Source organism: Aptenodytes patagonicus, chromosome 4 (assembly GCF_965638725.1).
Source record: "Aptenodytes patagonicus chromosome 4, bAptPat1.pri.cur, whole genome shotgun sequence".
Classification (NCBI taxonomy): domain Eukaryota; kingdom Metazoa; phylum Chordata; class Aves; order Sphenisciformes; family Spheniscidae; genus Aptenodytes; species Aptenodytes patagonicus.
Genome location: NC_134952.1, coordinates 73,605,912 through 73,750,090, shown reverse-complemented (window position 1 = coordinate 73,750,090; position 144,179 = coordinate 73,605,912).

Below are 144,179 nucleotides of genomic sequence, written 5' to 3'. Positions count from 1 at the left end.
CTTTCAAAAGCTTTTTAAATTCCTACAATGAATTTTCCACAAAAACAACATTTCCCATAGGCTTTGTTAATTTTTGTCTAAATACCTCAATTTTCTGTTAGACAGTGGAAAATAAAACAAATCATTTGGACCAATTCAGGTATTTTTCTCCTTTTGGTGGAGCTTCTTGTCTGAAGCTGACATTTCATGAGAGCAGCTTTACTTGAGATATTTAAATATTTCAGCAAAATTTAAAAGTAAAAATATGAACTTTGCATGCTCTTAAGGTCATAATTTGAACGTGTCACCATCTAGTGGCATCTTAGAGTCCTTGAGTATTCCTGTGAACAATTATTTAGGGACACTTTGTCAACTTATGTACCCTACTTATCCCCATGTCCTACTGGAGACAGATAAATCTTGGCATCCTTCGGAGGAGTGCCCCAGAGGAGCCAATCAGCTAAGAAAGGAGAAAGTTTCAATTTCTGTTATGGGAACTTAAGTTTTCTCTGCAGTCACATGGTCCATTGAAAAATGAGGAATCGGCAGAGTCCGCAAGTAGAAACTTCTATTTGAATGTATGTATCCAGCATGTAGGTAAAAAATAAAAATACCCGCCCTCTACGTCTACAAACATCAGGGAAGCCACACAAAAAAACCCCACAACACACAAGCTATTAATGAAAGCAACAAGATGTAAAAATACTTAATCTATGTAATTTGATCCCTTTTAGCTGTTTTATAAAGTAGTTCAGGCAGAGCTAAGATAATAATTCCACTACAGAAAAGGCAGTCATAAAACAGGGCAGGTAAAGCTGTGACAATAATGAAATGATCTAAGTAAAGCCTATTATCATCATTAATTTTCACTCACTTTCCACCACAGTGGGAAGACATTAACTTGCTAATATCTTCTATCCTATTCAAAAAGAAATGCATCCCTTGAGCAAATAAGCTAAATTATTAATTTCTTTGTATCAGGATTTATAAAATAATAATTATGAATTAAATGTGTGCATAACGTTTCTGGATGCAGTCTTTAGATGCAAAATGTGACTGATTGCTGTTTAAGAGAGTATCCTTGTCTGTTACTTTAGAAACTCTAAAGTCTGCTAAGCATCTTGAAAATCCAGATGTTTTTATAAAATACATCAGTAAAAAAGCTTGACTTATTTTACTAAACTTGTCTACTACTATAATTTTTTAGATATCCTCAAGACTTTTTTTGTAGTTAAGCGTGCTGTACAGGTAGAATTGTCACTATCAGTTTATTTTGTTAAACAAACTGAATAATGGCTCTGCCATACCTAAAGGAATGCAACAAGAAATGACTCGTGGTTTTGCTAAGAAATTTTGCCAAGCAGTTGTGACTGGGGCTCAAAAGCCAGTTTCTAAAATGAAATAATCAGTTGTCATATTCCTTCTGTGGAAGCTCTAATACCCTCTTCTGAGAATACAATGTGATGAACTTGACTGTAGCTATTCACTTCAGGTTTTAAAAGCACTTTACCAATAAATGGAAAATGTTAGGAGTTAATAGGCACAGATCAAAGATCTAAATCCATGTCATTTCATACACAGTTAGACTAAAAGTATTGCAAACATGGGGTTTTATTGTTCACATAGGAAAATAATTGCCTTCTGTAAGATTTCTTGGGCCTGGTAAACCTCTTGTTACATTTATGCCTGAGAAAATCTACAGCTTCCTAAATACATGCAAAGCTACAGACAACCGTTTAGTTCTGTGTTTTTTTCACGTGCTTTGAAGTCAGTTATCTTAAAGGCAAAACTGAAAAGATGCAATGATCTTTAAAAAAGTTCTCAGGTTTTCATAAAAATCTTTAGAACACCAATTTCCTCCATCCTCATTTCATTATTATCCACAACTCTCATTCATTATCCTTTTAGTGACTTTCAAAAGTAAGTGTGTACCCATTCACGTGAAGCATGTAAAAGAAATAAACAGCCTAATTTAACTCAGGAGAGCACTCAGCAAATTAAAGTTTCCCTGTAAATTGTAAAACCTGTAATTCTACTATAAAAACTAGTAAAACCCCCAGTACTTACAAGACCTCCTTTAGGACAGCATAAAAATCTTACTATTTATATGAACACAAGAGAAAAACACACCAACACCCCCTCCCCCCCAAGAACTCACCCTATTTTCCATAACTTGTTAAGTAAAATACATAATGTACTGCCCAAAAGTCTCCGTTGAAGAATTTGTCCAGCACCAAAAGTGGACACCAAAAACGGTATACCAAGGCATCAACAGTAATCAATGATCATATGCTTCAAGTATTTTCAATATCTGCAAACCAGAGATACAATTGCAGTCAGAAATTCAAATGACTTAAACTAAAATGCCTGTGTTTAAAAGGAATGTAGCTATACAAAGATGAAGTCTCTCACAAGATCTGTCCGCAGCAGATGATTAAAAAAAGTTTATCAAACTCTATATTCGATATACTAGAAAAAAGATCACCAGAGAGTTCTCCTAGATGTAAAATTTTATTTCTATTGCAGATTCCACTAAAACGTGAGAGACTAGAATCAAGATAAATTTCAACTTCAATAACTATAGAAAGTCTTAAATCTGTCACTCTGAAGCCATATGAAATAACTAAAAGAATCACAAGAGACATGAGAATTATGACTTTGAGGCAAAGCACACATTCAGTGGACCCCAACTGACTAAAGTAGATTTAACTGAACAACAATATAAATCCAAACCAGAAAATTATACGTGCCAACACATTTTAAATTCATAGTAACAATGCTTTTGTTGTTGATTCCAAAATACCTGAATTTCAACATCTTTAAAAACAAAAATAGAAAACTGAAAGGACATTTTGCAACTGTCTCTAACGTACTAAAACTTCCAATACTAATATTAGAGATCAAGACTTAATTTTATCTAGAATCTTACTCAGCAAGATTGTCAAGGGGGAAGACAGCAGGTAATAGAAATAACTACCGTGATGTATCAGAATTTGATTTAAATTGCACTCTAAGTTACACGCATTGCAATTCAAAACCATACATACCGGTGATTATATTCTTCAAAAGCAAAAGCACATCAGAATGATGACCTTGTTGAGGGAAACAAAGTACAATAAATGCTCTGAAGATATTCTTGATTCCAAGACAACTGAATGAATCAGGTCCTTAATAGAACTTCCAGAGCCATAAATTTTCCACAGCTACAAATCCCAGATGAATAAATCTGGTTTCTCTCATAGGTTTTGCTACTTTTAAAGGTAAGGGCTTGGCTCTCATGTCAAGAGCGTTAGACACAGTGACTTAGAGTGAACTAAGGAAGTGGAATAAAAATAGTTATCACTTTTGAAAATCTAGTAACGTGTCCTTCTGTAAGAACAGGAGTTCTAATTTGTTTGTCCCAAGGGCTGGTATTCCCCAAACAGGTGAGACGTAAGGCAATGTAAGAGGCAAATACGGGCTTAGACCATAGCTTAAAATATAAAATAAGCTTAGTAATGAAGACTTGCTTGAGAACAAACCATCTGCAGTTAATTGATTTCTTGCAGCAATTCTCTATTACGTCCCAAGTATAACAGGCTGAAGGTTTTTACTATTGGTAGCTGGTCTCCAGAACAAGAACTCTTCAAATGATGATTATCTAATACAAAGTTTAAAAAAACCCCAACAAACCCAAATTAAAAACCAAACCACTAAAAGAGTGCAATTAGCAAACAAACCAACCATCAGCTAAAAAGACAGACCATTTTTAAAGAGTCGTAGATTAAGTAGCTGACACATGCAACCCAAATAACTACATATCCCCCTAAAAACCAAGCCCCAAGCCCCCCAAAACAAACAAACAAAACACACTTAAAGGCTGATGCATAGTCCTGGGGATACCAGGAATAATTTTGTCCTTGAGATTCCAGAAGATTTTTCATTAGACCTTCCAAATATCTACTCAGCAGAAGCCCTTATACTACCTCATGTCTTTCTGGTGTGAATTGAGAAGGACATAATCCTGACAGACTCCTGCTTATTCATTTATTTTCTGTACTGGTTACCATTAAAGCATGGACCTACGTGGCCAGCTAGCTATAACATGCCTTCTGAACACACAATACTAAAGAATATAATAATTCCTGGATTCTGTAGAGCAAGTAAAAGTTATTTAACACTAGTGCATGCTAACATAATTTCCATGAAGCTATTAATTTGATATTACGTAGATCTGCACTTTGATTCATCGCATAAGAGCTGGTTGGAAACAGTTGTAGCAGGATGTGCAACTGAATGGATGAGAACTCAAACACTGAATGAGGCAGACCTTCGACAAATTACCCAGTAAAGCTTACAGAGAAAGACACTGAAATACTTTAACCTCATGTATTTGGGTTTTATTTTAAAGTGAACAATGTCAAAAATACGAGGAGAGTTTTTTACCTGGTATGAACTAATGAAGCTCCATGAAGGTCAAGGACTATAAGAGCTAGGGTTAAAAAAAAAAACAAACAAACAACCCAAACCAAACAACCTAAATAAAACTCACCAGAACATAAGAGGAACATCACATCCATTTAAAATAAAGAAGGCAAAAATTAAAGAAGAAAGAAAAAAGAAAAAGATAATTCAGACAACTCTGGCTGTACACCACCTCCATGATCATACATGATCCAAACAGGCAGAAAGGGAATTTGGACCTCTGTGGTGCAATTCTGTTCCCATTTACTGAGATGCAACTGCCCCTTAAGTCACTGGAAGTAAAGTCTGAGAGACAGAGGGCAAACTAACTCCTGAGTTACATTACAGACTACTCCCATCATTGATCTTTAAGCAATGTAGACTCAGGGAAACTGTTACTGAGGACGAGTCTCAGAGTACAAGTCGGCAGCTGAAATTTTCTAAAATTGCCACAAAATACACATTTACAAGTCCCCAAAAGCTTCATCACCAGCTGAAAGGGTGAATGGGAAATTACATGGTGGAAGCTGCTGTTGCAGAATTGCAGTAAACATGAATGATAGCACATAGGTAATATCATGGTACAACACACATAAAGTGTATTTTTACTTTAAAAATGTGGGAGGAAAGAAAATGAAAGATATCACCATTGGGAACAAATACAGAAGTTTCTTTATCAAAACTTCAATGGAAGTCAAGTGATGAATTTCAAAAGGGAATTTTGCTTCGCTAAGGAGAATTTCAATAAGAAATGAATAGTGGGTCAACACCTTCACTTTTTATTAGGTACTTCACTGCCAAAAAAAAATCCTTCCTTCCTCTGTTTGCACATTCTGCATTCTGAACAGAATGAAAACCTGCCTGAAAATTATAAATTCTCTTAATGCTGCTATTTTGCATTAATATATTATGTTAGCCTTAAATTATCGTGGTGGACAAAGTAGCTGAGCTGGCTTGCTTTCTACACTGGTATTCCCAAGGGGAAAATGCTGCTTGTTAAAGATAAAATCTTTTAATGTTTCCCTGAATGAGATGATGTAGAGAGCATTTTTTAAAGCATTAACAATGTTCTTATTATCCCAATATAATGTTTACACAGGATAATGACTGTTACCATACAATAACATAATACATAAACTAATACAAACGTATTATCTGTTAAGAAAAAAGAATCTTCCTCACACTACATTTCAAATGCAAGTATGCCGTCCAAAGACTACTTATTCTCATGTGGGCTTATGAACTGTTCAAACTCCACTGTTTACTTGACACTTTTTGATGCCTGGAAAGCGAAATATTGGAAGGCAGTATTTACTAATTGGGGTTCAAGAAGAACTCAGCAGTGCTGTTGGCTTTGGCGTGCACCGTGCCTCATTGCAAGAGTGGCAGAACTGCTGGTGCAGAACAGCAGCTTCATAAGGAAGCGAGCGAGAACACCCACACACAGCTTTCAAAACCTGGGATCTGCCTTTTTAGGTACTGTCTAGATCTGCACTGATTCAGTGAATATATTTTAAAAATAAATATTGCGTTCAGTTTCCTGGATGCCCGTCAATAAGAAGTCCCTAACACTCTGTGGGAGGAAAGATTAAAAAAAAAAAAATAATAAAGTAACTAAAATGGAACTAGAACAGAATGTGGGTGTTTAGTATAACAAGTACGCTTTGACAGGAATGTAAGCAGCTTGCAGAAAGTATTTAACTTGATTGGCAGAAATCTCTTAGAAGCAAATTAGCAATGCAAACTATTTAAAGGAAAATTAGAAATACAATTTAAGCATATTGGATGCCCATTAAGGACTGAATTATTTAAAACCCATCATACAGTATGATCCAGCAGTCCTCAAACCTACTAATTTTTTTTGGATCATTTATTTCCATCACAATTTAATCAAAGTAGTAGTTAAAGAGCAGGTTTGATGTGTCTGTATAAATCATATTATGAATTAATGGCCAAACAACAATAGTAAGTGTTAATTGGTCTGTAAGAAGCGAAGCTTATGTGTCTTCTGGTGTTTGACTTATGATTTTGCCCTATACTAGAATATCTGCATTGGCTTGAGAACTTTCCACCTTGATATCTCAATAGCCTCTTTTTTTTTTTATTGTGTGTCAAACTATGTTAATTATAACAGTGAGAGCAACATGGGGTTACCGGCAGGACTCTAGAATCAGTTTCTTTTTTCCTGAATAAGATGTCTTTTTGTCTCTTCTTCATTGTTACAGGGCAATAACCCAAAGAGATCGCTAAGCTACTCTTACAGGCCATCCATTTTACTGTCTCAACAAGTTCTATATCTAATATTATCATTTTTATGGGTAGGAAAAATATCTACTTAATAGCCATGAAAACTTGACTGGCTATCAGGATATTCAACCACTTCCTTTTATTTTTTTTATTAAAAAAAAGGGAAATCATCTTTTCTCTATTGTTGTGAAGAATTACTAGTTCTAGTACCATTACCAATTTAAGGTGGAGAGGTTTTTGTTTGTTGTATTATTTAACTTGTAGAGTATTTCTAAAAAAAAACCCCAACCAAACCCAAACCTACTCCATACGTTACAATTCAGAAAACTTTATATGAGTAAGAATACACAGTAAGATCAAATCTGAATTTATAAAAATATGTGTATTTCATCTAATACTTTTTCTGATGGATTCAGAAAAAAAGTCATGGATTCTAAGAGATTTCTGGAGGTTGTTCTTTACATTGCTACTGCAACATCAAACAAATTCACTCAGAGAGAGGTGGGAAGAAAGGAGGAAGAGGAGAGAAGCTAGTAAAATCATAATCTTTGTTCACTGAGCTTCTGGTAAAAGATGATAAAATACTAACTCTCAAAATACAGATGGAAGACATCTCCAGGGAAGGATCTAGGTTAAGTAAGGACTAAAACGTTTGCAGGAATGACCATCAGGTGATTTGTCTCATATCCACAGAACCAGTAAACCTGAAGCAGTCTCTCATTAGCTGTCCCATCAGGTTGCTGTTGATGAATATCAGAACTGAAACGTGTTGACTAAGAAACATGTCATTTTCCTGCTTCACCGGTTTTAAATGTTTGGAATGCCAGATTAAAATAATTTGTAATATTGTCTTTAATAATCCAGACTGATAACTGTGGTTTACCTGCTGTTCCAATTAAGAAATGCTTTATGACAGAACATAATATACTGGAAATAACATATCCACTTTTTCTTCTTCAAACAGTTGTAGAATAACAGTTACTCATTTTTTAAATAGTATTACATACATACTCATTTTAATTTCTCCAAAGTCAAGTAAATCGGGCAACGTGCACTTCCTGACCTTTCATGTCATGCACTCAGCTATAAACATATCTTATATTTATTATGTTTAATTAGCAAACTGGGAACATGTATTTTATACAAACTGTTATTTATAGAAGTATCTGTATACTTTATATATATTAATCGGACTAGGAGAGGCAGAAACATGCCAGTCAAAAGAGAACTGAATGAGGTAAAATTCCCAGAGCATGTATTACATTTCAAGTCTTTATACTTTTCCCTTTTTCAACAAGTTGTCTGAAATATTTTCTTTAAATAAACCATTTCATATTGAATTCTATTTCCTTGTTCCATAAAGTTTCTGCAAACAGCAACCCTGCAAGAAAACCCAAAACATACACAAAAGGATCATTCCCTTCTTGCCTAATATTTCTGTCTCTGTGTCTGGTGAAAAATCAGTGCAAGAAAGTGGTGTCTAATTCTACCATTTTTTCCTGCTTAAAAAAAAAAAAAGAGAGAGAGAAAAAAGGCAATACAAGTTAACAAGTTTTCTGAAGAAACAATTATTTTTGATTCCTGTACAAGGAATAGGCAGAGATTAAGCTACAAGGGTAAAACTATGGAGTAGTCTCTGATAAAAGGAGGAATCTACGGTGTTCGATCTTGCACAGTTATCTAAAGACCTTTCTAATTTATATGTTAAAGTTTCTCACACAAAAATATTTTTTATGCACAATGGGCATCTGAAATAGTTGTAGAGGAATTCTAATACTATATTAATTATTCTCTCTTCTGTAATAATAATAAAAAATGAAGATATTGGAATAAAATATGCCATTTTACAAATGCTTTAAAGAGACAGTAACTCTAGTCCAACTGGTGCACTAAGGATATGCAAATGAACATCTACATACCGTTTGTAATTCCTATGGTTCCCAAGCTGCCAAACACAAAGGCTGCTACGGTACTTCAACTCAGCAGACTACTCTATAAAAACACATCTGTTATCAGCACATTAATAAAAAGGCCTTTCCATAATACACATTAACATGTTAATATGCTCAATTTTATTTTTAACTTTTGTCAGTTTTCAAGCAACTTTTTGACAAAGAAAAGTTTAGGAAAGAAAAAAGACAAAAATTGTGGTCTGGAACAAGAGAAATCCACAACCTTGACAAATCTTCAGTATTTCCTGGTTTAGTGTGTCTGGGTGCATTTAGCAATTTAATGTAAACTAATGAAGCTAGGCTTTTTAGTTCTACTTGTGAATACAACCATCAGAGTACAAACTGAATTAATTATCCTGGTGAATCTATAAATCATATTAGTGCGTCCAGTTATTCTAACAGGCTTGTAAGTTCTTTTAACCACTTCTGTACTTACTTAGCTCCAACTGCTCTTATTTTGTAAGTTAAAGGTAACCTTGCCCCTATCCATATGAAGATAAATTTTCTAAAGCGGTACCGCTGCTGACCACACACACTGTGGCACCAGGATAACTTGATTAGTTTTATGTGGGACCTTAGCAGACAAGGAAAGAATAAATACTTTAAAAAGTGATGGTCAGCTTGACAAACATATGCCTGCTATGGTTTTTGTGAATTTGATATGAAGAAAATGAGAGGTAATTTCTAACTTTCTTGAAAATGTATGTAGACCAAGTTACCAGTCAATGAATAAGTAGAGGAAAGACAAGGTGTTTTCATTGTGCAGGCAGACACTGCCTCAGCATCCCAATTTTTTAAGCCCATTTTAGGTAACAGATGCACATCCAATGTGACGCAGAATATACACACAGAATTCTAGTAAACACCCTGCAGTTCTTACTTAATCCTTTATCTTTCCATAAAATAGAAACTGGATAAACCTAGATTAATCTAATAGGTTGCCCTAAATTCAGCAGATTCCAAACATGGGAAGGAATGCTTTGTAAATTTAAAGACTTATTACAAATAACGGTGCCATAAGGCCTTTTAAAAACTCAAAAATCAGAAGCTGATCACTGCATTTTTATCACACAGTGATTAAAGAAACTCAATAACAGTGTAAGATCAACAATTCAAACTAAATAAAAATAATGAGAAATTACCAAGAGTCTCACTAATAACCTCTCTTAGAGGGTAACTCCAGTGCAGGATTAAAGAATAATTCTTATTTTCAAAATAAGGGGTGTTTTTAAAACAGACAATAAGCAAAATTGAGTATCAATCCAAAAGTTATCAGCACAACTGAAGGAAACGTCATGCAAACTGTCCCTTTCATATACCACCTCTAATGCTAATTTGCCTGAGTTTTCCAGTGTCTCTTCTAACTTGTACCAGACTACACATCTGAATGCTTCTATTCTCAATACTTTCATAAGTTACAATGAAAAAATACAGAGATTTTGCCACAAACATAATCGTGCCAGGTAACGACCATTTAATTTACACCGATTACTCTGTCTTCTCAATTGTAAATGTAATGGCGTTGATCCCTCTATCTTGTCCATTGCTACAGCTCATGAGAAACTTCAACATGAAGAATGGAATTACATGTGTATAATATTGATGGAAACAGAGGATCCAGTGAATTACAAAGATGAGATATTGATCAATCGTCTATGTCCAGATACTCATTAAATAGACCCTCAGAGCAAATAACCAGAAAAGTATGTTCTAAATAATGAAAGGTATTCTTCCCCAATCCACAAATACTTTAAGTAGCACTTCATGTCATAAGTTAGGTTAGTTTTCCCAGTGACAAAAAAAAAGTTCAAATATCAGGAAACTTCACCTTGGAAAATGTTGTTGTATTTGAACATCAGGTTTTTACTTTCAAAAGATATCCTACATCCCAAGTATAGCACCAGCATGTCCTGTTCTCACCTTGCATGCAATTCTTTGTTCTTTTCATGTCTATTTGTCCTGCAAAAATATTTCTTAGCTCCAGCTGGTGTTAAGGGGACTGTATAGGTCAAAGGACATGAACCTTTTGAAGCTGAATAAAACCTTGAAATTAAATAACTGAATGCCTAAAGAATACCATATATGTGGAGAAGAGGAAAAAAAAAAGAAGTCACTATATATTTTGTATTTTCTATATTCCCCCACCCCCCGAACAATACATATCTCACTGATTTTACTAATTATCACCAATATAGCACCAGCAAATCTATTCAGTACTGGGAACAATTTTAAACACATTTAGGGTTTTTTTAATAAATACTCAATCATCTTTTTTCTTCATTTATTATTGTAGCACAACCCCCCCAAGTTTTAGTTCAAGTGAGATATGAATGAATTTAAAAGTTTACAATTAAAGAATCAACTTCTAATTCTGCAAACATTAACATACGTGTGCAGTATAAGTACCGGGTAACCCCACAGACACCAGAGAGCTGTTCATCTGAGGCCAAAAGTTTCCTACTGCAAATGCCTTAAGTGACAAAATGCAAGCCAAACACTTTCTATCACAATTATTTATATGCATGAATATCCAAAGGGAATAACTACTCACATATATAAAACTACTTCAAATGAGGGAAAAAAAAACCTAATCACAATTAATGTCCACATTATCATTTCTAAAATACTTCTTTTCAAATATAATACAATTCAGTACATAACATTTTATTAAATTTATAAATACTTGCTCAAAGTCAAATATAAACAGAGTATAAAATATGTATTAAATCGTTATTAAAAAATTATTAAAGTAGTATTATTTAAAATTATACAATGAATGCATAGATCATAATTTGATTTAGATCGTTGTAGTGGAAAATATTTTGAACAAATGAAATATATTTATGTGAAAGACCACTCAAATGCTAACTGAAAATAGATATTGAAAGGAACCAACTCATTTTTAAAAACAAGCTCTTTAATATATTTTTTCCAATTATCCTTTTCTGAGGTTTGCCTCTGAATATAACGTGATTAACTAGTCATACCACCTTGTGAAGAGGTTAATCTCTAATAACACAAACAAATGCAAAGACCAGTCCTGACAAAATTAAAAATCAATCAACATTTAAGAAAAATCTGTGAAATTCCTGAATATGTAACAAAAAAGTGTCTTTTGTCTGACCAGTTTCTTTCAAAAATTGTGGCTTCTTCCTTCACATAGAATTTTTGAGAATGAAGAAACAATCAAACTCAAAAGAGTTGTATGAATAAAGAATAATAAAAAAAGGCAATGTTCATTTAGGGAAAGCAACATAAGTGACTGGTCTCATTGTTCAGATGATTAAAAAATAAAGAGATTAAAAAAAATATTGGTGTTGTGCATTCTTACACTAATAAGCAGCACAACCTGCCAGCAACTAAAAATCAGTGCAAAGCAGTGAAATGATGCATGCAAATAAAAACTAATTGCTCGAAGACCTAGAAAGGACAATATGAACAAACATATAAAAAAGAATATCTGAAAATCTGGCACAAGCCTAGCATAAAATGTTGGCCTTTTCAGCAAAACGAATGATGTTCCATTAGGTTCATGTAGAAGATAGTCTTCCAATTTTAAGTCATATAGCAGTTTTTTACTTTCAGATATTTAGATTGAAAATTGTTGTAACCTGTAAGCTCAGAAGAGAGACAAGGTATACAAAATAGGGGCTTTCCAGGAGAAATATTCTCTCCTGGTGAAATCCAGCAAAAATACAAAGCCTGCAAAATGTCTTAAGCTAAGAAGTAATAGGGAAGAAGAGAGAAAAAGGAGCTTCAAGCTCCTTTAAGCCAGAGATATTTTGCTTGGGTTTTCAGCCCACTTCTGTTTCTCTACCCCTCTGACACTGCTAAATTACAGGCGCTGTAGGTAATGCAGGTTTAGCTGAAGTGATGAATGAGCAGAGAAAAAGGGAGTAAAAATTCCTGTAGGATGCAGAGACAGGAAATTAAATTCAAAGTCTCAGAAACCTTGGTTCATTTCTTTGTAAGAACTTCTGAAGCATTGCTAGTAGACAATTTTTCTAATTCATCGGTGATGGTAGTTTAAAATGATCTAACCCACAGAGCAAGAGGTTTGGCTTTCTGTCAGAAGCTTTGTTTTGAATTGGGGAAAAAAAAAAATCTGTATATACTCATACACAACATGATTGCCATAGAATATACCTACATTCAAGATTCACATCAACATTGTCTCCAATGAAATCAAGGCTGACATATGGTAAGCTTTCTCTCCTTAACATAGTTCAACATTCTACCCCTAAAAAGTAGAACTATATATCTGCAAATTAGGAACAGAAAAGGAACAGAAACAAAGAAATTAAAAAAAACCAACAACGCAAATCAAAACAAAACAAGACAACTGATTCTGGCCACAGCTCAGCATTGTGGTAAATGCGGAAGAGAAAGACCCTAATTAGCCAGCCCAACCATGCATTAATAAATCAATGTTGAATATCCAAGAGGATGGCAACATGCAGTGACTGAGTCAATGATTCATAGAGGATTATCCATGCAGAAAAAAGAAACACCGTTGGAAATGTGAAGTATATAGTACCTTTTTGAGCTAGGAATTGCCTGTAAAGTGAATTATAACACACAAAAAACTTAGCAACTAAAATGAATATTAATTTCTCCCTTACCATGTGTGGAATGGAGCTTAATCTAATATAAAAAGCTTTTTGTACATCAAAAATTTTGTGAATGTACTTCCTACTTTTCTCTATAGAGATTTGTACCAAGCATAAGCATCTTAGATCTCTTTGGTATCAGCAGTTAAATCTACTGGTGTTTATACAGAAACCTTCTCCCATCCACTCCCTCAGTCCCACCCTCTTATTTGAGCTAAAAATCCCAGATTGGAAAAATAAATACAGGAGAAATTCAAAAGCAACCAAAGCTCTACTTATTATTTAATCACAGGGACAGAAGCATAGGAATTTTTTCAGGGACTGGGTTCAGGACTTCTCCTTGAGGCGAAAAAATATTTTTTAGTGGGCTAAAGCACCATGTTTATGTACCTGAAGAATGATAAATTAAAAGCCAGATCTAGTGTGGAGTTTGTAAATACTCACTTAATGTTTACTGTCATGAAATGAAGTAAATCATAAAACTTTGGACTTAGCTGTTGTGCATATAAGCATTTCTCCAAGGATCAAAACTCAGTCTGGGAATAGTTTGGATGATAGTGCAGTGACACCTACAATAAGTTACCTGTAAACACTTGTAAGAAACAAGGACAGGTTATATTTTTGTACTGCGTTCCAGTTAATATCACCTTTATTCTGTAACTAGCAGCAAAGTTTCCAAATCATGCTTTAACACTTCAAAAGTTCCACAGGCTGCATCAAATTAAAAACTCCTGAAAAATACCAAAATGGGAGAGTTAATCCCTCTTATTAAAGATGCCTCAACACATTGAGGAAATACTTGTAGGATTTTTTTCTTTATTTTTTTTTTACTTTATGACTGTAGTGTTTTTAAACTTCATACCATCAATTCATCATTTCCCCTTCAGCCACTGGAAATTTGTTTGACCCACAATGATGGATTGATTTACTTCAGATGTAGTGTGGTTTATGAGGGTACCAACTTGTATTTTATATAAGGGAAAGTTTGTTCTTCCTCAATCCCTCATCGCTCCTCAATCTCATCTATAAAACAGTGATCACCACACATAGACATAAAATTCAGACCAGGTCAGCAAGGCAAAACTTGCTTTACCTTTTGTTCTTCATTGTCCATTTTTGTCATCAAAACAAATGATACATGTAGCATGCATAGTATGAAAAATGAAAATTAAGAACTTGCAACAGCAAATGGAATAGAATGGAAACAAACAAACAAAAAAAAGTCTATGCCTGAATCTTGATATACCTGAAATCATAGCAAGGAAAAAATATCAGCTACAGTAGAAAAGAAAACTAGTTTCAATAAAGGGTAACTGGTAACACCTGCTTTAAAAATGCATTTTTTTAGTTTTTCTATGGAGCATAGGGAAATACCCAAATATTAAAAAACTATGTTCATGTTTGACTGTGCTCACAGGTAAGAGTTAGATTTTTCAATGTTTAAAGGAGCAATCACAACATTCAGCCAGGGTAATAATGATTTAAACAACTACTCTAGTAACATTTAATCGAGGGGTGCTGTAGCTCTTCTGCGTAATGACTTCAGATTTTCAAGCAACACTTTTTCCTTTTTTTCTCAGCCTGAAGCAAAAGTGGAAGCAGATAGAAGCCAATGCTTTATAATTTTATACTTTGCAAAGCATGCTTAAGTTAGAGGAAAAGGAGTTTCCTCGGGCTTTTGTAACCAATCTCAGATATGTTAGTGGTTGGAAGCAAGAAAACATACATCATGCTGCTGCTTGAGTCTAGAGGTGATATCAAACAACAACAACAACAAAAATCCCTGAGTTGCCAAATATGTATTTTGGCTTTCTGATTTTATTTAGTTGTCAAGAAACAGCAAGAATCTGAGAGCAGCCCTCTTAAAGGATAACAACTCTTGACAGCAAATACTTGTCTGTCTTCAAATTGTTTTCCTCTTGCTGACAGCTTTCCAATCTTCTCCAGAATTAGCTTGAATTGGTTTTCTTTCCTTACCGTTCCAGTTTTCTTCAGGCTTGTAGTTAGCTGAAAGATAGTATTGTCTATGGTAAACTACATTAATGACTACCACAGAAAAAGCTGACGCTACAGCCTAGAGTACTATGGCACGGCCCAACAGTATGTGGCAATTAATTGACCTGACCCCACTGTTCAGCCCACAAGAGGAACTGAGGAGCTGAGGGCGGTATTTCTGATGGCCGTGGTACCTTGCGGTAACGTTTTGGGACCTCCATGGCTCAAGCATCAGCCCTGCTATTTGTTCTATGTGGCTGGGCATTGGGTCACAAGGGCTGGGAGCTCTGCCTTACAATGCCTTACCCAAATAAAAACCTTAAGAGGAGGACTCATCAATTCCCAGGTTGGTCTCTAGTCTCCGCAAGCTTAGGAAACAAGGGAGATATTTGCCTCCACCAGAAAAGCAGTATACCCAAAAAGGCCAGACTTCATAGACAGAAGCACCTGACCTGCTAGGAAACTGTAGCTAGAAAGACACTTTTCAGAATTACAACTGATGTAGAAATTAGGCATTTATTTAGAAAGTCAGGACAATACGTATTTGACGTAAAATGAGAAAAAACCCATAGTAAATAGATTTATTAAAATTCATGTATAAAGGAAACTGCAAAAATCAAATAGATGATATACTAGTGGTAAAGTAGCAATGTGAAAATATAAAAGCAGAATACAGCATGAAAGATAGACAGTTGAATCAAATATTCAGTAATGAAAGGGTGAAACTGTAGGACCATATTATCAAGAAAGCCTGAGAGCGCCTTTGGTTTCAGTGGAAATGAAACCCTTTACTGCAGCTGGGGAATCTAGTTATTAACATTTGCAGGACACCTTAAATAAATTCAGATCACTGGAAAGAGCAATCAAACTCATTGATAACCTTGCTCATAACCAGCCTTCTAAAATAGTAGTAAAAATCCAAAACACAAGATAAACGTCCACAAAAGGGCATTTTATTCAAATTGTGATATAGACACTTTTGTAGTCTTAACAAGCATGAAATACACCCCCTACATTTTAGAAGGGAACATAAGAAAATATTCAGTATTCCAGAAATAAGAGTAGAAAAGCACCTTCTACATATTTTCTAAAAAGAAAAGGCTAGAACTGTTGGCAATACAATTCTGTTTAATTACTATGAAAACTTTATTACATTATATCAAAGATATCAAGGTTAATTTATCCCAAGTTAAACAGAAGTAGTGTGACTAGATAAAGCTTCCTGGGTTTTTTTGGTGATTTGTTTGCTTTTTTTTTTTTTAATGTGGTAGACAAGATAAGGAGTAGCTCAAAAAACTGGAAGCTTTGAAATATCTTTTATTTAAAGCGGTATATTATTTTCTGTGAAAAAACAAGAACATTAATAATGATTCAATCTTATTTTGTAAAGGCAGTTTCTGTGATGCAGAATTCCAGCTACGAATCTTACTTGGTACTGCTCGGCCTTTTATTTTGAAGCTTCTGATTTCTTATTAAAGAAAATGTAAATTGCTCTGAAAATGTTCTCTGTGTACAGGAACAGGCAAATCTCTCAGGGAACAACCTACATCTCTCAGGCTGTGACCAATCATTTGGCTGTTGAAATTAAAAGATACTACAAAGTCTCAACTTTTTAGAAAATGACAAGCTCAACTTCAGAAATATAAATTGCTAAATACTTGGGTTTTATTTACCATGGAGCAAAACAAATTATTTCCTACTTTTTATATTTTCTTCATACCCCAAAGGATCTCTGGCTTTTCTAGATGCATTGTATGCAGTGCCCTGAGGGTACTTCTATTTGTATTATTATAGGTGGCTTTGAGAGCACAAAGGGAAGATGAGCAGTTCTATCCTGGGTGAACTGTGAATGAGACGCCCTGTAATACAAACAGAGGCACCCTGAGGGCACCACTGAATTTGTGTGCGTGTCTATGTATCTCTGTGTGTGCACGCTTTAAAACATAACCAGGGCAGAACTCTTTCAGATAAACTGATCTCTAAAGGTTGAAGTCTTGAAAGGACTTTTTTCTTTTTTTTGCACGCGCCTTGGCTTGCTTGCAGCACTATCAGTTTCTCTGATAACAAAACTACCTTTATTTTTTTTTTATGTATTCAAGACCTTATGGTTTGAAAATTTTCCCTTACAGTGACTGATTGTCAAACTTGTCATAAAATGCAACCTTAAGAAAAGTGATTACATTTAAATGAATTAAAAAATAGCTCTTCCATTAAAATTCAAAAGGGCCTCTAAAATACTCGTATTGAAAGTAAGCACCTATATTTTATCTTAACTATTTCCTTTCATTGCAAGGGTAAGAACCAACAATTACATTGGGATTGTTTGATATTATCAGTGTAGACTCAACTTTTCCTAGCTTTAGACCAGCTGAAGAATTTTCTGCCCTCATTGAAGGTATTACTTAAATAACAGTTTTTCTACCCAAATAGAAAAAACAAAATATAAATTCCCATACTGTTATGTCTTTTTTTTTTATTTAAAAAACAACTAACTTATTTACAATACCAGAGTGTTTAAAAAAATCCAACTTAAAAATTAAAGTGTCTTTAATGTTCTTTGTAATACCACACAATAGCAGGATAAAAAAAAAAGGTGGATCTGATCTTGCAAATGTCTGCACTAATAGGAGCCTGACTGCTACAAATAATGCAATATGAATGGAACAAATCATTCCCTGTAGCGTACAGAGCATTGGACCCCAGGTGGTATTGTTCCCATCTTTAATCTAGTCCATGAACATGGACTTCCACTTTATTTCAAGCGTAAGTGGATGCTTTTTATCTATCAGTAAAGACAAACAATAAATCTGATGGTTTTCTTTGCTGTCATGACTTAGGCAGCTGTTGGCTTGTGGAGCTCCAGCATGGTCTTATTGGGCAATTGTACACAACCATGCATCTTTCTACCAAAGAATAACTTGCATGCTTTAGGTATTTATGAACTTGTTTCCTTAACCAACCAAGGTGAGTTCATTTCAAAGTAGCCTACCTTTTACATACGCCTAGAAGACCCAGTAATGCATCCTCTGTGAACAGAAATACATACATGAAGCACTTTCTGCCCTCAGGCTGCAAAAGGCCGTGGAAGGCACAGCTATTATTGATAGCAGCTAATGGTGGCCTGCTGTTTATAAGGTACCTCAAAATGTCTAAAAGTCATTTAAGAATGAAGCAGTTTTAGGACTAAGCAAGTAACAATCTCTTTCTAAATTTATTTACATCATACAGCACAACTGCTAGTAAAAGAATTTGGATGAAAAACTTCACACCAAACTTGGGATCAACCACCATGAATGTAACTCAGTTACTTCTAGGTGAAAAAGAAAATAGGAATGTGGATTCTTACAAAATAACTGAATGCTCCTGTAAGAATGCTGAAGAGTTTCTAGGACACCAGAATAATGACAACAAAAGTAGAAAGCTCATCCTTTGCTTTGTATTTTTATATTAACAAATTAGTAAAGCAGCATGAGCAGTTTGGTCAATATCGCAGATTTTTACGTTCATTCATTCAAAATGGTGCCATTTGCATTCAGTTATAACATGCAGAGGTTAGCGACAAAACAGGCATTAATTCTTCCTTTAATTTTTCTGATTCTTTGTTGAAGTGCTGCATTTTTCAATTTTCAGAGAGTTTGACATGTTGATTATACATCCATTAACATGGACGGACTTCAGTGGCATAGGACAATCATTGTGCACTACAGCTTACAGTCAGCTTTGACAGACAGACATGCTTAATTATTGTTTTTCCTCATAAGAAAGTCTTCCTAAAAGGGTATAGAAGTTTATTCACAAACTGTAAGGGGTTTTTTTGATTGTTTTGTGTTGGGTTTTTTGTGTTTGGTTTTTTTTTTCCCCAATCAATGAACAAAATATGTCTTTAACTACCAGATTTTTATTTTAAGACAAAAGATTAGTTACCTTCAATTCCATAATAGTATGGAATAATAGCACTTCATTTCGTTTATCTGATAGTAAACACACTCAAAACCAACATTCAGCATATTTGCAAGCTGTTTATTTAAAACAGCCTGGAACTTTCATTTACAGTATGCTTTTTTAAAATATATAGACAAAAGGTTTGCTCATCTGGGTTGAAATTCATTCTGTGCAGAGTACCCATTTATATCTCTCCTAAAATTTAAACTAAGCTTCTCCCTCTCCCCTTAAGGAATGTAATTACTATCCTTCATTTCTAGTAGTTCCCATGATGTGCCTGTCTTCCAAATAGAGAATAATGCATTATCTGTGCCCCAAGGAATTTATATTAGAAGATAAACCATATTATTGTCTGTAAAATGAATTATTTTAAATAAAAAAAGATGCTAGGATGCAATTACTATGTTCAAGAGGACACATTTAGTTCTGTTTAAATTGATGTTGAAAAATGCTTCATGCTTAATGGCACAATTCAGCTAATAATATGCTACAACAGGAACTATATTCGTAAAGTCAAATGTAATTTGCATACAGATAAAATATCTATTTAATCTACTGTCCATATTCTAAAATAGAAATTATAAATTGACATTTGCTTCCAGTGTGACACAACTGTGGATAAAGACTTAAACCTTTCCTTGATACTCACCAGTCACATGTAAAAAATTATGCTGTATTTTTTATGCTTCCTAAAACTCAAATATGCTAGAGATTTTTCAAGACACCAATGCTATCACATGTGACTGGAAAAAAAGACAAAAACAAAAACCAAAGACCCTCCCTCCTCAAAAAACAAAACAAACCAACCCCCAAACCATACATTCAGTGTCATTTTACGATATTTTTAAAACCTCAACTATAACAATTTAATTACATAACTGCAATAACTACATACCATTTCTGCATTATAAGAGAGTAAAAATAGCAGATAATGTAGTATATTAGCATAGACCCATATAGATCCGTGCAATCTTTTGAATAAGATGATAAAGCTTTTAATTATTTAAGCTTGCTGCTCCGTTTCATAATATATTCATTTTACGCATCTATTTAGTGCTCCTGGCTGCCTGTATTTATTTGATAAAACAATATATTCCTCCATTTTCCTCCTAACCCTCTTCCTCTCTTTTTACATAATGATTAGGAGAAAATGTATAAAAATGGATCTCCATGCCCACTGACCACAGGTGAAGAAAATGTGCATTTAAACAGCAGGATGGGAGATACAACTAAGACATCAGAGGAAAAGAATGTAAAATGCTAAAAAGTTATCTAGGAGGTGGTTGAAGACTCCATCACTAGCAGGTGTTATGAACAACTTAATTACATCAAGCAGGTATTAGTTGTATCTGATGCTGTTCTGAGGCAGATGGATGGGCTGGGTGATTGCTGGAAGCCATTCACAGACCTATTCCTTGCCATTTTTCGTGAATATAAGTTTTAGGATAGATTCTACCTTCTTAATTACAGCAAGATATGGTTTCAAATGAATGAATATGGCAACAACGATATTACACATAAGACTAAATCCCATTTAAAATATAGTCTTTTATAATAACAGAATGTGCATATTTGGTAGCGGTATGAAACCTCACAGATCTTATTTGCACTTTTTTTTTCAATTTGTTTAGACTGCCTTATGTGTCATAGCTAGAAATCCTTGATCACTCATGCAAAACTTAGACTTGAAATTCTTCATTTTCAGAAAGCATTGATGTGCTGTTTTTCTCATATACTAGAAAAATGTTAAATGAATTGACCTGTACAGGTTTCATTTGAGTGGACCTATGACAGCTACAATTGCAGTACAGTTTCAAGCCTGACAACACATCTGTACATTTTCAAATGTTGTAGTCTAAGGAGCATCAGCATATTTTTTGTTTGCTTGCTTTCAGATTCTGATTAACCATTTACCTCTTTCTTCCATAGTTACTTTAACACATTTCAACCAGAATTAGCAGAACAGTCTTCACAATAAAATGTGCAGATTTATTCTACTGCCCTGACTGTTGAACTCTTTTGCATTAGAATGAACGACGCTTTTAAATTGACTTGTATGTCTTTCCTATTACGCATAAAACAATATCACATTTCAGGATAATTTCTGTGTATTTTCTAAGCCTTCATATTCCAAATTTATAATAGGGGCAAACTCCTTCCAGAAACTGCTGCGGATGCTGGATGGATGGGAAACAAGATGACAGCATCAAGCACGGCTGATTCAAAACTTCAGGTCTCCTCTTATGGGAGTAAAAGACAGGTTTTGGCCCTGCATACTTCGAGTGACAAAATTCAATTTTGCCTATGCTACTGGAAAGCCTTTAGCTGCCTCTAAGACAGGATAAAATATTTTTCAAAAAAGATATAACCAAGTGAAAGACAGCAAACATGCTCTTTAGATAGGAAACTGAATCAGAATGCCAAATTTTTTCCTTGGACTAGATGAAGACAGACATTTGCCAAGCTCCGAGGCATGTGTTATGTGACACCCAACCCCTTAGATCACAGCAAAAGCTTATTTAGGCTTCTATTTGACCTATTTGACCAGTGCAAGGTTTAAAAGCAGTTGAAATAAAACTGCAGTCAGCCATTTACTCTATGTTCCAATTTAATCCATCTTCCCAGTTTCAGAGTCAGTGGTGCTTATGATCTGTTATCAGAACTGCAAAGTCATACAAGTAGACTGCCTCTTACATTTCTTTATAAAAAATTAGTTAATGCTAAAAACCATTTTTTCCAAGTCTTAAGGAAAACTTCCCAAGCACAAATGTAATCTATATATTTAGGTACATATATACATAAATGTGTGCATATGCATGTAGAAACTACCGGTTCTTCACATTCATTTTTCTATATAAAAACTAATATATATTCCCTTCAAAGGTTTAGCAGGATCTAATGTCTTTTTGAGCAGAGATGAGTCCCATACTTCTACTTTATAAAAACAAAGATATTTTATGGACAGTTACAGTAAGGTCATTTGACACACTTTGAACAGGGAACTAAGTTAAGAGAACTATTTAAGCATAGAGATTTTAGCCTTATTTCTGGGATTAATTAGTTATCTTTCAGAATTTGATAAGGAATCTTTGAATATTGTTGGACAAGAATTTCTTCCAACAATCTTTGGACAAGTAAAGGTAAACAGTCTTCAAGAAGGGATTAAGTCCAAGGATTCTCTGTAAGAGTGACTTAATTAAAAAGGCTTAAGAGAAGAAATACTTTAACACAGGAAATGAGAACCATTTGACCCCTAAAGGTTGACTGAAAGTTATCACTTCTTTGAAGATGAGTGGTCAATAAAAACCTCAAAGGAGGAATTATCGTTAAAGATGTTTTAGGAGTTGCTACTGGTAGAAAATAAGGAAAATAACTCATGTTGTACGAGCTTCAGGTGCCACCCAAAGCATCCCACAGAAGCGGGATGACACCACCCAGGTGTCAGGCTGCAGGGTGTGCCCTACTCTTATGCCAGTATTGGATGGTAGCAGTGAGGACATGGTGTGCCCAGGTAGAGGAATTCCTCCACTTAGTGACAGACGCTTCGGGAGGTGGTGAGTAGGTTGAGGAGTATCAGGGGGAGCAAGAGAGAGAGAGAGACACTACTGGAATCGCACCCTACCTTCCCTGAGACAGACCCAACAGGTAGACAGGGCGCATGATACGGAGGATTCCCTGCCCTCTCTCTGCCTGGCTGAACACAGTGACTTAAGGGATAGGGAGCAACGGTGACAAGTTCCTGCCCAGTGCAACAGGTGTGTTTCCTCTCCTCCCCACCTTCCCAGGTGCCCTTGCATAATAGGTACGAGGCTCTGCAAATGGAACCGAACAATAACGAGGACAATAGTTCATCTAGCTTGGCGACGTCACCAAGGTCAAATCAGCCTACACCCTGCGTCAAAACTGCTGCCATAAAGAAAAAAGGATGGGTCATTGTCATAGGAGACTCCCTTCTGAAGGAAACAGAAGGGCCAATATGCAGACCAAACCCACTTCTTCGCGAAATCTGCTGCCTCCCTGGGGCCCGGGTTAAAGATGTGAAGAGAAAGCTTCCTACCCTGGTACAGCCCTCAGATTACTATCCATTATTGATTTTTCAGGTAGGCAGTGATGAAGTTGCAACAAGAAGTCCGAGGGCAATCAAGAGAGACTTCAGGGCCTTGGGACGACTGGTTAAGGGATCAGGGGCACAATTAGTGTTCCTCTTTATCCTTCCAGTTGCAGGGAATGACGAGGGAAGAAACAGGAAGAGCCAGCAGATCAGCACCTGGCTCCGAGCCTGGTGTCACCGGCAGAATTTTGGATTTTTTGATCATGGGTTGTTCTACATGACACCAGGCCTGCTGGCGACAGGTGGGGTACACCTGTCTCAAAGGGGGAAAAGGATCTTTGCACAGGAGTTAGCAGGGCTCATTGAAGGAGCTTTAAACTAGATTTGAAGGGGGAAAGGGATAAAACCAGGCTTGCTAGAGATAAGCCTGGGGGCGGCACGCCAATGTTTGAGGGACAGTGTGCTAGCGAGGTCCTTCGGTCTGCTGTCTCAGCGGAGGTAGGGGATGGAGATCCATGCGGCAGCAAAGACGCAAGGGTTATGGATGTGTTAGAAACCACTGAAGCGCCTGAGAACGGTCACTTAGGAATTAGGGCTTCTTCCCCCAAAAAGGTGGCGGGATCAATAGCCCAACTGAAGTGCATCCACACCAATGCACACAGCATGGGCAACAAACAGGAGGAGCTGGAAGCCGTTGTGCAGCAGGAAGACTATGATATAGTTGCCATCACGGAAACACGGTGGAATGACTCGCACAACTGGAGTGCTTCAATGGATGGCTATAAACTCTTCAGAAGGGATAGGCAAGGAAGGAGAGGCGGTGGGGTAGCCCTGTACATTAGGGAGTGTTTTGATTGTCTAGAGCTTAATGATGGTGACAATAAGGTTGAGTGCTTATGGGTAAGAATCAGGGGGAAGGCCAACAAGGCAGATATCATGGTGGGAATCTGTTATAGACCACCCAACAAGGATGAAGAGGCAGACAAAATATTCTATAAGCAGCTGGGAGAAGTCTTATGATCACTAACCCTTGTTCTCGTGGGGGACTCCATCTTACCAGATGTCTGCTGGAAATACAATACAGCAGAGAGGAAACAGTCCAGGAGGTTCCTGGAGTGTGTGGAAGACAACTTCCTGACACAGCTGGTGAGTGGGCCAACTAGGGAAGGTGCCCCGCTGTTGTTTGCAAACAGAGAAGGACTTGTGGGTGATGTGATGGTCAGAGGCTGTCTTGGGCATAGCGATCACAAAACGATGAGTTTTCAATTCTCAGAGAAGTAAGGAGGGGGGGTCAGCAGAACTGCTACCTTGGACTTCCAGAGGGCAGACTTTGGCCAGTTTAGGAGACTGGTTGACAGAGTCCCTTGGGAGGCAGTCCTGAAGGGCAAAGGAGTCCAGGAAGGCTGGACATTCTTCAAGAAGGAAATCTTAAGGGCACACAAACAGGCTGTCCCCATGTGCTGAAAGATGAGCTGGTGGGGAAGACGACTGGTCTGGCGGAACAGAGCACTTTGGCTGGAACTCAGGAAAAAAAAGAGAGTTGATGACCTTTGGAAGAAGGGGCAGGCAACTCAGGAGGACTACAAGGATGTTGTGAGGTTATGCAGGGAGAAAATTAGAAGGGCCAAAGCCCATCTAGAACTTAATCTGGCTACTGCTGTAAAAGAAAATAAAAATGTTTCTATAAATACATTAGCAACAAGAGGAGGGCTAAGGAGAATCTCCATCCTTTATTGGATGCAGGGGAAACATAGTGACAAAGGATGAGGAAAAGACTGAGGTACTTAATACCTTCTTTGCCTCAGTCTTTAATAGTAAGACCAGTTGTTCTCCAGGTACCCAGCCCCCTGAGCTGGAAGACAGGGATGGGGAGCAGAATGAAACCCCCATAATCCAAGAAGAAATGGTTAGTGACTGGCTACACCACTTGCACACACGCACAAGTCTATGGGGCCAGATGGGATCCACCCAAGAGTACTGAGGGAGCTGGCGGAAATGCTCACCAAGCCACTTTCAATCACTTATCCCTGGCTAACCAGGGAGGTCCCAGTTGACTGGAGGTTAGCAAATGTGATGCCCATCTACAAGAAGGGCCAGAAGGAGGATCTGGGGAACTACAGGCCTGTCAGTCTGACCTCGGTGCCAGGGAAGGTTATAGAGCAGATCATCTTGAGTGCCATCACGCAGCATGTACAGGACAACCAGGTGATCAGGCCCATGAAAGGCAGGTCCTGCTTGACCAACCTGATCTCCTTCTATGACCAGGTGACCTGCCTAGTGGATGAGGGAAAGGCTGTGGATGTGGTCTACCTGGACTTCAGTAAGGCCTTTGACACCGTCTCCCACAGCATTCTCCTCGAGAAGCTGGCGGCTCACGGCTTAGACAGGTGGACTCTGCGCTGGGTCAAAAACTGGCTGGACGGCCAGGCCCAGAGAGTTGTGGTGAATGGAGTTACATCCAGTTGGCGGCCGGTCACGAGCGGTGTTTCCCAGGGCTCAGTACTGGGGCCGATCTTGTTCAATATCTTTATCAATGATCTGGATGAGGGGATCGAGTGCTCCCTCAGTAAGTTTGCAGATGACACCAAGTTGGGTGGGAGTGTTGATCTGCTCGAGGGTAGGAAGGGTCTACAGAGGGACCTGGACAGGCTGGATCAATGGGCTGAGGCCAACTGTATGAGGTTCAACAAGGCCAAGTGTCAGGTTGGGCACTTGGGTCACAACAACCCCATGCAACGCTACAGGCTTGGGGAAGATTAGGCTGGAAAGCTGCCTGGCAGCTTGTTGTGGGTCGACAGCCGGCTGAACATGAGCCGGCAGTGTGCCCAGGCGGCCAAGAAGGCCAATGGCATCCTGGCCTGTATCAGAAATAGTGTGGCCAGCAGAACTAGGGAAGCGATTGTCCTCCTGTACTGGACACTGGTAAGGCCGCACCTCGAATACTGTGTAACCCCAGGGGCTGGGAGCAGGAAGGCAAACACGTCACTGCACATAGGGAATAGTAACTTTTTAGGACTTAGTTGTAGATCAGTGGCTAGAAATTTTAGGGTTTATTAACATTTTGCAAGTGTCTAATATTTCAGTTTACTTGCTCTATTGCTGCTATTGATCCTGAATTTATAGTTCACTGATTGCCAATTGATTACAAGTCATTAGTAAATTCATAAACCACTTCAGTCCTGATTTTGGCTTGAACCACTTGAACTGAGCTGTTTTTCTCTGTGGCTGAGGCTAGTACCCAGTCACTATATACCACAACACCTGTTCTGTGGTCCTTGCTCAACTCAAGCACTTTGTCCAGCTACTTAGGGCTGTTTTTTTTAGGGCAAAAGTTGTATTAAGTCAGCCAAAAACTTATGTAACACATGTAACACTGCCAAACTTTGCATTTTATTACACAACAGAATAATCATGTCATAGAAACTATTTATTCAAACCTGCAAAGAACATCAAGTTCTCTTGACTGGACACCATTTTATCAAATTTCAGATGCAGATACAACCTCAAAAATTACAATGCTGCCAGTTTAACTTTTCTTCCAATTTTGTTTTTCCTGCCTATTACCTTTAAACAATATTTTCCGTTTTCATTAAAAATATATTTACTTGTATCTAAAACATTTTCAAAGCTATTGCTTTGGAAAATGGCCTGTTCCATCATTTAACATTGAAGTAAAATGCAGTAGAATAAAAAGCTCATCATATATTTGTTAAGTAAGAGTTCTTTTACTTCTCATGCTTCATTTAAATTAGAGAATTGAAAGTTACATGTATACGTTTCTATTTGTAGACCAAAACTCAGTATTACAAAACTAGAAATACTTGAAAGCAGAAGTGGTTGCCAGAAATGGGACAACCTGTAAAAGCCAGAAGCAGCTCTGGATGTTTCTACCCAGTCACGGACGGCATCAAGTCACCTTGTAAAACAGGAGCTGCCTATATTATAACAGCATTTCAATACAGACTTTTCCTAGTAAAGGATTTAAGCTTGTCCTTTTTCTCACTTTCATATATAAGTGTTATTTCTTAGAATTAGATATTGGTCCTAGGATTTTGTTTGGGTTTTTTTTTTACTGGCAGATAAAAAAAAGGAATAATTCACTCAATACATCACTCAAGTTGTCAAGGTAGACCCTCCACTACTAGTTTATTGGTCCAGCCATGGTCACCCTTAACACACTGCCTCTCTTCTAGTCCTAAGGCACCATCATCTAATTCAGATGGAATGATTTTGGGTCTACTTTAATGTCAGAGAATAAAAATTAAAATTAGGAGGAAGAGAGGAGGAAAGTCCTCAGCTTTCTAACCTACTCTCCTCTTCTCACTGCAAGCCCACTAACCACAATATTCTCTTAAATCATAGAAATCATAGAACAGCTCAGGTTGGAAGATCATCTGATCCAACCGTTCATGGACAAGAGAGCCTTGATGAGATTATCTAGCACCCTGACCAGTTGTGTCTTGAAAACCTCCAGCGATAGGGACTCCACCACATCCCTGGGTGGTGTCTTCATGCTTCCACTTCCATTACACAGGGGAATACAATAGAGATTGCAGTTATAATTATATATCCTTACTCAGGATACATTAAATATACTACTGTTGTCCAAAGAGGCACGTAGTAACAATAGTATTTCATCACACCAGGGATAAAGTCTTAAATTAAGCAAAGCAAATTACACAAAGAAGTCATTGTGTTTCTTGTTCTAATTTATCGATAGATGTAGACAAACAGCTCCATTTCCTCTAGAGATGACTACACAGAGAGGTTATAATGTGTAACATTAAAGGTAATCAGATCAGCTGACTGCAAATAACCAGCAGTCATCCAGAAAATTAACATCTGTCCATTACTTCTAAAAGTAAAATTGGTTCTACTATTTTCTAACTATGTGAACACACATGATTTGCTTCACCTGTTTTTACCTCAGTCTTCTCCGCTATGAAAAGTGAGAAACATAATTTACTTTCTCTGTGAAGAACCAGGATACCTGAACAGGACTGTTCCCCCTTAACTGATAAGTAGTTTTAGTGATTTTAGTATATTGGGTGTTCTTTTCCAAAAGAGAAACACATTTATATAGGTTTCTTGGGGGGGGGGGGGGGGGGGGGGGGGGGGGGAATGTAAAAAAAAAAAATCAAGTAAAATCATTCAATGTCTGAAATCAAACATATAAGAAAAATCTGAGATTTGAAGTTTCATTTACATTTTTTGAGCTAAATGGTGGCAGTGAGGTACATGTTCTTCAATCAACAACACAGTATCACTTCATGCTTTTTTGGGAAAAACCCTTACTTCTATTAGAATACTTATATGACCTTAAAAAGCAAATGAAAAAACCCCCACAAACACACAAAACAACCAACCAGAAATACTTCAAGAGTATCTTTGCCTGATTGCTTTAACTTGCTCCCTTTTGGGAGAATCAAGACTTCTGCCATCCTTTCTGCAGACAAATGGGAGCTTTCTCAACAGGACCATTTGTGGGTCTACTGCATATAATTACTGAACTTCATTGATATGGTTTGGGTATTTTTTCAAATGAGAAAAAAACATTTATTTCCATTTTCAAAGGAGAAAAAACCCATTAAACTATGTCCACATGAAATCTTATTTGTCATGCCTCCCCTGAAAGTTTGGGAATATATAATAATATGCTTTTTGCTGTAAAATGAATTGCTAGAGATAATAAAGACCCTCTGGTTGAACTTCAATATTCTTTTCATTAGGCAAAAAGGAAAGAAAGGAAAGTAGCAAAGCACCATTCAGTAACATTACAGCATAATGTCTGCCAGAGAAATGAACTCCAGTAAGCAATCGTCTTCAAGATGGTGAGATCCCAGCTGTTCACCCATTTGGATCAAACTGATGAACGCGTAGAAATCACACGACTGAGCTGCCAAGCATTTCCCACTGCTCCAAGCACAGAGCCAACCGAGCTGCTGAAACCATAAGGCGATGCTCAAAATGAGCTCATTCACAATGTGCTCATCTCTTCTTCTTGGTGTGTGTGAGAGAGCATATATTTCAGCACTGAGAGACTTTGAGACACACCGAAACAGAGATAAAGAAAAACTAATTAAGCTCTGTATGCTTGCAAGCATTGCTAGTCATTGTAAACAGCAAAATATCTTGCCCACCAGGCACATTTCAAAGAATCCCTGAGGGCTACCGCTATCGCCCAGGTAGAAAAAAGGAAGGAAGATTGGAAGTGCCACCAGCTGCATTCCCTATTTGCAGTGGAGAGATGGGATGCGAGGAGGAAGGAGATGAAGGGAAACGTTGCATTAGATTTCACAATAGAAGGACTGTTAGAACAAACTGTTAAAAAGAACACTTTGTTTAGTGCTGTAACCACAAGTGACGTTAATAGACATAATCTTCATGTGATCTTCTCTAATTTTCTCCCCTTTAATACTACTTAAAACAGATATTTTAACATCTTGTAACTTCTGGATTTTTGATTATATGCATTTCCCTCAATAAGAAAAAACTATCATTTTACTAGACTGTAGGCATCATCTTTTCATTATTTCTTAACCTTTGAACTCTTACCTTTATGTAGATTTCAGAGGCCATCTCTGCAGCAGGTCAGAATGGTAATGAGTGAAGAAAACCACCTCCAGACAACAGCTGAAACATAATTTAACTCAGACAAGGACTTATGTCTTTTGTCCTTTCCTTATTTATAGCAGTTCCTTTGCTCTAAATCTTTTTGTGCTTCTACTTTTCTAACACTGGGAAAGTTTAAGAGAAGTGATTAGTGAGATGGTGTAAATTTTTTTTTTCCCAATTTTACTTGAATGATAGGTGCATTCTGCTTATGTACAAAAGAAAATTGACCATTATTCTACCCCACTCACAAGGGAGACAAACAGAATCGCTTAGAGCTTTGCCACAGAAGGACAGAGAATCCAGGCCATTGTAAAGGAATTTCAGATTTTACGAGAATGTATCTCCTAGTGCTGTACACTTGTTAAGCACAGCACTGCTTGTAACAGAGTTGTACATATATAGGTACATGTAGGTACCAAAGCTGAAAAAAAAAGTCTGAAAAAAAGAGAAAACCCCACAAAAAAACCCATATAGAGTTATGTACAGCAATAAAAAGGAACATATGGGGTTTTAGGATGGTTAGCCAACTTTTGCTTGGAAATTGGCTGAGCATCGGTTTACCCATGGGAGTGGTAAGTGATTGCCTTTACCTCACTTGTTTTGTTCTCTCTTCTTCCACCTAACCGTCACTTATTAAAACTTTTTTTTTTTTTTTTTTAAATTTTGACTCCCGTGTTTTCTCGGTTTTATTCTTCCTTTCTTCTTCCCCTGTCCCACTGGGGGCGGGGGGGAGTAAGCAAGCAGCTGTGCGGTGCTTAGCTGCCCAGAGTTAACTCACAACAATATTTAGTGAATATGAATATAAATATTCACTACATATTTTTCATTACCTTTGAAAAAATGTAGTCTCCTTTTGATAACAGGCTTTTGGTGAGAGGGGATTGAAAGTGTTATAGTTCTTTATGTGTAGAGAAATATATATATTTTAAAATTGAATATGAAATTCTTACTGAAATTAAACTAATTTTCACATAGAAAAATTATTTTTCTTATATCCTGGGATAAGCGTGCCATTAGTAGAAATTTTGATGACGGAGTAGTAAAGTGTCTAGTTTGCTGACATAGCACACTTCCTTCTTCACTCTTTGGTTTTACTTTTGAAATTTATTTCTATTATTTTTTGACAACGGAGAAGCACAAACATGCTTGCCCAGTTATCTTAGTTAGAGCTATATAATATCACAATGTGCGATGTAGAAAAAAATATTTTAAGTTCATAAACTTTCATGGATGAACCCTCAACTTCCTGATTTTTTTTGTACTATTTATTGCAACAAAAAATAAATTGGTAGAAACAAAGATATCAGTGAAAAACAGCTATAACCTTTTCCTCTATAAAGTAATTTAAAATCAGGATGGAAGCAATTGATACACGTACAAAGATGATAACCTGCTCAAATTGCAAAATGAGTAGCTGCTAATGAATGGAAAGTAATGACAAATGAGACACTTCAAGGAAAAAATTGCTATTCCAAAACAGAGAAATCTTACATTGACTTAAGTGAAGGCTTTAGTTCACTAAAGACTGCAGCATTAGTTTCTACAAACATTATTGAGAGGCTGTTGAGATGCTTTCCCCTGTGGGGAAAGTTTAAAAACTGGTTAGAGCAAATCCTATTTTCATTAGTGGAACTACCACTACTGGTAGTGAGATTGCATGACTACATTTTCAGTAACTGAAATTAACATCCCTTTAAGGTTTCGTAGTTTTAATTTTTTGTTTATTTGTTTTAATCTAAGCAGTCCCATCCCTCAATTCTATGTTACAAAAATACAGAAATAGGGGTTGTCTCGCTATATTCTTTCAGCACCAATACAAATTTTCCACATATTCTGAAAATTAAAGGACAAGAGATGTTCTCTAACTCCAAAGTAAATAACAGAGTTAAACATTCTTTTCCAATATGAGCATTGTTATGGAAGAACAATGCAGAAACACAAGAGATGACAGAGAAATGTGTAATTAAGATGACACAATTCAAAGAATGCATAGCCAAATATGAGAAAGCTTACTGAGAAAACTTTCTAGACTAACATGCAGAATGAAGTTTAGCACATTGGAAAAAATTGTTAATTGAAACATTTGATAGTTGTGGCTGTGGCATTCATTCTGTGAATACTTAATAATTTCCCCTCTAGTCATCTAATTTCTGCTGCTTTTCCACAAAATAAATACTTCCCAAATTTCCTTTAAGGAAGTTTCTTATCATCTTCCATTGCCATAATATTTCTCCCTTTCAGTATCCTGTGTATCTTAGGCTGTAACACTATTTGTTCTTTTCTATAATGGAATGCCTCACCACCAGGTTTAGTTCACCTGAAAGGAACCTGTCATTGCACTAAGATCATAATCCTATTTGACTTCTATGATACATTTCAGTTGATGTTTTGTTTGCATAGAGGGGAAATCTCTTTTTATGAACAAAGAGTCTTCCTCTCTCTCCTTATATGTCAGCTGCTATTCAGTAATCTATATGTAGGTCCTGGTTGCAGATTTTTTGCAGAGCAACATCCTGCACTTACATAAAAAATACTGACACCACAATTAAGGAGAATAATAACTAACATGAGGATTGAACCTGTTTTGCTCATTGTTGTAAGGGGAAGGTAAAAATCATGTGTTTATTCTGTTTCCTATGCCCCACTAAAAGAACACATTAGTTCATTTACTAATATTTTTACATTTACTAATATTTATTGTCATCTGATTGCTTGAAGTACATTTTAGACTTACAAATGATATGACTCCAGATGATTCTGCTATTTAGCTGCTCTCTTTTGTCTCTCCCTTCCAATTTTAGTACCAACAGCATACTGAACTCAGCTGTCCTTACAGCACAGAAACATTAAAGAAAGAGAAACTAACTTCATTTCTTGTCCAGGAACCCCATAAGGCAGAGAAATATAAGGGAACAGCGGCAATTCTCCTTGAAGCTAGACCCAAGTGAAATTTCCTAGGATAGTGTGTTGACCTCTTATTTCAATTTTTCATCATTGCTGCACAATTTTGACAAAAGTAACTCCTCAGACTACATAAAAGTGCTCTACAGAGGACAGTCTGAGAATCACCGTCCTAGATTACTGGCAAATGACAAATCCATGCAATTTGAGAATTCTATTTCCTTAGAGAACTTTCTGCTTTCTCTTCATTTTTTTTAATTTGTGTTTTTACTGCTAAACCACTTCTTTTTTATATCTATATTATATATATATTTTGGTGTATTCTTACTTTCAGTTCTAGGGATCACTATTCCCTTCCCAAATAGAGTCTATACAGAGCAAGAAACATGCCAGAAATTTTCACACACAAACAATTTTTTATATATGGCAGAACTAAAAATCAAGAACTGACAGTTTTCTAATCCTTGTGTTTTTTAATGCAGATCAAGTTTGATGAAGACCAAACTGGTACGTTAGTACTTAGGAGAACAGCATAAATAGCAATAGACAAAGGAAAACAGAGGATGACTTTTTAAATAATAAAGAAGCATTTGGAATATGATGACATCAAAGTGAAATGGGGAAAAAAACTTAAGTAAAATAGCCTAATCAAAACCATTTCAATAGATTTGGGAACATCAGTGTAGAATTTTTTACGTCCCCTAACTCCTACCGAGAAAAAAAAAATGAATCTGAACTCTGGGAATATGCACCTCACAGTATGCATCCCACAGCCCTGGTCAAGCACACAACCAAATTACAGTCCTATCCATCATGCAGTGAGGCTTTCTCCTGGCCTCTAAAAAGTTTCCTTTCCTCTGAAATTTTCATACGGGTAAGAGTAAGACAGAGAATGAAGTGGGATTTTGGCTTTCCTCTTAAAAAAAACCCAAACAACCCTGAAACCAGAAAACATTGATCAGTCAGTCACACAGTTGGGAACACACCTTTCTGGATCCTGTAATTTAGAGATACAATGATGGAATTGTTTCAGCAGATGAAGGAGGCAGTTTTGCTTCTATCAGACACAATTCAAGAAAGGTCAAAAATACCAAGAGAGACTAACTAGTCTTTGCAAGTCATCCTGATTCAGGTGTTGAGACTCATCACTCATTTGATTTGGAAGCTTATGCTTTCTGCCCTTTCACATGGGGTGTGAATCAGCCTTTAGCAAACCCAGGTTGCTGCTGAACTTTGTCAGACTTCTCACAGGGATCTGTCGTGCCACCCTACAGCCCATTTATAATGCAGGCAGGCAAAGGCTGTCCAGATGCTTCCAGACTGGAAACTGTCACCCAGCTGAATCCTTGGACTACAGCAGTACTCAGTTTTATAAGTCTCAGATTTTTTTTTTTTTTGGTGGGGGGAGAAGGATTTTTCTTTGCATCTTAATGAAGTTTATCTTAGATTAAAATGGGGTTATTTTAGGTTACTGAACTTTCTTCTAAGATCAGACAATATTCAAGTCTTTTGGCAATTCAGAAGACAACTAGCACCCAGATAAGTTAACTCAGGCTTAAACAACAAGAAGTCAAGAAAAAAAAAAGTGGTAGACACCACTTTGGAGAACAAATGTTTGGGATAGCAGAATTGAAGAGAGCAAAAATAAAAGATTCTTTTAATTTGACATAGAAACCCCCTTAATTCCAGCCCCAGAGAGCAACATAAAAATAGAATGTTATGTTTGCCAACAGAATTTTCAATTATTTCTGCAATCAGGAAAGGATTTTAGCAGCTTCTGAGTACAGAGAAATTTTGATCCAAGTTTTTTTTTTCCTGGGTCCATCTCTGCCAGGAGATGGCAGAGAAAGAATCAAATACTGAAGGCTTAGGGGAGAAATAAGAAATCAAGCTGCTTGATAACTACATATCCACTAAGATGTACTAAGCACAGCTGACACAACCAACTAATCTGTACATTTACAGAAAATATCCTAGATTATTTAAAAAAAATATACATTTTTAGATGGGAATTGTAAGATTGTTTATACAGTTTTGTCCTCATCTTTACAGTTCTGTTTTACCTAGCACAAAAAAATGTTACATAGTTAGAAAAGAATGCACACATGTAATCAGTGCTGTCGTGGTTTAACCTCAGTTGGCAACTGAGCACCACACAGCCGCTTGCTCCCCCCCCCCCGCGGTGGGACGGGGGAGAGAATTGGAAGCATAAAAGTGAGAAAAACTCGTGGGTTGAGATAAAGACAATTTAATAATGGAAAAAGAATAAAATAATAACAATATACTAACAAGCGATGCACAATGCAATTGCTCACCACCTGCTGACCGATGCCCAGCCAGTCCCTGAGCAGCCGCCCCCCCCCCGGGCAGCTTTCCCCAGTTTATGTACTGAGCATGACGTCACATGGTATGGAATGTCCCTTTGGCCAGTTGGGGTCAGCTGTCCTGGCTGTGCCCCCTCCCAGCTTCTTGTGCACCTCCAGCCTTCTCAGTCAGTAGAGCATGGGAAGCTGAAAAGTCCTTGACTAGTGTAAGCACTGCTTAACAACAACTAAAACATCGGTGTGTTACCAACATCATTCTCATCCTAAATCCAAAACACAGCACTGTACCAGCCACTAGGAAGGAAATTAACTCTATCCCTGACGAAACCAGGACAAGTGCATTATGCCAATCCATCGCTCCTCTGTGCACTTTTTAAACATGCTAGACAAATATAATTATTTATCTGCTATTTAGATTGCTCTGTGCTAGGCTGTATCCAAAGGAAAACACAGTTCCTTATATAAAGCACCACCGAATCAAATGGGGCTACAGCAAATCAAGTGGTGCTGTGATATTCAGAGTATCAGTTAAACGTTGCTGAATATTTTTCCCCCTCCTGCTTTCATAGTCACTGGAGTTTCAGACTGAGGCAAGTAGAACTCTCTCATCCTAGTGCAGTTATCTCCTTTAGCAACGCACAGGTTTCCATGTAAGCCCTCTGCAGTTCTGTAATGTAACCGCTCAGATATCCTGTCCCAGTGTATTGGCAGAAGAAGTCTATTCCAATGTTCACTCTGTTCAGTTAACTGCCCAAATTCCTCCTTCCCTCTCCCCCTTCACTCCCATGGTTACTTTCTGAGAAGAGGTAAGTTGTCTGCCACACTCCTACCCTTCAAAGCACTTAGATTTAGTAGTCTTTATCTAATTCTGATGCTTCCAGAAGGAAGCACTTTAATGTGTTTTATGGCTTCTGTGATTCCAGAATTGTCTCTATGATAATGAAATAAACCCTATTTCCCCATCATTTGTTAAGGGCATTTTGGGAAATCTGAAGCCTGATATTACATTAAATAACAGTTTCTGGATAAGTCCTAATGCTGAATGGAAGAAGAGGGTCTTAGTTCAAGTTTCACATCCATACAGTTTCTTATTGATGCATATTGCATGACTACCAGTATTTATATTATAACAAGCACATGAAATACTTAGGATTCCACTTGATTACTTAACCTACAAAGCCATTCTGAGTAACTACTATAAATCTTTCTGATATCGTGTGCAATTTTTCAACAAATATTTGTAAGCTTTCCTCTACATAAGCGAATTTAGTCTCATCAACTGTGTGTGGGCAGCTGTGAATGCTGCAAAAATTTCTGATTTACTTAATTTCTAGCCTTCTGTCTTTTTAAACCTTCACACCTTCCATGCAAATGTGACCGGATTTAAAAATAACATATTGCATATAATGTAATTTCTGTAATATGTGAACCTGTTTCTCCCCCCTTTTGTAGTCAGTTTCTCTAGTTAGAGCGATCTTTACTTATTCTTAAAAGTTTGTCCTGAAGAGTCATTTCAGGAAGTTGCAACATTGTCCAGATTCTTTCAAAATTATTATTATTGCCCACATTTATAACTGGACTGATATATGTTTTGAAGTCATTACACAATAGTAAATCCATTTGGCTGTTCTTGTCCTTATGAACATCTATTTTCTTAGATACTGTGCAATCTTAAAGTTATTTGAAAGAGACTGATCTTTTCACATAAGAAAACAATTTCACACAGAGCTTCAGAAAGTAGTGAGGGAGGGTTGCCTAGCTATACCTGTTGCCTCTTAATATCTTAATGATGCAATAGAGAAAGACAAGGGATATTTTTAAATAGAGGTAGTTTGGGTGTCATACACGTGATTTAAGGTGAATTTTATGATCCAATTTGATTATCAGCATTGCAACTATTAACACACTAAATAAAACAGTTGCAGACAAGACTACTCACAAAATTTAATTAAAATATATGTGCAGTCCAGTAGTCCTTACAAGCTCTAGCTCGAATATCATCCTGTACACGTGCTGTGAGATGGTACAGGAGGAAGAACATTACCAGTAAGTCAGGTACCTTTTCTCTGTCAGAGACTTTTCCTCCTAAATTCAATGAATGCGTGATTAATGTGGAAATGCCTTTGATTTGAATATCAATCTTTATTACTAAAGCTATCCTTCCTCTCACTTATTACTCAGTCAGACTGTATAAGCACTCGAATTTGGCCTTGAAGCCAACATACCAGCCTGAAGTTTGACAACTCCACCTGAAGTTGCACGTGCAGCCTGTCAACGTTTACACAATGAGCTCAGGGATATGCAAGCTATTTAAGAAAATCAGGGCGGGGGTGTGTGTGTGTGTGTGAATGGGGGACGGGACACAGACGGGACACAACCCAACATCAAAACCAAAACCCACACCAAGGAAATTAAACCACAACTGTTCAGTTTCATTTTTTTCTTTTCAAACCTATGTCAGACTGAATAGTCTGAGTAGTTTAGGATTAAATAGCTACAGCGTACTATCTGAGCAGAAATCCACATCGGGCATGCTCGTATCTCTGCAGAACTGCTGACACTAAATAAATAACCCTGAAACTCAAACCCTGTTATATTTCTCTTGATTTGTGTTTGGTTTATTTGGAAGTCCAAATAGGGGCTATTTTCTTCTTATGTTTTGGAAATTTGAAGGAAAAATATACACAAAATAATCACCAATATATATAAAAATAAATCAATTTGTGTCGTTATGCTACTACTCTTCCAAGTATCTCTTCTCAAGATCTATTTTCATCATGATAGTTAAGGTGAACTGGCTGCACAGTAATAGAAACTGGAATATTAATAGATGACTTGGAACCAGTTCTTTAGGTCACAAAGTTATGAAATTACACCTTTTCTTTGTTATTCTAGTTCTCGCTCCCAGTTCCATTTTACTTCTTTTCTACCCTATTTGTTTTCAGGCAAGACTACAACATAATCCTGTTTCAGAATCTTTTGGTTAGCAATAGAATCCAAGTCTAATTTAAAACCAAGACTATACAATCCAAAGTTACACTGATCACCTTGAAGTTAAAAGCAGTATTACTTCATCTTCTAGCCTAACATTATTTCTTAATCAAAAGCATGGTTATGATAACAACAGAAACAACAAAAAGCAGAAAAAGGTGATAGTTAAAAATGCAGGAAATGGCTTTCTTTTAAAATGCAAAAAACAACAACAAACACTCCCCAGAACAATAAAAAGGTGCAAGATGAAAGCATAAGAGCAGATAATCATAGAACAGAAGGCACAGCTAATATTATGCATAATATTTGCTTACAGGGAAAATATTTCACTGTGACCAAAATAGCTAAAAGTGTCCACATCAGTGTCAAAGCTCCTTTAGTCTTATTCCAAAACAGTTTTGTTTTGTTTTTTTTTGGGGGGGAGGGGGGGGAGGGGGGGGCAGGCAAGGCATCTTTAAGAAGGGAATGTTTGAACTCTCTGTTGAGGTCAGATTTTCTCCTTTGGCGTACTCAACAGCCATGATATTCTGAACTGTCAGTCTGGGTGGGAGTAGATAAAACAAAATACTTAAAACAGACTAGCAGTTCAGCATGATACTGGTTAAAATATTGATCAGTCTCTTGCTATCTTTAGCAGCATAAAGTTTGGTAATAACAGGAGTCCAAAACATATTTATGCATCTAAACTTTATTTCCTCCTCTTGATTGGTAATGATTAAAAATAACACAGATTCATAGCTTTTGTTGGAAGACATAATTTTCAGAGACATCTAGAAATACATGTTTTCATGCTTTTAAAAAAAGTGTTAGACCTTTCAAGAAGTAATCTTACTACAAAAATATCACCCTCAGGCTCTTTGTAGGACAGTACAGCCATTAATAATGCTTTGTTATTGCATGTGATATGATTTACGCTCAACTCTAATGACTTGCAATCCTTTTTTTTTTTTGGCAGTATGAGCAAATTAGCTCTGTTTTCCTGGCACAATTAGTTGCAAGTCCTTCATTTTCATTCTGCTGAAAACTAAAGGACAAATCAGTGATAACAGAATCAAGCACTTGGGTAGTCAGCTAAGATTGTTGTCTAGGAGCAATTTATCATGTAAATGGTGTCTGCTTTGTTTTATGGAAATCTGAAAACAGCTTTCTGCATGATTGAAGCCTTTGTCAATGAAAACCCCTTCAAAATGTGACAAATGTTTCTTATCTCTGGGAGATGCTGAAAGGACTTAAGTGATAAAAACTATATATACACTTACTATTTTTATCCAGGGCATACACATATATAGCGTTCTGAGGATTTAGCAGCCCTGCCAGAAATATAAGTTTTTCTCTATATTGAATCAATTCTTTTTTAGGGGGAAATCAATTCCATTCCAGAGGATTCAAAAAAGATTCTTTGTTTTACCCATGCTATGTATAAATATTAATTACCACCATCATAAACAAACAAAACACAGTACGAAGTGGTTTCCCAGAGAAAAATGAAGTGTATTACAGATGATTTCCAAGCCTTTTTGGAACGTAAACTGTATGCTTATTAATTGTCACATTTGTCACACACCTACGTACGTCAAAGAAGTCATTTGCAGGATCTCATTATCTCACAGACCTCCTCCTTCCAACTCTGCCAATCTGCAGTCATTTTCCATTGCATGTCACTGCTACATTTCAGCTCCCACAGGTGAATTATGGTATATATTCCACTGTGAATAAATGATATCAAGATGGGACTTTACATCCCTTATAATGCAGACATGCTTTTTTAAATGAAATTGAAAAAGTCTGCTTCACAGAGTCCCTTCAAATACATTTAGCTGATTGCTCACTTAAGGAAATATTCTTAAACCATCTGGGTTAAAAAACAAGTTACCCATAAGCTGACTATGAGAGCAACATGAAAAACAGTTTCTAAAAACAGTGGCATCCAACACAAACCTAAATTCAGCAAGTGATACTCTGGAATTAACAGGAATTTCCCACCTTCTACAATACAGATGATGCAAAGCATTTGTTTTCAACAGAGGCCATAGTATTTTAAAACACGAGTGAGTTCCACCAGCAAATGAAATATGGCTTTAACTATCCCATTCACATTCTGTTTGCTTGAAGAATTAGAGATCCACAAAAAGACCTGTTTCTTATTTTGCATGTATTTGCTTAACCTATGCAAAAGCATTAATATTATCCAACTGACGATAGAACATAAATCTCAAAATAAGTCTGAATTTGTCCTTTTTTACTCAGCTTTCCTGAATTTCTTTTATCTCTCTTAATTGCCTAAGGAGATTTTGGCATTCAAGGTAGTTTTTATTTTAGAATGTATACTGTGTGTATACAGACACACAGATAAATACCTTCTTCCCACAGAGAAGGGGACAACATTCACTTTCTTTTTTTCTTCTTCAGATGAAACTTCATATTCTTCATGGTCTAACAGATATCAGCAACTAGAGTGCTACAGCTGTTTTTGTCATTGTCTACTCCCTAAACCTACTCCCTTGAAACAATGTAATTTCTCTCCAACAGCTTTTTTTTTTTTTGGGGGGGAGGGTGTGTGTGTGAGGGATAGGGGGTTATCTTTGGTTTTTTTGAACCACCAAACCCCAAAAATTGTTATAGCAGCAAGGAGAATAGCCATTACGTCCCTCCTTCTTTGCCTGAGATCTCAGAAACAGGAGCCATCTTACCCAGCCACAGACACGAGCAGCATAAACCCCTACCTCTCAGCAAGATCTCCAGACAGCCCTAAATTACCCATGTCAATGGCATAAAAGAGCTGTTGGGTTTTTTCCCCCCTGAGAAAGCAGTCAGAGCGAGTTCAGCTGTTCCTACCTACCCATTTCTAAAAACTGAGATGAAACTTATCCCAAGCCCCCGCAAACTTTTCCTCTTAGAAACAATGACATACAATATTCTGACAATATCTTTAAATTATTGACCTTTCTGAACTTGCAATAGGAGAATGACAACCTTAAACTATTTGCACTGAAAAGTAATTTTCAGTTTCTTCATCAGCAATATGCAAAAGGCCAGTAAATCAGATTGCTTTTACCTGGAAGATGTTGGAGACAATTCTTCTGGTACTGATATTTCTATTTCAGCAAGAAGCAAAGCATAGAGGGAGTAAGTAAAACAGAGAGAAAAGTAAGAGAAGAAGAAAAGTCTGAACTGCTACTTTAATAAAGTCATTACAAAATTCTTCGTTTAGCACAGGTAAAATCCAAAGTACTTCAGAAATCTATGTTGTCCCACCAGATAAAATGTGTTCTTTGGTGAGGAAGATTTACGGCTTGTAATCACGTTAACTTGAAAAAACCCACACACACTCTACCTGATACAACTCGAGCTGGCTAACCAAAACCCAGCTCTTTGACTTACGATATTTAGTACCCTGAAATTCCTCGCCAGTCTTATCAGCAGTGCTCATCATCTCCACTGGTTTGCAGCCACATCACGCTTTCTACACAGCCTGTATATTAATGTTGGTTGATCTGAAATCTACCTAATGGGCAGAAGTATTTGTTTACAGACACTCCAGAGTGAACTGACCAAGCCAAATCATGTGCTTTACATAGTTACATTTATTGGTTACAGATATCCTGGAACACGTCTTTATGCACCATCTTTGGGTTTTGTACTTTTGAGTACGTGGTAGGAGCCAAAACAACAAATGAAACAGACAACACTGAGAAGTTACTCCTAATTGAATATCCGCTTTCCTTTGCTTCTGAGTTCTGTCATCACACCTACGATGAAGCATGATACAGGTAGCAGATTTTAATCATGTGAAATCACGTAAGTTAATTTTAAGTCCTACAATCTTTAACACAATCATTTTCCTTCAAGCCATTTTCTAACCTCAAACCATTTTTTTTTATTTGGTTCTGGAACACATAACTTTTGTACAGACTCATCTTTGCTACTGCTTTTTTTTTTTAAACACGCTATCTCAGTGTTAGACTTAATTTTAAAATTCATTTTTTTCCTTAGCTTCCAATATATTCAAGTTTGATAAAACCTAATGAGCTCAAAGGCAGTCAGATTAAAGTGTGCATTTTTGACATAAGCAATCTTCTTTAATAGAAGGCACTTTTATTACCAACTTTGCATTCACTTTCTGTGCAAGAAGAGAAAGTAATTTTAATTTCAATGGATATGGATTTTAATGGCACTCTCTAAAGCTTTACCAAATCTCCATCAGCCTTATAAATTTGGTCAAAAGGTTTACAGCAATTTGAAAATAGAAAATTTGCCTGGGTTACATACTAGTCAGAAAGAATTTTTTTTTTATTTTCTTTAATGTTTCAGCAGAGATTTGATTTCTCCCCTCTGGTTAGTATAACTAAAGAGACTGGGTGATGGGTTATGAGTTATCAGGGACAGGGTTTCTGGCTCAAATTGAAAGTAATGGTGGACAAAGGCTGCTCAGGTAATTGTTTATGCCTGCAGCTGTATTCTGTTCAACCTTCATCAGACTGATAGCATTTCCAGATAAACCCTCTTAGTAAACCGCTTTCACAATTTGGAACCCATCTGCACTAAGAAGAGACTGGTAGCCAATTAAAATATTTTTCATTAACCTGAATGCTCTTTTTCTGGTAAAATTTCAAGGTATGAGAGAGGGGAAAACACTTTAGAACAATTCAGTTATAAAATATTCCTTAATAATGCTAAAGAATAGACTTAACACATGCCATCAAGGAGCTGTCGGGAGAATATTACCGTAGAACAACTTGTTTTCAATGTCAAAGAAAATCAGAGCTAATTAAACCTTTAAGCAACAAAATATAATGGATTTTGATCAAAAATATAAACCATCTCTTTTCAGCTTTTATTATTCTTCCACTTAGCTTTATCCCAAACATTACTTATATAATAGAAGCTCCAGAGAAAAATGAAGATATATGGATATATATAGCTGAAATCTTTCTATATCAACCACTACAGCAGCACTCCTTATTTGAAATGCTCTGTTGTTCTTTAATGAGCAGATAAACTCACAGAAGCTTCCTGAAGCAAATTTTAAATGAACATTAAGTACTTCCACACCTTTTAAGTAGTAAAAAAAAAGCTTGGAAAGTCTGATTTATTTAAAGAAAAAGACAAATGGGTGTTTCTATGGTCTCTTGTTTAAAAAATTTAAACTAAACTAATAATAATAAAAACATCTCAGAGACCTGTAGCCTGTTTAAAGTGTTATTTTTCCTTTGTTTAAAATAAAAATGCCAGCCCCTGCCCCCTGCAAGCAAAAAACCTCAAACAACCCCCCCAGCCCTAATATATTCCACTATTACTGAAAGGGAAAAAAAAATTGAAGAAAATCCTATGTTTCCCCTGATAATTTTTTTTTTGCAAGTGCGGTGGTTGAGGCAGGAAGATAAAACTTATGAACTAAGAAGGAAAATACCATTATGCTATTTCATAATAGCGTAGATTCCACTTGACAAATTTTGTTGGGTTGAAAATGCACAAGAGAAGAATGAGTTCAAATCATTCCACGTGGAAGCTGATAACTTTGTGTATCATGTTCACTGGGAGAAACAAACAAACAAAAAAATCCCTGCTTTTAGAGTTACCTATATTTTAAACTCACTAGAAACTTTTAAATACTTCATTTCAAAAACAAGGGATCATAAAGTGATGCTTCCTTGAGCAGAAAGGGAGATATAATCAGCTCAGTGACTCAGTTTTTAAAATCAGAAGATAACAACATTACAGTCGAGATTAGACTAGATCGTAATGTTGATGATAAGATTTCAGCCCATAATTCCTTCATCATATACATGACTTCTGTTTTCTGTACTACGCAGCACCTCTGTCTTTAGCGCATAGATCCCAGAAAAGACACACATAACCATAAATGTATTGGAGGCTTAAAATCTGATCTCTGGGTTTCTTTCGAGATACAAAGTAGTACTGGAAAGTTAGGGGTGACTGCTTTTCCATTGCGTAAAATTGCTATTTTTAGTCATGAACAGAAACACAGCATGGTAGACATTCAATTTTGAGTAACTATAAAGTCTACCGTTCAGTGATTTTTTTTTTTTTTTTTAATGAATCTTAGAGAAAGTTTTGAATTGCACTGGCAAAAATAAAATTAAACCTGCAGTATATTTTCCTCTTTCTGGAAAAATTATGATGGCTGTAAGACATTTACAGTGCCTGGTGTAAACTTTAAGGAAATACAATTTGGAGCTAAAGGAAGAGAGAAATATCATGAGTACATAGTGAATTAATATCAATATCTTATTTATATAAAGTCATTCACATTTGTATGTCATATTTATTATTTTCTCCTGTATTTCTAAAAGATGCTAAGACCAGGAGCCCAAGGTGGTTGGCATCTTATAAACATGTTGAAAGGACAGCTGCAGAGCCCACTGAAACTACAGAAAAGAGTCAAAGAAAATGAGGGTTAGAAATTGATGTAGATCATGTTAGAGAGCAGTAAAAAGGTGCCAAATTTGAACTCTGATATTCTAAGCCACAGTCCACTGCCCTACTCATTGAACCTGCTTAAATTTAAAGCAATTAGTCTTTCCTAATTTCAAAGAATCTTTTAGCTGCTTAAAACACACAGAAATATGGAGAACTGAACAGCATTAAACTGCTCTGAACACATTAAAATTAAAATATTAGGTTTTAGCCTTAGTTCTATGACAATTAATGCTTTGCAGCTTTAGAGTTTCATCACAGTATATTAATCAAGCCGTAAAAATACAAATTAGCTCTTTAGTATAGAAAAATGCTTTCTAAAATGATTTTAACAGTAATAAATTTCCTGTCTATGGTGTTTTAATTACATCTCTCAAATTATGTGAATCTGTCTTATTCAACCTTCACGCTTGTGTTTATTTAATTCTCAAATAAAAGTCCTGCATACATAGAAACGGCATACACGGAATAACATTGCTTTTCACAGTACATGCACTGTCCTATCTGGAAGTCAGGACAATGCTTTATGTTTATTGTGATGAATAGGACAACATATTTATCATTATAAAGGTCATAGTTTTTGCCAAGCAATCTTTATCCCTCAGCCTGATAGATTGGCCGGTGAAGACTATAGCTTTAGACAGCATTGCACTTTCCAAATGATGCTCAATACTGAGATAATAAAGTGATATGTGAGCAGAGCACAGGCAGGTCTGCGAGGCGGCAGCAGCAGGGTAAAAGGTAGACCAGGAAAAATCCAAGCAGGCTGTGGAAACAACAGAAGATATTCAGAAAAGGTGAGAGTATTGGAAAAGGTGCAAAAGGTAGAGAGATGACAGCCAACATTAGCAGATAAGTCTGGGGAGATGCACAAAACAAGACAGAGGTTTCCAAACAACACACCCACACACAGCAGATACTGGTGAGAGTGCAGAATTAGGAGCTACAGTTGAGGGAAATACCTACTATGAGGGCACTAATCACAGTCAGCGTTCAGAATGGTTTGATTTATGTGATGCTTGGAGGAAAAGATTTACCCAGATACTGGGGAAAACATTCAGAAAAGATCTGCAATGACAGCTCTGTCACAGACTTATCCTTACCTCTATATTTTCACTCAAATATCATAAATAATAAACGTTACCAAGGAATTTCAAATGGTCATACTTAGAAACATCATCAAAATAGGCATAAAATACTAGGTATTAAACTATTGACCGCTTAAATGTATTGCACATACACACAAGGAAGTAGAGAAAGGATTAAGCTGAGAAAGTATTAATTTGTTGAAATAAAATAGCGCTTCAGTTAAACAGCCCCTTAGCTACATTGTAAGTGCATGTCTAAAAGACTTACCCTAAGACAAAAGATCATAACTAACAGTGAACACTCCTAACATATCTTGGAAAAGGTAAAAATACCATTGTAAAAAAAACCTGCCAGCCCTACGTTAACTTCACAGAGAGTTCTCATCCAGTTATCACGTTTCAGTAAAGGAGCAGTATTTAATAGCTGAGGTGTGGCAGCGATCTGAAATGCTTAAATATTCAAGAACTCAGCTGCTCTATTTTAAATGCTATGTTAACTGACAGTTTGGTTTTCTTCCCGCCGTTTCACTGCTATATTTCTGCCACTTCCCTCTCGGGTTACTGCAGGCTCTGAACACCACTTTTCAATAGCAGGTACCCTAATCACCTCAATGGCACAGGATAAGCCTGACATACCATCATGCAGCGTGTACAAGAGGAAAGGGATTTTGGGGGGGATTAGCTAGGATAATGCTACAGGATCCACTACTGGGAGAAATCAACTGTTTCCCAACACAGCCAAGACCTGCTCAAACTGTGTCCAGTCAGTACTTCAATAATTTTCTACAGCTTAATGGACAGAAGATGGAGCCTGGTGAAACTCCTAAAAAACCCCAAACCACCCCAAAAATCGCCACACTGTAATATGGAGAGTGGGAGCAACCTCATCTGTTAGCAAACATAAGTGATACAAGCATGGCGCTGTCCTTCAAAGAAGGTTTTTTGTTTGTTTTTACAAACACTGAGTTTGGTCAGGTCAAGCGTTAAAGTGAACTGCTATCAGTTCTTCATACATCAAGGAGACACCCCACCCCACCCCCCAACATTTCGTTGTTCAGCACACATGCATCATGCACCGCAATCTTGGCAAGAGATTCAGTTCAGCTGTAAAGGCACCATTAACATACAACCTTAAAAATATTTATTCATAGACACACACCATATAAGTAACATTCTCAGACATGGGTAATTCCCTGGTTAAATAAAACTACTTCACAGCTTGCTGCACCTGCCACTGCATCAGTCATGCGTATCTGTGTCAATCAAAGCAGGTCAAGGAGCTGAGTGCATTTTGGGGATCTGCCTTCCCACTTCATTTTGGCTGACAACTGATTTGCAAGGTACGTTTCGCCTCTCCTACGTATCAAGATTACAAGTTACATTAGAGAATGAGCAGAATGTATTTACGATTCGGACACTACAAAGAAAAAATAAAAAAGGACAGTGTGGGAGAAATTGGTGAGAAAGATGAGCACAATTATGACCTTCCTCTCAGTTCCTTCTAGTTGCAGGAAAAGACGTTAATTGTCCTAAGATATTTAGCAGAAAAAAAGATAAGTGTATGAGAAATAGCTAGTTTTATACAAAATAATGCTAGAATTAAGTTACTAGAAGTGTTTAAAATATTTTCTCTGTAGGTTGTAATGACAAAATGATAAGGAATTTTATGTTAAAAGAATCCTTTTTAGACAAGTTAATTCACCAGAGGTTCGGATTGTAGAGTTTGGTCACCTAGTAATTTCCCTGTGAAAAGTGCTTGTTTACATAATAAGCTTAATCACGGTTGTACTAAAAACATCTGCTAAAGATAGGTCCAGCTCAAACTCAGATTTAACAGTTACCTAGCTTCAGAAGATAGTCCTTTCTTTTTTCCCTAGTCAGCTAGAAACTCCCTCCCCTGCCTGAAGAGAAACACCTTCCATTTTTATACTTGTTTACTCTCACCTGTCAGCATGACTCAGCTGGAGCCTTGCAGGTTTTAACACTTCAAGTTAGTGCTTCTTCTGAAAAAGTCAAGTCTTTTATACAAACAAACAAAAATTGAAAGGAACTGCTGAGTTTACACCAAGGCTACACTTCGCTTCAAACGTCGTGACGGAAAAATCTCACTTTCTGCTGTAATTTATGTAGTCATTTATGCCATTATAGAACTGATGTGAAAGAAGACCATTCTGATTTGATAGCATTTTACATCTATCTTCACTTATTTTGTACCAGCTAAGTGACTGTGTAAGGTTCAGGGCAATGACAGGCAGGCCCACTGAGCTCTGATGAATTTGTATAATCTCAGGAAAAGGATTAAGCAATTGACCTCACAGAGGAAGAAAGATACGTTCTTCCCAGTTCATTTATTCTTTTTTTGAAATACTTTTATTTAGGTACAGTCTGGTCCACCTAAAAGTTTTTTGCTTCTCAGAAATGAATGGGGGGCTTACAATCAGCCAGAAAAAGTTAGCAGTACCCAGCTGATAGACTTAATCACTAGCCAAAAAAAAAAAAAAAAATCATTCTAGCCATCCTCAGAGTTTTAACAAATTGCTTCTGGAGTGACACAAGAGAACAATAGAAAGAAATTGTTTTATTTATTCAGAAGACAAACAGCTATTTATGAAATTCCCCCCATATTTATTATTGCTTCTTTGTTATAAGATTTCATTTTCCTGTAGGAGTTATTCTAGTGCATAAGAAAAACACATGTGATGGAATATTTCAGATCAGATCTGCAAATACAGTGTATTTACCTAAACAAAAACAAAATGTGCGAACAGATCAAATGACAGTTTGTCCACAAGATAAATCAGTGTGGACATCTTCAGAAAGAAATCAGAATTCCACAAGGAAGTGATTATTTTTGTCTTTCCTTATGGAACTCACAATTGAAGTACCTTCACTGAAAGATTTGTTTAATTGTATAAACACAAAATAACTCGGAACTCTTTGTAACATGCTTTTGACATATTTCACGATAGTGAAGACTTTTGCCTTGCCTAAAGGTTAGTTAACTGTCAGCGGACATCTTCTATAGATAGTCATTAAAGAGAGAATACAGTTATGTCATGTATACTAATAACTCCCCCCACTTTCTTTTCTACCATATCCCTGACCCCCTCCAAATCTAGATAAAAAGCAAATTGAATAAATCCAGCAAAATGTTTCAAAATAAAATCAAAGATTAGAAGTATAAAACAAAAAAAAAAAAAAAGAAAGAAAACTTTATACAGTATGTGGTATGGTACAGGCAGAATTAAAATGCACTGTATGTTTTCCAGTAACCCCTAATTTGAAGAAAGCCAAATGATTACAAGAGGCACAAATTACCAGCCTCCTATAGACACAAGAGCACGCAAGGCATTTTTTATCTTAATCCCTCAGTTATCGTTCTGGTCAGTGAATATTAGTTATATAAAAGTAACAATTCATTTGATCAAACCACCTTAGATAGGACCGTTCTGAGCTAATATAGTTTACACAGCACTCCACCAGATAACCAAAAAGGGGGAAATGTAAAGACAGGGAAGGAAATAGGAAACAAAATACCAAGTCTTTTGTTTGAAACACATTCCTGACACAACCACAACTTTGTTTGTTTTTCATTATCCTTGATGTTGTAGCCAAGTCATTAATCTTACAAGAAGCACCTTTCTAAAACATTTTCCCTCATCCTGATGTACTTATTCTATTTAAAACCCATGGTAACATGCAGAAATCAGTGGCATTTCAGGGTGATTATTGTCCACAGCTGTATACTCTACATAAGGTAGGTTTTAATAGTTTAAAAATTCACTACCTGGACTGACTGCTTAAAATTCTTCCATGGAACACACACACACACAAAAACCCTAAAAACAAACAAAAAAAAGAAGACAACCCCAAATACCACCCCCCCCCCAAAAAAAAAACAAACCCCACAACCCAACCCAAAACACCACAACCCAAAAACCCAAGAATCATAAGACATAAATGATAGGGAAGAACTCTTCAGATTTCCCAACAGTCACAATAATCTTATAAATATCCATTTGCCTCAATTATTTCTTTAGCTTCATCTGCCCTTATCTTCTTCCTCAAAAACTATACACAGAGATGTAGGAAAAAATGATGGAAGAATGTAAATTAATATCTATTCATCACAGACTATCTATAGAAGAGGATTATGAACAGGAGGGTGAAAGACGCAGAGAGGTAGTTAGATCACCTTTCTCTACTTATTACGTGTTGCAACTTTTAAATGGCACTACCTTGAATCCTCATACTTTTCTCTCCCCCTTTCAGAAGCCTGGGCAAGAAGTAAGCAACATTTGTCTGCGGACTAAGCATCTGATTCTCTGCAAAGGGAAAGGGGAGAGGAAACAAACCCAAACAACAACACACAAACTTGCAAGAAAACGACACTAGCACCCCAGAGAACATCAGCCATGTACCTGACCATCAGCAAAAATTAACAAATCTTCAGCTCCTCTACTCCATTGATACTTGTCTCACTTCATTACCACAGAACTGGCAAGTTATTATTTTCAGGTCCTGAAGACAAGGAACGAGATAGACAATGTACAGCAGCCACCAAGAAACAGATCCATGAGCAGGCTGAATTCTCACCCTCATCCTGAAACTGATTGCAAAACAATGAGAGCAGCTGTATCACCTTTTCACCACTTCAGCTGTTCTTCAGTCACACTGGGGCTTCAGCTGTCTTTTTAAAGCCTTCTCTTACAATATTGCATGCATCTGAAGGTTCCCAGGTGCTATGCTTTGAGGGTTTTTAAGGGGTTCTTTCAATTTTTCTCCCCCGCCCCCAATTATGTCCCCCTTAGAAGTTGGTGTCTAGTCTCTAAGAAATACAGCTGATGTCTGGGTTGATTTACTGTCCCTGAGGAAGAGCTTAAATTAACTTTTAGATACTCATTTTTCTGATGCTAGGTAGGAAGGCCTCACTGCATTTAATGCTTGAAAGCTAAACTCTCTAGTATTGCTCACTTACTAACCAAATTAATGTTAGCCACTCCTGTTAACTACATTGACTGCCAGGTGCTCCTGTTACTTGAGTTCAGTATTAAACCATCTATTTGTCACAGATGCAAGGCGCAACCTGTTAACCTTCATGTTAATAAGGATTTCTCTTAGTCACTTCCAGAAATTTGGCATCTCTAATCTATTACCCAAAGTACTCATTTCCCTCCCTCTCTCATCTACTATGTCTTCTAGGTATCTTTTCAGACAGACTCAATGATTTGTTAGATGCATGCAATTTATAAAACCAAAGGAGGACTTACAGAATTGGATATGCTCTGTGCTTTCAAAAAATTTTCAAACTCTATTTGCCCTAAGACTGCTCACTGTAGTAGTCAGTAACTCCTCTAAAAGTATCACAATGAACATATTGTGTCAGCAGTACCCCTTACCTGATGCCTTTTCAATGTACAGTTAGTGCACAGGCATACAGGTTCTGGTCAAAACATCAGCATAAGTAACAAAGCAAAGATAACAATATTGGAATAATGCAATGACCACATGCCTATGAACGTTTATAAATATCCACAAGTGGTGCCGATACAACAGGGAATCAGTCTCTACAAAGCCACAGAATATCAATACAAACAACATGAGAGCAGTGGTTAGGAAGAACTTCTAGGGGTGAAGATGTTTTGTAGGACCAGTGAAGGAACAACTTTGGAACCGACACATTCACTTCAGGTAGTAAAAAGTTCTCTGCTGCTAAATCTGTGGATGTTAGTGGTGGCCAGATTTACAATTTGTTTTCCAAACATGGAAAATTTACAGATACAGTCTGACAAATTTTGATATGACAAAATGATTTCTTAGTCCTGTGAGAGAAACACAGGAATATCTTTAGTGGAAAAATTATTTGCATAGATGCAAGAGGAACTGCAGGGAGGGAACCTTGTTTTTGAGCACATTTCTGAAGCCCACAGTAGTCTGGGCAGCAGCTCTACCACTACCACCATTTATCAGAAATAAAGGTGATGCATGACACCAGTGTTACTAGCCTACTGATTCTTTTCATCTGGATCTCCAATGAATAGAGATTTTTTTATAAATTGAGATTGTCACAAGCAAGTATGTGGCAGACATATTTTCAATGTAAATTTCAAAGAGCAAGCATGGCTAATACCAAACACCAGAGATTCTCAAACCTTCAGGTTGAATTGAGAGAATAAGTCCACACAATCTGATAACCCAAGAAGAGAGTCAAGTGGATTTGTGATGAAACACAGCTTACACTGTAAGAACTTCAGTATCCCTGAACTGGCTTCACTGTGGCCAGAAGACTGAAAAGTTACATTTTGGGCTATTCCAGTCTCAGTTGTGACACCTCAGTGGCATTTCAGAATTTCATGGTTGTAATTAAGAAATAAATATGAGGTCATCTGTGCATGACTGAATGCACAGTAGAATCCCTTCTTATTTACAACAAAAGATAATTAAATTAGGTGTTTGTTGTAGGTGACTTACTTATCAATAAAGCAAGGTTTCAATCATATCCTCTGCTGTCAGCAGCTTAGAGAAAAACAGAGAAAAGAGTTAAAAACGGCCTCCAAGACTGGCTTTCTCTGCCTCTTGGAAAAGGACTGCACACTTATCTAATTGTGCATGGATATAACACAATATGTATTTGTGGAAAATATTCTACCATACTCTACACACTCTCATAAATAAAATATTTAACCATATTCTACCACTGACAATGCTGAATGAAATAAAAAAAATGTTATTGTTCCCCTCCTACCTCCAAAAAAGTCATACACATTTTCAATTGACTTCAGAACAAATTAATTACTGGATCAGGGTTTTAAGGATTTGGGGGCTTTGTGTGTTTTCCTGTGCATCTGGTTTATGACTTGCGTTTCTCTTGAGTCTCAAATATTTTGCCATTACATCTAGGAGAGAGAGAGAGAGAGACGTGTCAGCAACCTAGAAACAAAAGATATGAGTTGTTTCTAAGTCCATGAACAGCTTGTTATCTGAATTATTAGTCTGGCTGTAGCAATAAATGCCACTCACTCAATGAAAACTGAAATTGTACAGTTTCAGAAAATAAAAAACCCACTTAAATCAGCAAAAAAGTGTGAGAAAACTAACATTTGGATTCTTTTACAGATCACCTGTTGTTGATGTACCTCAAGATGTAGTGATGTGAGTTGTTCAGTGAGCCCTGCAATCCTGGCAAAGAGAATTATTCAACTCTTTCAATGCTGAAGCACTGCATGTGACAAAACTTTCCCCTGGCAAAAAGGCGAACATTTCAATAATCTCTTTTTTCCACTTAACACGACTTAGCAGAATTCATACTGCTTTTCTGAAAGCCTGAAACAAGCAGAGAAAAATCTGTACTGTTAGCAAAAAGACAAGATAAGACAGGAAATTTTTAACAATATTTTTTCAATTTTGTAAGTTTAAAATAAACCGAACCTTTAATATAATACTGTATAGTAGTGTACTATTTATTTTTCTCAAGTTATTTTCTAATGTTTATTTTTGAATTGACAGTAGTCAAGCATTTATCTTATGGAGTTATTATTTAAATAATGATTTATGTTTTCTAGAAAATATTTATAAAATATTCTTTTTCACTAATTGAACTTTCATTATTCCAAAACTTTTTCTCTTTCATGTGGATTTGTTTATTTATTAATTATTGTATGGAAATTGTTAATTGATGTGCCTGGTTGCTGTTACTACTTTGTTTGAAAGCAGTTCATGAATCTAGCTTCTCTAGAAACCAACTTCCCTAAAACCAGGTTTTATCCCTGTTGTATTCAATAAGGTGTTTCCATGTGGTATGGCAGCCTGGTGTTGAGTGAGATAGACAGAAAATAGTGACGTTTTAAAGATCTATCAAGAGGGGGAAAAAAAAAGATGCCTCAATAATTTCCATTCACTGGGGAGGGGAGCCTCCTGACTGACTGGCTTATGAATGCTTTTGATGGTAAAACCCCAAAAAAACCTAACCACCCCCCTTAACGGAATACTAAAATAACAGAAACTAAAATTTATTTGCTTTCATAACAAATTAAACAAGGATACAATGTCAAAAGGGAATGAAAACCCACCACTGCAGAATTCATAGCTCAGTTACTGGGGCAGGCATCTCTAACGTTGAGATCTAGGATTACATTCCACATCTAGAAACAAGTTCCTCGCTGGGAACAAGGAATCTAAGTCACTTCACAGTGCATGGGGTGGAGGATTAAGACTTTCAGGTTCATGGTAGATGGTTGACTGAATATGAGTTTCTAGCATGGAACTGTAACTAAGTGAGAAAACACAATTCTCCAATGTATAAAGAGAAGAGCAAGTAGGAAAGTGCTATCTCCTCTTTAGACAATAGACTGAGACTTTTATGGAACAAGGGTCAGAAAAGGAGTAGTTCTGGTATTCTTCATTTATGATAGACAAAATATTTGAAACAGATTAGTAAAGAGCTGAGTTTTGGAAAATGCATCTGTTCTGCTTATTCAAGACAAATTTAGGTTGTAATTTTATGATAGTCTACACATATCTGCATTAAAAGAGGTATGACAAGTTTTTTCTGTCTAGCAGACAAAGTGAAATTAGCAAAGACAAAACAAAATTCAGTGTTTCGCCTTTGAAGTTAAAGAAAATCAGAGGAGAAATAAAGCACTTTTATTCTTAATTATATGAATTAGACTTCACAGCAACTTCTCTAATAGTTCATTCTGTCTAAAAAGAGATGCTGCAGCTGAACAAGAGCATGAGCTTTGTGCAGAAATTACCAGATAATGCTCTAATACCTTAGAATCAGCTAGACGACTGTAATGCTACCTTATTTAGATGCACGCATTTAATATATTTTGCTTTTCACTATAATTTTACAATATTATTCTTTCTTATTTTATATTTACCATTCTAGTTATTTTACTGTTATGCTGTGATAAATGTGAGTTCAGCCAAAACGCAGTTTGCTTGTCTTGCATCATTCCCATTGTAGTCAGTGGACTAGAAAAAACATTTCAAATTTTGTCCAGTTAAAGCAAGCAGAACTAAACCACCTTGTCTAACAGTATTGCATACCTTAGATCTAATTATTCTTCTACTTATATTACTGTTGACACTTCAGATGACTACTATGAATAGGAGAAAACGTCTTGAGACACATCATCAAACATATGCTTGATTTGCCCTATAATTTATATCTGGAGGCACATGGACATACCTAGGACTAAGCATTTCCATTTTTGGATCCTCTACTCCAAAGAAGGGAAATGAAAAAGTAAGTTAATCTAAACATTTTAGAACTGTTTTTCAGGCCTTCCTGAGGAAGCTTCCAGGAAGAAGCTATGTAAGGACATAGGCAAGGTGTCCCAAGTGGTTTACAACTCCTAAATCTTCAGCACCATCTCACAGCTGAAAAATATTCCTAGCGTTTACAGAGGAGATAAAATTTAATTTTGAGTTCTAATGTGATGGTAAATCAGAGTAGGAGATAAAATATCGACTGGATTTGCTAATCTTGTAATTATGATACTATTAATATTATTCACTTTCTACTTCACAGTGCTGATATGAAGAATTTAATTAAGAGCAAGAAAACTAAACAAAACACAGTGAACAAAAGAAATATTAATGCATTTGGAACATTATCTTTGCCAGATCTACATTGGAGGTAAAAAGGGTCAGAAACCATTATGCAGGCTCCAGGTTATTTTTCTTTTGTGTTTTCCTTTAAAATCAGTAAAAATAGATTTTTTACAATAGTTTAGGAAGTTAAATATAAAAGTACATCTTGGAAAATCTGTGTCTCAAGATATTCTCTTAAAAATTTGTGTCTGCTTTCAGAGGGCTCACAGGAAAGTGGAGCTTTTTCATAATATCCTGAACATTGTTTTACTGGCATGCAATCTGAAACATAATGGTATACTTGTTCTTAATTACAAACAAAAACAATAATAAAAGATTCTGAAAGAAATACCGTCAGTAATAATTACAAGGTAACTAAGTCTAGATTACAAACTTGCAACAAACCTTGAAGTAGCATTTGGTTTTCTGCAAATATATGTTGTTCTAATTATGTCCTTGTATTCATATTTAGAGCTTTGTGTGATAGTGAAAGATAAAATCTTTCTAAAAGAGTTTAATCAAACCACCTCACTTTAGAAGAAGAATCACCTAAAATGGAGATTTTTAGACAGCAAATGCCAAAGCCTGGTATCATAGATGAAACAGTGAAGAATCTCAAAAAAATTTCCTTCCCCCTTCTTGGAAAAATATGGCAGCATAATTTACAACACTTACACCTTCAAAATGCACGCTATATTGCCATTGTCTGTATAATAAGACTTATTAGAATCACAGTCCTTATGCTTCCATCTCAGTTGCTCTTTACTATTATTCATGCTAATGTAAACACCATGATATAATGCCAAATTAAGCAATGATATACTGAGTTTATTTCCAGCTTTTTAAGATGATATCATTCTTCTAAAACTCATTCTCTGCCAGAGACTGTTGGAATAACAAATAATTTAATAAGCATGTAAACAAGAAGGCTCTGTACAAATTTAGAAGATATTGGAAAGATGTCTGGTAACAACACAGTATCTCAGCTTCTGCTATGATGGTGTTAACTGAAAATGTAAATTTCTGGAAAAGAATTATCTTAATAAGACGTTTTAAAATATTCCTATATTCTCACCCTCAGTAATACACTCTATTTAAATCTATAAAGAAAAATGATGGGCAAATATGAAATCACCATTTTCCATCCCATTTGTTTCACTTCTTTTTTACATCTGAATTCTTCTTTACAGGTCTGCTCTTTGCTGTACTGATTTATTGAGTCACAATTGACAACATTGCCCAGGTTACAGCTGAAGTAACACAAACAGCAATAAATCCATGAGATAGCCAGAAGATAAAATATGTGAGGAAGTGACAATCTGAGACTCCTTCTGGACAACTTGCCTAATAAGACCAAAACATTATATCCAAGATAAAGTTTACACATGTGGTGTATTTGTTCTTCTTCCTGTAAGAATGATTAAGCCTTGTCTATGAAAAATATTTTGCCAAGTAAGACCACTAATGGTATTGTTATCAAAGTTACATAAAAAAGAATATGCAAGTCATACACGTTTTTGACATTATATGACATTAGCCCGAGCAAAGTATTTATCAGATTGCATATGCTTTCCCTTTGTAGAAAACATAAAAATCTGAATTTGCCATTTTCTTCTATAAATGAAGAATTAAAATTCCCTAAAAGTGTTCTTTCATCATAAAGCAATTTGTAAAAGTATTTTCAGTGACAAGCACAATGGAGCCATCTGTACATACTGTTAGAGGTATGACCTTTCTTTCCATTCTCAGGAAGTTCTCAGGAATTTAACTTTGCACTGTGAGGGACTTGGTCTGAGAAAACCAGGTAGCACTGAATAGCTTTATGATTTGTGATTGTTTTCCCTGGAAATCACTGCAGAGGAATATAACATTCAAAACTTGACTATGTTGCCTCTATAGTTTCTCATATATACTGCCAATAGGCCAAAAGAAGGCAAAGCAAGAAAATTAATTTTTTATTCCTACAAGTAGGCACGGGCGAAGATTTAGGAGGTTTGCAGCATTACTGACCCCGTAATTCTATTCTCTGTTGGCAGAGAATGTCATGTGTCTGTAGGAGGTGCTTCTTTAATGCTAACTTAACTAACAATATAAAACAAATTTTGTTATAAATTACCTCCAAGTTTTTGGATGATGACAGAAGCAAATAGCAGAATCTAGACTGCAAGTAATCTAAAATAAAAGAAAACTGAATTAGCTAAATATTTTATCATGTTAGTTGAAAGCTTAAGACAGTTATTTGCAAGTCCTGTTTCTCATTCCTGTCATTTCCAGTAATGTCTGGAAAAACACAGAAAAAACGTTTGAATGTTTTTTGCTTTGTTTTATTTTGTTTTCTGGCTACAGTTTAAATCCGTAAAACCCCCAAAATTTTGCCTTTGAGTTTTGGCTGTGTTTGGTGAGAAATCCAGGTAAATTGACAAACAAATTATTTATATTTTCTGCAGTTTTTTTAAAGGAGATTAAGAACATTGGTCTGCTTTACAGGGAGAGAGAAAAGAGAAGCCATTTAGGGAGGACACACAACATGGCCACTGTGTGCAATCCGTTCCCCCTGTATTCCTTAGCACTCATGTTGAATTAGGGACGTAAGAAAGACATGCTTGCCTGTTCCCGCTATTGCCTATCCATGTCTAACCCTGCTTTGAATCTACTGATAGTGTTTACTCTGCAACCTGCTGTGGCCACAAATTCCAAAAGTTTACTGGCCACTGAGAAAAAATACTGTCTTTTGTCTAATTTAATCATGTCTCCTAGTAGTTTCAGTGATTGCCCTCTAGTTTTAGTTCAGTGAAATTTGGTGAACAACAGTTCTACACTTACCACCTTCCTGATTTTGTAAATCTTGATAGTATCCTCTCTCAGCTTGCTTTTTCTCAACTAAAAAGTTCCCCCAAAATGCTTTAACCAAGCCAGTCCAGAAAGAGTGTTAAACTAGGGCAATTTTGCACAAAAATACTTATAATTGCTAGGAATACAGATTTTTTTTAAAAAGCTGAGAAGATAGTTTTGCTAATACAGTGACATGTAGTGTCCAAAAAATTTTTAAATGAAACTTAGTTTAATTCAACATTTCCAAACTCAAGTCTTCTGAAATTACAGAAAAAAAGGAAATGAGCAAAGAGAGTTAAAAGGTTGGTTCTGTTTGCTGTAATTTGATTTTATTTAATTCAGGGCTAGACATGCCTTCTGGCTCACAGGACTGCAGAAACTTCCAAAACAGTCAGGTTCCTATAGCTGAAGCTGGAGTGTTTTGCAACCTTCCCCACAATCCTGGTTCCAGGATGCAGTGTGAGTGTGGGGCTGTTTCATATTTCATCATCCCTTCAGACTTTTAATTTTGGCTCTGCCTTTGATTTGCCTACTGCATTTTCTCTGGTCAATTTTCCTCTATTTAATTTTGGCTTTCTTTCCCCTTTCATTTCAATTCTCTGCAATGTCTCCTAAAAAAATCCTTAAATTGAATTTTATTTTTATATCAGAATGCATTTGAAGTTTATCAGAATGAGTAGTTAGCATTGTTAAAAAAATTAGTAATGCACAAGAAGCTGATGACAACTCTATGAGTACCCATCTATTGCAGGTTATTTAGTTTCATTTGGATCTCTAGTAGACAGGTACATTCTCTTTGGAAAAAAATGAAACTTCAGAGGACTAAAATCCATGACACCAGCTAAGACAAGATGTCTCTGAGATATTTATCTGGAATGCCTCACAGTTTGTACCTGAAGAATTGATCCCTGTCCCTCCTGACTGTTTGGCTGGGACATATTGTCCCCCTTTTGGTTAGGATACGCAGCTGCCATATGAGAGCTGTTAGGGTGCTTATGAGAAAGTAATCAAGACTTAGGAGAGAATCCCAACAATGCACAATTGGTAGAAACAAAAAGAGAATTGAAACAAGCCTAAGGACAGAAAAGAAAATCAAGACAAAAGAGCAAGGAAGGATCAAGAGAAAATCTTCTTTATCCTGCCCTCCTACTTGCTGCTATGATCAGGCTGCTAGATGATCACTAATAAAAAGGCTGAAATCAGCCCCCAGGGTTATTCTTTAGCCAAGGACCAAAATACAGATTATACATATCTGGCGGCTTCCAGCCTCCGTTTCTTTAATATAGATAGAGAAACACCATATGTTTTGTTCTAAGATTGAACTGAACATTTTTGTTTTGGATTCAAATTTTTTTTCATCACTAATCCAAAACTTAATTGATCATAAAAGCTCTAATAATCACTCATTCAAACTGTTCCTCTAGGACTGAGCTGGAATTTCTGTTGCTGCATTTTAATTTTTATTTTTTTTAATTCATAATACAAATTTGACTTTTTCCTCTAAAAGATCTGCTTGAAACATAAAACATAAGGAGGAATCCTACGGTCCATGATATTCAGGAGCTCTAATTTGATGATCATGACTACTCCAATTTCATAATTTATGGCTGATTTATACATTGTGCCTTAATTACAGTGTCCACTGCCGCTCAACAAGAAAATCTATAAAGCCTAATAGTTTCGTATTATCTCCTACATCTGAAGAGACTCTTCTACTTCTGAATAGAATGAATATATGCTATCATGAGAAAAGGGTAAATTGTCCTTATACTGTTCAAGAAATGAAACCATTAGGAAAAACAATGCTGAGTCTTCTCTGTTGCTTGTTATTTTATTTTTTTATTTGTTACGGAACGATTTTTTTCTAGAACTAGATGTGTCTTCTCTCATACACTTATTAAATGTTTGATGTTGATCCTATAATTTTTCTTTATTTTAATCTATGTGTCAGAATTGTGGCTGCCTAGCTGTCTTATTTTTACAGTTTATTTTTATGGCTCTGGTTTACTCTCTGTAGACGTCATTTTAAACAAACACCCATTTGCTATTTTTATGGAGAGATAGCTTTGTTGTTCTTACTGACTCAGACATTTCATAACAAAGGCAATATATAGATTTCATCTAAGATACTATATTTACGTGAAATAGTGTAGTTCAAACACCTGATTTCATCCATTCAGTCTCCAATCAAGGTCCTTGGAAAAGCACTAGTTGGAATCACAAAACCACAGAGGTTTAAAGAACCATTTGGAAGACTCTAAAGAATTCTGAGCTGGTGACTCCAGCTACTGCTTAGACTGAAAAGACTGCAAATGATTTGTTTCCCTTTGTGTACAAGTATAGTGGCTACTGAATGCTTTTAGACTCAGATGCCTGGAGAGAGAAGCCTTGTTTTCATTTTGTTGACAGAGGTAGAGCTAGTAGACCAACAGGCAGTCACCAGACTTTCTGCCAATATTACTAAACTCCGGCTTTAAGGTAACTTTTCTCTGGATGGAGGGATAGTTCAGTCTTCATGCCAGTTAACTTCTCCCTGGAACTGCCAAAAAACATGACAACTAATGCCAGCTATGATGATATTTCTGATATGGACACTGTTCCTTTGGGAGTTGGATTGAGTCCATTATAATAATTTAATAAAGAAAAATGAACAGGTGGTAGAAAGTTTTAGTCATGCCAATTTGTGTTGGTCTTTAACCAAGAACTTAATTGTCTTTTAATCCATTATCATTCACTTAAGCTATTCTTTGGGAAAAGATTTTGTTGCTGCCTCAATAGTGAAGAAGTATCATCAAAGAAGGTGGAAGATATTTTCCCTACGTTGTAGGGAAAAAATGTTACCTAGATATTTTCTAGCAGTAAGACTATCAGCTACATATATAGGATATAATATTTATTATGAAACACATTTTTCCTTTATACTGTGCCAGTATTGATATTTTGGATTTGCTTAATCACATTTAATTATACTTTATGAAACTTATATTTCACCACTTTCGTTTTTGGAGTGGATTATCCTGGAAGCATATTGTTTTGTCCTGAGAACATAAATTTATAATATGTATTTTGATGTTGCAAACAGCTGTCATTATTTAAAAGTGACCATGTCATAACATAAAGAAGGTAAGACACCATGAATTTTTTAAAGAAGGAGAATAAGAAACAATGTTACTGTTTTATAACTGCAATTTAACCTAAATGAATATTTTTTTGTTTAAATCAAAATATCGTCATTTCTTTGTCACTTTTAACGTTTGCATTTACTGTATCTGCACTAAATCCTTCTTTAGGTTTGTCAGGTTTAAGTAGAATAAAGAAATAACATGCTTTTGACATTTTTAATAGGAAGAGATGAAATCAATAGAAATAAAAATGATAATTTGTGCAGTATAGCACAAGTTATTGCACCAGCTTCATCAATAAAATAGAATGTCTTTATATATGGCCATCATTTTACTTTATTAAATCTACATCCATGATCTAAAGCTCTATTGAATCGTTGCAATGGTCATGCATATTTCAGATGTTTAAAAATGAAATTTGACTTCACTAAGTCTCAACCAATCATCCACACTGTTAGTATAATTGCAAACTTTATTTGCTTGCATGTCACTTATACAGCATTTAAACAAGGAGAGAGAAAAAATGTAAGGACTATGTGGAAGCCCTCTTAGCTTAAACAACTAATACAGAGCAAAGGTATACTTCTAAGAACAGCAAATATCAGTATATTGTAATGGGAAAGGAAGCGAGTGTTATAATTTACCTTTTCAAAATATAGATCAGTTCCAGACTGGAAGTGAGTGAGGGAGGTGTCAAAGAAATAACATACCATCATCTTAAACATGCAGCACTACATGAAATACTTTATAAAAATTATTGATGAGCTATAACACTGAAAATACATAGGTAACATTTATAGCTGACTCAACATTAAATTAATTAAAGTAATTTGTTCAACTTTTCCTGCCATCAGTATGAAATCCTATGATGATAATAATAGGTGATGTATGATGTATAATACAACACTACCACAGTAGTAAAGCAACTAAGTAAAACAACTAATGTAGGATATTTTATAACCATTAAAAAATGTCTTCAGTAACATCTGTAGCGGGGCAGTATTTGCTAAAATAATAATGTAACATTTGCTACCTGGAATACAAGATTAGCAATGATAAATTCATTTGTAAATAATCTCTCTATTTTTCAATGTAGCAATTTTTTAAATGCATGGTAGAATTCCCTCTCTTCTAATGCTCTTCCTTTATTTTTTTATTTTGAAAGAGTGGACTTATTTCTTATTTTTTGTTTCACCGATTTTTTTTTTACAAGTTAATGTTATAGCATTGTACATTATTTTAAAAAAGGAAGAATAATTTTGGGAAGGAAATGTATTAGTAGTGAGAATACTGGCTTCAGAATAGTAAGACTCAGGTTAGAGTACTTATTCCATAACACTCCTCTCATAGGTCTTCTTTAGAATACAAGTTCTCTGCTACCGCTTGACTACCTGAAAGCTTAAAAAATCATGTAAGTAAAATTCAGGCTCCCAGCAGCTCTACTTATAAGTATCTATGAGGCATTTCATATATAATTTGCATTTGAAGTATTCATTTTCCTCATCTATTTTTTCTGCCCCTTATACCTCCTCCTTCTCCTTGTGCTTACCTAGCTCTTAAAAAAATATAAATGAGACCACCAATGTATTCAGCCTCCTTCTCCTTCCCTTCTGCTCCAGTCTTTTGTTGTATATGCATACATAATAGGCATTGTAGATTTTGAAATGCTGATTCAGATTCAGAGAGCTGATTATTTTTTCCTGCCTTCCTATTCTTTTGAATTTAACTGTGCTACTGAAAAGAAATAGAGATGAGCAGACCTGGGTCTCTCTGCTGTGTGAAATGCTTTCCTGATTTCAGCAGACTGGGATATCTCCAAACTGTGCAGAGATGCCCATGTCTGATGAGGTCTCACCACTCTCCTGTGATGTTCAGGTAACTCAGATAACGAGAGGAGGCAGGTAATTAAATTCCATGGCATATGCATAAAAGGTGACAAGTTTAGTATCTATGGATTCTTAATTCTGATGTTCCTAATCTTCCTGGTTCCACATCTCAGATTTGATGTTGCATTGATGTAAAGGGCTATAACCCTTCCCCATGGTAAATAATACACTTCTCTGTTTAAAATACCATTTTAGCATTTTTATTCAGATTTTATTCTCTCCTTTTTTTCTCCCTCCACCCTTGCTGTGGATACAAGAGGCAAATATATGAATATCTTGTGCTAAGAAGCTAGGTGTTTGTAAATAAAATAACAGAATACAATTTAAATTTGTATTATGTAAGTACTTGGATATAGTCTTACCCACCATCTCTCAGTGTCTCTCTGGCCCAATATATAAAATTTCTCTTACAAAAGTGAAACTCCCTTTACAGGAACAACAAGAGAGTGGTCCTCAGCCTTGAACAGGCTATGCAGCCAGACTATTGAGGCGTCTGTGAATATAGGCTCCCTCAGAATCAGGAAAAGTTGAAACCCTAGATTTCAAATTGAATTAAACCCCACATCCCATATAAATTCTGCCTGCTGCTGTAGAGCAAAGATCAGGCATTTAGTCCTCTTCTACTTTCAGGATTTCAGTTTTCGTAAATCATTGGAACTTTTTCTTAGCAGAACTCCTTTCAGAAAGGAAAAAAAATGATAAGCACTAAAAGGATGAGCTAGGTGTCTTATCTGTTGTACATTTACTCACTTCCCATTAACCACACCTTTTTTTCCCAAGCCACATGGTAGTTAAGATTATAAATTTAGAATTCAGGTAATCATCTTTTCCATTAGTTTTTAGATTTTTTATTGTAGACTCATCAGATCTAAACAAACAGAAAAAATACCACATCTTTCATAAATAAGCTGCTTGTACTCAGACAACAAGTGTTGAACAAGTTTCTGCTATTCAAGGAGGTAGTTCCAAATAGTTAAATAATCTCAAACTTATACATCATCCAGTATTATGTTTGGAACTTAATTCCTGAACAAAATAAGGATGAAAAATCTCATTGAAATAAGTAGGACAGAGCAGGAAAGGTTTTTGTTCTGGGAGCTTGCTCATCATGAGTAAAAAAGGTGAGCAGCGTGACAGCCTTGTAGGTTAGCAAAGTTAATGCCCTCTCTTTCTTAAACTTTCTTTTTCACATTTCAGGCACATTAAGTCAAATTTTGCCCTCACATGCATCACTGAGCTCAACAGGAGACCTCCTTATGCTTCCAAGGGCAAAATTTCTCCTGTATTACTTTTGGAAAGTTTTTAATATATGACTTTACTCATATTTACTTCACTTTCTTTAAAACAGACTTTTCCACTTATTTTTGAACACTCAACTTTTTCTATCATTAATCATTCATAGTTTATTGTGATTCTTATCAGTTTTATCAAAAGATCTACAATTAGCAGCTTTTATTTAGCAACAAGAGTGCAAATAAAAATACAATAAAAAACTTCCACGTCTTCTAAATGATTAAGGTTTTTTTTTTAAATCTCATTTCCTCCACAGAAGAATACTTTCATATGCAAAACTTAACTTGCTTACAGTTCTTGAATGATCACTCACATTGCTATTTTGAAAGGGCCACTTAATCAAAATATATAAATATAACTTTTTGATCATATGAAGCAAGCTGTTTCCAGATGGAAAAGCTTAGAAATTCTTTTCTTTGAACTGAAAGTGACATTCAAAGACATTTTTAAGGAGGAAAGTATAATTAATAAATACCAAACTTACATGTTTCTAAACAAACAGTGATGCCTATTCTCTCTGGAACAAATGTATAACAGAATTTACATTTAAAATATAACTAATATTTCTGTATTTACAGGCCTTGACACATACAATTGATACAGGGAGCTTTACTAAAGCAAACAAAATTAACTATCTCAGCTGCTTATGATAAACATATGGCATACTAATTTAAGATACCATTTTCTGTTTGTAGGTTATGAAGTTTAACATTAAATAATTTAATTTTGAGAAAAGCACGCTGTTACATTTACACAACAAAATGCTCTCATTTGCTGCCCATAACTCCTTTTTGAAAAAAGCTATTAAATACATACAGGGATAACAGATTTTTTTAATGCTTTTTTAAAACCTTTGGTGTGCTTTATCATTTTGTGTAGCTGGATGTCTCACTTTTAGTCGTAAGTAAGAATAAATTGTGGTTTTGCCACAGTGGGAGTTAAGACTCTGCTCATCACTGAATATACCAGCTTCTAGGCAATTACAGTGAGCATCCCTACTAAAGGTCGAGACAGGCACCGAAGGTTCAGTTTGTAGCTCCAAGATACTTTAGGTAGACTGGATCTGCTTATTTGACCTTTAACAGTAACTCACCAAAAGCTTAAAAATATCTTTGCCATCCTCCAATTATTCCATATAATCAATATGTTATATGTTTGGTGAGCTCTAGGTTAGGTGTTCATCACCATAGCAAAATAGTAGTAAATAAGAAAAAACAAGCCTTACTCTATGTTTTTATAAGATCTATTTCAGTCTTGCAGCAAATAGTGGTCTATTATGCCACATGAAACACACAGAAGAATTTTGGTAAATAATTCTAATAGTAGAAAAAGACTTTTCAATCTCTATTATTTTCATAGCCTTCTAGTTAAAAGCATAAAAAGAAAATTTCCAGGGCAGTTTCTTCCTTGCAAAAGTGCATATTCTCCATGCATTCCCAGATGCTTTGATACAAAGACGATTCAGGGAAATAATACAAATATTTCTTAGGCAGATCATCACATCTGTCCTTGACTAAGTGTAGGAACTGACGCTGTTCTTCCCCTCAAAAAAAAAAAGAGATAGGGAGTGAAAAGTCATTTACCAGCTCGTTAAACATTTTGGGAGGATCAAATGCTGCAAGTTGCATTCCCTAGCATAATGCAAAAAATACATTTGGCCAAAAGGCTGCCTGGATATAAAAATAGTTTTATTAGAAAGCCTCTGGTGCCAACAGAAAAATGTGATTCCCATTTCCACATACTCAGTGGTTGTGGACATTCATTTGCAGGTAGCTGTGAGATATCACTGGCAACACTGAATTAGAATAATGGGGTTAGAAAACAAAGCCATGTTTGACTACAGGAACAGTTTCTGGAATATTTTACCAAGTCTTTCACAGGGATCAGAACAGATAGGCAAATGCATTCAGCTTCAGGAGAAGGCTTGACATCATTTATTTTACGAGGAAAGAAGTGCTATGTTCTGGAGAAACAGCACACAAACTGACTGTCATCTGGCAGAAGTGATTTGGAGAACAACTTCACTGACACTGAAGTCATGTTCGGGTCTGATAGTCCTACTATGAACAGCAGTCAGAGATCATAAGAGTCGTGAGAGTATTTTCTTTGCTGTGTCTTTATAGACCATAAATTTTTAGGTTGCCACAAGCCTACAAGATGACAGTGTGATTGCCAACACTTTTTCTCAGATTTAGAGTCAGATACTGGCAGAATACAAACTAGTAGTAGGAATAGTAACTAAGTTACGATAGTCCACATTCAGTATTCTTTAGGATTTAGTTCTCCCGTACTACCTGTCTTCCATGACTTGTTTCTAAAAGCTGCAGTCTTTGTGGGGAAGAAAACCCCAAAATGTGCAATACATTTGATGAGGGTGGGAAAGGGCAAATACTAAAGTAAGCCATTTGTTAAGCATGGCGATAGAAAAATAAAGCATTTCCATAGAACTTACTCAGCAGTTGAGAAGTAGTATCTATTTCAATTGTTTTGATTGGTTTTTTTGCAAATATCAAATACTCTATCAGAAACAATGCAAATATTGTATTAGACACGTACAGTGACACTGCATTATGAGCTCTTAATCTTTCTCAGTTAGAAATATATTTACACAGGAGCTCATTGTTGACTTGGTTCTGATCCCATGGAAGTCAGTATAAATCTCACCATTGTTAAACCAACAGAAATAATTTGAAAGCCCACCCTTAATTAATACATTATTATTACATAGCAAGACTCAAGACATGAATATTGACTCTGATGAGATAAGAATCTTCTTTATAATAGCCCAGTACTTTATTGGGATTAGGAAGAAGCTTCTCTTCCTTTCTCTTTTCTTCCTTTTCCTTTTCTCATTTCTCCCTTTCCTGTTCCCCTTTCCCTTTCCCTTCTTTTTTCTCTTTCCCTTTCTCTCTCTCTTTTTCTCAGCATGCTTAACTATTCCACTGTCAAGGCAGAACACTCGCCAACTGAATGATCTGAATGATCAAACATACTGAAAACCATGCAGTTTTTCTCTTAGGACTGAACATCTTCCTGAGACATGCAAATGGTGAAACGTGTTTTCTAAGATCATGTTTTCACAGAAACATCACTCTCTACAGCAAGTATTAATGATATATGATCACTTTACTTATTGCTTTCATAATAAGGTTTTATTGAAAATATCTCATGTAAATTTCAGAACTGAGTCTGTACCATTTAAAAATGTTACTTCTGTATGTTTTATAAAAGTATAAACCATTTCATTGTTCTTCTGATCAAAGAAAACACGAGCAGTCTGTGAGGCAAGAAGAAATGAATCCCACAGTGCCTAATAGAGGAGGCATCAGATACTCCACCTTTGTAGACAGAGCAGAATGAAAACTAACAGCAATCAAATAACGGCAAATTCAGAGGATGGTGGGCATATAACTTAAACACTAAGCCAGGCAACTGGCACTGAATGTCAAACAATTTATTTTTGCATTACAATAGAAATGAATTATATTTGTATGAAAATCTCATTTGTATAACTAGCAAGTAAAGACAGTTAGGAATTGAAATAACTGGGTCAGAATGACAGAAGAACTATTTGAGGATAACTGTTTTTTATATGAAATATTTGCCAAAGGGCAAGATGTGATTATTAAATTACTTGGTGAATATTAAACCAATTAATCTATCATTAGAAATTAGTGACTGATAAACTGAAGTGTTGTAAAAAGTAACTCTTCTCAGGAAAAGTTTGCAGTGGAAGGCGATTTGCACATCGATAGCATTAATTGTGTGTCTCATATGAGTTGAAATTTACAACCCTGCTTTGTTCAGCAGATGTTTTAATTACAAGCTTGGGGCACGCAGATGTTTTTGTGCAGTCAGGGAGAAAAATCCTCCACGATGTCACAGAATCACAGGAGTAAGGCTGGAACTGATCTGGAGACTGACACAGCCCATCCTCCTGCACTGAAGCATGGTTAGATAGACTCGGACTACCTCTGACAGATGTTTGTTTTTAAAATTTTCTATTAAAGGAGACATTTCATAATTTCCCTAGGGAAGTTATTTCCTCCTGCTTAATTATCCTTTTTTGCAAAAAAGTTTTCCCTGGTACGTAACGTAAATCATCTTCCCTACAAATCAAACCTACTTTGTCTTATCCTAAGCCTTGTGGAGCCAGAAGTAAACATTTGCATATGAGAAGATTTGTCTGCCCCTTCTTTCTCTTTTAAAGTATTCTAAATTCCCCAAACAGCTCAAGTTTTCTGAGCCTGCAGTCAGTTTTGATGTGTGCTAGACAGCTGCCTGCAACACCGGTAATGGGTCCACTTTAGGTACCGAAGGAAAATATTTATCATGGTAACAAGTCTCACCAACGCCCAGATACAATCTAATGTGGAGAGAGAGTTAAACACTTCCAGAAGAAAAGTGAGAACAACTAAACATAGGTAGTGTGTTTATCTTCTCTGTCCATCTCTTTCTTAAAACCGAGGTGCCCAAAATACAAACAATATTTCATCCAGATTGTTACAAGCATGAAAAAGATTGCAGTAATACTGCCAGTATATTAATCTAACACTCCTGTTAAATATAACTACAAATGAGATATGCATCTCATAATAAATTAAAATCAACTTTCTGATGCACTGGAACCATACTTTTCAGTACCTTTTTTAGGTTAGTCCAGCTGTTTCACATTTTGTGCACACATTTGACTTTTCTCTCTCAAATACAGTACTTTGCCTAGCCCTTTAAAATACTACTCTGATATACAAAGATAATCATCAATTTGAAATCTGCACTCTCAAGTGCTTGCACCTTTATCTGCATCTTCTTATACATGTTTAAAAAAATGTAATTGAAGGTAGGCCAACATACAAGTAACTGACAAAAACCCTGAACAAAATCATGTTCAGAAAAGATACCTATAATGATTCACTTGAAAATCTTTTCCACTTTGACTGCCTGCAACCCTGGAGGTATTTTTCTCCAAATTTGCACTTCCATCTTAAATTGAAATCAGCTAGTTATACCACACTTCCCTAGTTAGCTACCACCAAAAGGTGATATGAAACTGTGCAGAAAGTCCTACTAAAGTCAGAATGTATCATATCTACTATTTCTACCTTATCTACTCTGCCAGTTTTCTGGTTGAAGAAGGAAATTAGATTGGTTCAATAAGATTTGTTCTTGACAAATCCATGCTGTCCTTATCACCTTTTTATCCCCTAGATGCTTATAAATTTATTCATAATTCGTCCAGGTAAATTTCTGTGTATCCCATTTAGACTAATTGGTCTTTATTTCCCAAGAAGCATCCTTTTCTTCTTTAAAGTCCCTATGTCTGCCCTTTGCCACTCCCCTGGTACTTCTCCCACCTTCCCCTAGTTCAAGGGGATAACTTAATATTCAGAGACTTAGGCTACTTCCTTAAATACTCTGTGGTGAAGTAAGGAACTGACCTTACTTTGCTACTTTAATTTATCCAACTCACATAAACGTTCCCTCACCTGCCTTTCAGTACTCCAGCTTGTCTTCCGTTAACTATACTGGTTGCTATTAAGCAATAGAACTGTATTTTCTTTTGCCTTCCTCTAATTTCTCATGTATCTATGTGAGCTCTCCTGGTTGTTTTTATGTCTTTTGGTAGTTTTCCTTTGTATTGTATTGTTTCTTAGACTTTCTGGTTATCCTCACATAATTATGCTAGTCTTAATTTTTATACTCGATCATATTTTCTGTGTGTCTACTTTTATGTGACTCCTTTGGTTTTATTTTCAGATTCTAAAAGAGACCTTAATGCTTCCCTTTCCTTCTGCTATGCCTTCTCCTGTAACCACCATTTCTTCTGCACTTTCCATGCCAACTGCTCTCAGAGGCCACAGTTTTAACAAGTGAATATTGTACTAATGGGTACTCGGAAGAGAACACTTTTGTGCAGTAGTTGTAAGTGAAAGGGTGCTATCCCAGTTTAAATTCTCAAGACAGTATTGAACGATTTTTAAGTGAATTGTCCCCATCACGTTGTTCTTGCTTCTTTTCCATTTCTTAGAACTGCAGACTGCATCATGCAACAATTATTTCTCTTCAATTGCCTTTCAGCCTTCACGTGCTTGATTTGCTCTCCCTTACCTTTGCAGTGAATATTACATCTAAGTTGCCTCCTCTGAGATAAGAAAGTGGCCTCCACGACTTCAAGAACTTGTTCGTGTCTACTGTGTTACCAGTAAATATCCAAGCAATTAAAGTGCCTCCTTCATTAGAACAGGACATGTTCTTTGAATGTTTCCCACAGTTTCTCCAAACCCTCATTCACCACTCTGATTCAGTGATCTGTAGTCAGTGCAGGATCCCTGGTCTTTTCCTTCTGTTGTCTTAACCATGACTCTCTATTCTTCCTCAAGTTTAGGTAAGCAAACCACCTCACCTCTTTGAGAATTTTAGTTTTCTAGCCAGCATTAAAGAATGGGCTTACAGACTGTTACACAGTATATTCATAGAGGTTATAACTCAGAAGAGTGTTTCAAACCCATTCCCCAGTCACCCCTGCTCAGTGACCTGCTGAAAAAGGATTAAACTGTTCCAGCCTCAGAGAAGTTTATTGTTACGCTCACATTAACAGCAACAAAACACCAAGTAGACTCCAAGGCCTAGGAATGGGCAAGGCCAGATGCCAAGGAACCCCGAACCAAAAGGGTGCAATCAAATTTCTCAAAATCTCACCAACATAATCCATTTTGCAGTAATCAAAGAGTTCAGCTTTCCCCTTAGTTTAGTTATTCCCTAGAATATTTAGCTATTCCATTGGAAAATTCCATTTTCCAATACAAAGAATTTCTCTGTATGAGCTGACAATCTGATTCACTCCTGTTCCCTCCCCTACTGCCTACAAACCCTTCTCCCTACCCTGCGAACCTTCCACACTGTGAGCTCTCTAAATAGGTCACACAGTGAATTAATTTTCATTTGTCGTACGAAAAGTGTCATCTATTCAGATTTTATCTACTAACTGTATCATCACATTTCACTTCAGATGACTTTAAACAGGGACCACCAGAAGCATTTTTTCAGACTGAGTTCAGAATCTTGATTATAGCTTAGAAATAAGTAAAAAGAAGTATTTATCACATTATTATTAGTAGTAGTACATTTATCTAGAACAGATTTAATCCTACAAAGTGTTAAGAGGCTCAATAAAGGGTCTGTCAAGTATTTTCACATGCTTTGATAAATGCTATTATGTGCATGCCAAATGAATACTATTAATATGGATGATTAAAAAATTAAGAACTTATTTGTTCTTCCTTCATCATCAAGAGATGAATTTGCATTTTGATTTTTGCATTTTGGAAAGCAGTTTGTATTGAGCTAGAAAACCTCTAAAGTAAAATAAAATAAAATAATAAAATAAAACAAAACAACAACTCTGACCTTCAGATAGAGAAACACTTGATAGCCTTTTGATTATTTTTGGGTTTCCAACATAGCATTTGACTATTGAAATTTCAGTGATAAAAATCTACAAAGAGAAATGGGGCTGACTCCTATGAAAAACAATGAAACAGTACAATCAAGTTCCTCCTGTATTTTTATCAGAACATGAGCAAACTTGATTCTAGCTTCTTCTTAATCAAAAAAACCTTGAAAGAACACCAGAACTGCATCCGTAGTAAAGGGTTCAACAGAAGTTGCAGACAAGGTGGATGATTTCAGCAGAAAATCTTAGCAATAAGTAGTAACTTTCCTAATGTGAGATATTAAAGTATTAATTAGATAGCTGCAGACTTCAACAGGCTTTAAAGAGTCACCTCCCCAGTGGAAAGTGAACAATTTTCAGATCATGGAAGACATTTTGAAACTAAGAGCTACGTGGCTTTTCAAGCATTTTTTTCTTTCTTCCTTTTTTGTTAGTTAGTTAGTTTGTTTGTTTTGTTTTGTTGTTGTTATACAGTCTTTCTGGATATTAGGATGCTTTGGTTATACTGAGAAGAAAGAATGAACTTTCACGTTACGTGGTCCCTACAACTGATATTGAAGACTATGTTACTTAAAAGTTAGGAAGGACTGATAAAAGAATTAGCTTAAAAAGGGTTCTAAGATAAGTTTCTTGGAAGTCTTCAAGCTTCCAGCAAATTATATTGATGTAAATCCTATCAGATCAGAGTATCTTAAGAAGTAGATGATAAAAGGGTGACTAATGGGCCAATAAAAACTGTTAGCATTCCTGTGTGATGACTTCCATTATAACACAATTATGTTTTCTTGTCTAAAATACATTCATTTCAGCAAGCTCTAAAAGCTGCAAAGATACCAGTAGTTTGTGTAACTAGCCACTTCATGTCTCAATCAACTACTTTTCCAACTAGTTGCAATTTCATCTCAAGTGGTTTTGATCATCAATGGACAGGGACCTTATTAAAGTGTTGATATTCAATGCTTTAAAATAACTCCACAGTATTGCCAGTTCCTCTTATGAATATACACTAATGCTAATTAGACACCAAAGTTATTTATCTAAAATTGTGGTCAACAGATGGTATTGATATCTACTACACAAAGTAGATATCCCTCTATAAAATCTAGTGCTCTATGGCCATCCCGTTTATTATCAGGATACGCTCCTATAAATAAAAGTGGGGCTGCACTATCTTTTTTTAGATGGAAAAAAAATATATTGCCATATATATAAGCCTTTGAATGTTCATTAAATTAAAAAGCACCCAAACTTTCACATGCTATGAATTGTCACTCAGACGTGGCCTGGAATAGAAGACACTGTCAACCACACAGGACAAGTCTCTGTGTTTTCCCTTTTCTCCTGCTTTCTTTTCCAGAACATGCTAATGACTGGCATGGAGAAGTACTTCCAGTCTGTACAGTATGAGTGCTAAATTTAATGGAAGCATTCAGTCAGGCAGCAAAACATACCAAAAAGTAGGAAACAGTATCAAGTAGAGAAAGGCTTTTGCATTTTCTCTCCCCCTTATTCATGTTTTGATCAAACAGTATCAAAACACCTCAGATGAGCTAATACTAGTACTTAAAAAAAGATTATGTTAATAAGAACATCATACATCAGAGCCAATTACTTTTTAAAGAACAGTTCCTGGACTATAACTCTGTACAGATATTACAGATGTTGAACATAAGTTGATACACACTATTTCCACAGATAAAGGAAAAAAAGTTTGTTGTTCTGAATTTTAAATGTGTTCCTTGGCAGACAAAGAGAGATGTGTATTTGACAGCCAAAATGACTGAGAACAGTAGTGATAGCTCAGTTATTACTAGGGGATTTCTAATTTGTTCTCTTCATAAAAGTTTAATGCTTGACTTTAATTTTATGGTTTCTAAAGTCACAAGGAGACAGCCAGAATTTCAAAACCGATATACATTTACATTTCTGAGAAGAAAATAGAAATGAATCTGTTTATCTTTCCTTCTTGAGTATAAATGGCCTTTCTATAGACCTTCAAAGTTAAGTGAATAGTGTCTTAAATATTTTAAGAACACCATTTTATACTGCTGAAATAACTTGGCATTTTGCCAAGTAAAACTGTTCTAATGTTCAATTGCTTTGTATTCCCTTAAAGAAAATTAGCATAGCCTCAAAAATGCAGTTAAACATTTCTGATATTTAAACTATCAAATCCATGAGAGAAACAAACTGGTTTTAAACAGAATGGTAAGACAGAGCTTTACAATGGTCTACCTTTTTAAGAACTTTCCCTGAACTTGAAGGTTCTCTAAAACCTTAGGATAAAGACCTTATCAGTATAATCCAAGTAACTGTGATTCTAAGTTCACACACATGCATAATCGGCATTTGTTTTCAGGCAGCTAGTTTATCACTAGCTTAGCAATATAATATACAAAAAAATCTACTCTTCATGTATGGATACAAATATTAGAAACAAAAAAATCTTGAGTGCTAAAGAATAAGCCACAAACATATTTTAATTTTCAATGGGAAAGACCTCCTCATCACACTTTCCTCTTAGTTGAAAAGCAAGTCAACATTTTTTTTTCTGCTATTTAAAGAAAAGCAGAAGAGACATCTCCAGTTGCAAAATGAAAGTTGCTTGTTACATGTGATTATTAAAGAGAACAACAAGGTGTCTGTGATCATTTACACTAACTTTTCACTGAAGATGAATTTTGTGACTAAATGTTTTCTAGTACTTCTTCATTCTCATTTACTGTGTCAGAGATGAACAGTGGAAACTAAGATTCTGACAAGTCAGTTATTTCTTTGTTGTTCAGAGCATCTGCAACAACGAGTACAGAAGAGTAATGAAGAGTTAATATATGGCATAACTCTAGCTACTGTTCCAGATTTGCACCTGAATCCCTTTCGCAAAATATATACAAAATCAAATCAAAGAAGGTATTGACAAGGGAAAGGGTGTGACTCTGTTCTGACACTTCTGAAAGTGCACTGATCAATTAAACCCAAAATATATCACAGTTTCTTTATTGCTTATTCATAGGGCCAAAGTGTATTGATACTCTCAATGAGTGGGAGGTTTAAAAAACAGAAGAGACTTCTTTCTATTTTTTTTGGTCTGGTATCTACCTCCACCAGGCTGAGCTCAAGTGTGACCACCACCAGTGCAATATTCACGTTAGCTTTTTCAGTTTTCACTGAAAACTCCTTATTTGTCTCACTTCGTTTATTTTATTCCTTTTTTGTAGCTTCTTTTTCATCACCTGGTTTCATCACAGAGAACTGAGATTTTATTTTTTTTATTTTTTGAAACAGCTGTGAGTCCATGGATGTGGAAGCAGTGATAGAAGAAATGACTTAAACAAAATAACCCCCTGACACCTGTACAACTAGATCACGTGCTGGTGTGCCTGATGTCTCTTGTCCCTCAGTATTAAAGTTTAAATTATGAGTCTGCAGAGAAAAAAGAGAAAAAGAAAACAGAAAAAGAAACAATTTTCTAAGCCTTTGTGGTTTTTTTCTCCCTATGTCCTCACACTCTCCTTTCATCTTTAGGGAATGAGCGTTGCTCCCCAACTGTAAAAATAAGAATATAATCTCAAGGCTACATCTCCTAAAATTTCTTGCAGTTAAAATATGGCTGACTAATCCGCAGTTGGAATCAGAGTCTGCATTCTCCAAATAATTCCATTAAAAAACTATCCCCCAGAGAGATGAAATAAAGCTGATATTAATTCCTGTTCAATTCAGAAAGAATTACCTTGATATTTTTGTAAAGAAATTGTCATTAAGAGGTGGTTATTCAAAAAAATTGGCATTCTCCCACTGCCTCTCTCACCTTCCAGTTATACCAAGATTACCTTTGTAGAAATTAACAAATTTACATCAAAATAAAATTCCTTTTGTTGATAGGATAAACTAGTGCTGGATCTTTCTGGATATGTTATGTTTATGCTGCAGGTTTGTACCAGCACTATTTTGTACCACAATATTTGTACCACAGATTTGTACCACAATATTTCCTGAAGTACAATGCACTTTATTTCTGGTGTGGTGGGTGGATAGCAAATGTGAGGTGAAACGGATTGAATACTTCAATCCACTTGCTGGCATGTACTGGGGTACCTCGCTGCACCCAGAAACTTCAACGCACAGTATAAATACAGCATCTTTAATCCTTCTGTTATCTACTTACATATACCTACCCTTCCAATCATCCTTGAACAGAGATAGGTTTCTGACGTTATTTTTTCTAAATATTTTCCTATTGTATAATCTCTTGAATGTATTTGGCTGTATTATTTTTTTCTGAGTAGGTTTGGATGTTTGCAAAATGTTAAGAAAATACAAAGTTTCAGTACAGGTTTAACGTGGTTTGCTTAATGAGAGAATAAATCAGTCCTTAGGGTTGAAAGACTTCTTTAAAACTCCAGTGGACATTTAATTGTCAAATAGTCCTGCTGTGAAACAGCAGAAGTATTTTCTACAGTTCTATGGAGCAGATATACAACAAGACTTTTTCATTACACAATTGGTAGTACAAACTCTAGAGCAAAATGGCTAACTCCATTTCTCACCAGACTTTCCTGATGTAGCTTTGTTACAACTGGTCTCAGCCTCCTGTCATTTCTTTTCTTCTTGCTTTCATCAGAATATGCATATAAAGAGTATGGAAGTATTTCCCTTAGACCTCTAGGATTTTACAAAAAACTTTCTCTTTGAAGCTAGGAATGTGACATAGCATTCAATCAATCCTTTCAAAGATGTGCAATGTCCTTAGTATGTGGAAAGGTTTCACTTGTGAGTGGAAAGAAATTGAATTGCCTTATTTCCTTATTTTAAATTCCAATCTCAAGTAGTTTTCTTTACTAGATCGGTCTTAATTTTTAGAGTATAATTATCTTGATAGAATTTATTTATTTTTACAAATACAAAATGAATTTTAGCATGAAAAATTAACTCTGCATAAAGCAAGAATTCAATTTCAAATGTAGTAATACTTCCAAGGTAATGTTTTTAAAGGAAATACGGCACTTTAGAATGGAAATCTGCTTAGTTACGCAGACGTGTTAAAAATGACCAGCAGTTTCCTGGATGTTGCAAAACAGTTCAGTTGTTCCAATGTTAAACCATAAAGTGCATCACATTACAAACTGTGCAAACAAGGTTGGGAGTAGCTAACCTTACCAAAGGTAAGATTGCTGATGATATGCAGTATGATGATAGTATCTGTCCAGTAGTAAGAATCAGTCATCTTTGGAAGGATTATCAGGTTTCGAGATTAGTACATGTAGTTATTTTACCATTCATTTCTCTTCCTGGTATTCCAGCTGATTACCGCAATCTTTCAATTTGTTGAATGGATAGGATGGTACTTATTTTGTAAATAAATAATTTTTTTGAAAAAGAAATGTTGCAGTGACTTAATCTATTTTGTTGAAAAGCAAGGTATATGGGTGCGCTAAAGAAAGAATAAACCCAGTAGCTAAGAAGCATATAAATAACAATCCTTCATTCTCACTGCTTTGCCTATCCCTTTCCTGTCTGATATTCACTATCATCTCCTGAACAGAAGTCCTCCACCTTCTCCAACTTTTCTCACGTTCCTAAGGAAAGAGGTGCATACAGGAATAAGGACTCCAAGAGCAGCAGTCTGGAAAGTCTTATTTCAAGATTTACAAAGTTAATACGAAGTGCATCAGGCTAGAGAAGTTGTCATCATGCTGAGCAGAACTCATTCATATTTTGTTACTTGAGAGCTCTTAGCATGTCATCTTGAATCGGTTCATAGATTTCATGCTTTCAACCTGATGCTGATGCCACCGTCACCCTGAGAGCTTGTGCAAGTTATCACCAGCTGGTTTCATATTTTCAGAAGTATCACCGTATCACCAAATTGCTTAACTGAATCCAGTGTGTTGAATCCATTAACTTATACAATGGTAAGAGATAGAAGCCAAGCAACAAATATTATCGGGGGGGGGGGGGGGGGGGGGGGGGCAAGTAATAATTACAAATACCCTAGGTATTTTGGACAAGGGAGAAAAAGAAACCAGAAATAATCCCCAGATTATAGATACAAGGATTGAATTTGTGTGAAACTGTTAGCAGTGACAAATAAGAAGGAAGATGAAAACGTTCAGGAAAAAGAACAATCTTGTTCTGGCCACAATTCTTTCCTTGTCCTTTAGACAAAGAAGCTAAAATGTTGGACTGGCTGGTAACATGTGGTGTAGTGACTCACTATATGAGAACACCACCATTTCCTTTTGAGTAAATAGCAGGAGCTTTCCATGGTAACCAGGTAAATTTATTTTAAGGATCATCACTTTCCACAAACAGTGAATTTTTATGCTTTCTACTTCTCTAAACAACACTTGGTCCATGAAATCCCTTGATTGTAAAAAGTTGACTTAACATATAATTCAAAATGTAAAAGCCCACCACTTTTCAACTAGAAACTATTACTATCAGGGTGTTGTGGCACAGTCATTATGTGATGTCATCATTTATAAAATAAGGTGCATATATCAATATTTCCCAGTGTTCATAAATGAATAGAAGACTGTTTTCAAAAAGATACATAAAAATGTTTAATGTATTTCACTTTTCAGGTGTATGGACCAAAGGGGCACATAGGTGTTTGCTCTATTGATTTCTGAGTTTATCTATGCATTAATAGTAGTTAATGGGTAATACATCCACTATCAGCTTCCTTCCTATTTGGAAAGCAAGCAAATAAACAATATGTTAATTTCTCCTACTCCTGCCTTGTATTCTAAAGGCTGGACAGTTTTCTGGAAGTTGATCATCTTTTGTTAAGTTTTTCTTTCCCAAGGTTTCTCTTCTGCCTGCTTTCATTGTTTGTTCATGTCCCCAAGTCCCAAGGTTCAGCATTAGTTCAAAAATCCCACTTAAATCTGTTTTCTCACAGTACTGCAAATGTTATCCAGCTCTAATAAGTCCCTGGAGTGCTTCAATATTTTTTCAACTTATGTTGGTAGCATCCTATGGATGAATTCAGATACTACCAACCTTTTGATTAATACATTGTGCTTATAAGTTGTTCTAATTGTTCTTAATTTTACCTCCATAATTGATCTTAATTGATCTCCATACCATTGTATGAACTGTAGATTGGCATAGAAACATGGTATTATATTTCATATAAAGATTTGTATGTTTTAAGCCTAGTAGGGACTATTAAAATCAATTCTGAGCTTATGCATAGCGCATGTCAAGTAAACACTGCATCAAATTTTTGATTGAACTTAGAACATAACCTCTAGAAAGATACACTTTCTAGATTTAAGTTTCTGCTGAGTGGGGATTCGCTTTGTGATTTATTACCATCACTGGAAAAACCCTTTAATAATACTTTTAGTTTAACCAGGGCACCATTGGTTGTCAGTCACTTGATCTTGCTATGACTTTTTCTTCAGACTAAAGAGCTAATCTATCATCAAAAGTCTTTTTTCCTCATACTTTTGTTAATATACCATAATTAAATTATCTCCCAAACTAACCTGGGACAGATGAAGTAGAGTAAACGAATTAAACTCCTCAATCTGTACATCAGAATTTCTGATTCTTAAATCATTCTGATGGCTTTTTTTTCCCCTTCCAAATAATTTCTAATTTGTGAACTTCCTTTCTGTATTGTAGGTACTATACTCCAGCAAATGTCTTATGGACTTGTTTATCCACCTCAGCAGAATATACTATCCACCTAATTTGACTTCATATTTCCTTCTCTACAGTTTCAGGTTGACCTTTGCCTTCTCAAAACAGTATTTCAACAGCAATATCTAGAACCAGGACATCTAAGACATTTTCCAAATCAGTACGCAAGATAACAGATAGTCTCCGTTCCTATAAGGGTGACTTCCATTACGTCTTAGTCTGTTTACCCAACTGTAACTACAGCAGTAAGAAAGTGTGAAAGGTGCATGGTAAATTCAGAGCTGACCTTCAAATATGACTCATTAGTTATACTTCCTAGGCAAGCTTCCAAAATCTTTCCTTAGGCAAGACATACAGCTATCTAAAAAATGTATTTGCCTAAAATTTGCAGTATTCTTAAAGTTCAAGCCTTTTTGTGATACCTGTATGTAAGAAAATGGGGAATAAGAAAAAGCAGGCAAGCTCTCACATACACGTGTCATGTTTTGAAGAGTAAAAAAAAAAAAAGAATACGCAGACATGTGACTTGATTTTTTCTTTGTTTTCCTAGTAATAAAAAGGAGTATCTCTGGAATATATGCTGCTTCATACATATTGCTAGACTTTTCTTTTGACAGCTGTTCTGGGCAATTCACCATCCTTTTCCATACACTTTGCTTTTCCAATGAGTTTCAGAGCAGGCCAGCTGTCAGAGAAAGAGGCTCACAAACCCCACAAGACTGTAAGAATTTGTTTCTGTGCTTGATTTAGAGACCAGGTCTGCTTCTTCAAAGTTATCTTTGTGTCTTATTGGATGGAATAGACTTGAAATACTATTTGATAGCAATCAAATGGACCCTTATTTTTAATAAGGAGGTATTGTAAAGATTAGAAAAATAAACAATTAATTTCACAGTTTCAAACTCTTGGTATAATTAAAAATTAGGGAAAATAATTCTTTCTTTTCCTTTTCCTCATTTCACTGTTCTTTGACACTTCCATTTTTAGATTACTTTCATCCATTCATAAGGTAGTGCATAATGGCAGGATATTCCCACATAGGAAGGGCAAAACAATTACAATAAACTATTCAGAAAGTGAAACAAAAAGTTTGAATCTTAGAAAAAGACCTTTTCTTAACTCAAAAAGCAATGGAAAATCACAGCTTGTTTAAAAAAGAAAAAAAACCCACACAACAAATTGTGCCCCCCCCCCCAATTTGCTATTTTTTTCACTTTTTTAGTCCTGGTTCTGGGGACTACTTTATATTTATTGACTAACTTGCCTAAACAAAAGAAGAATACAAGAGTAAGAACAGAAACTGGGTAGCAGCGTAATTTATTCTTCCCTTCTGCCCTCCTACATACTCACTAACCCACCAAACTCAGCATTTCATCTGAAGAGAGAGTAACACTCCTCTGTTCTCTTCCATACTTCTTTGCCACTGAAAAAAGGACATAGTGGGGAAAGTGGACTTTTGGGTTCACAGAGTTAATTTATTTTCTTTTCTGGACTGGTCTATGAACAGAATAAGTTTTGTTGCCTTCTTTACCCAGGCTATTTGATAAACCATAGCCTGACTGTAACTAATAATATATAGTGTTCCAATAAAGAATTACCTAATCTTTTAGCAGTAGATAGAAATCAAGCTTGTATTTCCTAAAACCAGATTTCCTCTTACTCAGTTTGCACTGTTGGTATCTAAACCATATTTGGCATAATTATTCCTCTTGATTATTCTATTTAATTGACACATTCATTAAATAGAAGAAAAAGATTGTTTTTTACTTTATGGCATTGTTTCAAATCCCTGCTCTCTATGCATGTAATGTAAATCTTTCACATTTAATCTCTTTGAAGCAAGCCCTAAAGAAGTATTGGATCTTAATGCTATTCCTCACTAATAATTATTTTATAAACCGCTGTTTCATTCTAGAAGAATTAGTTGAATTTCCTCTGTAATGACAGTGATGCAAACAACAAGATCTCACTTTCAGCAAAATCAAATGTATCTCTTAGGAACACATTCTGTAAGTGTCCATCCTGATTAATGTGTTACTGTTTGATCTAGCTTATTTTTTTGCCTTTAAACAATCCACCACCCTCCATATCTTCAAACACACAAGACCCTTAGAATGTCAAGTTCCTCAGGATATTGGGCTAATCAGAATTATATTGAATTCTTAGGGGAAAGAAATGTACTTCTGCTAAACAATAAATATCTACTTTTTTTTTTACCCTCTCATAAATATGAAATAAGGAATTAAACAAGGCTGAACATACAATCGGCGTGATGCAGGTACCATTTTTCTCACATAAAATTACACTCTCTTTTTGTATGAGTGAAGGATGATTTGAGACGGATGAAGTGCAGCAGAAAGAGCTCAACAAGGGAGCAAGGCATAAATTACTTCGCTTTAATTTGGCCAATGGAAGTGAGAGTAAAAAACTGTTATTTACTGCCCATTATTCAAACTTATTAAATGAAATAGCTGTCACTATTTTTCTTTGCCTCCACTGCAATGCAATAAAGCTCTTCTAGACCTCGGATCTAGAGGATGGATGGCAGAGGTACCCCTATAACACAGGGCAAGGAATGTGTTTTACAAAGAAGTTCTTCATATAAACGCTCTCCTCTCTCTTCACTCACTTCAATGTAAAAATAACATATTACAGACATCCTTTCTTTTACATCCCCCACATCAGAATTATTTTTAATCTTGAAAATGCAGACTATAATTTTAAAAGAAGCTCAACTTAGTCTCCTAAATCTATCCTTGGTTTACATATTTATAATTTTATAGATTTTATATGCATATAAAATTGCACACTTGTATGCACATATATGAATTATATGCATATATACATGTAAAACAAATTTATGTATTAAAAAAAGTAAATTGGAAACTAGGGAAGTTTCTCCATAGATAATGCATGTATAGATATGCTTAATTATACACCAGCTGAAAAAAGCAGCTCTCACTCAAATTAATACTTCTCCTTTTGAAATCAATGTAAGTCACTGAGTGAACATCTGTCTTGAACATCAATTCATTCAAAGATATGTAGATCTGAACCGAAGAAGCTATCATTAAATGTGTACTTTTTAAAGCGTGTCCAGCACACAGTGAACTTATCTCTCAATTTAAACAATAAAATTAGGTCATATGAGATATTCTGAAATAATTCTTTAAGCAGTTTCACACTCCTTTCATTCTGATAATGCTCTTATTATCTATGACACCTATAAAGATTATACCAAAGATAAGAAAAATAAAACTAGTTGTTCTCGTGATAATGAATGACTCAGTTAAGGCACAGTAAAGACCTCCTTATTTCTTTTAAAGAGGCAACCAGGGTTTTTTAATTTTTTTAATTTTTTTTAGATTTTTCCTTATATGAGATAAGTACACAGCCAAAGGAAGAAGAGATAAGCAAATAAGGCATTTGTGACCACTGTAAATACTAGAGTCTTCATTTTTAAGCAGTATTCAACCTTAGTTTTTTTCCTGTGTCATTGCAATATTACATGCATAATCTAGAAAATAAGCTTCCGTAGACAACAATGGGTTCTTCATAGAACAGGGGTGGAATTTCTGCCTAAATGTCAAGCACACTGTGTGCATTAGTTTCAGCATTGTCAGTCTGCTGTAATTAATTGCAGTCTCGAGAGCAGTAATGGAACTATCACTCAAGACTAGTTCCAGTAGCATCAGACACACAAAAACGCACACTATGTAGTAAAAACCTGATAAATAGTTACTTCTACTCTTTTTATGTCCGCAGCATTAGGATTTTGTGGATTTATAAAAGACTTCATAAAAATTAAATTATACCAGCCAACTTTTTTATAATTTGAAAGGTCTAAATTTTAGTATTTCAACACTGAATTGATTGAAATACTATCTAGAAAGAAATTTCCAAAGGGTAGGTGGTAAAAGAAGCTGTGAGCATAAGTTTGTCTCAAGTTTTCTGTTCTGTGAGTCTTTATTTCTCCATCTTCTGATTCCTCAAACCTTGTTTTATCTTGGTTACAGAAATACAAGAGAACGTAAAAGTTTCTAAATCTTTTATCCTCAACCAGTTCATAAGCATTCTACCAAGGTTGCTTAAAACACCATCTTTAAAGTTTCTTTTGCTACAAGAAAAGCATAAGATTGAGGATAGAGAGGGTCAATAATATTTTCAACAAAAGTAGACCTCGGCAAAAGTGAAATTCTAGGAACAGCCCAAGAAGATTTCAGAAACTGATAGGCATTACATTACAGACTGACATTTGGCCCGGGTTTAAGCAGTAGATGACCCACCATTACACAGACTGACTCAGGTCATCTTCAAGGGTTAACAATGAGTGCGCCAATCGCAAACCACGGGACGAGACCAGTGCCTTTCTGTGTGAGTGACTAGGATTTAAATATGTGGAATGAAATCAGAGACTTACAGAAGCAGAAGCACAGTGTGGAGGGGAAATTCACAGCGTCATGTTGAAGTGGAGACCAGAGCCACCTCCTAGGATGCAGAGAGAGAAAGGAGAGCAGGCTTCAGTGTTGCTCTGCAAGCCTGTGTGGGGACTAAAGGATAACATAGAGGGACCCACTGAGGTGGAAAAAACACAAAAATACTCAATCCATATTGAATAGGGAAATATTGGAAAGGTTTGTTTTCATTCCAAAACAGAACAGAAACAAGAACCTTGAAAACTGCAGTGAAACTGAATTGTAATATCACAATTGCATTCTCATCAGATAAGCACCTTATCCTACTCCTATATTGTAGGAGACAGTTATTATTTCTGTTCTTAGCAGAAATAAACTACAGGAGTTCTTGTATTGTTACATCACCTATACAGCATTTTTTGGTTTTGTTTTAATTTTGTGCTATTTTTTAAAGACAGATTAGATTCACAAGTCCTGGGGAAAAAAAAAATTAATAATAATAATTTCTGTACAGGGTGCTTTTTCGTGGGAGAAGAGCTAATCATCTGCTGAATTTTAAGTTTTCTGAGTTTCTATGTACATAATTTCCAAAAGTGTTGTTAAATCACTATTAACTCTAATAGAAGCACAGTTATGTTAGTGATCACTTAACTTGCTCCTTTGGTTTTCTCATCAGAGTTTTTTTGCCGATGCCTGGATTTTCTGCGTTTTTTGCTCTACTTTCTTTCAATGAAAGTTCTTAGATGTGTTTGATAACACATCTAACGTGTCTGTTCTTTGGAAAATGTAAAATTAAGACTACCTAAATCATTGGTGAAGACAGCTTTTGATTATTACATGTATTTCTAAGAATTTTTAAGCAACTAATAACTAGAAAAGTTAAGAATTTACACTACATTTTTTTCCCAGGATATGTATCTCTAAAATGATTTTACATTACTGGTGTATTAACAAATGTATTACACTAGCAAGAATTAGAATAATTTAAAATTTTAAATCTCCACTGGCCTCATTGTTTCAAAGTCAGTTGTTAGAAAAAATTATACATGGACACAACTTAAGTTTCCAAATTAAATATTCAGAATACTAAGTAGCAGAATTCTGTTTGGTCATTTCAGAGCTACTAATTACCATTTTGTTGATAGATTGGTTCCTCCAGTCAAATTGGTCTACCTACTTTCTTTGACTAACTGCTAAGGCCGGACTCTGCTTTCTTAGAGTAAATATGCATTAGTGTTTCCAGAAGGTGTCATTTATACCCAGGGGCAAAGTATAGGACTGTATTGATTTACAACTTCTCTTAAAAATATGGATTTTAAAATATACTGTTATTCAACTAATCTCCTGTAAGTTGTAAGAGCTATCATCTTCATTTGCACTGGTTATATTTCAATCAATTTGCTAATTTGTAAATATGTTCCTTCCTGCCTTCATTAAAACAACACACACGAACCTGCTTGATATTTGCTTTTGCTCTTTTTGTTTGCTTGTTTGTTTGTAAGATATAAACCTTTTGAATTACTAGGTTACTACATTAGCTTTTTAAAAGAAACTGAACTCTAGACTTAGACTTAAAAATAATTCATATTTATGTGGGGGGGTACGTAATTACATAGTATATAGATAATGTAATCAGATCTTAAGAAATTATACGCACTGTGGTCAGCAAATATTTGCTACTCAAGAGCTACCTATTACATTCATTGGGTTGGTGGTCTTTTCATATTGATATTTCTATAGAACCTAAGATTTTCATTTTCACATACACACAAAAGTCCCAATGAATTTTATATACAGAGTATGAATGCATAGCTAGAGTATGTGTTTAAACAGACATCAAGATGTAGGCATAGAGGCAGCAAGAACCTCTATAATTATGCCATGAGATATACATCTTCAGAAGTACGTATCAAAAGATGATAAAAATCTATTGTTATGGTCAAAAACCAAAAAGGTAGAATTCCTTCTAACATTCACTCACTATCTACTTCTAAAAACCCCATAGTAAGATGATACAATATCTTAAAAAATGACCAGAATCATCATCCTAATGATAAGGTTCAGGAACCTGCACTTCAAAATGTGTCTGTATAAAAGATGAAACAAGCTTATGCCACACAAAAATACTTGTTTAAACCTGCATCAGTAAACAGTTGTAAGCCTTGCAATTCTAAATGCCACCTAACTGATTCACACTGTATCTTCACGTCTCTAGTAAACAAAACAGCTATTCCACCAAAATGATCAAAGTTCACCTGTCATCATGAGATACCTACAATCAGTTATCACTCGACATGTAACAGAGATGCTATGAGAATTAATATTACCAAAATGTATTAACAACTGGCTGTATCTACACTGCACTACAAAAGAAATGAAACCAGAGTCCGTGCGGAGGCCTTATATTTGTACCATAACCATGTTGTCCTGTAATGCAGTATTGTGATTGCTAGTAACTAGCTATAATCTATGTAGTGAATTTGCAAGGCCTCAGGGCTCAGGTTTCTCAGAACTGCCCTGTCTCAACCTTTCTTGAACTGCTTGCAGCGTTGTCTTCCTAAGTTTTGCTGTGACAGTAATTTTTCTGTTGACCGGCATTTTTTGTAATAGGACCGAGAAGAGCAGTAGTGTGAGCATTAACACCCAAGAAAAGGGATAAAACCTAAGAAGTGTGTACTAAGAAGTGTGGTGTAAAAATTTTAACTTAGACTTTATATATACATACATATATACATTTATATGTAAGGTGTGCTTTCTTTTGCCCATAAACAAGATTGTGAGTGTAGCAATACTGTGCAGCGTGTTGCCTTCAAACAGTGCATGTTACAAGGAAAATGTCTGAAACTCATAGCTGGGTGATGACAGTAGCTTTGGCAGGAAGTGACAAATGCTCTCAAAATTATTTCATCCATCCTCCCAGTATCTGAAAGTAATTGACAAAAAACTGCTGAAAACAATATTTCTTAACTCTTTCCTACTTTCCCCAAGCTACTCGACATACACAAGACATACTCATGCCGTTTGAAGATTTCTTAGAACATGTCTGAGTTCAGATGGCAGAATATAAACCATTTTAATCCAGGAAAAAATGCAGTGAGGTACTTCTTTACTTGGTAACTATAACATAATATGTGACCTGTCAGCAAAGTAATATTTTAAAATGGTACCTGTGACAGAATATAATGTTGTAGGAATATGTTTGTGCTCAACTGGTTTTACCGACGTTTTTAAGAAAAACTTAAAACAAAGCAATCTGAAGGATGACGATGATGCAGAGATCCTTAAGCATGGGAGAAGATACAAAGAAAAATTGCTTATCTGGTTTCTGATAGCTAGTTCTGATATTTGCAATCTACGTCATTTCTTAACTAAAATCACAGTGGCTAAATGTGTGATTTATTGAAAAACTAATTTCTGAATTTCTTTTTCAAAAATACTGACGAAGAGTAGAAGAAATGCTTAAGTAGCTGGCAGGTACCACACCATCTTCCTAAAGGGTTGCACTATGACTACTTACAGATATCGTTTAAAAATGTTCAAAACTCACATTTCACTCAAAAAATACTCTCCCATGCCCCAGTTACTTACAAAGATATATTCTGATTGAATAAACTCTGGCTTTTTTATGTGGCTCCTATAATACATCTGTGTAATTCTTTTACTGAGAGAATTAAATCTAAGAGCACTTCACTGATGAGGTCCAACCGTTGCATCACTGATCCCTATTTCACATTTCTTGCCTTACTCTGTGGAGGCAAGAGAATTTCCTCCCTTTTTGGAAATACGTAACAAAAAGCAAGTTTTTATCTACCTCTTCTCTGACTTTGTGCATTTTATATGCCAGGTTTTCATTCTTGAGGCACACTGCTCACCTTCATTTTAAACAGAGTGTTAAGTAAATACAAAATAATCAATAGAAGAGGTAGAAACAACAATGCTTACATTGGAATGTTAATATAAAGTTTGAGATCATCTAATCAAGAAATATGCAGTACATTCCAGATTAGTTAATTGGTCTTGACTGACTCAGATGTAATGGCCAAGGAACAGAGTTCCATACTGTGCTGAGACAGGGCACCCCTCCTCCTTCTCCCTTTTCTTAGCCATGGACATAACTAACCCAGATATTTTAAAATTAGTAAGGACTGCAATTTAATTTGCATTGATTGGCACTTCTTATCTGATATATTCATATAGGTTGTTTTTCTTTGCTTGAGCTGCTTACACTGAAAACCCCACAAATTTTATCAGTATAACAGAGTACCATGAACAGCGTAAGTTTAATTATACTTTTGCCTTCCTTAAGAATTCTCTTTGCACTTCAGTCCTCATTTCATTCCCTTTTAATTTCACAGAGAAGATTCTGAGAACGTGTTAGGATAGCCTGGGATTTTTTCCATTTTTTTTGTATATAAACTTAAAATTACTGCTATAACCAGTAACAATACAGACAAATACCGCAAAAGTACCCCAAAAGCATATTAGAAAACTTATTCAAGACCACTGTACTCAGCTGAGCCAAAGGTTCATTTTGCACAGTCTGCTCTGAGAACAACCAGTAAGCAATAGACACTGAGGTGTGCGAGAAAAGTATAAACCAGCCCATTCTATGGTTCATCCTTTCAGTTTCTAGCACTTGTGGCTGCTAATTCAGCGACGATGTAAATTCTCACTGTATTTGTAAAGTAAAATATTAAAACTACATTGTTATCTTTCCATCTTGACAACCACCAATACCTTGACTCCATTAAAAGTAGGATTCTATTATGCTAAGTACAGTACAAACATATAATCTCCGCAATAAAGAATTATCTAACAAAAATTTACTAGAGAAAATCTACAGGGCTAAGAGGAGTTTAGGAATGGGAGGAAAACAAATAATACAAAAAGCTTACCTTACATGGCTTTTCAGATAAACTCTGCTGCAAAGAACAGAACTTTGGTATTCAAACTGCTATCTTTTTCAACTGGTTAATGGCTATCCTTTGTGATTTAATTTGTGCAGTAAGATAGTAGAGACTACGTTTTGTTTGTATTTGTGCAATAACTGGCTAATCAAAAGTTTCTTGACGGAGATCTCTCGAGCTGCAAGACAAAATTCAATTCCAACTGTATACAGTGCATAAAATTACTCACTAAGGGACCCAGGCTTTCCTTCCTTTCTTAATCCTAGAAAAAATATTTTAGTAAAAATAGTCTATTTGATATAACTGTGTCAGCATAAGTAATAATATATAGAAGTAAAATTCCTAAGAATTACATACTTGGATATTTTTCAAATTTTATGTGCAATTTCTTTGTTTTCAATTCATGATGGTGTGAAAAAACCAGTAAGTATACTTTAAAAGAAAGATTATTATTCTGAAATGAAAAACTCCTGTTTATTCAATTTGATAGTAGACTGGGTACAGTGATAGTGTAGATTGTAGATGGGTAACTGAGCAAAAAAAAAAAGGCATTTTGCTGAAGTGTTAGACTCACTCAGAGACCACTGACTCTTATTCTCACAGAGCTGCCACATGAAGTTTCACTATGAGCCTTCAAAAACCTTATAACCTTTAGTTTATTCAGACAATAAATCCCTTATAAAGAGTATAAATCCCTATCACCGCTAACTCCTTATTTCAAATTGAAAATATAAGTTGTATAATGTAGGATTCAGTTCAAACTACTCAGAGAACATTTCAATTCTTAATTGCGCAAGGGGCATGCTTCTTTTTCCTATGATAGCTCTTCTGGATGCAAAGTTACAACACTGGCAATGTTGCAATTTACAAAGGTGCTAATGAGCTGCTTTAAATAATACAGATTATTGAAGTAACGTTCTTCTGTTGTGATTTCACACTGGCAGAGGAGTTTCACACAATGTGAGAGAGCATCATAATTTGCTTTTCTATTTTCTTTCTTTACTTCAGATAGAAAAAACTAAGAAAAGTGTCAAATAAAATGACACAAATTTATTTCTATCAAATGTTCCCCTATTAAAGCTCATTTTCTTATGCAAAACAAGCAAATGGAAAGAGGAGGGGGAATTCCTTCTCTGGGTAAATACAAGCTCCCTTTATTGCTTTTCAGAATGTTACACATTTCCAAAATGACAGCAATACTCACTTGTGCCATTTTAGTCAAGTATTTATCAAAATATATTTATGGGTGTAAACACTGAAAAACATTCAAATGGGGCATGTTTTATATTTTGTTTCTCACATTGCACTTTTTTCAGGCAATGTGAAAGGAATATTGTTAATTTTTTTGCATCAGAGATTTTAATTTATGGAAAAAAACAGATGCTTGATGGTGACCTTTCAAATGCATAAGGGACCCGGCAAACAGCAGAAGTTGGAAATTTTTAAAGAGGGAAACAATTCTTTTAAACAAATGTAATGGTTCCAGAAACCATGGTAGGATTCAGATCATTCAGTCTAAGTGTTTATGAAAAGTTACAGTAATTTCCAAAGAAGAGAGACCAAACACAATTGAACAAAATATTGCCTCCAGTAATCTACAGATTACACTATACCAAATGTAACCACCAGCATAAATAGGCATACCACTTTTAAGTTACAGGCACACTGAATCCCTTTATAGCAAAGATTAATTTCATCTACTACTTAAAATGTCAAATCTCTTTTAAGTGCTTGTCGTTTCTAAGGACAACAGCTAATGTTATATTATGAATATTCTTAACCAAGATCAATGACAGCGCTTGTTTATTTGGGCTTTTTTGCTTTTAAAGAGAGTTAGATTGGGAGAAAATTAGACATAGCTGCACAGTCTGTGTATATATCTCCAAGGTGATACTGGGCTATTTCACAGAATCCCTGTTCCAGTACCGCATTATTACTCTCCATAATGGTATGATCAGTATTGATGGTGTTTTCATATGTGACAGAACTTTTGCCGTTTCATTTTCTTTGGCTTCCATTCCTTCTTCTCCTACCACCTATGACACTGTTGCTGCTGGGTGGTTCGACATTAGTCCTCTGACCCTTCCCTCTCCAAACTTCAGCAGCCACTACAGGCAGCATTTGGTCATGAACATGCCCATTGGGGCTTTATAGGTAGCGTTTGGCCCAAGCACTATGCCTAAAGAGTCTGTGGTAGGATAATCAAATTTATCCTAAACTGTATTACAACATGCAATTTAAATTTTATGATTTAATGGCAACCACATCTTAAATACATAAATAACCTTGTGGTTTTTTTAAAAATACAAAATATAAAGAGGTCCCATCATGTAAAATAATTACTAAATATTTCTCAAAAATCAAGCTTGATAAATACTCAGGTATGCCCTAAATGTTCCATGGCCTCTGAAGACATCAAGTTTCATGTATTTCTCTTTTCTTAGAACAGCTGCCTCTCATTTTAAGTTAGGCATTCAAATGGGGTGTCGGAAGTTCCGCCACAAGATTAGTTTCTGCAGAACTCTACAGGTAACAAGGGTAAGATGTCTGAGAACAGACTGGAGCTCTGAGAAATCATGTGTGACAATAGTAATGTGGAACCTATCAGATAATCACATTACGGTTTGAAATTCTCCAAATGTCAACTGTGGAAAAATATTATTTCACAGGTTTTCACAGTTTTATTCACTTTTCATTGAAATCCAGTAAAACGACAGAAAACAGATGGAGAAGCAATCAGGAACCCGACAAAAATGTAAACATAAAATTTCACACAACTGAAAATGTTTTGCAGATTTACGAAAGGAATACTTTGATATTGTTTCAACTGTTAGAAGAACATCTAGTTTAGGATTTAAAAATAAACAGCTTATTTGTATACTGTGGTTTCTATGATTGCTAGTTATTCTTTAAATAGCTTTGGAAAGCCAAACCGCAGAACTTGATTTAGAATCACAGGAAACTACCTACCTACACAGCTTTCCTTGAGATTTGTCTTTCAGGAAATCCTTATTTTTACTCCGCCTCATTGGACAAAAATTTCTGAAACTGGTTGAGATACTCTGAGAGTCCAAGTGAAGGAAAACTGGTATTCCCATTCTCATTAATTATTTTTCTTATTTATTAAACTAAAATATATCAGCACAGAAAGAGAACAAGCCACACATTAGGTAACACTAGGCCAGAGCTGAACTTACATGCTTCATAATCGGGGGGTGGGGTGGGGTGCGGTAGTTATTTATGTCCTTTAGAGAAGATGTTCTTTGTATTTTGTATATAAGAAATGTAAGTATAAAATGTATTTATATAAAATGTAAGTATAATTGAGATTTAACACAAATGTTTTCTAGAACCCTTACTCAAAAGCATTTTGACACTCATTTCCACTGGGTGCACAAGTTCCTAGGGGCACAGAAATACAACAGCCTCAGTGAGACGCCAGCAGCCTCAAAAATACCAATAGCAATTGAAAGCAATGCTATTGTGAAAATGCTATGTTGCAGAAGTGAGACTGTGGAAGAACACAAAGCTTACTCCATCTCTGCTAATTTGTACTAAACAGAGAATCATTTCCTTTGGTAAGAGTGATTTTTCAAACAAAAGCTGTTTTTCCCAGGAAAAAATCATTAGTTCTTGGGTTTCTGAATTCTTTTTTTCATTTTCAAACATCTCCTGTCTAAGAACAATAAATTGCAGAGTACTTTTTTTTTGTTGTCTTTTCTCCATGCGACAAACACTTCTTATCTACCGTGTACTCTTTTTATGAACCACATGTTTTCCTGATGTTAAAGCTTTCAAGATTTTAGATCTGAGAGTCTTCTGATCACTAAGCTCAGAAAGTTTCAGAACACAGAGGTAACACTAGGCCAGAGCTGAACTTACATGCTTCATAATCGGGGGGTGGGGTGGGGTGCGGTAGTTATTTATGTCCTTTAGAGAAGATGTTCTTTATATTTTGTATATAAGAACAACACTTACACTGTTTCTTTCAGCCTCATTCAGATGCAGAAATTATACCACATTGTTTTCTTCATTTAATTCATTTGAGATAACCTTAGGATATGAGTCCACATGACTTACATTTTTGGCTCAGATATCCAAAGAAACAATGCTTATTTCTTGATAATATATGCCATCACTGCATACATTCCTTCCCATCTTTCTTTCTAATAACTTTTTTTTGTAAAGTTGATTCACTTTTTTTTTACAGGTTTGCCTGTGGGTTTGGACACATGGATTGCTTTCTTGCAATTGTATTCTTATGTCTGCCATTCTTCTTGATCTAATTTAATCAGTAAGACAGTGCATTTGACATTCTCTGTTTAATATTCTGACCTTAATGCTATCATAAGCATAAGAGAAAAGCTCACATAATGGATTCCTCTATCATTTCAACATCATTTTTTTTTGTGTGTGAAGGTATATGTTAAAATATTTCCAGTCTCTGCTCTTAAGTCAATTTATAGATTTTTGACAAAATTTTCAGTATCCTTCTAGTCCATTAAGAAACCTCTTTGAATACAGCACTAAATTACTCTTCATCTTTTCCTGTTCTCTTGCCCCATGTTCAATGATGTCTTGGGTATTGTCTGAATAAAAAAATCCCCAAAAAATCTACCAAGTGTGTTTCATTCCAATTCTGAGAGAAAACTTACTCTAACTGAAATTTGATGCGGCTGTCCCTTCATTTCTTTTCTTAGACTTTTTTAACTTTATGACTGCTAAACACCTTAAAAATTATCTTACTTGCTCTCCTATTACATGGTCAATGCATAGGATTTCCATATATTATACATATTGGAAAAGTTCTTCTGCATGAATGTTGAAATGGCTATGAAGATTTCATGCTATAGCGCAATTTTCCTGAAATTAGGGCTTGATAAAGATGAAGCAGAATAATGAATTTTTTTTAAATTAGGAATTCAGAATTCTTGGTGGTGTCAGCACTAATTTTTTTTTTTTTTAAATTCTGAAAACGATAATAAATCAAAGAGTTTTCAAACTTAACATTTTCTGTTTCATGATTTTGATGCCAATTTGGTAATGGTTTTGCTGCTTACATCCCACTGACAACTTCCAATCCACATAATAGTCAAGTTTCCCTAAAGCTTTTTAACAGCTTCCTTTGGTCTTGTCAATTCAGAAGATGATCAGAACAAAAAGTACCAAACAATACAAGAAAGGTTTTGTGTGCCAGATTTCTAGTGAGTAAATGCGTATCAATTTAATCTCCTTCCTTCAACGTACTAATTTCAATTTTATTGTTTTCTAGTCATTATTACTTAGTGTTTGATACATTCTGATGCTGCAAAGTCTTGTCCACATGCCTTGAAGAAAGGCCTATTTATGTGCTTGAAGTCTTGAGAGTGTGTGTTGCTGAGCCGGAGGCCTAGTTTATAAACTTCATAAAGACAACACACATTTTGGCCTTTTTTTTCTGGATTGCTTTAAGAAGCTTTCCACAGATGCTTTTTTAAATAAACCTCAGATGTAAAGTTGTAAAATGCTCAGATTCTTTCATTGTAAGGTTTTGTACTCAGCAAAAATCAACAAAATAGTTTTAACCCAGTAGTCCCAGTATGAGCCAAAATGTGCTTAGTTCCCAAGGAGGATTTTGAACAGAAGTATATGTGACCAAAAGTAAACTGTAATGAGGGACCCAGTACTTGTCAGTTACTGTGCAGCAGACTCAATCCAATTCTGTTTGTACCAGCGAGAAGGACAGGAACTATCACTTACCCTGCTGCAACTTTTTCTCATTGTATTTTTCTGTAGCAATTTAGACAGATTTTAGTCTATCCAGCTGATGCAGGACCCTCAACTATGCATTCCCATCATCACCTTTTTGTCTCGACAAATGCCACTGTGACTTCATAGGATGACAGCTCAGGGAGCTCTTTCTAGATAAAAATTGCCAGCTTCCCCCACCAACAAAGGCACTCTCCACCCCCCACCCCCCAAAAAAAAAAAGTTTTCAGCTGGATCGCTTTCCCAAGCTGGCTTACTGTGCAGTCACAAGTGGTGGCGCTAACACATGCTGCAAGGTGGAGATGGTCAGGGCCATGGGAAGTCCCATAGAAGCCCTCAGCTAAACGGTCTTCGGTTCTGTGGGACTGTAGAGTCAAACACACTTTTGCTGTATCCACAAGGAACTAAAGCCCGCACTTCTCCGCTGGGACTTTCACTGCTTCTGTCTACCAAGCTCCCTTCCAAGTCTAAATCCTTATTTCCAGTTCTAAGACTTTACATTGCAAATTGTTTCTTCAGTGCTAAATCCAGGGTGGAGGTTAATTCATTCAACCTTACAGCATGGAGAGCAGAGAAACTGAAGCATGTATAAACGCTGTAGCAAAGCATTTCAATAGTCTTCAAATCATTCAAAACTTTCATGCATATGATGGCTATTCAAGATCTTATTTTTAATAGTTCACAATAATAATAATAGAGCTCATAAGCCTCGGTTGAAATCAAAGAAAGTCAGAGCACCAGATGAGAAGAGGATATTTGGAAACTGATATCTTGTTCAGATCTTTCTAAATGACTGTCAATTTATTTTGAAAATTTGCCTTGAAAAAAATCTGATTTTTAGCCCATGGTAACCCCATATAAAGCCACAATACTTAACCTAATAAACTCCCTTATTACTGATTAGTGTTCTCCAGTGTTATTGATTTGTTCTTTGTTTAAAGCAAGCTATATTTTATAGAGCCAAAAAAAAAAGCCGATATAGGCTTTATTGAACAGAAATGGATTTCCTGAGTTATTCTGTCACATCAGACACCCATGTCACAAAATTGCCTTCATAAAATTATTGATCCCTGTCTTAGAAGCCTCTTATTATTTGACTTTTGTTTCCTGTATTTCCAGTGAAAGACAGCTTTTACTTACTAGGAAGCTTTCGCAAGACATTAAGGGCCTTCTAATTTAGTTATTTTTATTCATGACCAGGTTATAACTATTCATCTTTTTACAATAGTTTTATTTAGTTCTTTCACTTTCTCAGTGAGTAACCCTGTTTGTATTTATAGACAGCAACCATTCAATCCTCCTTGCTATGTCAATCATGCCAAGTTATTCACGTATATGAAAGACATTTCTCTCCTTCAATGTTTTTGCTAGCAACTTTCACTTTTTTAGGGTGTTGAGACTCTGTACACATTTGATCTACTACAAGATACATCTTGATGGGGTGGCAGGGAGAAATCAACCACAAGCCCCTAATCTTGGTGCTTAGACACCTCTCTCTATTTAGAGCTATAAGCAAATTGCTTACCCAACTGAAATGTGACATCTCACAAGGACAGCGCAGGTGACAGTCAAGGAGGGAGATTTCGTGAGGGAAGATGGTGAGCAGATTCTATGGACTGCAGGTTCCTGGAATCAGCCTCCCTTTCCTCTGCAAAGGGAGGAAACTCTACCTTTGGTCGGTGCAAACGGCAGGCAGCTCCTCTGAAGGCCATCCTCTATAAACAATCCCCTGTCATCAGCTGAGGGAGGCAGCCACAGAGAGCAGTGACCCTGAAAGTCATTAAAGCAGCTCAAAAAACCCAGAACACAGTTATTTCTTTCTCATAATCATAGCTCTTAATCCAACATCTGCTGTGGGTTACAGTGGAGGTTCACAGATGTCGAATAGCTTTGAAAATCTACTTGCCTATGAAACATACTGAAGAAGTTTGGTTTTCTTCTTCATGATAAGTAGCCTTAGTGAGTATACCTGTGCTGACTTTAGTCCTGATCTCATAAAATTATGCCAGATTTTACAGAGATTCCAGTGGTAAAACATTTCATTATTTATTTTTAGTCTACACAGAATTAAAAAAAAACAAACAAAAATATATAGATTTTCTTACTCAGAGAAGTAGAACACACTATATACTTGTATTCAGAACAGAGAAACAATTTAATAGCTCCAGCCAGAAGTAGGTCATGATTAGTATTTTGTTTTGTCATAAGCCTTATTTTTTCAGTGGAATTCCTTACCGCAAACATCCCCTTCATCTTCTAGGAAGAAATTTTGATCATTTCCAAAATTATGATGATAGAATATTTCTTATTTTTTGTGATCATAAATCAACAATAAACAAGCTTTGATGCATTTCAGCTCTCCAGAGGTACAAGTGCATTACTGAGAATAAATATTGTCCTGTTGCTACAATATGAATAATTCATCATGACTAAGATCTCTTCATCTTTATTTTCCACTATGCCTCTCCTGAAACACAGTCTTGGGAACATAATTTATAGAAAGTGTACATTTCTTACGTACTTTATGTTACTCTCTGCAATGTCACTCTCTACCTTAAACACTGAAAATGGCATGCCCGCTAAATTTAATTATAAGGTATCCATTTTAATAAATATGCTCAGAATCTGTGTTTTTATCAATATGTTATTTGCCATTATCAGCTGGAGTATTATGCTATTTACATACAGGACCATTGCGTTTTGTACCCTTTCTTTACCGGCAGTGTCCATGACAAGCACAAAATCTTATATAATGTAGCAAGTAAAATAATAAACATTAATTTACTCAGCATCTAATATGTATGCTGCCTGAAAGAGAAATGGATGTCACTTAATGGAATGGTAATTTTTTTAATATTCCAGTAATCGAAAATACGGTGAGTTTTTACATGTGCCATTACTTTAAATTCTAAACATATTTTCAGAAAAGTCATTTCTTCTCTTTACTTAGTAAGCTGTTTATCACAGATTCGATTTGTTCACTTTCCAAATCAAGAATGTTTTTTATTGAATGTGAGATTTATGTTGTTATTCTTCACTTCAAAGATCAAAGTTTTTTGTCTCCTACATCACACTCTCTGTTTGATCAGAGGTCTATTATTAAAATGCATTTTTGTTTTATGGTAAATATTTGCAGTCATATATAAAGTCACAGCTATCTTACTAAAAAACAATTGCTCTGAAACAAAGGTGCTTTTTCTTTTTTTTCAATTTAAGAAACAATAAACTTTTCTGTGCTTAATTAAGAAGATTCAGGTTTTTCATGAAGAGAGAAAGAAAACTTTGATGATTATTGAAAATAAACCTTCAACCCAATATTGTGTCCATTTTTATGGGGGAGCTTATTAGTTGTTCAAGCTGCATATCCTTGTTTCAGATTTGATGATTCGCTGAATAAAAACCATAGTTAATGATAATTGCTCAATAGTTTTCTGCATTTTTAGGGTGTAAGTATTTTAGCTCATGCTAAAATATTGGGTAAACATGGAGAAAAATTTATTCTAGACTTCAAAACAGGACAATGAACTATATGTTTGTACTCATGAGAAAACAATGTAAATTGCTTCAGATATTGGCAGAACTGGAAACTGACGCTTCTTAACAAGTGCATATGATAGAAATAAATGAGAAATACAAGTGACTGTCGGTAGAAACAGTAGGTTAGTGAATTATCTGCATAGTTTAGGAGTGCTACCATATGTTCAAATGTGCCTTTGGTCCTTAGCAGAATGTACTGATCTCAAAGCTGTCCCAAGCAAATGAATACGCAAGGAAAGAAAATGTGTGGCATTTGAAAGTCAAAACAGTTTATTCAGTGTAGCTTGTGAACTCAAAGGAAAAAAAAAATCAGAATGGAAAAAGAGAAAGGAATTTTACTTTCTGTGTTGAAAAAGTAGCAGAAAAAATAAACGGGATGTTTTAAGATGACACAGTAACTACTGATCAAAGTGCTATTGGGTGCATGGAAATAAAGAATTGCATTTAAATCTGAATGAAAATCAAAATGAAATATAGGAATAGCAATGAAAAGGAAAATGCTAGAAGTAGGAAAAGACAGTGCTTAAAGGTTACAACAAATCTGAAAAAAAAAGAAATAAAAATATATTTGATGGTCTCATAACTAGGGAAAATTCAAAAAGGAAAAGTCTTCAAAATCTTTCTTTGTACAGTCATTAGGCAGGCATTTTAAAGAAGCAAGGTGGTGATTAGTGCTTTTTTCTCTGTTTCATAGAACAGGTGTTTAATTCTGCAAGTGTCTTTTAAAATCATAGCCCAAAGAATTTTCAGCATGTGAAAAACTAGGACCGTCGTAACAGACAAAAAGCTCAGCAATGAAAAAAATAACAATACTGAAGATGAAATGACTAAAAAAAGTTAGTAAGTGTACTTAAAGCTATCCATAGCTGAGCAGACCTGTTCTTTTGTATATGATAGTCTTTTATTTCAGGACCCCAACGTGTACCAAGTAACAAAATCCAGTTTGCACTACCAAAGGATGTCTTCTTGCACTTTCAGCTGCATTTTGAAGAATTATCTAGTAAAAAAATTACTAACTTATTTCTACACAGCACCTCCAAATTCACATACACTCGCTGTCCATGAGTGTTATTTCAATAAAAAAGAACAGTGTATAGGTTTACAATATGCTCATGCATAATTTTTCAGGGATATCACTATTGTTCCATGTTAAATCTGAATATGACATTTTATTTGTGTAACTGGAGAGATTCCTGACATTTATAATCTCTTTGCTTTTAACAACTATTTTATCATGCATCATAGGATGGGGCTATTACTTGCAGCTGTGCACTTGATAAAAATGAAATCTGCACTTTTTCCAATATAAAAAACAGTTTTACTGCACACACAGCAATAATATTTATCATGATTTGCTCATCTGAGCTGATCAAAGTCTCATCTGTACCATCACAAAAGCAAAACAACAATAATCAATTATCAAATCCCATTAAACGTGAAAATGAGGATTAACCTCGTATTACAGCAGCCTCTCTGACTCTCATATCGTTCGTCATGTTTTATAAACAGTCGTTAAATCTATGGTCCAGTATGGACGTGGAAACCTCACAAAATATTCAGTGTGCTCACTAATTCCTTTCCTTCTGTTCTGAATATAGGGACATGTTCATATTCCATATTTAATCGATTTCAATTTAGAAATCTGGAAAATCCTGGGATAAAACACTAATTTGAGTTAATGAACCAATAAACTGTTCATCTCTCCACAATTAAAAAGTGTGGGTTGTATAATCCTCTTTCTGTAGATGGGGATGTTTTTTTAACTGAATATCCTCAAAGGGAGCATAACTGTACTCTTCTTTTGTCTTTTCACCACACTAGGCTGATTGAAAAGTTGATATAACCATGTGTGAGCTCAGACGGCCTCTTCCCGATCTTTTCGTGCCTGAGTCATAAAGAAACTATGATACAGAATTGTAATGCTAGCAATCTGCTAATACCATGGTGAAAGACCTGTTGTACATGGAAGCAAGGGTGTCACTAAGAGCAGGCAAACATAGAAGTAGTGAAGGGAAGGTAAGAGGTGCCTCAAAATACTATTTTTCCTTGCTCTTGTCAATTTATCAGGAATAAGCCAAGGGCAGAATTTTCTTTGTTCTTACAGGAACTATAAATCACTGAGAACTTAAAACCTTCTTCTTCTCCCTCTGACATTTTTTCCATGATACATATCTCTTTCAGGTCCTCAAGCTCCAAGTCAGCACACCTACTTTGGCTATGGCTTTTCTGGAGACGGCCTTCAACAATCTGCATAAAGGAAAACGAAATGCAGATGAGGGTCACTCAAAAAATTAATACTGGGTTTTTACTTCCAAGCTAAAAAGATTCTTTGATTTTGGTGGACATCTTGATGCAACCATTCCTGCCCAGCTGGATGCCATTAAGAATCACAACCAGATTGCCACAGGGCATCCTGACAAAGGTGTTTAAAAACCCATTAAGACAAACCTTTAGTGCAACTGAGAGTTTATGGAATTAAATTACGAAGGAAAAAGGCTCACTTCCAAATTAAAACAGCAGAAAAAAAGCTTATTTTAAAATTGTTCCAAAGAAGTTTATATAAGGCCATTTGACTATTCTGTTCTGATTTTTTATTTTTTTAGAGTTATGGGCAGCCGGTGGGGGGAGGGAGGGGGGCAAAGGGAAGAGGAAAAAACAAAAGTAGTAACACGATCCTGTAAAATGAATGTATTGTTTGTAAGGTAGGAATAACATTAGAATTCAAAGAAAACATGCTCAAAGTGTGCTATTTCAATTTAAAAAGACCTACATACTAAACAATAAAAAGTATATTTCAAATTTATAATTAATATTTAAATTACAAAAATACCCAGAATGTTATAATTAATTACCAAGAATTTATTTCAACGAAAGAGGATTATTTAATTATTCTTTTCATGAAAATATTGAAGAAGCCATGATCATATACTGCTTTTATAAGTTTCCTCATAGGCAAGCTACATTACATAGTTATTGGATATAAGACAAGTCAGTAACAAATGGAAAGATGTGGTGGAGTCACAAAATCAAATTTTATGAATGTATGATGTGAATTTCTAGTACTGGTAATTTGAGGTACAGGGACACCAACTTTTAGTTTGGCCCATAACTCTTCTCTTTCTATGCTTTTCCAAATTTATTTTACAGATCAGACTTAGACTACATTTTCTCCTGTAATGTTTTCCCATAACTTGGATAAAAGACCATACTAGAGACCATCATCTCTAAAACACAGGCAACACAAACAAAATTACATGTGTAAAATAAGCAATGATGATCTACTTCATACATAACATTCAGATTTATAAAGCCGGCATAGTTGCATTTCTTTGTTATCAGGAGTTTCCCTCGTATCACATTCAAATCACAGAAAGAAAGAGATCTCTTTGGAGCTTCTTCCGCCTCCCCCTTCTTCAACTTATATTTCATATTTCTTAATAATATTTATCACAGAGGTTTCTACTGATTAACAGATAGTCTACAACTTGTTTTTAATAAACAAACTCAGAGGAAGGAAGTAGTTAGGCTTTTGACTTCATTAACACATATTGAATGTGTAGCGATAGAAGTGTGAGATGTAATATTTGCTGTAAGAATGATACATCAGGGGAAAATAATGATGTTCAGTTTATGCTCTAGAACTTTGAATAGAATCTGCTAAGTACTAAGGGAAGTTAAATAGGCCAATAAATTGAAAATAAAGAAAACATGAAAAACATAAAAAGGTAAAATACCAACAAAACACTGAACTTTACAAAGTAACCAAACATGGTCTTACCCATTTATTTAGTCCTGATATTTAGTATTTCACATTAAATCCTCCACACTTACTTGGAAATTGTATATTTATTCTAAAGTATATGTAAAAAAGAATATCCATCATTATTTGTCAGAAAACATTAAGTTGTGACGATGACTAATAATAGTCAATAATATGAAACTGAATTGGCACTATTTGAAAATTTTGTTGGCAGTGTCATTGAAATATATTTCAATTAAACATAACAGGTTGAATCTCATTCACAATATGAAAATTCTTTGTTTTTCATTATGTCTCTCTGTTTGAAAGCAAGTATGTCTAGCCTACTAATTTCAGAAGCTGCATAACTGGGTTTTAATTTTATCCAACTCATTAAGTACAGAAAAAAAATAATCATTTCTTTGTATCTAAAACTAAAATATGGAAACTCTTGGATGAGCTTAAACTGTGTATATATAAAACTAGTGTATGTCACATCACAGACATGAACTTTAGTTCTGTTAGTTTTAGCTTTAAAAAAGATGTGGAAAAATATAAAATATCAAGTATCTATTTTACATTTTCAAACAGATTTTTGAGTATTCTGTTTCAATATTTTCAAAGTGAAACTTAGCTCTTTATCTCAAAGCACCCTTCTTTCAGACCCTGGCTTGCATTAGAATAACAACACAACATGCAAAGAAACCAAATTATTTTAAATTATTGGTCAAATACAATCCTTCAATATATCCCCCTTTTCCTTTTTTTCAGTTGAACTATCTTCCCCTTCTCCTACAAATAGCCTTTACACCTCCCACCAAAAATATTTCCTAACTTTTCATGCCACCTATTTTTATTAAAACCTCTGGCCTAGACAATTCCTCATCTACTCAGTTCTCCAGCATGTTGAACTGTCAAACAAAAGTTTGAGGTTACAGACAAAGAAATAAAGACAAGATGAGCTCTAAGTGTCATTTTCATTTGTAATGACTTGTACATTTTTTTTATACTGTGCCTTACAGAATTCTAAAAAATGCTTAATTCTAATACCTTTTATGCTGTTTCCATTTAAAAAAAAAGAATTTACATGAATAAAAAATGATAACAGTATTTGTCTGTATATTAAAATTTAAAAAAAAAATTCAGTATATCCCATTTAAACCTACGATTTATGAAAATAAGGTTTCATTCTTGCTGGTTGTTTCCATACATTCATTGAAGAGTTTATCTTTTATTATTTGAGCACTTCACTCTGGGTGTTCAAAGGCTATATATAGCTTTCACAGATGGAGACAAGAAGCAGTGAAGCATAGAGAGAAAGCAGGAGAGATTCTCACATGACTAACTCTGCTCTGCTTCTCATTTCATGTGAAACACCCCATGATAAGTAAGAGCTGCAAAACGTGCACATCCATATTCCACTCTTGACAACATCAGTATTTTGATCAGCCAACAGAATATTCAAATACATTCAAGAAACTAGATCCCTGGTGACCTGTGGTAAGGTGTCAGCATGCCTGCTGTTTATTGGCATAAGAGACTCAGCTGAGTAAACACAATCTGGTGTTTTCAGTGAAGAAAAAAAAGAACAGGGGACAGACAAATATATTTGGCACTTGGCAAATATATTAGGTCTAAACCAGGGGGGCTTTTCTCATAAGTTTAAGTATGGAGTATAAAACCAGGTATTGATATTAATGATGGTAGAGACACAGGACTAAGGAATAGCTAACTTGATTTAAATTGCAAGATCTTATGCCTTTGGATGTCTAGTTACAAAGACGGTGGAACACATTAAATTCCTTTTGCTTTTATTTTGACCAAAACGAGTTTCTCAAGACACCATTCTTTACAGACAAAATATTAAGTAAGACAGTGAAATATCTGCAATAAACACAGGATGAGGGCCCTAGTTTCAGCTTTTTCAGGGGCCACAATTAATTCTGAAGCTACTTGTTTTCTCTTTAGAATGTTAGCAAATATTTGGTTGAGTGCAAAGCAGCCCTTATCTCATAGCAGAGAGCATTCAGCAAAATTTGGTTACTGCCCCAAAGAGCCTGTCGTCAAATTTATCAAAAGATACAGCAAATGAGAAGGAAAACAGTAGGAGCAATAACATAAATGAAGATGAGAAATAATGATAAGCACAGGTTAAAGTTAGAATCACTGACAATATTATAAATTACATCTCAGAAGGCAATAATTTGCTATGTATGAGGATATGCTTCAGCTATAGATAGGAAAATAATGAATGTCAAACACTGTTTTTCATCTGTATAACTTCATTGTACATCTCTCTCTCTTCTTATAGACTACAGCTTGAGCACTGAAGCAGCAACCTCATCTTCCACCAAAATGACTTTACACAGTCTAGTAAAAGAACTAATTTTCAGGGATAGTGAAGTAATAATGCAAGTCTTCCTACATTTTTACAATCAAATATGACAAAGTCCACTGTCTTTGGTGGAAATTTCCTTTATCATCCTTCGCCAGCCTCATGGAAAGGAGACTTCATATAGTGAAAGACATATTCTCTCTCATTTGAAAGAATCACTCAACCATTTCTCATCTCTGGTGATCAGTCTGTCTTGCTATCTGCATCCTCAGATCATTTCCAATGCAAAGGGAATTTCCTGAATTCAAATCACTGTGCATTTCTCGTATCACTCACCTATATTATTGTTTCATTATTTTCCGGTGTAGCTGAAGGATACAGCTACATAAGGAATGGCAAATAGCAGAATAGTTAAAGGTGATACCTAAAGAAATGAGTCTGGACCTTCAAGGAGTTTAGCAAATGGAAGTTCACCATTTTTTGCAGATGGATCGCATGATATAAAAACCTTATAGCTGGCTGCACATATGTATGGGTATTTGTAGTTTATTCACTACCTTATTCAGATTGGCAGTGGGGAGCAGATGCAGGAAGGGCTAGAGCTGAAATTTTCCATACCTTCATGTACCGTTAAGTCAGATCCTTTAGTGTTGTAAAGCAAAATAACTAACTCCCTTTATGGCTACAACGTTAAGCTACTCTATCCAGAGCAAGAACCTAACCTCATATTCTCATTTATGTTCTACATTCAGAGCCACAGTCCCTCCTAATTTCTGGTCGTCAGGAGATTCTTAGTATTCTCTGAAAATCAATGATTGGTTAATTAGACTGAAAACAGAAAAGCACTGCATCTGGCATTACCAAGTAAGAGTCTGATCTTGATGCTTTCATAGTTTCTTCAGAAAAGGTAGCAGGGGACAATTACCAATGACAATGATCATCTGTTTTCAAAGAAGGATGTCTTCCTAGGTGTGAGCCAGGCCCAAGTCTCTGCTGATTTTCAGCTGGGGTTCTTTAGATGAAAAATGTCCTAGGGAGTGAAGGGTTATAGAAAAATTAGTAGGAAAACACCTAATCTGACCAGATCCACCAACTAACCCAGAAAAACTCAGAGGCTCTAAGAATCTTGCAATAATTTTATGGTGACTTCCTAGTATGTGATGAAATGGAGTACTTACATTAATATAATAGGAATGTAATATTAATACCATATTTCAGGTATAGAGAGTGATTGAGTTCAGAATGATGACCACAATGAATAATTTTTCATAATTAATTCATGAATTATTGTCCCTAATACTAGCACTTTTTCAGAGGCTTCAGTCATTAATATATTGCTCAGTTTTGTTGATTTAATGATAAAAAATACACTGACTTAATTACAGAAAATAATTATATCCATATGTTAGAAAAATAAGTTTAAAACATTGTACATATCTTATGTAGACCAAAGGGAAGTGAGGTGAACAGTGTACTACAGCGTTATGTAGTCAACAGCAGTTTAAAATAGTTCCACGACTAAACCAGGTACTAAATTACCCTACTGTAGTCTAAATTAGTGCCTTTAGTGCAGTTAAAACAAATACAAATTTATGTTTTCTGGTGTATTTTCTTGTTTCATATTCTTAATATGCAGTATGCATATGTAAAGTTTTCTGGAAAAAATAGGTAAACCTCAAGTATTGCACTTTCAATTGAACATCTTCAGAAGACTTAAGTTTTCTCTGCCTGTGAATGAGTCCAGTTCAACACGGCACAGAGAAAATCTTTCTGCTAGCTGATAACAGAAATGTTTCTTTTACTAAGTGGTGACTAAATGACATCTACTTGCTTGTCCATTAAGTCTTTTTCAGGATGGTGACAGTTGTTCCAGAGTTCTTTTTATTCTGATTTCCATATAAAGGTTTTAGGAGTCAGGACTTTGGAATAAGCTTATTGTAGCAAAGATAATCCTTCCTATTCTGCCTGTGATAAAGTGGTTGTGAAATTATCCTCTGTATAACTTTCTCCTGATTCCTGAGGGCTTAGCCTTTTCCCTAATATTCATCTGTTAAATTTAGTATAGCGTTGAACTCTTAGAATTATAACATCTATTTCCTAAGGTTGTTTTCAAGTGTCTTAATAATCATTCAGACTCTCAAATACCACTTTCTCCTCCATCTCTTTAACATCCCCCCCAACACACACACCTTTTATGTTCCACAGTATTGCTTCAGTCACTATTTTTTTCTGTGTTCCCTCATATTTCTGACTACTTACTCTTATCTTTGATACAGCTCTAGTCACCTGCTGAACCACATCGACTTACTGGAATGAACACAGGCTATCGACTCTCCTCCTCTGAGCTGATTTCAATCAGTTTTCTTCCACTTGGCCTATAGTCTAATTTTTTTCAAGTCTAATTTCAGCATAGTACTGTCTCAGAAAAAACAACCAAATGTATTTCTGAAAGGGAATAGGAAGCAGATCTGTAGAAATTGTGGAAGGTAGAACAATACTTTTGCAGCTCGGGATTGATTCTTCTTTGGTTTGTAACATGTCTCTGCAGGAAATGTGAGAAAATAACCTATCTTAGCCTGAGTTAATAACTTCTTTTCTGATTTACCTTTTTTTTTTTTTCTTCAGTGGGGTTTTGGTTTTCCTATCCTACCTGGCAAAATGAGAAAGGATAGCTGGAGGATGGAAGTAAACATATTGTTTAAGACAGAAAAAATGTAATGGAATACTGTTCTGGCAAAAGAACCAAAGATCATACAGCTGATGTAGACATTAAAAGTTACTGTTGTGTTGTTGACAGCAAGTATTACCCTCTTTGAAAAACACTGACTAGCAAGATAAGAGCTAGATGAGAAAAGAATCGGTCAGGATTACAGATAAACTGAAGCTTTATGGGATTAGCAGAACGATATGTGTACTTCAAAAAGTTGCAGAAAAAAGACAGAACTGCTGAAAAATTGGGTGGAGATGGGAGAACTATACAGAAGCAAGGAGGAAAGATGTATCTGGTACTCTGGAGAGAGTGACGAAATTGTCAGCAAAGGAGATGGGTGGGAAAGGCTGCAAGGATTCCCTGGTAAGGGTGGTGATGGAAAGATTGCATGCAAGGGATCTGAAGAGGAAGAAATGCAGAGGGAGAAATCACTGGTGTGTACAACCAACCTGGCATTAGGAAGTAAAAAGCCTGTACCTTTCAGTAGGGTATGTATGTTTACCAAAGGGCTGGGACTTTCAGTCATATTCTATGTGAATATGCCAGTGACATAATTGGTTTACTTTTGCAAAATGGATATACAATTATGCATGAAATTTAGCGGTCTGTTTTCCCGAGAAGTGACTTTATTTGATTCTATAATGTAATTAGATCAATCCAATATTCAGGTATAAATCCCTTTTCCCCTTTTAATATTTGTACATTCATTTGTGGAATCAGTATATGCAGCAGGCTTTTATCCAAAGGCAAAGTAACATTATTAAAAAGAGTAAGCTGCCATAGCCTGGAAGGACTGTTGGAAACCACAGAAAACTAAACAAACTTCACTGTTTATTCACTGGGGTCAAACCTGCAGGCATGAAAACCCTATTAAAGTGCATTCTTAATTTTTCATTTCCCTACTATCTGTCAATACATTAAAAATCACAACCTCTTTTTCCAGTACAACAAATATATACATATATAACAGAAGAGTGTGCCTACATATAAATATATTTAAAACTTCTTTTAAATGTTGGCCAGGAAAAACAATGTTGAAAAACTCCAAGGTTTCTGTGACAAAACAAAATCTGTATAAACCAATTTTGGTTCGCATGTCATTAAGAGATTTATATGCCCTAAAGTGCAAAAATATAAGCAAAGCAACAAACTCCAGCTCTGAAAAATGTCCATTCTTTTGTGATTTGCTCCAACAGTAAAAGAAATGCCTTTCTTTTTACCTTTCTGACTACTCTTTGTCCCCCATTCTGCATCTTGTGTCAAGAAAGGAAGATGACTGGGATGCAGCAGGCAGGAAAGCAAATGTTTTTCATGTTTTCACTGCAGCGTACTGTACATAATTTCTGGGGTCTCTTTCATTGCCAAAGGAATCTACTTAAAGATTGTGACAACACTGCAGCCTTTTTTCTTCTGTCAAGCACATCTGAGTTATCAAATAAAAGATTTGAGATTATAACTGTCTGAAAAAGAAAATGAAAGCCTTACAGAGAAGCAGATGCTACAGCATTATATATTCCAACTGTACACTGTGCTATGCATGGCCAGCTGTAGCAGGAAAACTGCTTATTTTAATGTTACACATTGGTCTTCTGTGCAGTGTCACAGCATTACAACATCTGGCTTTCCTCCTCTGTCTGCACTATTTGCTATAGTCACCTCATACGCCTACTTACTGACATTCTCTGCTCTCTGGAAGTAGCTTTTGCTGAGGGAATATGCATCTTTTTCTGTTTACAGGCACTACACACTTCATAACCACAGTTGCCCCTCAGCACAATTCAATTTTCTCAAATAACCTTAAAGCTTGAGCTACCAGTTACTGTAGAGATCATTTTCACTGTTTATTGAAAAAAAAACAAAACAAAACTTGACGTTAAACCATAATATTTTGAGCAAGTGCTACAACAGGGAAAACTACATATGAAAACAGGTAGGAAGTAGAGAGTTTACCCATTGTTTTCAATAGTCATGAGGAAATGATTCTGCTATCTTTTTCTGCTGTAGCAATATACAGTAAAGAACATTATGCATAACCCTGCACAACCTTGAAACAACTGATATTTATAAATTCGAATGCCATCCATGCCTGGGTAAGTGTAATGGAAATTTTCTCAGTCATATTATGATCTTAAATAGGAATTTGAACCAATCCTTATTTAAATAAGATGAAGAATACCACATATTCATTTTGTCTTGAAATTTCTCATCATCTTGTTCATAATCATACAATCTTTTTAAAGATTATCATGTATAGGTATTGTAACCTAGAAAATAAAGAGTACAAAAAGCTTTTCTATTAAAAAATGGGTTCATTAGCCCTGCATATGAAAGAAAAACTTTTCATTATACTTGCACCAAGCATCAGGTTGGATGATTATTATAATGCTTGAAAATGATATGCTGCCCAATTTACTCTTTGGAAGTACTTCTGTTAAATGAAAACCTTCCTGTTAAGGGACGTTAAGAGCAGAGGCCTCCTCTAGCAGCTCTGACCCAGAACTCCCTCCTTGCCCAGCCGCTGGAGCCCAGCCCAGTGCACTCGGGGACCCGGGGTCTCTGCCCAGGCTCAGGGACATGGCAGCTGCTGCTTCCCCCTTTGCAGGTTCAATCAGTAGCAAAGCTAAGCACGTATCCAGTAGCTGGCTCATATCCACTCACACTGGTACCCCCAGCAGTTGGCACTTAGTCCTTGCAGCACTCACTCATGGGATAGAGTGAGATTATGCAGAGAGACAGTTAAGAAAGGATTTAACAAGAAGATAGGACAGACTGTGGTGATCAGGTACAGGGCTTGGTCAAAAAAGCATAGTGACTGGCCCCATTTTACACATGACCAGCCCCTTTTATCCCCCTGTCTATTTCTCCTTTGTTCCTCTCCCACTCCCTTCCCCCGCATGTTCCCTCATCAGTTTGCCTAGTCCTGCTGAGCTCCCCTCCCCAACATTCTGAACTCTCAGGGTTCCATCCTTGTTGGCTGCAACGTCCTGGTTTGCATGCAGTTTCTTGATAGCCCATCACAATTAGTGTGACTGACAAGGTTTGTTTCTTGGTTTTGCCTCTGTTATGTTTGCCTGTCAGGTTTGTGTCATTTTGTCTATGGCTTACCCGTTTTTCCTTATTATCCTATTTGACAAAGTCCTCAATCAGATAAACTTACTGAAATAAACATTTCCACATCCCACATGTAGCAAGGGAATAAAACACCTGTTGTGTGCTTGTGCTGTCACTGTCCTCTGGCATCCAAGCATCACGAAGGAAAATGTTGCTCAGTTCAAATGTAGAGAATCAAAAATTTGATCATGGAAAGAAACAGAAAGATAAATGGGACCTATGGGAAGAAATCCTGTGAATGAGAAAGGAAGTGAGCAGGGAGCTGGTGAGTGAGAACTGAGATAGGCTGTAGGGGAAGAAAGCTGATATTCAGACTAAGGAGAAGCAAGGGGTACGACGAAGTCAGTATGTAGTACCTACAACCTTCTGATTACAGTGAGAATGCCTCCAGATCCCCCAGTGAAACCCGGTACTCTGATGTCCTCCATCGGCAGTGAAGATGTGTGAATCCTTCTAGCAACATGTATAGTTCATGACTGCCAAAGAATCGACACGCTCGGAGGATGAAAGCCCCTAGCACTACATCTGCTCTGTTAGCTCAAAGGCTAGAGGCCTGTGTTGGGGATTTAAAGGCTCCAGTGCTGTTGATGAGCTGGTTATGAGATATGATGGAATGCTTGTCTGTTCCTTGTTTGAATGTATGTCCAAAATGTATATATTACACTGACTGTTATTTGATATTAATGTAATCAATAAATGTAAATATAATAAACCCTTCTGTCTCAACCACACATACAAGCTTACTCAAAGATCTACATAAAATCAAATTTAAAGCAATAGAAAAATTGAGATAATATCCACAACTGAAATTTAATCTCATGTACATATCTGTTATTAAACTACTTGCTGCTGTCAATGGATGTTCCCTTCTTCACTTCAGAAAATCACTCTTATTCACAAGATAATGTACTAACATTGTATAGTCATATAGGCTCTTTATACCATCTATTTACTTTTTGTTGAATATGTAGTGAATGGAAGAAGGAGCTTCAGAAAAAAAAATAAGGCATCTCTATCTGCACTGCAGATCTGGATTAGATGTTAACCTTTTCCTTAGCAGCCCTGTGAAAAAGTTTTATTCCAAACTTTGTAATTACTTTTTAAAGGCTTTCCTTTTCTAGCTCTTACATCTTTGTCTTGTAGGTTTTTCCACTACAGATCCAAGCCAAATTCCTGAGTATTTAGAAGAAGCAGAGAATTCAGTAGAGCCCATATCCTGAGTGTGTACAGAATTAAATTGTGTCAAGCACACTGAAGAATAGGAGGTTACAGACACTCCAAACTGGGCACCCAAAACTAGTGAATACATTTGAGCTTAATTTCTTTGCATGGCCATTACCCATTGGTAAAATGGAGATAATAAAATCCCTTAACCTTATGAGGATTTTGTGAATATAAAGTAATGCCTGACATTATATTAATGAGTTCCATTTAAAAAATAGCATAGAAAAATCAATAATTTCTGCTTAAAGAGTGCAGTCTGAATAGTTTGAAGTCAATAAGGCATGTCCACACACTGGACAAGGACAAGAGAACGAAACACTGAATACTCCTAATTAAGGAAGTACCGTCCCTGACTGAATGAGTCAGGAATCCCAGGTAAAAAAACCACTCTGTGATGATGTAATTAAAGACCATTATAATGCATATGCCCAAAGGAGCCAAATGAAGGTTGCACGGGCAACTTTAATTTTAATGTTTTCTAATTTGAGTGCTTGACTTTGTGACCTTAATATATTTTTAATATAATTTTCTGGATATAATAATAATTACTTGAGTAGGAAGAGAGAAATTAAAGAGTTATACAAGATTTTCAGATGTGACCTGAAAAGCAATGGGCCTTAGACAACAAAGAAGAGAGCCTTGAAGCTGGCAGACATTTCAGAGACACTGAGGAGACAGTATTATTGCAGTGAGAAAATAAGCAAAGGGACGATTGTAACACAAAGAGCTTCTCAGTCAGCTGATTTTTAAGTGTTTGTGACAATGACATATGAAGTATTTACTAATTTTTCTTTTCCAACCACATCACATTCAGTCAGACTCCTGAAGCTCCATCTGAAAGTAGAATTAAAGTCCACTTACACCCCATAGTTTTCTATAAACAAGGTGTTTTTCAACAAGGCTCTTTCTGAGGAGGGAACAATTATAGCTCATCACCAGTTTTTGTTACCTCGTAAAAATCATGGGACATTGACAAAGCTTTTGCTTGTGACTCAGAGTGCTCCTCAACAGTGTTAATGATGACTGGATCTTACAGAGGAGCTTTAATGAACTCATGATTAGTATCAGATTTTCTTTTCTATTATATTGTAGATTTTTCTGTCTCACCACAAAAATGTGATCTCACTGCAAACAAGGGAGGTGGAAAGAGGGATCAGCCTACTTTTTAGTGGCTGCTATTTTTCCAGTAACATAAAAAGACAAAACAATTTATTTTAAAAAGTGTCATCATATTTTTTCAAGGTAACAAACTATTACTTTGGGGGAGAATAAACAAAAAACACAGTTATGCTACTCTGTGTTGCTTAAAGTTCAGATGTGGCTTTAAAAAGAAACATATTTAACAGAGGAGTCTCAAAGCTATTTCTCAAATGTGTCTGGTATTTACAATACTTTCTGTATTTCTAGCACCTTCAAATGCCAACAGCATATTGGTTTTTTTCCACTTGTTTCAGAACTGTACAGCATGTATTAATTAACGACCAAGCCTAATGCTGATTCGTGGCACACCACTGCTAGCTCCAGACAAACTGAGTAGATCACACAGCTTAGAAAACAAAAGGCTGTGCCACGTCTGTTCTCCGAGCAAAGTCAGCACATGACTGCGTGAACAGTTGTGCCAAGACTAAGACAGTGGTGCTGCACATTACATGAGGAGAAGCCTGTACTCCTGTACTCCCTTTTGAGGTATAAAATATACTCAAACCGGCTCTTTCCTCTTCCCTTCCCTATTCCCTGCCCTGTCCTGCGTCCCCCACCCCCCTGGCTGCCCCCCCCAGCAATTCAGAAAAGGACTGTTTCTTTCAGCTATAGCACCTGATTATGTCACCTTAGAACTCACACAAAAACACAGACTGAGCATTACTGTACCGTGAAAAAAAGCCATTACATTAATTAGTATGATTCATCCTTTACGAATTCTCTGCACTAAAGTAAACACAGATTCTTGTACAGTAAATAGTACCCTGAGCAGCAAACCAGGAGGGTTGCTACAAATGTTAAAGAATGAAAGTCACATACCTGTTGGGTCTGGCAGGAGAAGAATCCAGATTTGGGGTCAACTCAGTCTAGCCATGCACAGATCCAACTCCAAGCAGCACCTAAAATGTAATGTTCACACTTGAATTAACTTCTGTTCACAACGTGTCCCCTAACAGTTCTGTACCCTAACATTAGTATTTATATTAGCAGATACTGCTGAGGTAGGAGGATTCCCTAGACAAACTGACAGCATACACTGAAGAGATTATTGTATTTGAACATCCACATCTGTCCTGGTTTTAGAAGCTGGGAGAGAAGGCTTGAGAAATATCCCAATATTACAGGAATGATATAGAGGATATTAAGACCCCAGTGTAGTTAAACACTTACATGTGTCACTGCAGACATAACTTTAGGTCTTCCAGCTTTGGAAAAAACTAAAATCCAAAAGACTTCTTGAATCTCCTCCAAGTAGCTAAATATTACTGAGTTGTATTAATGTTCCTATTCCATTTTCCTCTTCAGGAAAAGGGCAGATGTGGCTTTCAAATCTCAGCAGTCTTAAGCTGTTTAGAACGTTCTCTCAGTTCTTGTGAAACATATTGATTATCGCAGTGGAATCCTTAGCAGCCATATCCTCAAAAAAAAAAAAAAAAAAAAAAATCCATGCTATTTTGACTCCTGCCCAACAAATTCCATCCCAATCCATGTCTGAGATATGCAGAGAAGAAATGCAGTAATTGCTAACGATACCTTAACTGCAGCACGCCTATTTCATTCAGTAGATTATATTGAGTGATTTTGATTTTACACTGCATGAAAGAAAATAACATGACTTAAGATGCTGCTAATTAATCTCTTAACATTAATCTGATTCTCTTCATGAGCAGTGTGAACAAGATGGAAGAAGGCTGGACTAAAAGTCAGACGGTTTAAAGAGATAATCCCGGCTTTGTAAACAATTCACTGAATGGCCATAAGTCCTTCTCTTAACCTCTTTACAACTCAGTTTCCCCATCATTTAAAAGATACCAGATTACTTACTCACCTGCCTTTTACACCTGCAACAGGGCTTTGAAAACACAACGTTGCAACATAAGTACTCAGTATTTTCTTTCAAATTTCTGTACTGTTTCCTATTCAGGAATAACTATTTTTTTCCATAATGCTAAAAATTATGTGAGAACAGAAGGTGTACACCATGAATAACTGAAGACTCAGGAACACCTGGTTTTATCTAAGTGAAATCATACATGAAGAAGCAATTCATGTCAGTGTCACATAATACAGTTTCTGAATTAAAAATTAAAGCAATTAAAACTATCAAGAAAGTGAGAGGAATGTAGTTTTCAGGGTCTCCTAAAGCCAAAAGCACACAATATACTGCAGTTTTGAAATCTTGGGGTGACTATCAGCATGGCAATGTGAAGTGTTACTCACAATCTTCAAATACAAATTTTGCATCTGCACATTTATTTTTTGCAGTCTGCTCTTTCTAAGATTTCTTTATAATGGTACAGTACAGAAACTTTGCAATGACTGATAATTAATTCGAATTGTCTTAATTAGAAACACAATCACGTAGGTTGAAAACCAGCTAAAAAATGTAAACAGAAATAGCGCTAAAACCTGAAAAAGGGAAAAAGGTCTTGCTGATCTGTGTGAGGATTGGTATCAGATTTTGTTTTATTTAATATTTAAAGTCCTGCAATAAGGACTGAATAGCATAATAAGGACTGAATAAGGAGTGGATAGCATGTTAGTGACATTTATAATTGACACCAAGCTGCAAAGCTATGTGATCATTACTGAAGATGGAAAAATTGTACAGAAGAGATCTAGTCATATTGGAAACCTGGGCAGATAGCAAAATGAGAATTTCTTGCGAGGCAGTGCAGCTATGGAATATTCCTCAATTCTAGAAAGAGATTTTTTAGAAATAGTAATTTATTAAATGTCAGATATGATTCAAATAAGATAGGATCCAAATAATACTCGTTGCTTCCACTTGATTTTTCTCTCGTTTATCACTGATATATTCACAAGGAATTCTAGGTTTACTTTAGCAGAAACCAGTAGACAAAGCTATCTTTAAAAAAAAAAAAAACAAACCACAAAAACATCCCTCATGTGTTTTCCATTATGGTTCCGGCATTTAATTTTGTTTATAACAGTCCAATAGATCAGGCTGGCTAAGTCACCTTAGTTATGCCTTTTATACCTTTGATTATCCTCTTTTGCAAGGATGACACATATCTAACTCTTACTGGTTACAGAAACCACTCAGTTATACTTATGTCAAATTTCATCAACAAACATTACCTCAGCATGATTACAGTATTAGAATTTAATTTTGCACTTATTAGCCACAATTAATTCTAGTAAGCAAATTGTGTACTACCTTATCAAAAGTATAATTCCTCATTTTTAATCTTCTAATAAATAAAGGTACTATATCTTTTTTAAATGTATACATTCTTCAATTATTTTGTCTATAGCAAACTACTTGGATCTCTATTTCTTTTCCTAAAAAGTCAATAAATATACAGGGTCACTAAATATATTAACAGTCATCTCTGAAAATAACAATGGGATTCAAATTAGAAATACAAATGAGCAAAACTAATTAGATGATGGCATGGGGACTTTCTAAGGTCTTGTGTACATAATAAAATAAGATTATGTACTTCGGGCTGACTAGCCCAAACGGAGCTGCTCAGGGCCTAGGTCTCAATGTGTCTTTTCCATCATGTGAGAATATACAGCTTAAATAATGGTGGTGTTACTGGTACAAACTACTTTACTAAGACAGGCCAGAAGTCTCTCCTGTGTAGAGTGGCTGGTAGGGGCTGGGGCACTGGATTATAGGAAAGGATTGTGAGATTCTTGAGAAGGATGTACTTTTTTTCTTCCCCTGCCCTCTTCTGATCCTTGAGAAGTCTTATCTAAGAGCATTATCTGCTTTTCAGTTCCTTTCCTGTGCTTGGATAGCAAAAAGGAGAACTTGTCAAGAAAGCAGGAAAAGGACTTCAGTTAAACTAGCATGTAATGTTTTTATTTCTAATTTCATAGAATCATAGAATCATAGAATAGTTTGGGTTGGAAGGGACCTTTAAAGGTCATCTAGTCCAACCCCCCTGCCACAGGCAGGGACATCTTCAACTAGATCAGGTTGCTCAGAGACCCCTCCAACCTGACCTGGAATGTTTCCAGGGATGGGGCATCCACCACCTCTCTGGGAAACCTGTGCCAGTGCTTCACCACCCGCAGCGTCAAAAATTTCTTCCTTATATCTAGTCCAAAACTACCCCCCTTTAGTTTAAAGCCATTCCCCCTTGTCCTGTCGCAACAGGCCCTGCTAACAAGTCTGACGCCATCTTTCTTATAAGCCCCTTTTAAGTACTGAAAGGCTGCAATAAGGTCTCCCCAAAGCCTTCTCTTCTCTAGGCTGAACAACGGCAACTCTCTCAACCTTTCTTCATAGGAGAGGTGCTCCATCCCCCTGATCATTTTTGTGGCCCTCTTCTGGACCCACTCCAACAGGTCCGTGTCTTTCTTATGCTGAGGGCTCCAGAGCTGGACGCAGGACTCCAGGTGGGGTCTCACCAGAGCAGAGGACGAGGGTCAGAATCACCTCCCTCGACCTGCTGGCCACGCTTCTTGTGATGCAGCCCATGATACGATTGGCCTTCTGGGCTGCGAGTGCACATTGCCGGCTCATGTCCAGCTTTTCATCCACCAGTACCTCCAAGTCCTTCTCGGCAGGGCTGCTCTCAATCCCTTCATCCCCCAGCCTGTACTGATTTCCTGTGGCTTATTCACACATTATAAATTATAAATACATAATTAAACCACAGAGGATCAGGTACAATGCGAATACAGTTAATGATGAGACTGTAAGACAAAAACCTTAAAAACTGCATGCGTAATGTCAAGACTAGTCTAGTGACTCATAACAGCATAATACAGTGTGTCATGTCGGTCTATCCACTCAATTCCATGCTTTAATTTTGGTTTCCATTTTGAAGACCTTTTAAAGATCATTTCATTTTCAAAGCAAGACTAACTGACCAACAATCAATTACATATTTCGTGTTTGCTTTTGACCAGAGTTTTGGACTTTATTGGTATAATTTTGTTTTCTCTGTGGCAAAGCAGGTAATCAATTAAAGCATTTGTTTCTTCTGTGCTTAACAGCAACAAAAAAGATTGGTTTTCAGCTTAATTTTAAAAATGTCAGAAAAACACATTTGAAAAACATTATGTGAAGTACTATTTTGTACAGGCTGCTGAGAGATTAATATATTGTCAAGGCAGTAAGCTACATGCTGTTGATTGTTTTTTTCAGTACCTTAAGAGAATTTCGGTGATACATGCTTTTCCAAATGCTAACTTTTAGAACAATTGTTGCACTGTTTTTATCAATTTATTAAATCTAAAAAGTATCTTTTCTTATTAGGTATGCTGAACCTTGTACAACAAACATCAAACAAGCAGGGAATAATTAACTTCATTATCATGAAACTTTCATTTCGCAAGCTGCATCATATTTCTCTAAGATCCTTTTACATTACATAACCATAAGCTGGTAGGTTTTTTTCAAAGGTTTTTTTTTCTTCCGTGGTTTTTTTGGTTTTTAGCAAAAGGCTTTTTCCTTTTTCTGTTTCCTTAGTAATAATTTTTCCACTGACATAAATAAAATTCTCAAATTACTATTTCATTCACTGTCATAAAATTATCTCATCACATACTGTTTCATCATACGTTACTTATCTCAAGATAGATAATTTGTCAGGAAAGAGTAATGAGGAACAGCATACTCCTAGCACAGCACTGTTGTATGGCACCACCTGAAGAGCTGTGCACTTTATCATAAAAGCAGTTGGACTACAAAAAACAATCTTCAGTTTTGTCCCCCATTCTTTAATTTATAAGCAAAATATTTGCAACTTTTTACAGTTATAATGCTATCTTATGGTAACCGCTGGAAATATCAGGGTTTGCACCTGAGTAATGGATTAGACATGTTGGACTCTTCAGAAGTGTCTTTCAGAAATTAAAGTTTTCAATGAATTGATATTTATATGCTATATCTGACAACATCGCTGTCCACAATAGAAGATGTCAAAATATCACTCACTAATAAGAAGCCTGCTGTATTTATGCTGAGATTCAGATTTGATTTTTTTCCATAAAAATCAGATGTAAATAGCTGAACACATTGACTCAGCAGTGTAATAATGTTATTTACTTAATTTTTTTAGTGTAAATTTAATGCCTGGATGGTACTGGATTCAATGACACTGTATGAAATTTTTTTTCATCTGAACTGACACAACTACAATAAAAATGTCAATTACAGGAATATTTCCTAAAATAATTATAAAATATGTATTTGAAATTTACTTAGTGTAATATTATGTATATACATTTAAATCAAAATACATATGGATCTATCAAAAGAGTCCATCAAAGAAACAAGGCTTGTTTATTACTTTTCACTAGTTTAAGAAGAGGACATCAAATAAAAACTAAGTCCTCATCTTCTGAAGTATTCCAGTAGCTGATTTAAAGAATTTTGACAACTGATCTGCTGAGGGTAGTTTTCAGTAAAGACTGAAAGAAAGCCTAGTAATTCTCCTGTTCTAGTTCTTAAACAAGACCATTTCTACCTTTTAAGACCCAGTAATCCAAAACCAGATAAATCTCAGTATCACAAACAGGATTAAAATGTAACGCCTAGCCTTCCAAGACTGTAATACAAGACACTCACTACATAAGGAGACTATGTCATCTCATTAACTATAACAAGACATTTATTACCCAGACCATCAGCATTTAAAAGGATTTAGAGTTTCCATATCCAAGGTAGCTGGTTAATAACAGTCCTTAGAGATTACGTTAACTAAAAATACAGTTTAGTCTTCTGCTAGTCTAGGGAGAGAAAAGGGCACTGTGATTTATAGGATTAAGGACTGAGTATAGTTTAACTCAAAATCTTGGTTCTAAGGCTTTTTATGAGAAATCGTGTCACACTCTTTCAAATTTTTTTGATGTGATTATTATTTTACCAAGAGGACTCTTCTGAATAACCATCAGCACTAGGAATCCCCTTTTAGCCCTGCCGTCCTGAGAAAATTAATATGAACTTTTGGAAAAATTTCTTCAACAATTTCTGATTAACTACCAAGTAGATACCATGTAAATGATGTCTTTACAACATCATATTTTACATTTACAAGTGTACTTCCTCCTCAGCAAGAATTTAGCCTGGTGACTGAAACCTTGATGTTCATCAAACTCTGGGGTAAAGACCTTCACGTTAGTGCATCTACGTCAAAACTCACATATCATTAAGCAACTAAATGGACTATTGCTAACACTTTACATTTAATCATGAACAATGTGTTTTTCCTAAGCCTTGGCTGTTAGAATAAGGATACCTGTCTTCAAAAAGCTTTCAATACTCACAATTCTGAAGAAATATCTATATATCTATATCATATACAAATGAATCTTATGTATTTCTTATACACTATTATAAAGCAAGTTAATAACCTTGGGTGGCTAGAATCATGATTAATTTTTAATATCTGGTTTCAACAATACTGTGTATGTATCAACTACTATTACCAAAAACACAACAAAATAACCCACAGAAAAAGTGAAAGGATAGGTTTGCTAGAGGAGGCAGAGTGTGATGGCTCTAAACAGGGGCCAGACAGGTTCACTTCAATGCTTTGCCTGGAAATTCATGACATATCCTTTCTTGGGAGAGCCCTTTACCAGGACATGGTTAAAAAAATAACTTATAAAGCATCTACTTCTGCTATCTATCCATATAACCTGTTACTTTCTCTTGAAAGATTATGTAGCAGATTTAACTTGATTTCTTCTTGATACTCCTTGTTAGCTCTTACTCATAACCCTGTTTTTTTTCCTAGGTGCTGGCAAGGAGTTTAATTATTCTCATAAATTAAGTTATATTGACAGCACTATAATTTTCATGCTGTTCCTTTTTAGTTTCCCTTAAAGCAAAAAGATTCTTTTTCCAGTCTTCTGGAACCTTTCCTGTTATCTTTGAGGGATAAACAGTCAGCCTCTGAGACTGTTTCAATCATACTTTGGAAACCTTTGAATCAATTTTACTTGATTTAGCCCACTCAAAACACAATTTGTTCAAGTATTGAAATCCATCTTTCTTTAGTCTGATACAAAATATTTGTCGTTGATAATAATTGTGCTACTCCAACTGTTGCTATGTCCAACTGCATAAATTGGAGAACACTGAACGAGAAAATATTTTAGTTTTGTTGGCATTATCTTTCAAAGAGTTTTCCTGGACCACTGAGCAGCAGACCAACACTTTCCTTAGTTTGCCTTTTACTGCTAATGCACTCATACAATTATTTATTATCTTTTATGTGCCCTAGTTATATTTCATTTTGTGCTTTGGCCTTTCTTTGACTTTGTCCATGCATGCTTTTAAACAGAGAGAATTCCAGTATCAAGAAGAGTTTTATTATTTCTATATGGTCTGCTTGCATTTAGGTGGTAGAAGGGGGAATATCTGTAAATGAGGTGGGACAGGAAACAGGTAAATTAGCTCTATCCATCACATAAAATTCTCTTATCCTCTGAAATAAGATAGCTGTATCCGAGCTGCTTACTGCAAATGGTCCTTGGCTCATGCTAAACCCAAACGTCTGCATGGCCATGATTTGTGACAACGGCCCCTGGCCCAGGCTCTAACTATGGCAGGAATAGCAATTTAACAGATCTGGGTTTATGTAGCTCACCACACACGAGTGTTCTGGACTATCTGCCCTCTGTTTATTAGCGTAGAAATAAGTAGTTATTTTCTTATAAGGATGCTTATTATTACTGTAGTTAGGTGAAGAAAATCAGAATTGAGATCACAAAATCCTTTTTTTTTTTAATTTATCAGGCATTACACCTTGTAAGAAGAAAAAAGGACCACTCTGAAGGCCTCTGATTGTATATTGTATTAGCAAATCTGCACCGGTAGATTATAGGATTTCTGAGACTCCTTCTTGAAAACCAAGGCTGAATGGCACAAAACAACTTATTATTTCCAGGTTCAATTTATAAATCACTTACTCTATAAATTGAGAACAGGGTAGGCTATTTACCTCTTGTGTCTTAAATCAAACTCTACATCCTGAAGGACCTCTTAAGGAAAAGAAAAAAAATTGCACATTTAACTTCAAACAATCACTAAGTACCAAGAAATGATGAGACTATTGTAACACCCTTCTGGTTTGCTTCCCTGTCCTTTTCTGGAAGAAACCCTACAGCTAGAAAAAAAATGAATTAACAGAAACAAAAAGCATAAGGATGCAAGCTCTTACATCCATAGTACAGCAACCCCACAATTGTCACTAGACTTCCACCAGAACTGTTTAAGAGCAGAATGGGTTCTATATAATGCACTTTATAAAAAGTCTGGTTTTTATCATTACGTAGCTCAGCCAAATAGAAACCAGCCCTGGACTTCAGCTTTAGGGGTAAACAAACAAACAAACCCCAGAAAAAAACTGAAAAATCAAAACCCCAAAAGCTAATTTAAAAGTTACATTGAAGGAAATGGGTAAACGTAGGTCAGACTCCATAGTGCCCATTCCATTTGGTCTACAGTCTCAACTATCACTGAACAACTATTGTAGCCCTACTACTTTAGAATAGACTATTGCAGTTGGAAGGGACCTACAACAACCATCTAGTCCAACTGCCAACCACTGAACCCACTAATGTTTCATTAGGTAATCCAAAAATTCACTAATACATCTAAGTTTCAGCTAGGCAAACCTACACGATGCACACATTTCTGCCACTGGTCATATGGATAATACAGCTTTATACTGCTGATACTGCTGAGCAGCTTGATATCCACCTCATTGCTAAGTCTCAATAAGGTTTGAAAACCAAGTTACTTTCAACTACAGTACGAACTATTAAACATGCAGAGAGTACATTTAATGTCTTCCATCCCAGTCTCCTCCTACACTTTCCCCTCTCCTCTGGAAGGCCAGAATTTAAGTGTCTGTTCAAAATCAGTCTCAAAGGAATACTCAAGCCTAGTAGCAGGGAGAATTTTTTTGTTTGTTTGGTTTACTGCCAAGGAGAAAAGAAAGAAAAGATAATTCCTTGTATTAGGCCAAAAGAATTTCACAGTGCTGATTTCCAAAGTGGGATAAGCACCTCTGCATGCTCAAGAATGAATCTTGTCTTTTGAGAGTGTTTTGCTGTCTCCTCCTCATGACTATCTTCAAAGGCTCTCCAGTGAGCTGCTTGACTTCTGTGAACTCTACTTAAGTTTCCTGTCTAGTGGATAGGGGAGTATGGGCACCAAACATAAATTTTAGAAAACAGTTGGGCACCTAAAATTAAATTTTGTAAAGCAGAGTCATTGTCCTTTGTATGAACCTAGTCCATAGCACCTAAATACGTGATTTGCATAGATACAGGTTTATAAATGGAAAAAAGTGCCTGCACAAATTGAGGCAAGCTTGTAATTGTCTGAAGATTGCTCTGTATCAGTAGAAGTTAGACTCAGACAAAGAAAGTGGCTGTAGGAAAGAAAACAGAATGGAAGCATATGCTCCAAGTGCATCAAGAAAGACAAACATAAAGATGCTAAAGGAAGAGAGCTTAGTTAAAAAGAAAAAGTAATGGAAAAAAAATCCCACAATTGAAGGGGAAGAAAAAGTTTTAATAAGTTAGGCAAACGAGATTGAAAATGGTGTTAATTATGCCTAGCATCATAAATGGCAATTAAAAAAAGCAGAAACAGTGGATGCAATATAGTTGTTTTAAGTTGTTGGTGTAGCAGAAACTGCAGCACATCCCATCATCTAGGAACAATTACCAGCTGTTGCCATCAGGGAAATCATCCTTTCTTCACTATTCTACTGTACAAAACCTAGGTCCAAAACAACCAGCTGTGATTAAGAGGGTGAATGGAACTCAGAATATGTAAGTTCCATTTTTTCATTCTTTCTCACTGTTCTGCAATCAGAAACCTAGCCCTTCTTTTCCTTTCTCTGATACTTTTCCCAACCATTTCTTCCCTAAATTCCTGGTTCGTCCCATCTGCCTTACTAGATTACATTTTTATTCCGTGTAAAATGCTTTGGACTGATTCTAAGGCCAATGGCATCCTGGCCTGTATCAGAAATAGTGCGGCCAGCAGGAGTAGGGAAGTGATCGTGCCCCTGTACTCGGCCCTGGTGAGGCCGCACCTCGAATACTGTGTTCAGTTTTGGGCCCCTCACTACAAGAAGGACGTTGAGGTGCTGGAGCGTGTCCAGAGAAGGGCAACGAGGCTGGTGAAGGGTCTGGAGAACAAGTCTTATGAGGAGCGGCTGAGGGAACTGGGGTTGTTTAGCCTGGAGAAAAGGAGGCTGAGAGGAGACCTCATCGCTCTCTACAACTACCTGACAGGAGGTTGTAGCGAGGTGGGTGTCGGTCTCTTCTCCCAAGTAACTACCGATAGGACGAGAGGAAATGGCCTCAAATTGTGCCAGGGGAGGTTTAGATTGTACATGAGGAAAAATGTCTTTACTGAAAGAGTGGTTAAACATTGGAAGAGGCTGCCCAGGGAAGTGGTTGAGTCCCCATCCCTGGAGGTATTTAAAAGACGAGTAGATGAGGCACTTAGGGACGTGGTTTAGTGGGCATGGTGGTGTTGGGTTGACGGTTGGACTTGATGATCTTAGAGGTCTTTTCCAACCTTAATGATTCTATGATTCTATGATTTCTAAGAAGTATACATAGGGGAAATTAAACAAAACAGATTGTAATCTTTTGGAAATTGTTCTGGTTTATGTCAAGCAAAAATATATTTCCACTGACTGGAAAGAAGAGAAATGGAGAGGGCAGACTGTGGCAGAGGATAACCTACATTCTGGAGCTGACATGGACCTTGACAAGAGTAAAAACTATTTTCTCCTAGTTTCAATAAAAGAAAGTCCTTTTGAGGACTATGATCTATGATGGTATTTTAACCATTAGTCAGGAAGATATAGAAGAGCATAACAACACAGGGCAGGATGTCACCAATATAATCAGCACCATTAATACCATGATGATTTGACATAAAATGCAATTAGGAGGGGACATTTTTATCCTGCTGCTTTTTTGTTGTTATTGTTAGTTTAATAATCTCATCTTTGGTAGGCATGTTTACTCATACAGACTTTGTGTCTCTGTGCTACTGAATGGGAATCTGACATTCAGACAGATCCAGCCTCCTGCATTTTGATGTAATGGAGACAAACCTAATATAGTCAAAGAGTAAGCTGCCAGCAGCCCTTTCAGATCAATTTATGATCTCATATGGCATTATCTTAAAGAAGATACATTTGTATTCTTTCGTTAAATCTACCTTCCAAGACTAGCGGTTCATTTTTTTAACATATATATATACACACACACATATACATAGTGGCTTAACAGAGAATGGCTGCAAAAAAGTTTTTTACATAGTGGGGGACTGCATTTGAAGATTTATTTGAATAATTATGAAAGACTGTCACAGCTAGGAACAAATATAAAAAAAAAAATTCAATAAAGCTTTCCCACAAAAAATCACTCACAAAAATAAGGCTGAGAAGACTACTGCTGAACACAGACATGCTCACTTTTTTTTTTTAATAAGTAAGTTAAACTTAGGCCAGGAATACCTGCTGCTTGTTTACATTTCATTAATACTAAAGGTTAAGGATTTTATGCGTTGTAGTGCATATAACATGTAACAGCCACACCATGCAGATGAAAAAAGGAATACAAATAAATACATACAGGAAAAAAGTGAAACACACAGGAAATTATGGAAAGAAAAGTTCTTAGAAATAAAGAATAAGCCTGTGAGACAGAAGAAATAGGTCGACTATCCAGGGACCTTTAAGTACAACAAAACTCACCGAGAGATTAAACTCTGAATCTCAGACTAGCAAGAGTCAGTCTGCTCCTAAAAAGCAATTTAGAGTGTTCTGATTGCTCTGAGAGGAATTAGTCAGGCAGCCAGGGATTTTCAGAGCATAGCTATGGGCTTGGGCAATGATGTAAAGCTGACTATATTGCCTCTGCAGCCCCTACACATTCCCTTCTGCCAAAGAATTTCTCAACCAGTTACAAACTATTCACCTGAAAAACCTACAAGCCATTCCCATTTCTATCATAGATTTCCTCTATGACTGTGGACTGCTTGGTCTACAGGGTATGTGTAAGTGGCAGAAAATGGGAGCATTTCACAGCTGCCAGGTTCAGAAGCATCCTGGGAGGTAGGGTGGTATAGTATCGACCTGTTGTCCCCTTGTCCTTATCATTCAGCCTGACTCTCCAGAAGGAAACCAAGCACGCAAGCCTGGAGGCTTGCTCCAGGGTCACTATGATGGCAGGGAAACCTGGGTGCTGGCTCTGCAGTCTTTCATTACAGCCTCGAGGCCATAATTCAACGCACACTTTTTGGGGCAGTTCCCAGCCCTTTGCTGACCTAAGCCACTTCCTCTTCATAGCGCAGCATATCTTCATTGCACTGACACAGCGGCAATGTGAATGGGATCAGTGAACCAGCCTGACCGAAATATGCCCATTTCCTATAATCTGTTTTAAAATTAGAGCATGTTCATGGTCAGCCACACAAAACAACGTGCCAGCTCAGCCAGGGTTGGAATAAGGTGTTTACAGGCCGGGGTTGGAAAAAGAGCAAACTTAAGAGACCTTAAGCTATCTGAAGACCTGCTGCCACAAAAAGCCTGAGTGCCTCTCCAGAGCCTGTTTTCCTCAGACATAACACTGTTTCAGTTTTTAGGTTTTACTCTATGGACAAAATGTCACACTAATAGGTAGGAAATAATGCAGACATACCGATATTAATCTTCCACAAAATAGGGTTTGACAGGTTGCAATTTCCTTTTTATCACCAGACGTCTATTAGAATAGAATAGAATATTTCAGTTGGAAGAGACCTACGATGATCATCTAGTCCAACTGCCTGACCAATTCAGGGCTGACCAAAAGTTAAAGCATGTTATTAAGGGCATTGTCCAAATACTGTATTGGATATTTTCACAGTTCCAACAACATGCCTCCATAAATATTTGAAATGCAAGTATGAAACAAAGAATAGACAAAAAGCTAAATTTTTCAGGATGATGAACAGGATTACAAACTCCTCAGATGCTAAACACACCCATCTAAATTTGTTTCAGCTGCACTAAGATACCAGTAACATCGACACTGTTGGGCTTGCAAACGTGATGCTGGATCTACAGAGGAATTGTGCCTTCCTGTTCAGTTAGTGTCTAAAATGGACTTAGTGTGTTACACAAACTGGAGGTAGGTACCTATGTTTTGGCACCCACATTGTTTTAACCATATCCTAATTCCATCTAGCACTATGGTGCTCAATTAGGCTAGAAAGACATAATTGCTCATCTCTAAATCACTCCTGGTAATATGATATATTGAGAGAGTAATTTTGGTTTTGGCCTTTGTTTACCATTACATTTTCTCTTTCAGCTACTTTTCAGTTATACCAGACAAGAAACAATATCTAAGCAAAAGTTTTCTGTTTATGCTGCAGGTTTTCTAAAAAAAAAAACTTTATACATTGCAACATAATATAAAACTAACATTTTAATGTAAACATATAGAATTCAAAATAAATAAATAAAAACCCAAGCTATTTTCTGAGTTGGCTAACAATACCATTTTATGTATTCCTGAAGAAAGTCAGAGCTGGAGCTTCAATCTGCTTATGACTGAAATCCACAAAGTACTGTTTGTTTTCAAAGGAAAACAAACATCTGTGCAATATGAGCAGCCTCTCATCCTTGTTTCAGCTGTTCTTTCTGATTATTTTGCAAGACCACACAATGATTTTTTTCCATTTTTTCCCTCTACTTCCATCCTTTTTTAGAGGTGGTTTAAGTAATCATGTTTCACAGGAGGGGAAAAACATTTTAAGACTTAATCACACAATTATATTCACACAGGCAAAGACCCTTTGTAGTTGATTGTTTGTCTGCATAGAGGTTGAGCTTTCCAATGAGCTTTGAGCTGCAGGATCTGTATTTATTTGACAAGGTATGCAATCTCACATCATGACATACAGACCCATGGCTTGGCAGATATTAGGAAGGGAATAGATATGCCAAATATTCTCCAGGAAAAGGGAAATAAAACTGCTTTCTTTCAGAGCACATCTGTTTGTCCTGTATTGTATTCAGAAGAAAATGATTTCTAAAATATTTTATTTTAGATGAAGTATTAGCTTTATTCCATAGTACTATATGTATCCATTTTATTGCATTTGCTATAAGGAAAATTTTGGGGTTCAAAATGTTACTATTGGATTTCACTAGAAGCATTTTGATCTGTAAATTTTCCCTAAAACTCTTTAAAAACAAAGGAGGGGGAATAATAATCTTAGTAGGAGTATCACCAAAGCTGTATTGAAAAGGATAGGTCTCTGGAACTGGAAAAACTCAGTTTACAGATATAGGGACATGCACCTGTATACAGAATCATTAACTTCAATGAAACTTTCCCTTTGAAAATATAATTGGGAGATCAAGGACTGCATTGTGTAGTGTGAGGCTGGTCAGGGACTTTTTTTGTCCTAGAGATCTAAAATGAGATCTAACAATCCTACTGTTTGAATAGTAAACAGTTATTTAAAATTTCTACCTGCTTTTCTCCAATCTACCATCCAGTTCTAAGCAACTAATTACCCATTATCTTGATTAGCCTAATTAAAGTGAGGATGAAATTATGCTTTCACTGGAGTGTGGCATTTAAAAGGAATTTGCCAATTTGTTTTGTAAAGAAGAGTTCCCCATTTTACTCACTTTTTTAAAAGCCAGCTGTTATCTTCACTTTTACTTGTTGCACACGTTTGGTTATGCTGTCATTCATTAGAGCCTTTTTGAAACAGCTGACATTCTTCACATGTTAAATAGTTCTAAGAGTTCAAGCTTTGAACTCATAACTGGACCGAGAAGTAAATTTCCTGGCAAACCCAGTATTTTTTCCATTAGAAAAAATATTTGGCTAATGAAAAAAAGTTATGTTCATTTGAAATATCTTACATTTGCCACCATCTAATAGCACCCCACTAGTAGTTATTGTGGGTTGGCTGATATATGTTGACTTAATGCTTGGTGACAACATTTTGTGTCTGCCGGACAGGGTCATCTTTGGACGGCTGTGTATTTCCTAGGAAAGAGAGGACAAGACTGACTTTGTAGAGCTTTCTTTCAGATGCTGGGCACCTGGACTTGTATTGGGAAGACTATTTCACCTGTTACAGAGCAGCCGCTCAAATCTTTAGCTGTCTTTAACAAGATACAAAATCAGGTGTCCCACGGCCCAGAATGTCCTAACTCTAAAGGCAATAGCTATCTACTTTTGAATGACGAAATTGAAAGAGCTTCGTTTCATCTTTGGCACATAATGGCAACAGTTTTAACGTACAGGAAAGTTAGTGTGACAAGCAAATAATTTTCTTCACAGCTCTACTGATTTATTTTTTTTTTTTACTATGTTTAGTAACAACTGAAGTATACAGATTACAAGGTAAGAATTCATGAGTTGTCTATACTAAGGTAGTTCAGATCTTCAGATTACACAAAGGCTTAAGAAAGATACATGTGTTTACTAAGTAAAAGTAATTTGCTATTGCCCTCTATTTCATTTCCTCACTGGTATTTTCTGTATTGATTTTTCATCTTGCAGTCTTACTTAATTTTACAGTAGTGTTCTGAGCAGTGATATGATACTGTCCTGGTTTAACCTCAGCCGGCAACTAAGCACCACGCAGCCGCTCGCTCACTCCCCCCCCAGTGGGATGGGGGAGAGAATTGGAAGGGTAAAAGTGAGAAAACTCATGGGTTGAGATAAAGGCAGTTTAATAGGTAAAGCAAAAGCCACACACGCAAGCAAAGCAAAACAAGGAATTCATTCACTACTTCCCATGGGCAGGCAGGTGTTCAGCCATCTCCAGGAAAGCAGGGCTCCATCACACGTAATGGTTACTTGGGAAGACAAACACCATCACTCCAAACGTCCCCCCCTTCCTTCTTCTTCCCCCAGCTTTATATACTGAGCATGACGTCACATGGTATGGAATATCCCTTTGGCCAGTTGGGGTCAGCTGTCCTGGCTGTGCCCCCTCCCAGCTTCTTGTGCACCCCCAGCCTTCTCAGTCGGTAGAGCATGGGAAGCTGAAAAGTCCTTGACTAGTGTAAACACTACCTAGCAACAACTAAAACATCGGTGTGTTATCAACATTGTTCTCACCCTAAATCCAAAACACAGCTCTGTACCAGCTACTAGGAAGGAAATTAACTCTATCCCTGCTGAAACCAGGACAGATACATATCACATATGACTTTTACCCTCTTCTGTGTTTAGAGAAGTTTGTTCATTTAAAAGTAAAATCTCAAAGGATGTTCAAAATACAAATGGTATTCTGATGCTTACCTCAGCAATTAGATTAATTTAACTATTTGTCTCAGTGAATTGGAGTTATACTTCACCTTTCCATGAATATTTTCTGTCTGATTGTTTTTAATTATTGCCTTAAGCAGCCTCAAGTTATTTCCAGTCTTCTTGTTTTCTTCTGATTTTGAAGCCTCACTAATTCTTTTTTTCTGTGTTTTTCTCTTTTGGATTTATCATTTTGAGCATTGGCCACTGAGGCAAATTAATTTCTCTTTGCCTTCCCATGAAGTCCTTTGATGGGTTCCCTGTGGTATCTCTGGTTGGCATATTATGTTAAATAGGCTTTCTGCCTTCAGATTAAGAGATTGTAATCTCTCTCTTAAATTGGTATGATACAGACTCTACCCTTTGAAGCTTGTAGAAGACAGAATGTAGCACTCCAGTTTATCTTCTTCCACAGGGGTACAATCCTGTTGAGGGCAGGCAGCAGCAAATTATCTCCAGTGATTTTTTTTTTTTTTCCTCCTGCCTCAAAGCTTCCTTCCAAAAACAGCTGTTAGCAAGGCAAGTTTTTATGGCACTCACCTGGTACTTCAGTGGTGTGTGGGGAAGCAAATGCAGGAAGAGCCTGAGAGCATTGACACTCCAATTCCCACTCAATTCCTGTTCCACTGAGAATGGCAACCACCTCATGTTTGCAGCTCTCCCTTGCAGCACAGAGCTGAAATGACAGTTCAACTGAGTTGGTGACTGTTTCTGTAATTTATCTGGTAATAAAGAAATGACAAAGGCGCATTTATATTTTTTTTTCTCCCCAAACAGGAGAGAAAAATGAAAACATGGCATGAAAACACCTGGCACCATCTTTCACCAATGTTTAACACTGACTCTTGTACCTAGTGTTGCCTTCCCTTCTCCTAGCTCAAGAAGTGCTCTCAAAACAGCACCCAGTTCCTCTCTCCAGCTTCTATTATTTACTGGTATTGTCTCTTCGTTTACTGCAGAGCGCAATTTCTTGGAGAAGAACAGAGAGTTCCACCTGGTCAAACATCACAACAGAAATCTGTTACTCTTCTCAGTCATGTCTAGCTTCTTACAAACTACCCCACTAAGCACAGCTATGTGAATTTTAGTGCATTTTATACATCCTAGAACAAATAGGTAGTTTAAATTGCTGCTAAGAGAGCTTATAGTTGACAGCTCTAACTTCGAAAACATTCCTGTAGAAAGTTAATGATCATTTAGGAACTAGAATAGCGTGCATATGACATAAAAATATCAAAGTTTCATTCAGATATAAATGGAGAAGAAAATTTTTCAACATTTTTATATCTTTATAAGTTGAAAACTTTTCAGAACTTTTAATTTCAGATAATTCCACAACAGAGCCTGGAGCCTTTTGGATGATTCAAAAGAATTTAAGTGATACTGTAAAATATCCATATTTACAAATGTGTTATTAAAAACTGCTAATCAAAGTAATTTTTCCTGCAATATTGTAATTTTTAATGAGTAATAGCCATTACGATATTTACCAAATGCCAGAATTAAATAGGAATTCAGTGTCCTACAGCCATATATTAAACAAGAACCTTACCTACTGCTTTCTTTCTGATGCTTCTCACAGTACAAGAATGTAAAAAGGCTGCACACATTTTCAGCTAATGAAAAAAACAAAGCAAGTCATAAACTCTCACTTGGTTCCAGATAAAATAAATAAAAATAAAATAATTAACACACTATTCTTACCGTGTAAAGCTTGTGAACACACAGAGATGTTCTCCTACTAAGTGGTTCTGGAGGGAAAAGAAATTGCTACTCATAATGAATGTCAGCAAGTTCAGGCAACTGAACATATATGAATCATATATGATTCATACCAGTTTCAACTAAGTATTTAGACCCACAGTGAGGTTATTTTACTGTTCTTGTATTAGGTGGAAAATAGCTTACCAAGCTTCTACACTTTCATTTTTGGGGCAAGATAAACAGTTCCTTCTGACTCAGCGTTCCATGAATTCAGTCAATCCAGTGGATTTATTCAAGGAAATAGCATATAGTTGACTTCTCCACCTGACTGCAAGACTGAAACTGATGGATGCCTCAAGCACACTCTCAAGATCAAGCATGGTCTTATCTCAGTAGAGCTCAGATCCTTTTTTTTTCCACTGAGATTTTCATTTCATGCTATAAAATAGTGTTAAAATATTGAAAGAATCAAGTTATTAATATATTCCAAATGAATTATTATTCCAGATGCAAAATTATTTCAAAAGTTTGGTGAGGAGTAAAATTTATTTTTCAGTCTGCTGATGCACTTACTTTAAGAAATTCTCTATTGCAAGTCCTTTGATAACTTACGTCATAACTGATAACATATTTGCCTCTATTTTCATGCCACCAAGGCGTGACTGCTGGTAAAAAAATCCTAAAATTGCAATTGAGATGTATAACTGTCTCTTTTTCCTGCAAATGATGCAACCATAATTATTTGGAAACATAATTTCTAGATGAAAGTATGAAGTCTGATGAAAAGCCCTAATGAAAAAACCCAGAGGGTTATATTCTATCCGTGCCTCATCACCTGCAAGAATTTTTCTGGCATCTGTATGAGTATCTTTCAATTCTTTAACAGTATCTCTGTTAAAATCTCTGAAAGGCAAAACAGCTTCTTGGGCCTCCTGCACACCTTCAGGTGTGGGAAGGGAAAGGAAGTAAGGATTAGAAAAGACTTTATTAGTAAAGTAAAGTTGACTTCTATATAGTTCTAAACTAATTCCTTACCCTGCAGCTTTGTATTTGAGGACACAGCGGGGCAAAGGGGCTTTTAGAGACTCATTATGAGATGGACCTGGTTTAAGAATTGCTCAATCCCTGCCATGGTTGTGTAACATCTGGCCTGAAACACCTTCAGGATTCAGTCCCGCTGTCAAAGTCACTTGAATCTTCCTTATATGGTCTCCAGTTACAGTCATACTTGTGGGACACAACATGTTGACAGTTGTTGAAGAAAAACAGTTTTTCACAAATTCAGTGTTGTCATTTAGTTTGCGTAATCCCACAGATTATCTAAATTTATAAAGAAACTAAATTTAAAAAAATGATTCTACTTTCACACTTTCAGCACATCTTCAAGCACTATTCTCTAAAAAACAAAACGGCGTCATATTTTCCCATCTGTGACTGCCGATAGGCCTTTTTCTTGAATTCCTATGGGAAGTGTATCAGACATCTTTTAGATACCACATAGGATGGAATCATTATTGATATAGACAATATACCCAAATATCTTGCTGATTGATCTACAGTACATTAGGCAGCATAAATTTATAATGCCCTGAACAAATGATATTTAGAAAATCTATCCAAGCTTATAGATGAATGTTCCAGCTATTTGCAACCATTTTCCTTTCTAACAAAGGAAACAGCTGAAAAACAATTCTAGTCAGAAGGTCAATTAGCTTTAACCCCCAGATTCTGCAGGAGAGCTTTAGTTTAGCTATAATAAAAATGTTGGGCTTGGGGTTCTATTAAGTTTATTAAGAAAGTACAATACGTAGGTGACAGAGACATAGAAACCTTTAGACATTTTTAACACTCCAGGATTGTAGGTAATGCTAATAAAACGGGAGCATAGTCTCTGATAAAATATTATTTTAAACATAAAGAAGTAGACAGATTGTTTGAGAAGAAATATCCTTTCATTACTTCTCTCTGATTCACTTTTTTGTACAGAGCAGAGCAAGCAGAAGATTTTGGTATTTTGTGAAAGTTTGGGGTTTCTTGGTTTGTGGTGGCTGTTCACATAACATTAGTTAATACTTTATAAATACAGCTTACTCCTGTGTGGCTTGTCTTAATTTTGTGTATAACACAATAGCCATTAAAAAGTAATTGTCACTTTAAAAACAATTACACATCAGGGTTATTAGAATATCATATGAGGAGCCTGTAATACATCTGTTAAACATTTCCACTTAAAATACAGATATGCAGTCACCTTCATTTGCCATAAATGGAGCTAGACACGTAAACTGCATGTAAAATGAAGTAAATGTTAACCCCATTTCCTTGCGTTTCTTCACTGTATTGCAGCAGCTACGGGGGTGCCCATGACACTTAAACACATTTTCTTTTCATTTGGCTCTTGAGAGTATCTAACTCCCATCAAGGAAACAAGTTGTAAACAAATTCACAGAACAATCCGCCAGCTTAGCTATTTAGAAAGGTGAAGATATTAAGAGCACTAATACATTATAATGACATAAAATCCATATGATGGAGAGTAAAATGAGCATATGCCAACTAGAATCGTGGTCTAGTGGTAGCACAACGCAGTGCCTAATGGGCAGCCATGAACAGAGCCTAGCAGTGCCAAGGAGGCCATATATCTCTAGGGAAGGAAACAGATCACTAATGGGAATCTGAAACCTTGCTGACTGAAGCAGTGTCATTGACATGCTAGTGGAGAAAACAGTCTATTTTTAAAACAAAGGGTAAGCAAAAGAACTATGATGTAGGGCCTTCGAAGTACAAATGATAAAAAAAAGTTTTAAAAAATGGGATGTCTGCTACTCTCCAAAGTAAATATGTACTTTACTGTAGTGGGAAGATTTTTATTTAGAATATTTGCATATTCGTATTGGTCATTAGAATTGAAATGGTCTTCATCTGGATAGCATGGGTTACAGTTTGTCCCACAGAGCTTGCAAAACTTCATAGGAACTGATAGCTGTCATTTTCCTTTCTTCTGCATTTTTTAATTTCACCCACTAGTGGAACAAGCAGCGTTTTATTCATAAAGCAAGGTCACAGAAAGTATTTTCACAGCTTAATCTTCCATAACATTTTAACAGGCAAGACCACCCTTTAGCCCTGTTCTGTTACTGTTATATTTTATCTCACAGAAATACCTGTAGCCTCAGAATGGCTGGGGAGGTGTTTAAGATGAGCAGTTTTTCTTCATTTCACAGAGTACAACAAACCTACGCACAGAGAAACAACTCTGTGTTGGCACAAGACCATAAAATCAATTGCTTGTTTTCACTAATGTGTAACATTTTGTTGCAGAACTAAATATAGCAGCATTCACACCCTAGATGTCATATTTAAAATGTGGACAGCCTGAGAATCGCATTGCATTTGATACGCTGAAATCACATCTTTGGTCCGTTCTGAAGTTGAACAAGCGGCATACAGCTTTTTACAGGAACATTCTTCAGATGAGGCAATAAAGCTCATGGTCCTGTCCATCATTCATTAACAGTGGTGCTGAGGACATTTGTGTCCCCCCAGTAGTTACCAGTAATTCACAACTTCACTTCCATAAGTACCACTTGGTCATTATCTGCGGGAATGGCAGCTCTGTGGGCAAGGCTCAGATTTTCTCTTCCTGTAAAAGCGCGTGAAGGAATCTTAAGAAACATGACCCTTCTGGGGAAAAACTTCACTTCTGTGGCCAAGGAGGCAGCAAGGTCCATCCCCAAAGGAATGGATTTTCCAGGACTCTGAGATCAAAGTTGCCTACAGTGGCTCCTACACCAGCATTATATCTGCTTCAACGTAGTGACAGTTTTTTGAGACCCGTGCGATCAATAGCCTGCTCAGATGACCCGTACCTGAGCACAGGTGGAACAGCTCTGTAGAAAAATCAGAAGAAAAGGCTGTACTATCCTTTTCACCTAAGGTTTGGTTCTGAAGGACAACGATGATTTCTCCTCTGAGTCTGGCCCTATTATACTTTCTCTTTGTCTCTAGGGATCTGCAGAGTCTGGAAAAGGAGAGAAATGGAGCCAACAGAACACAGCTTTGATTCTGGAGGGTGGTTATCTGGGTTAATAGCTTCAGTGGGAATTATTGTTAGGGAGACGCATGCATAAATCGCTGGGGATATGATCTGAGATAGAGTAGCTGGGCTGTTTGTGACTCACCTTTAAAGAGAGGCTTTCACTAAATACAAAAAATAGCATAGTTTGTGCTCCTCCTAAGACTACTTAAATTATGGGTGAGAAGAACAGACATCTCAAAACCCCAACACTATTATCTGTTATGTCACACAAGAACCATTTTAGCAGAATCTTCAGGGAATGACATCAAGCCAGTTACTTAAGGATAGGACATATTCCCTTAAGTACAGCCAAAGAGTAATTTAGAAAAACGATATAATCTTTTTAGATCTTTTCTTGGTCCCTTTCCTGTGAACAGTCTGGCTTGCACAACTCACGAGTAAAAAGGGCAATAAAATCAGATAATCCATGATTTATATATTAGATTCTTATACAGCTGTCTTTGCAGTGAGATTTCCCGTTGGAACCAATACAGTTAAAAGTGTCTGTCTTAAGACAATGAACAGCTTGTGACAGCAAAGACTCTGCATGTTTGGTAGGCATAATTTGCTATGTTTTTCTAACATCTGGAGTCAAAATGTCACATCAGAGTGACAGTTTCTTTGTACTTACAGCTAAATGAATACAGAAAGTCAACAACAAACTGTTAGGCTGAAGGCAAACAGAAGATGTTTGCTGTCCTCTCATAAAGCTCCAAATTAGTATTTTTAAATGCCAACAAATAAGGCACATAATGTAACGCAGTTAAAGATAGATCAAGACTGACCCATTTTATGTTCCACAGAATTTTGGTGAGCTTTGTCTTGCAATGTTAAGTGGAGTTTTATCTACAGCCATATTTATTTAAAAAATTCAATTTTTGTAATTATTATTCATGTGTCTTAAGCCAGTAAGAGATGATACAATAAACAGATTAATTATTGTGACCACGGTACTTAAAAAAAACAATGCCAAGCATTTTGGAAGTGCTGATGTTTTTATTAGATTGACAGGGAGAAAAAGAAAATAATTACATGGATATTATCATACTGAATATTATTGTTTATCTTAATGTGGAACTGTATACATAAAGCGCTTAGCTATCATCCCCAATAAGCTGATCACAGATTTAGGCAGAAGGTCACCTCCAGTTAACTGTTCCCAAGATCTGACAGACACAGTTGCACTTTTGACATTTTTAAGACAGAATTAATTCCTAGTGAAAATCGTGCTACTGCTCAGTTCCAGAGCTCAAATGATACTCTTTGGACTGCCAATATCTGGTTTCAATTGTACAGGTTGTTTTTCTCATTTCTTCTAAATGTTAAAATTAGAAACTAAAAATGCAAAGTCTGTTTGGTTTTTTTTTTCCCCAAAACCACCTGTTCATACACTGATGTGGCCACAAGAGTTACCTTCTAGTTTATCTTCATCCAAAAGGAATCCAATTCAGGTCATAGGGGCCAAGGATCTTCTAGCTTAACTTCACCCAAAAGGAATCCAATTCAGGTCATGGGGGCCAAAGCACAATAACTGGAGAGACTGGGAGTTTTTCCTCAAAAGTGCACTCCTGCACCAATCCAACAGCAGAAGTCTAACATGGGTACAGTAACACCACCAAATCCAGTCCTGATTCAGTGATAAACTATGTTCTTCAAGCATCATTTTCTCAAGACTTAACAGTAAGCTCGTCTTACCTCTCAGACTACTGACATCCAAGACACCTCTTCTTGCAGGAACTCTGTCTGCAGCAGGCTCTAATACAGCCAGTCCTACTGGCTTGTGAAAATAGGTCCATGGCGCTGAATGTGTAATTCAGGGTCAAACTGGTAACACATCATCCTTAAAATATTAAAGAAAGCCTTTTAAATTGTTGGGATGTATCTTCTCTGCTTACACAAATATAGTCATCTGTGGGGTTATAAGTCATTTTGCAACTTGTCCTGTGTAGAACTGCAATTAGAAACTGATGAATATGAATAGGTTTTCTGCAGACAAATTCACCAAACAAAACAGCAAATTCTTTTAACTGTACTCAAACAATTTCTATTTCAGTTTTGAATAGATGGCAAATTTATAGTGATATGAAATTATATAATGAAGTTCGCACATAGAACACAGTTATTCTCTAATGTGTCTATTTTCTTGAGTGGCATTGTTCAGTACGTGCAAAAATGTGGAAGAAATGACTGATTATTATTCCCAATAAATACTTTAAAAATCATCTTAACCGTCTAGTATTTTTTCTGCTTTTTTCTCCAGTAAGAAAACTATTTTAAGATTTAACAAAACAAGGAAACTTTCAGCAATTTCTAAAGAAGTTAATTCTTTCAAGAATTGATTTATAGCAATTTGTAACTATTAAAACTCTTGCAACTTATAATACAGTTTTCAGTATCTACAGACACAACATAATAAAAATCTCATTGATTTTTGTTACTAATCGGAGAGATCCAAAACAATTTATAACGCAATTTCTCTTAAAGGCAACATAGTGATTGGATAAGTTATCTATAGGCATCACCTCAGCAGAAACTCACTGATTGCTACATACAGACCCACTTTAAGAGCAGAACGGGGTACCAAGATTAAAATCTCTACATTTTGAAAAATAAAACTGAGAATTCTTTGGAAGTCAACCAAATTGTAAACAACCTGTATAGAACCAGGATAGTCTTTCAAAATTATTGCCTTAAATATTGCATTCTTCTTTAAAAACAACTAAACAATTCTTAAGATAAAAGGTGCTGAAAAAATATATTCAGCATACTGCACATATTCAAAATATAGATATATCTTTCATGTCACTTGTGCACTGGTCTGAGAGCATATTGAGATAAATTACATCTATTTCAAGGCTAATTTGGAAAAAACTGAGCTGCAATATACATAAATTGAGCAAATTATCTAAAATGAAAATTAGGTCCACCAAGCCTTCAAATGAAAATCATGTTCTTGTTTGAAAGTCTGGTTGATCCATAGCTTCCTCTGTGTGTGTGTGAAGGCAGCAAAAGGGAAACAGCAAATAAGTCCAGCGATTCCCAGCTGGCATACAGTTCTTTCAAAACATGCAAAGAGGAGAAGGATATCACTGTGTCTAGATTATTGTTTGTACAATACAAGTGAAGGTGGTCTGCCTAGCATTCAGTCACATTTATCAAGGCAATTCTACTGCTGCAGTATCCAACACATCTCATTCTTATAGGTTTCCATAGTGGCAATTTCTATGCTACCTCTGCAAGTGATAGTGCACACCTGCAATTGATATCCATGAAGCACCAGTACCCAGCCAAGTTGCTGGGAAGTTAGTCTGGAACTACACAAATTATTTGGTAAGGACTGCAATAACAACCACCTTCTAAGCTTTAGCAATAATCATTTAACAACTATACCAGATACTATAAATTAGCTGAATTAGTACAAAATTAGCAGAATTAGAATAGAATAGATTATCTTCAAGCTGGTATTGTGTGATCATGATTATGGGAGTCCACTGAAACTTACTCAAACTCACAATGCCTTTATTAACTGATGGAGGCATACGGAAACAGGATGCAAAATCCTGAATGTACAAACTCTATTGCAGAATTCAAAATACCCTGAATTTTGTCTTAGAATCTTAAATATACCCTGGCAAGAAGCCTTAAGCCTTATGCAATTCACACATATCATTCTGTCTTACTTGGAGCCTAGAAATGACAATGCGATTTTGAAAATTACGTGCATTGAGCCTTTCTGGTTTAGTAGTCTGCAGGGAATAGTTAGCAGTCAGTCTGGAGTCAGGACAGCTGAATACTAGTTCTCATCTTATAAACTCAACTCAATTTCCATGGAGGTTTTCCAAGGATAGCTCAACCACTCTCTTCCCTGTAGTCCAAAGAACACCTTTTGGCAGCTCTCACTCCTTACAGAAAGAGCATATCCTCAAGAAGACTCATGACATCTAAATGCCTGTGTGCACACACATAAATTTTGATGTGTTTCCAGACTGGCAACATGTTTTCACTTGTAAATATGTATTGCAAGTAAATATGGGATATTAGTAAATGAAATATTTGTAGGAATTGCTAGTATTATAGAGCTCACATCTGCTCTAAACTATCACAAATCATTTGTAGTGTCAGTAGTTTGGTTTGTTCCTAGGTTTTAATTCAGAGCCTTTTTCTGGCTCAGCTTAGTACATGAAGCAGGCTTGCATGCCAAAGCTGTGATTAACTTTATAGATGCAGTGGAATTATGGAAATGCATCATGCAGAAGTGCGTACTTGCCAAAATTATTCCATGACCTTGTGCTTAAGCTGAGTTTTAAATAATTCAGTGATGTATTGAATGAATAAATTTGTGCTGCTTGTTACTCTAAACAGTCATGCTTTCACTTTCCTTGCCATTTTTAATAAAGCCTCACTTTCTAATATTCATGAAATATTGCATTTCAATTAAATTACATACGTATTGAGAAAATAGTTTGCCCTAAGCTGTTTAGTGTTGACACCAACTGTCATTTGCCTTTTCTTTTTGTATAATAACCATGGAGGTTTTATGTACAGGCAATATGAAGCACTGTCACACTTTAACGAGAAACTTTTTTGACCGTGTATAGCACAAGAGAGAATAAACCTAAGCTATTTTGTTGTTTTTAAAGGCTATTAATTTAGCATAAATAGTGCATGCTCAATCCAAACAAGCTTTCCATTCCTGGTTTCATGGAAACAGCATGCAAAGTCTTCCAGTATTTCAGGTGCTCAGTAAAAACTGCAGAACTCATGCCTCTGAGCTGGTTCAGTTTGAGCTGAACCTGTTTCTAAAATGCAAAGGTAACAGAAGAGCCACAAGTTAAAAGGTTAGTATTTTAAACAGCATAAGAAGGTAAAAGAGGGTGCAAATATAAAATTATACCTTCATTGAAGTAGCAAAACACTGTTCTCAAATTTGTCATTATTTCATTGTAGGTAAATTGATTAAAATTCTTGTGGCTCAGTGTATTTCCCTTTTAAAATGGGAATCCTATCACCTCCTTATTTATAGGAAATAATTTCATATTTTCAAATTAAAAGTAAAGTTCTCATTATATCACTTTGGATAATAAAACTAAAACAATATTTTATATCTAACTCTATCTATGTACTCATATGGTCCTCCCTGTACTACCTGATTTCATTTCCCACCATGTGGCCAAAATGAACAGCAATTTTTTAACAAGACCAGAAAGATCTCATGAAGTGCATATTGCATATCACCCTCTATGCCTGATGCAGAGAAAGAAAATTTGTTACAGAGCTCAACCAGAGCCTGGTTCTCAAGCTGAAGCTGTAAAGGCTTCTCTGATACGGAGACCTGAACCATAGCTACAGTGCAGCTGCAATGCGCTAGCTGATGCAGATAGCAGATACCACAGAAGTTTATTCCCAGAGTGCAGGTGAATAGATATTGCGAAGAAAAAGCAAATATGAAATAAATGTCCCATTATCCCATGTTCAAAAGGCCAGCAAACTCCTCACAACTCTTCTTTTGTCATTCCTTGCTGTTTTCAAATAGCAGGGGGTGGGGGAAAAAGTGTTTGCAAGCTTCACCTGCTAGATAAAGATTTTTCATTAATTTCTGTAGTGAATGTGGATATAGTTACCATACTGCATCTCTAGCCATCTTAATAACTTTAAATTAGCCCTAACACACTGATAATCTTCACCCACTCGTGAAGCAGCCACCAGCACCATTTGTCATAATGTTTTCAGCAAATTACCCCAAACTGTTCTGGTTGCCTCAGTGTAACTACAAGGCCACAAATGTTTGCCCTGAAGGATTTACAATCAGTGTTAGGAAGACAGTAGCAGAATTACTGTAAAGAGCTAGGCAAAAGAAGTACATTACAGCAGCAAAAGCTTTTGATTCCATAATTGAAGCTATTTTGCAATGCATAGAAGAAAGTTTTAAATAAACAACCTAAATGTCATTCATTTCTTATAATTTCAGGAAAGGAGGTTGTCTTCAGCAGAAATACTCAAACTACCAGTTCAGGAGAAGTCTAAAGTGAGCCAAATCACGAGCATTCTCATACAAATATCTTCTGTTTGATGCTTCTGGGAAAATGTGGGAGTTTACTTGGCACATAGTTTCTTGTTTCGGTGTCACTGATACAATTACTCATGTGACGGATGAAAGAAAGGCTGCACAAAAACTTTTAGTGTTTTCAACTCTAGCATCATAGAATCATAGAATCGTTTAGGCTGGAAAAGGCCTTTAAGATCATAAAGTCCAACCATTAACCTAGCACTGCCAAGTCCACCATGAAACCATGTCCCTAAGCACCACGTCTACGTGTCTTTTAAATACCTCCAGGGATGGGGACTCCACCACTTCCCTGGGCAGCCTGTTCCAATGTTTAACCACTCTTTCAGTAAAGACATTTTTCCTAATATCCAATGTAAACATCCCCTGGCGCAACTTGAGGCCATTTCTTCTTGTCCTATTGCTTGTTACTTGGGAGAAGAGACCGACACTTACCTTGCTACAACTTTACAACTCTAGCTCCACTTTAACTTCCTTTAAGTAAATAGGAACCTTTTAGTTGACTTTAGCAAGTAGAAGTGCTCAAGAAGGAAAGAAAGAATTGACATAATGACTGAGAATAATACAGTAACTCCACTATAGACTAGACTCATGCTGCTTCCTTCCACTGGTCCTAAATCAAAACGTAGTTTTATAAACAATGCAATCTTAATATCAGCAATGTTCTCTGGAATCAGACAAAGCTATGTTTTTTTTGAAGCAACCACTATTTCATTACAAATCAATAGGATATCTATCAATATTTAAAACTAAAACAATACAAAGAAGCATATACCTAAGGGCATAATTAGATTAAAGCTGAAGGTCAACTAGGCCTTCAACTTTTGTTTTCTTTTTCTGGGATCACAAATTTGAAGGATTTTAGAATCTACCTTAGTCAAAATAGCAATTTAAGCCTAGACACTATGTTTCCCATCTTCTATAGTTTGAAGTCAGATCATTAATTTTACTTTCAAATTTTCGTTAACCCTTAAATAATTCCTTATTATCCAAATTTAATAACTCATATTGTATACCATGCATTTTTACACAAGAGATTAAAACTTTACAATAATCATTGTGATCTCTAAAACTAATAGTCATTCAGGTTATTTTTAAAGTATTCTTAAAGATTTCTGGTTTTCAATACATGGCGGGTGTTTCAAAGCCAGTACGTTGTCCTTTAGTCACTGATAGAAAAAAATAGTGAAAAAAAAATTAAGAGAGACAGACCAAGAAAACACGTACTTAAGCATCTAAACTTAAAGACCAGATAGTGGTAAATCACAGCATTAATACTTATGATTCAAGCACCAAGTCTAAGCTCACCCTTTTCTCTCATAGCCTTACGTTCTTTCCTTCTCTGCATGCGTCACTGAGACCACAAAATTAAGCCTTGCCTTGACATAAGTGTCTTCGTGTATATGATCATTTTTGTGTGCTGTAAATTCTTTTGTGTGAGTACTCTGAAGTGGAGTGTGCGCCTTCCCTTCTCTTTGGCTACAGAATCAGTGTGCAAATGCAACCCCAGCATAACACCTACGGCAGCTCCAGTCAGCCTTTTTATACTGCCCTCCCATTATAGTATCTGTCAAACATTTAATGCAGTTTTGCCTGGTGCATGGGCTGATGACACCTAAGTGCTGGGCTATGAAGATGTGAAACAAGAATGAGCACTAACAGTTATCTGGGCATTTAGCCTCTTTTCCTTTCCTACACCATAACTCATGGCAATCTACTATGTTAGTGCCATCCTCTGACCTTCACTATGCTACCCACAAGCTTTACAAAGTGTACAAAAAAAATATTTTCTCCCATGAAAAACAACATTAAAAATAAATCTTTTTTCTCTTCCTTTTTCAGAAGTCTGATGTGGAGTGGTGGGGCCAGCAAGAGAGTCTCAGACTCAGCTTCTATGCTACGTGCCAAGTAAACTGCAAGGAAGGAGGGAAATCTGAGGAGACTGGCAGCCGCACAAGCTGAACAAGATGGTGCCAATAGCCTTTACATGATTTCCAATTTAGATTTCCTAATTTCATCTGATTTGTTCTAGCATCTTTTGTAAAACAACCAGCTTTATTCCTGGTGGTCCAAGGCTTTCACAGTGAACCTGAAATGTTCTTTCTTACCTCATCAATGAAACTGTTCACATTCTCCTTTTCTCTTACTTTCAAAAAAGCATAGATAAAATATCCATTTTCAATGAATTTACCACACCAATAAAAGTTCACTAGGAATTAAGGACATAGCATTCAGTTCCTGAACGTGATAAGCACTATTTACATCGAAGGGAAAAAAAAAAGAAAAAATCCAGACCCTATCAAAACTGTTCCATTATACAACGAGACTAAGAGTCAGTATTTTATAAGGAAACATTTAAAAAGATTGTTTGTTCCGACTTTGAAAAATAGGCTGAACATGGTCCTAAATTAACTTTAAAAATTATTTTTATGAGTATTTCATAGAGAGAGAAGAAACATTTCAATTTCACTTCTTTGTCTGGGATTTCATAAATAGCAGTAAGCAAAAAAGTGGTTTTAAAATAGAATTTTAATTCATTATATTATGTGGGCAGCTGGAAATCTTATCAAGACAAAGTCATTCCATTCCTCCTATTTGAAAATATTCTCTGCCTTTTAGATATCAAGCACATGTTCTGTCTTTTCAAAGAGCACTGGAGGATATCATACAGATGAGATGCTCACCGATATCCTGGACAAG